Source organism: Simochromis diagramma, unplaced genomic scaffold (genome assembly GCF_900408965.1).
Source record: "Simochromis diagramma unplaced genomic scaffold, fSimDia1.1 OVJJ01000333.1, whole genome shotgun sequence".
Classification (NCBI taxonomy): domain Eukaryota; kingdom Metazoa; phylum Chordata; class Actinopteri; order Cichliformes; family Cichlidae; genus Simochromis; species Simochromis diagramma.
This window is the reverse complement of record NW_024386765.1, coordinates 194926-326739: the sequence shown is the minus strand read 5'-3', so window position 1 is coordinate 326739 and position 131814 is coordinate 194926. Positions and strand designations below refer to the sequence as shown.

The 131814-nt window shown below is 41.9% G+C and overlaps 5 protein-coding genes, 2 long non-coding RNA genes and 2 other non-coding genes across 15 annotated transcripts; 6 read left to right on the top strand and 3 right to left on the bottom strand.

Annotated features, from left to right (window-relative positions):
- Positions 1-824: 824 nt before the first annotated feature.
- On the top strand, positions 825-896 carry trnap-agg. Its single transcript has one exon. It is a non-coding gene; the product is annotated as a tRNA-Pro (tRNA).
- Positions 897-15498: 14602 nt separating this feature from the next.
- Positions 15499-15570, top strand: trnap-ugg. Its single transcript has one exon. It is a non-coding gene; the product is annotated as a tRNA-Pro (tRNA).
- Positions 15571-19884: 4314 nt separating this feature from the next.
- Positions 19885-30085, top strand: bbs2 (Bardet-Biedl syndrome 2). Of its 4 annotated transcripts, none has more exons than XM_040034668.1 (18): positions 19885-19987; positions 20742-20873; positions 21217-21444; positions 22290-22415; positions 22594-22656; positions 22880-22957; positions 23120-23224; positions 24118-24204; positions 24319-24454; positions 24605-24744; positions 26703-26832; positions 26911-27082; positions 27173-27302; positions 27505-27624; positions 27774-27911; positions 28121-28233; positions 29082-29230; positions 29350-30085. In XM_040034668.1, the coding sequence occupies exons 2-18, from the start codon at positions 20757-20759 to the stop codon at positions 29454-29456; spliced, it is 2139 nt and encodes a 712-aa protein (XP_039890602.1). In that variant the 5' UTR covers positions 19885-19987; positions 20742-20756; the 3' UTR covers positions 29457-30085. The 4 variants fall into 4 exon arrangements, with proteins under 4 accessions (XP_039890602.1, XP_039890583.1, XP_039890592.1 ...); XM_040034649.1 differs by lacking the exon at positions 19885-19987 and adding an exon at positions 20167-20286; XM_040034658.1 differs by lacking the exon at positions 19885-19987 and adding an exon at positions 20179-20286 and having other exon boundaries at positions 20679-20873.
- A 1694-nt stretch (positions 30086-31779) lies between these two features.
- b3gnt9 (UDP-GlcNAc:betaGal beta-1,3-N-acetylglucosaminyltransferase 9) lies at positions 31780-35819 on the top strand. Of its 2 annotated transcripts, none has more exons than XM_040034697.1 (7): positions 31780-32019; positions 32713-32836; positions 32942-33061; positions 33441-33779; positions 34135-34376; positions 34451-34706; positions 34783-35819. In XM_040034697.1, the coding sequence occupies exons 2-7, from the start codon at positions 32729-32731 to the stop codon at positions 35125-35127; spliced, it is 1410 nt and encodes a 469-aa protein (XP_039890631.1). In that variant the 5' UTR covers positions 31780-32019; positions 32713-32728; the 3' UTR covers positions 35128-35819. The 2 variants fall into 2 exon arrangements, with proteins under 2 accessions (XP_039890631.1, XP_039890624.1); XM_040034690.1 differs by having other exon boundaries at positions 31781-32019; positions 32581-32836.
- A 2634-nt stretch (positions 35820-38453) lies between these two features.
- Positions 38454-52567, bottom strand: phaf1 (phagosome assembly factor 1). 3 transcript variants are annotated; one of them, XM_040034626.1, is made up of 16 exons: positions 51300-52567; positions 51101-51183; positions 49843-49926; positions 49707-49750; positions 49284-49363; positions 49080-49174; positions 48241-48392; positions 47961-48073; positions 46361-46494; positions 46057-46140; positions 44828-44910; positions 44690-44733; positions 44541-44584; positions 44118-44176; positions 43940-44012; positions 38454-43579 (listed from the first exon to the last, which is right to left on the bottom strand). In XM_040034626.1, the coding sequence occupies exons 1-16, from the start codon at positions 51361-51363 to the stop codon at positions 43484-43486; spliced, it is 1332 nt and encodes a 443-aa protein (XP_039890560.1). In that variant the 5' UTR covers positions 51364-52567; the 3' UTR covers positions 38454-43483. The 3 variants fall into 3 exon arrangements, with proteins under 3 accessions (XP_039890560.1, XP_039890569.1, XP_039890572.1); XM_040034635.1 differs by having other exon boundaries at positions 48241-48338; positions 51300-52566; XM_040034638.1 differs by having other exon boundaries at positions 48241-48305; positions 51300-52565.
- Positions 52568-57770: 5203 nt separating this feature from the next.
- On the top strand, positions 57771-58685 carry LOC120735135. The gene is made up of 2 exons (XR_005696193.1): positions 57771-58100; positions 58457-58685. It is a non-coding gene; the product is annotated as an uncharacterized LOC120735135 (long non-coding RNA).
- Positions 58686-62765: 4080 nt separating this feature from the next.
- Positions 62766-80067, bottom strand: LOC120735183 (core-binding factor subunit beta-like). The gene is made up of 5 exons (XM_040034373.1): positions 80054-80067; positions 79877-80012; positions 72572-72688; positions 72388-72483; positions 62766-66403 (listed from the first exon to the last, which is right to left on the bottom strand). The coding sequence occupies exons 1-5, from the start codon at positions 80065-80067 to the stop codon at positions 66332-66334; spliced, it is 435 nt and encodes a 144-aa protein (XP_039890307.1). The 3' UTR covers positions 62766-66331.
- Positions 80068-80891: 824 nt separating this feature from the next.
- On the top strand, positions 80892-81856 carry LOC120735303. The gene is made up of 3 exons (XR_005696220.1): positions 80892-80998; positions 81064-81067; positions 81846-81856. It is a non-coding gene; the product is annotated as an uncharacterized LOC120735303 (long non-coding RNA).
- A 3006-nt stretch (positions 81857-84862) lies between these two features.
- cbfb (core-binding factor subunit beta) lies at positions 84863-108152 on the bottom strand. The gene is made up of 6 exons (XM_040034605.1): positions 107699-108152; positions 107171-107257; positions 102962-103078; positions 87496-87612; positions 87312-87407; positions 84863-86195 (listed from the first exon to the last, which is right to left on the bottom strand). Exons 1-6 carry the CDS (start codon positions 107774-107776, stop codon positions 86166-86168), a joined length of 525 nt encoding a protein of 174 aa, XP_039890539.1. The 5' UTR covers positions 107777-108152; the 3' UTR covers positions 84863-86165.
- Positions 108153-131814: the final 23662 nt, after the last annotated feature.

Sequence of the window (131814 nt, the reverse complement as noted above, 5' to 3'; positions counted from 1 at the left end):
AATTAGAATTACATTTAAAACAATAAAAATCATGGCATTAGATTAAAAAAAATAAAATCAGGGTCAGACTGTGTCATAAGCCAAGGAGTAAAAATGGGTTTTAAGACGTGTTTTAAAAGTGGACAGTGAGGGGGCCTCTCTAATGTGCTGGGGCAGAGAAGGCCCCGCCCCCTCCGAGCTTCCTCTTGGACCTGGGTACCTCCAGGAGCAGCTTGTCAGCTGACCTGAGAGACCTGGGGGTGAGTAAGGACGAAGAAGCTCAGAGAGGTAAATTGGGGCAAGACCGTTTAAACATTTAAAAACAAACATGAGAATTGGATATTAAAATCTCCCACAATAAGAACATGATCGTAGTTGGGTATAATCCCAGCTAGAAACTCTGAAAAGTCATTTACAGGGAGTCCGACACAGCGGCCTCAGATTGTGGAGGTTCGCCCAGCGCACGTTGAGCCGAGGAGGACAGGGGTCACGGAGGAGCGGCGCGCCATCCTGGCAGACCACGGGGATGAGGGAGGAATCCACAGGGGTGTATTCCTGTCCCTTAAAAACTTTTTAATGTTTTTTGTATAATTACGTTTGTGCAACTGAAGAAATAAATGTTGTTTTTACACATCTCTAGTGAAAAAGGTACATAGATACCATAAAAATGCTACAGCATATAGTGGGGGCGTCTGTTAACGAGATGAAGACTTATAACGTTTTCCACCAGCAGAGGGTGGTGTTGTACTGGATGAAGCAGTGAGGACCAAATGCCACATCACAACTTTGCAGGATTCACACACAAGTATATGTTAGAAGTCCAGATGTGAGCTGTTGTGTCCTGTGGCTCGTTGGTCTAGGGGTATGATTCTCGCTTAGGGTGCGAGAGGTCCCGGGTTCAAATCCCGGACGAGCCCTTAATTTTTTTTATCCCCTTGTGTCAAAGTTAATTTTGTGATAATTGAAAAATGTATTTCTTGTAACTTTTCATGCAGCACACACGGAGACACACAAAAGGCTGCTGCCCGTGAACTTTGCAGCTGTAAAAAAACTTGCAGTCTTATTTTTATTCATTTTTATTTATCACATTTTCAATATCATATTTGCTTAGAATAGCATAGCATCTTTATTTATAATGCACTTTACATCCAACAATGTTGGCCAACGTACTACAAATATAAACAAAGAGAAAGCAGTTTACATTACATATAGAATATCTTAAAATTGAAAAATAATATGATTAATAAGAAACATATTAAGAGACATCAACAAGTCCTGCTGTGCTGAAAGCCAAAGTAAATAAATATGTTTTAAGACGTGATTTAAAAACAGATAAGGAAGGTCCTGTCTAACATGTAAAGGCAACTCATTCCACAGTTTTGGTGCTGCCACAGTGTTGCACAGCAAACGCCCGATCCCCTCTGAGCTCACGATTAGTCCTGGGCACGCTTAGGAGGAGCTGGTCTGCCGACCTGAGGGACCGGGAAGGTATGTATGGATGAAGAAGCTGAGAGAGGTACAGAGGGGCAGCATTGGACAAACATTTAAAAACAAATAAAAGCGGCTTAATATGATCCTAAAATGCACGGGCAGCCAATGAAGTGAATATAAAACTGGGTGATATGCTCGCATCTACGAGTGCCAGTTAAAAGACGTGCAGCAGCATTCTGAGCTAGCTGCAGTCGAAAAGCAGGAGATTGACTCACCCCAAAATAAAGAGAATTACAGTAATCCAGCCGAACGGTTACAAAGGCATGGATTACTGTTTCAAATTGCTGTCATGCAAGAAAGTGCTTAATTTTGGTCAGCTGCCTCAGATGAAAGAAACTAGACCTTACAACCAATGGTCCCTCTAAGCTGCGCGTGTGCGCAATTGCGCACTTCTGGCACGGTCTCTGCGCACAGAAAAAAAATCTAACCTGAATTGAAATTAACATTAAAACTTTAACAATTCTGTTCTGCAGTGTTAGTCAGTGACTGGCTGCTCCCGTATGGGATTAGAACGATGCCACCTTATCCCACAGTCCAGCCAATGATGCGATTCACATTCATATATACGCAGCTAATCCACGTGGTTGACAGGCTATGTGCCGGTGTTTTAGCAAAGCGGCTGATGTGGAGTGAAGCCACGTTAATGACAGCGTGTACAACCATTGGAGATGTGAGCAGGACAGACAGAACAACTGACGGGAAAAGTGTGGACTTTATACCAGTTTTTAAATTGTGTTTATCGGCCACGTAAAACCAGAGTTATGATAAAAATATCTGCAATGTTTGTTTCTTCCTGAATACTGTCGTTGTTTATATTTACTGCGGGAAGAAACGGTAAAAACGGCGTTTTATAAGGAAAACGCTCGAAAGCCTGTGAGCAAAGAACACCAAAAAAACCTCCCAGCCTTTCCTATTGGTTGTTAAATGTACCATGTCAACCAATCAAAAAATGATATGGCAACATGACATTTAGTTGTTTAGGGAGGGGGAAGTTTTAGGAGTGACGGCGTGTTTTGAGAGATTTGCGACGTTTAGTGCAAATCTTGTGTAGTTAGTGTGTAGTTAGTGTGTAGTTAGTGTGTAGTGAGTGTGTAGTTAGTGTGTAGTGTAGTCAATAGTTTTGTTGTGTGTGTCAGAACAATGAGGCGACTGCTGAGTGTTACAGGTGTTACAGCAGTGATACATCTGCTGCTGTCAGGCCTGCAGGTATCAGGCTGTTGTTCTCCTTCATCTCATAGTGGACAGAAATTATTTTTTGTTGTGGCACAAATAATTTGTGTGGCATCAGATTTGATGCAGAACAGCTGATTGTTCTGTAAATAGTTTGAAATGTTTGTTTAAAAAAACGCCTTGGCTGCATTCTTAGGTAAACAGCTGCAAAAAACTTGGTTGTTTGCATAGCAAACAACAACGTTACTTTTTTGAAGAAGTAACTATATAATTAATTGCCCAACATTGGTCATTATTTACTGTATTTTGCAGACAGAGAGTTACAGACTCTCTCCCAGACTCATAATACAAGTCAGAGCTTTACAGGGAGTGCAGAATTATTAGGCAAGTTGTATTTTTGAGGAATAATGTTATTATTGAACAACAACCATGTTCTCAATGAACCCAAAAAACTCATTAATATCAAAGCTGAATGTTTTTGGAAGTAGTTTTTAGTTTGTTTTTAGTTTTAGCTATTTTAGGGGGATATCTGTGTGTGCAGGTGACTATTACTGTGCATAATTATTAGGCAACTTAACAAAAAACAAATATATACCCATTTCAATTATTTATTTTTACCAGTGAAACCAATATAACATCTCCACATTCACAAATATACATTTCTGACATTCAAAAACAAAACAAAAACAAATCAGCGACCAATATAGCCACCTTTCTTTGCAAGGACACTCAAAAGCCTGCCATCCATGGATTCTGTCAGTGTTTTGATCTGTTCACCATCAACATTGCGTGCAGCAGCAACCACAGCCTCCCAGACACTGTTCAGAGAGGTGTACTGTTTTCCCTCCTTGTAAATCTCACATTTGATGATGGGCCACAGGTTCTCAATGGGGTTCAGATCAGGTGAACAAGGAGGCCATGTCATTAGTTTTTCTTCTTTTATACCCTTTCTTGCCAGCCACGCTGTGGAGTACTTGGACGCGTGTGATGGAGCATTGTCCTGCATGAAAATCATGTTTTTCTTGAAGGATGCAGACTTCTTCCTGTACCACTGCTTGAAGAAGGTGTCTTCCAGAAACTGGCAGTAGGACTGGGAGTTGAGCTTGACTCCCTCCTCAACCCGAAAAGGCCCCACAAGCTCATCTTTGATGATACCAGCCCAAACCAGTACTCCACCTCCACCTTGCTGGCGTCTGAGTCGGACTGGAGCTCTCTGCCCTTTACCAATCCAGCCACGGGCCCATCCATCTGGCCCATCAAGACTCACTCTCATTTCATCAGTCCATAAAACCTTAGAAAAACCAGTCTTGAGATATTTCTTGGCCCAGTCTTGACGTTTCAGCTTGTGTGTCTTGTTCAGTGGTGGTCGTCTTTCAGCCTTTCTTACCTTGGCCATGTCTCTGAGTATTGCACACCTTGTGCTTTTGGGCACTCCAGTGATGTTGCAGCTCTGAAATATGGCCAAACTGGTGGCAAGTGGCATCTTGGCAGCTGCACGCTTGACTTTTCTCAGCTCATGGGCAGTTATTTTGCGCCTTGGTTTTTCCACACGCTTCTTGCGACCCTGTTGACTATTTTGAATGAAACGCTTGATTGTTCGATGATCACGCTTCAGAAGCTTTGCAATTTTGAGACTGCTGCATCCCTCTGCAGGATATCTCACTATTTTTGACTTTTCTGAGCCTGTCAAGTCCTTCTTTTGACCCATTTTGCCAAAGGAAAGGACGTTGCCTAATAATTATGCACACCTGATATAGGGTGTTGATGTCATTAGACCACACCCCTTCTCATTACAGAGATGCACATCACCTAATATGCTTAATTGGTAGTAGGCTTTCGAGCCTATACAGCTTGGAGTAAGACAACATGCATGAAGAGGATGATGTGGACAAAATACTCATTTGCCTAATAATTCTGCACTCCCTGTATAACAAATAAGAAAAGAAAGTTTTGTTTTCAAAATTGGTGTAAGAGCCAAAGTCAATGTTTATGTTTTGTTTATTTGTTATGGTGGCACAGGTGTATAGCTTTACCTGCATCTCAGGAGATAGCATGTGGGTGTGGTCACAGTCTATTTACCTGATCTCGGTGTTCGCAGCAGGTGTGTTGGGTGAGTAGTTTGTGGGCAAACTTTTCTGTTGACCGTCATTTTTTGGCACACCTTGTAATCCATACGCTATTTGTAAATTGATTGAAAGCGCAAACGCTTGTTTTTGTTTTGTTCCTAAAATAAATGTGCAAAGTACAAGTACGACTCATTATGGATTATTGGAGGCGCGTCACAGGGACACAACCAACTCAGCCGGCCACGGCTTTATTTATGTATGAAAGTTGCAACAATTGGAGTTCAAGTTATTTTTACTTCCAATAGTGTTAACATACTACAGGTCATGAACAAGATTTTATTTTTAATTTTCATTGTAAGTGGGCTGAAGCAGTTAATTAAAAGTAGTCTAACATAAATGTAAATGCTGTAATTTGATTATTTTAATAAACATGTAACTTGGATGGATTGGATGCTGGCGTGACCACAGTGCACACGTCTGCTGTTGCTCACAGGGGTCCAAGGGACGCTCAGGGAGTTTGTGTGTTCGCTCAGACACATGAAACATTAGAGGGAACATTGGTTACAACCGACCCGATCTGGCTTTTCTGGAACATAAATCTGGCAGTCATCTGCATACCAGTGAAAATATATTCTGTGTCTCCTAAAAACTGAGCCCAAGGGAAGTAAATAAAGCGAAAGCAGGATAGGGCCCAGAATGGAACCCTGTGGTACTCCATGAGACAGCGGAGCACGGGAGGACTCGCACTTTCCTAGGCGAACTGACAAGGATCGATCTGTTAAGTAAGACCTGAACCATTTCAGAGCCACACCTGTTATACCGACACTGCTCCAAACACGAGATTAAAATTTCATGGTCTACAGTGTCAAATGCAGCAGTTAAATCGAGTAAAATACGAATGACACTTTCACCAGAATCACATGATAAAAATATATCATTAAAAGTTCTTAAAAGTGCTGATTCAGTGCTATGCATTGCTTTAAAACCGGACTGGAAAATCTCCTGAACATTTTGTGCATTCAAGTACAGGATCAATTGGTTACTTGCTACTTTTTCCAAGACTTTAGATAAAAAGGGCAGCTTAGATATTGGTCTAAAGTTTTCAAAACCGGATTTGTATCTAGCCCAGGTTTCTTAAGAAGTGGTTGCACAATTGTATCTTTGAAATTCTTTGGAACCACACCTGAGGTAAGGCTGCTATTTAAAATGGTTAAAACAGTTGAACCTGTGGTAGAAAACCACTTCTTTCAGAAAACGGGGAGGGGTGGCATCGTAGGGCGAGCCTACAGGCTTTAGATGATCCACCACCTCCTGTAGCTGAGCAAGAGTAACCGACTCAAACTGTTGAAAGACAGCCGAGCAATTTGGAGGATCAGAGGCGTCAGATGTGGGCAAAATAATCTGCGCCCTAGCCGAAGCTACCTTGTTTATAAAGAAGTGCAGAAACTTTTCACACATTTCATGTGAAGGCTCAAAACTGAGAGCAGAAAAGGGGTTAAAATGGTCTCAATTGACTTAAACAATATATGTGGTTTCCGATAATTTATCAAAATAATGTTAGCGAAGTATTTCCGCTTTGCTTCTTTTACTGTGAACTTATATAAGGCCCAGCGCTCTCATTTTGCAAAGAGACCTGTAAGTTATCTTTTTTCCATCTCCGCTCAGCCCTACGACATTCACGCCTCGCAGCGCGGGCTTCATCGTTCAACCGGGGTTCAAGCTTTGTCTTAACATGCCTGATTTTTAGAAGGGCAACAATATGCAAGGCAGTTTGACAAGTGGTATGAAACCCAGAACTGAGTTCCTCTACGTTTGAGTGTCTCAGGAATGGAGAATTGATTATAGTAGGTGGAGAACCGTGGTGCTGTGACAGAATTTAACAACAGGGACAGAAAACAGGGTCAGAGACTTTCAGATTAAAAACAGGCAATGTGTGCGCTAAAACCAGATCGAGAGTGTGGCCACACCTTTGTGTGGGTGCAGACACACATCGAACTAAATTAAAAGAATCAGTAAGATTGAAAAAGTCTTTAACCATGGGCTTTTCTGGACAGCTCACATGAATATTAAAATCCCTGACAATAAGAAAGGAGTCACATTTTATCGTGACTTCAGTCAGAAATGCAGCAAATTCCTTTATAAAGTCCGTACTGTATTTTGGGGCCCTGTATAGTATTGTGCACAGTACAGGGGGAGAACAGGCTGTTTCAAATAGCAACTGTTCAAACTGTTCAAAGGTTTGTGCATTTGGTACCAGTGGAGTCCCAAAGCCTTTGAAATTGTTTCTTACGGTGCATTCACACCGAACACGATAGATGCGACCAAAACGCGCCAGACGCCCCTAGCTGGTCGCGTGCACATTCATACCTCGACGCGCATCCAACGCGAATTGATCACGCGTGAAGCGGAAATGTGGGAGGAAGTAGTGCCAGACGGTATGTTTGCAAGATGGCAGCTGTCAATCTAGCGTTTGAAGAGAGAGTCTCCCTTCTCTATTTACTGTGGAGAGCAGATCAGCGGCGTAAAGGACGTCCTTGCCATACCTGGGTCCATCAGGTATGGCAAGCCATTAGTGCCAAATATCACATGGCGCCTTGAATGCACCATCCAAGTGGCGGAAAAAACTGTGTTTTCGTCTATCTTTGAACGCCGCTTTTTACGTCACTCGGCAGAAAACACCGTTCAAAGATGCATAAAAACGGCGTTTTATTGAAATTATGCAGGGCACTCCCCATGGTTCCCTCATCCAATTACTTTCAACTCATTTCACCCAATCAAAGAAGAGGAAGTGCAGACCACACTAATGCATCACCGATTCACCTTGCTGCTAAGTGATTGCCTATTCAATACCAGTGCTTGTCGCAGTATTCACTTGTATTATAATCCCACTATGCATTTTGATGTGTTTAAAGCATGATCAAGCAAACAAACGACAGAATGCTTTTTCTGAAACCTTAACTGTGTTACCTGTTATGGCAGCTCTGCTCATTTCTGAGCTTCTTTCTTATTTTCCTCTTTACTTCTCTTAACCTTTAACTTATGTCTTAGCAATCAGATTCTGCCATCATGCATTACCGCTTTGTGCTAGTTATGTTGACTCTTCTCTTCTTTTGTCTCCTCTTTTTTCACCCGTATTTGGACACTCGGCGCATGGCTCCTTTGTTTACGTTAGGGATCAGCTGTTAGTGCTGCGCCCTGCAGCTGCGCTACCGGCAGACAGACCCGACAACCCCGGTGAGGGAAGAGACGGGGGTGATGTCTCCCGAGAAGGACACCTTACACACCATCTCTCCTTCCTGTAATCACTGTAAATGTGAGATCGCTCCCTGATATGATTGAGGAGCTAATGACGCTAACCCGGTCACAGTGGCAGTATCCCGGCACTGCCCGGTACTCCCTCTGTGAGTAGGCTGCCCGGCTTCCAGCTGCTGCGGGCAGACAAGACGAGAGACAGCGGTGAGAGGAAAGGAGGGGGACTGGCAGTGTTTGTTAAAGACAGTTGTGGTATCCCTGGGCACATCGCTGTGAAAAGAACAACTCTGCAGCAGAGACATTGAGCTATTAGCCGTTAGCATCCGTGGAGGCAGCCTGTGACTCTCTGTGGTCTGCAGACTGCAAACACAATCTCCGAGAGCTCTTCTTCTAATATCAGGGGACTTTAATCATGTCTCGCTGGACTCCACACTGCCCACCTTCACCCAGTATGTGACCTGCCCCACCGTAGGCAATAAAACATTGTACTTAATGTATGCCAATGAAAAAGTGGCATACAGTTCATCACCTCTCCCTGCCCAGGGAAGATCTGATCGTAACCGAGTGCGCCTTGTCCCTGTGTGGAGCCCTTAGTGTGCAAGGAGCCACTAATCACCATCGCAGTGCAGAGATGGTCCGCGGACCCGTCTTATCACAGGTTAATTTTTCAAAACAGGCCTGGGTCGTGTAGCAGCCAACAACTCCTCCAGAGAGGCTGTCCTGGTGAGGGAGAGGTTCAGGGCCCACTTCTCGGTGGAGGGGGCAGCGTCTTGGCAGCCAAAAGAAGCCCGTTTGAAGTCCCAGCGACTTCCCCACAACGGCTCTGAGCCACCCACAAACCTCTGAAGAGCGTTCCTGCCTGTTTTTAAATATTCTTAATAAATGGAGCTTGACTCCAAAATAAACTAACCTCTCTTTATTCTCTTAAATAATTGGTCTTCACTATGTTCCTATATAACAGTATATTTTTTCATTAGTATAACATGAGATAAATTCTACATGTGTCAAGCTGTGTGCCAATATTTGCTGTGTAGTTGAACTGAGACATTAGTCATTAAAAAGTTTTATTTGAAATAATATTAAAATTCTCAAACAGAAACACATTAAACATAAATATATCAAATATAAGTATTTACAGAGAGACAGGAATAAAAAGGACCCAGCTTAAAGTGTTAGAGCCTCAGGGAGAAGGAGGAGAAAACTACGAACATTGTTTCTGCCCTGCAGAGCTGCTGCCTCATCAGAAAACTACTGATTGCTCGGGTCCAATGTTTCCAAATTTAACACAGCTGTGCTGTTTTCAAAAACTAATTTATAAATTTGAAATTTCACTAATACTCGTATCTGAGGCGGCATGCTCTCCAGAGCAGGAACAAGGCTGAGGAGGAAATGCTCCGTTGGAGACTGGTGTGGCCTGTTCAGGGACACCAGGATGGCCAGGTGAAAAGTTATCAGTGCTGCGGTACATCTGATGCTACAATTACATAGCTGTGGGTGCAGCAGCAGGAGCGGAGGGACTGGGGAGCCAGGATAAGCAACAGGGGATGCTCTGCTGCAGAATCAGTTGGCTCTGTCAAGACAATATTAAATGTTAACAGGTTGGAAACAATAGTCATAGAGAAAGTATATACAGTGGTCCCTCATTTATTGCAGCAGGGGTTCTCAGAATAACTAGCCCCTCCCCACGCACTTTATACACTTTTTTCACACACAAACATGAACATTACTCACAGTTCTCACAAGTTGATTCTCTTTTCACTTTACATTATCTTGTTAGCGGAAAAGTATTTGTTCATCAGTGGGAAAATAGCGGGACAGTAGGCGGGCTTGCTAGCTTTTGCGCGGCTTCCCTGGGTCAGTCAAAAATTCAAAAGAGAAATGGATGAACTTGCCAGGTTGCCCGATCTCTTCACATATCTTCCTCCAAGCTCGGTCCTTTTTATTCCTGTCTCGGTACAGAAAGCAGCTGGTGTCGTACAGCTCCGGGTTGATTAGCCTTTCCTCCATATTGAATGAAGAATGAAGGGCTTTGGCTGGACCTGCCCCTTTGACATAGGTCAGAGCAACATCACCAGGCTCCTGATTGGTTGTCGCGGCGCGACTTCACGCTGGAGTTCAGATTTTTCCAACTCGAGCGGTTGACGCGATATGCGCGAATGCACAAAATGCACCACAAAAACTGAAGTGTGTATTTTTATTCGCGCGTTAAACGCGTCAGTCGCGCTACTAGGACACGCGACTGATGCGTTTTCGTGGGAACCCCAGTCGCGCTTCATTACGCTTCTCCATTGACTTTACATGTAAACCTGACACTCTGGTTGCGTCTATCGCGTTCGGTGTGAACGCACCGTTAGCTCTTTGGAGACTGACAGACGTCACTGACCTTGTTTCTTTGCTGTTTCACTCAAATCATATTTTTTTAAAAGCATTTTGTAGTTCATTCGGTTTTCTTTGGCTATTATTAGAATTTTATTGACATTTAAGTGTGACAAATCTACCAAAACCTAAGTTTTGTTTCCATTTATTTATTGATTGATTTATTAAGAATGTTTATAATTCTGTGGTATAGAAACATTGGAGAAGTTGAAGCTATAATGTTGTCCACCAACAGGGGGTGGTAGGGGACTGGATGAAGTGCTGAGGCCAGAGTATCATATATCACAAATTTAGAAGTCCAACAGTGGGTCTCTATGAAGCCAAAGTTCAGAGGTCAAAACTTTTCTGTTGTGATTCATTGGACTATTGATATGATTACTGATATAGTAGACCATTTGTGTCGGTGCAACAGTTTAACTAGAATACATTTGCAGTGAGCATCTTTTGCAAATATATTAAAATGCTATTAAGTTTAAATTTGTGGTGTTAGGTCAGCTGGTGTTTCTAAATTGTTACCTGTTACTCTGACCAGGGCTGGACTGGGACAAAAAATGGGCCCGGGCATTTTGACTAGAGACCGGCCCACCAGGTATTATAGGAAAAGCCATAAAGCCTTTGAATGAAAACGGATGCTGTTGTGACAGTGATGTACACTGTCTTGTTGGTATATGTATGATTTCTATACATTGTATGTCAGATAAAAACTTTGGTTGCAAGACTCAGATGATTATTTAATAAAAGTGAAACATTTTAAATGAGAATAAGAAAGAAAAGTATGTCTTTGTGCCCCCCTTTTCCTGTTAATGCCCTACCTGGCCCCCCTGGCAAAAACTTTGCTAGATCCGCCCCTGCACAGTTACCAGCTGTCAGCTACATAGAAAAGGATCCTGGTGTTATTTGTCTCTTAGAAACAGTTCATAACTTCAACTCATTCAGAAAGAGCCGGTTCTCTAAAAAGAGACGGAAATCCCATCACTAGTGCCTATGGCCAGTCCAGCTATCCGGTCGTTAAGTGATGACGTGACGAATCCTACTTCCGGGCCTAAAGTAGTTTAATATGGCTTTTGTGTTGTTAACATGTTTAATGTTTTGTATTTTCTTCTATTTGATCTCAAAAAGCTCCTAAAACAGTCAGTGATCACTGTTTACCTCCCTCGGCTTTTATTACCGCTAATCATTTATTTACGCTCAGTTTTTAAAACCTTAGGATGTAACTGCAGCCCAGCCCATGCAGCAGTATATGAATGACTAACCTCGTATTGTGGATGGATTATCTCAGTTGTTCTCCTGGCTGAAGTTTGGTCCTTTTACAGCATCCTGCCATGCGATTACATTTGTTCCTGACCACCGAGAACACTCACGTTAACTTTTATCGAGTGGAAAAAAAGTTAGCTTGTTTATATTATGCTAACATAGCTGTGTCGCTAGCGGTCACGTAGCACATCATTATATACCAGCTAGCCCAACTTCAGTAACCCTACAAACGTCACTGCTGTTTAGTTTTCTGTCTTCATTTATGTTGGAAGTGATAATAGAGCTGTACGTTTTTTTTTTTTTTTTTATTTAATTGACATTTTGGAATCACTATACAACACCATCAATTTCAGCAATTTTTCAGTACATATATTTTTTTTCTTTTTTTTTTCTATATTTAAACAACTAAAATATCCATACAATAAGAATGAAAGAAGAAGAAGAGGAAAAAAAAGAAAAGAAAAAGAAGCAAAACAGGAAACAATAAATAAATAAAAAATACATAAGGAAAAAGGAAAGAAAAATAAATAAATAAATGTAGGGAGTGTGTTTTTGTTTCCATTAATGTAACTAATATTTCCTCTAGTCTTCTAGTAGTTAACAAAGTCAAAATCTAAAGCAAAAGCAAAAGCTGGCCTGCGTTTTTTAATGTAGTCCATTCATTTCTTCCATCGTGATACAAACAGGTCCCTCTTGTAGTTCACATCTGCTGTCATTTTCTCCATTCTGTAAATGTCCATTGTGATGTTCATCCACATGTTCATAGTTGGGCTCTCTGAAGAAAGCCATTTTTTGTGATGGCTTTTTTGCCTGCTGCCAGTAAAATATTAAACAAGTATTTATTGTTCTTTGTCCATCCTTCTGGCATAAGTCCAAAAATAGAGTTTTACTTTCCAAAGGTAAATATCTTCCAAATGTCTCTTGTATTGCTACATGTATTCCCTTCCAATAAGTTTTAATAACATGACAGTCCCAGAAAATATGATAGTGATTTGCATTTGTATTTCCACAATTTCTCCAGCAAGCGGGCGGGTTACCTTCATAGTGAGATTTTTGGTGAGGTGTAATAAAATATCTTATCAGGCTTTTCCACCCAAATTCCCTCTAGCTCTGTGAGCTGCTACATTTCCATTGATATGCCCATATTGTTGTCCATTCTTCCTCCTTTATTCCTCCCTCCATTTCCCATTTTGCTTTGCTATATAAGGTTGAGTGTAATTTCATATTTGTTAATCCTTTATAGAGGTCACCTATAATACCTCTATTTTTATTTGAACTGCCCTTTTAAATACGTCTAGCAGCTGTTTACTTAATCCAGCCTTAGCTTTTAGCTTTTTATTGACAAAATGCCTCATCTGTAGATATCTATAAAAATCCCGTGTTTCTAATGAATATTTATCTTTCATTTTATCAAAACTAATTAGTCTAATTAGAGCTGTACGTTTGAATTTGTTTCCAAAACCCCGCAGTCAGGACATGCTATATTGTATTTAGATAGAAGCTAGCGAGCTAACTCCCTGCTAACTTGTAACTCCGTTAAATGTCATAAATTCCGTTTTCATGGATGCCTGGATGTTAAACTCAATTGTTACACCTGGTAGAGCAGAACGCTGATCATTTTATTAAAGATGAAAGACCTGCCCCTCCCTTCCTTCCCTCCCCATCTCCAGCTGCCTCCCTCTTCCCGCTCCACCACAACCACCCACACATGTAGGGCCTTGGAGTAGGGGTATGTCACCAGGGTGCAGAGGAGGCTACCCCCCCCGTCCCCTTCTGGCTGCCTCTGCCTCAATTTTATCCCACAACTTAGACATTCACATTACTCACACTCTCATTACGCATACATATAGGATCTTGGGGGTGGGCACGATACACGGAGTCAGAATTACCATCAGGGTGTACACCCCACCCCTGGCGTCGTTGCCCACCTCTCAATTTTGAATACACGTAGACATTGAGGGCTAGCAGGAGGGACTATGTGCTTACCTGCTGCTCTCTGGCAGGTAGCTCCATGCCCTCCTGGGTTTTAATTGCACCTTAGAACACACATGCATCAACACTACAATGAGCGGGTGGAGGGAGGTTTGGAGTCTTCTCTCACCCCCGTTCTCTGCGGCCTGCTGGAGCGGGGGGGCTAGGAGGAGGAGTTGGCCGTCCGACTGCGGTCTGGAGTGTGGGGCCTCCCTGCTGCTGCGGAGTCGGGGCGGTCTGCCTCTCCCCACCGCAGGGAAAAGGGTAACACCACCTGGGTCTGGGTGCAGTTCCCCCCTCCAGGGGCAAGGGTACCTAGACCCGGTTCGTAGAGTACGCTTGGGGAGTGTGACCGTGTGTACAGCGTCTCTTTATGTCTGTCTCCACGTTGGTTGAGTGTGGAGTAAGTGCATATGAGAGCATGAGGGTGGGAATGGATGTTTGTGTCTGTGTGTGCCTGTATGTCTGTGTCTATATGTCAGGTTGGGTATCAGACGCCACCTCTCTGGGGACATCTCAGGCCCTCCAAGGTTTGGAGGCCTATCTCCCCCCACCACCACTTCCCCTGCCAGTGGCGGACTCCCTCAGGTGTCGGTGCGTTGGTGGTTCTTTGTGTCTGGGGGTGGGCGTCTGGGTACACACCGGCTCACTCCTTGGCGGCCGCTTATCGGGGCCTGGAGCCTGGGGCTCGCTCGGGCCACTTCGGAGGTGGGGTGCCCCCGGCCTCTCGGCCTGGGGCTCGGTCACTCAGGCACAGCTGGCTGCCGGCGGAGCTCACGGGCGCGTCACTGCAACCCCCCCTGGCTTCTGCTCCGCGGCTGCTGAGTGAGCCCTCATCTGGGACTCTCCTCAGCTCTTTCTGGGACAGTGGCGCGGCTGCCCCTCTGTTGGTCTTCCTTGGTCTCTTGTGTTCTGGGGGCCTCTGGATGTCTGGAGTTTTGATCTCCTCCATACCTGCTTCATGCCCTGGAGGACGGGGCTGTGGCTCCCCACACTCCCTAGCAGATCGTTACATGGAGAAACCTTTGGAATGCAAGCATGCTGATCCACACAGGTATGCACACAGGTGTACACACGGGTATTCACAGACGCGGACTACAGCTTTCTTGGCTGCTGCCTCAAAGCACATTGTGCGCTGTCTATCTTGCGTGCTGCACAATATCGTTTATTATTTAGTATCTACTGATATCTACTGCTAGCTAGTTTATTGTGATGGTGCCGTTTTTTTATTTATTATGTTGCTCTTTGTTGTTTGCTTTCTCTTCTGTTTTTTTTCTCCATACAGGTGACCCAGGAGTTTTGTTCTTTTTTTTTTTTCTTTCTTCCCCCCCTTCTCACCGTCTCTTCTCCCATTTGGTTTTCTTTCTCTCCCTCTCTTTCTTTCATTCTTTCTCCCTGTCCTATCCTCCAGTCATGTCTGTCCCGTTTGTAGCAACTGAAAATAAAATAAATTCATAATTATAATAAAGGTCAATCAAATGGACCAATATGGCAAGGCCATGACGATCCACTTGGTAAAATAAATCCGCTTGGCATCTTTCTTGGCCTTAAGACAACAATTCTGATGGCTAAAGATCCAAACGGGACACAAAAAAAAAAAAAAAAAAAGATGAAAGACTTTAGACAGTTTTTCAACTCTCAGTAATGCCACAGTGATCGTTTGATATATGGACCTGCAGCGGAGTTTAGGCCCAGACACGGCTAGTGACGTCAGACTTAACGACCGGATGACTCTGACACTGTTTCACGTGCCCCCCCCCCCGGACTGGATGGTTGGACGGGATTGGAACAAGTTGAAGCTATACTGTTGTCCACCACCAGAGGGTAATGTTTGACCGGATTAAAATGACGAGGCCAAAGTGCCACATCACAAGTTTTGAAGAATTCAACAGCACGTCTTTATAGTTAAAAATTCCAGGTGCAGGTGTGGTTCTCAACTGGCTCGTTGGTCTAGGGGTATGATTCTCGCTTTGGGTGCGAGAGGTCCCGGGTTCAAATCCCGGACGAGCCCTTGCTTTTTTTCTTTCTTTTTCTTTTTTACAAAGACAGACTGTTGATAATCACTTTATGAAAACACACAACAACAGAAATCATTACTTTTCTCATGCAGTTGGACTTGACTTTTGTGACTGTGAAGAGAGTTATTTAACATATTTAATTACTCTCTAACCACACAGAACTTATCAGTACTTCTAAATTAGAAATTTAGAAAATAGAAATTTAGAAGTAAGTGGTTAAAAAATATGTATATTGCTTACAAATTTTGAGTGGAAAATTTGATGAGGAGTTAAGTTATTAAGTTTTTCTTCAATTTTTAAAGTTCAAAAACCAAGTGGCAAAGTTATTATTGATGTTTTTTTATGGTTGTGTTTTGTTTTACGTGTGTTAGTGTAATTCATTTAGGCAAGGCAAGGCAAGGCAAGTTTATTTGTATAGCACAATTCAACAACAAGGTGATTCAAAGTGCTTTACAGAGACATTAGAAACAAGAACAAATAAAAAGCATGATTTAAAATTGATTAAAACAAGCAAATAAACTAACTAACTAATTAACAAACAAACAAACAAACAAACAACAGTATATAAAATCAAAACAGATAAAATCAGAACAGTAGATAAAATCAGTAGTTAAATGTAAGTTTTGAAATTTAAGCTTAAAGTGTGGATTTGGTGCTTTATTCAAATGCAGCTGAGAACAGGTGAGTCTTCAACCTGGATTTAAATAAACTGAGTGTTTCAGCTGATCTGAGGCTTTCTGGGAGTTTGTTCCAGATATAAGGAGCATAAAAGCTGAATGCAGCTTCTCCGTGTCTGGTTCTGACTCTGGGGACTGATAAAAGACCGGATCCAGATGACCTGAGGGATCTGGAAGGTTCATACTGGGTCAGGAGGTCACTGATGTATTTTGGTCCTAAACCATTCAGAGCTTTATAGGCCAGCATCAGAACTTTAAAGTCTATCCTCTGACGGACAGGCAGCTAGTGTAAGGACCTCAGAGCTGGACTGATGTGGTCCACTTTTTGGTCTTAGTGAGGACTCGAGCAGCAGAGTTCTGAATGAGCTGTAGTTGTCTGACTGATTTTTTAGGTAGACCTGTAAAGATGCTGTTACAGTAATCAAGCCTACTAAAGATGAATGCATGGACTAGTTTTTCCAGGTCCTGTTGAGACATCAGATCTTTTATCCTTGATATATTCTTGAGGTGATAGTAAGCTGACTTTGTTATTGTCTTAATGTGTTTTTCTAAGTTTAGGTCTGCATCCATCACTACACCCAAATTTCTCGCCTGGTTTGTGGTTTTTAGATGTATAGATTGAAGTTCTCTGGTGACCTGTAATCGTTTTTCTTTGGCGCCAAAGACTATTACCTCAGTTTTGTTTTTGTTTAGCTGGAGAAAATTGTGGCACAACCAGTCATTGATTTCCTCAATGCATTTACCAAGAGCCTGTACAGGGCCTCGGTCTCCTGGTGACATTGTGATATATATTTGTGTGTCATCTGCATAGCTGTGATAGTTTATTTTGTTGTTGTTTATAATCTGTGCCAGTGGGAGCATGTAGATGTTAAACAGAAGGGGTCCCAAGATGGAACCTTGGGGAACTCCACATGTGATACTTGTCTGCTCAGATGTGAAGTTACCTATTGATACAAAGTATTTCCTGTTTTCTAAGTATGTTTTGAACCAGTTTAGTACAGTTCCTGAAAGACCTGTCCAGTTCTCCAGTCGTTTGAGTAATATGTTGTGGTCAACTGTATCAAATGCTGCACTGAGATCCAGTAAAACTAGGACTGACATTTTTCCACTGTCTGTATTCAGACATATGTCATTAAACACTTTGGTCAGAGCGGTTTCAGTGCTGTGGTTCTGTCTAAAACCTGACTGGAAGGCATCGTAGCAATTATTCTGTTTTAAGAAGTAATTGAGCTGTTGAGAAACTGCTTTTTCAATGATCTTACTTAAAAACGGGAGATTTGAGATCGGCCTGTAGTTGTTCATTTGTGTCTTGTCAAGATTGTCCTTTTTCAGTATAGGTTTGATTACAGCAGTTTTTAGTGGTTCTGGAAACACACCTGATATTAAAGAGAAGTTGACGATCTGTAACAGGTCTGACTCTAAAGTCTTTGAGACCTTTTTGAAAAAACTTGTTGGCAGGACATCTAAACAGCAGGAGGAGGAGTTCAGTTGACCTAAGATGTCCTCCAGGTCTTTGCTGTTAATCGGGTGAAACTGTTTCATGGTGTTTAAACAGTTTTTTGGTGGACACAGTACATATCCTGGATCTGCTGTTGATGTACCAATTGCTTGTCTAATTTTTTGGATTTTTTCAGTGAAGAATTTGGCAAAGTCATTGCAGGCCATGGTCGAATGAAGTTCAGCTGCCACTGACACAGGAGGGTTTGTTAGCCTGTCAACTGTAGAAAATAAGACCCGAGCATTATGGCTGTTTTTAGTGATGATGTCAGAGAAGTAGGACCTCCTTGCATTCCTCAGTTGTAAATTATAATTGTGAAGTTTCTCTTTATAAATGCCATAATGAACCTGGAGGTTTGTTTTTCTCCATCTGCGCTCAGCTTTCCTACACTCTCCTTTTTCATTTTTCACCAGTGTGGAGTTTCTCCATGGAGACTTTTTCCTTCCAGAGATAACCTTCACCTTAATGGGAGCAATAGTGTCCATTACATTTAACATGTTAGCATTGAAGCTATTGACGAGCTCATTGACTGACCCTCTGGGCAGGTCAGGTGTTAATGGGAAGACCTGGTTAAAAATTGCACTACTATGTTCAGTTATACACCGTTTTGTGATCACTGTTGTTGATATATTTGTGTGGGCTGAGATTTTACTTTCAAAGAAAACACAGTAATGATCAGACAGGCCCACATCAGACACAGTAACCTTTGAAATGCTCAGGCCTTTGGAGATCAGTAGGTCAAGAGTGTGTCCTCTATTATGTGTGGCCTCTGTTATATGCTGAGTCAGCCCAAAGTTGCCCAGAGTGTTACTCAGGTCTTTAGTCCCTTTGTCCTGAGGGTTGTCCACATGAATGTTAAAATCCCCAGCAATAATTACACAGTCAAAATCAACACAGATCACAGACAGCAGTTCACTGAGGTCATTAAAAAAGTCTGTGCAGTATTTGGGAGGCCTGTAAACATTAAGAAACACAACTTTGGATGGGGCCTTCAGCTGTAAAGCCACATATTCAAAAGACTGAAAACTTCCAGGAGATAGCTGCTTACATTGAAATGATTCATTAAATAAGACAGCAACCCCTCCTCCTCTCCTGCTCGCCCTGACCTCACTGATAAAACTGTAGTTAGGAGGGGTCGTCTCGATGAGAGCAGCTCCACTGTTACTTTGGTCCAACCAAGTTTCAGTTAAAAACATAAAATCAAGGCTGTGCTCAGTGATTAAATCATTAATTAAAAATGTTTTCCCAGCTAGAGATCTAATGTTTAATAAAGCCAACTTAAGTGTTTTAGAGGCATTACTTGTCCCCTCGTGTTTGGGAGCAGTCTGTGGCACACAAGGTATGTTTACTATGTTTAAAGATCTTTTAGAGTGCAGCTCTCTGTGTTTTGACCAGGCCACATGTCTCCTGTCACCTAAAAGTACAGAAATTTTAAAACCTTCTAGTAAACAGGGTCCCAGCTTCTCCTGGGAAAAGTCGTCACTGCCATAATCCTCACAGCCCGGACCCTCCACACATGTAACAAGCTTAAGTTTCCGCCTACACCTTTTCAATGAAAAATCTGAGATTGTCCCACTGAATTGAATCCTTAGTTGTCAGAATGTATTTATTTATTTACTAAAACGCCTGTTGTTGTTGTTGTTGTTGTTGTTGGTGGGATTTTATTTTATTTTTTTAAACTACTAATAAAATAAACGTAGAGACACCGTGGGCCGATCATGTGGTAGTCCTTAGGAGCACAGAATTCTGATCTGATCCCCATTTGGACAGGTGATGAGATAGTTTTGACTGACAGGCTGGTAGAAGAGGTTAGGCAGAAGTCTCTGTGAACAATCATGTTCACAGACAACATTGTTATCTGTAGTGATAGTCTGGAGGGGTAGAGGTGTGCCGTGGAATCAAAGTCAGTAGAAACGAAACAGAACACACACGTGTGTGAGGCAGGTAGAGTGTGTTAAGATGAGCGCCAGGGGTGATTGGTAACAGTAGTGAAATAGACCGTTTGCAAGATGGTAGTGAGACTTGTTGTGATATGTGGCAGTAGAAATATGAAAAAAGACAGGTGGATGAGTTGGAGGTGGCAGAATTGAGATAGTAAGATTATGAGTGGGAGTGACAAGACAAGATTAAAAATGAGTATATTAGAGCTCCAATACATCCACAGTCCCGCCTCTGCACAAGGATATTGAAGATGGAGCTCCCAAGCTGAAGGAATAGAGGAAGATAGCAAAGCAGGTTCGTGGATATATTGAAGAAGGACATGAAGTGGGTTGAGGTGACACAATATTAGGAAGAGGTTAAGATGAAGGAAGGTGATCTGTTGAAAGAAGAAGAAGAAATGCATTTTTCTTCCATGTATAGCAACATTAGCCCACTGCAACGCTGAGTTGTGTAATTTATTTTGAAAACAGCAGACCGGATGTTGGCAGCTAGTCGACTTCCTGTGGCCGTGTTATCATTTTATCCAGGTAGCTCATTTGCGACTGGATTCTTTGGAACAAAAATCGAAGTTTTGCTGCTAACGTGTGGGCCTGGTACGTTTGTCACAAATTAGTGATGTCTTTTGTTGTTGGGCCGTCAGTAGTTTGGACTTGTTTCCTGCGAGTTCCAAGACATCGACGTTAATGTCAGCTAGTTGTGCTAGCTTTCCATGCGTTTAAGTCCAATATTTCTTTCAGCAGAAAGCACCATGCCGTACTTGGTGTTTATGCAGGGCTTACGACGTGTGAAGGTGTCGGGTGTGGTGTCTTATGGTTGTTTAAATGCCATTCTTCTGGAGCAAACGACGGGGAGATTAGCCAGATGAAAAGCTTTAGCTTGCGACTCCTTGTTGCTAGGCAACGGAAGTCGCCTGCGGCTGGCTGAGCTAAAGCCTGTAATTACATTAGTGTGGCAAAGTTACTCATCACCTTTTGCTTATTTTTAGGCAACCTTCTCGTCTTGTGTGTGAGATATTTGATTCTCAGTAAGTTCTCATCTCTATATTAAGACCAGAGTAAGCATCATGCTGGTCCCCATATTCACTCTGAAGCTGAACCACAAGATTAACCCTCGCATGGTGACTATTGGGCAGTTTGATGGCGTTCATCCATGCCTTACTGCCGCCACGCAGGCTGGAAAGGTGAGGGAAATAAGTGTTTGCAAAATCCTCACAGTTATGTGATAAATATCATCCATGCTGTAGGAAAATTACCATCATGTTTTTGTGACCCGATGAGAGTGAAAACAACCAAGTATTTGCCCTCTTCCTGATTTCTTTTTCTAACGTACTTGTCACAGTTACCTGTTTCACATTAGTAGCTAATTTTAATGTTAGACAATTAGAACCTCAGTAAATACAAAATGCAGTTTTCAAATGATGATTTCATTTACCCAAACTTATCTGGCTCTGTGTGGAAAAGAACTGCTGACTCTCTGGAGCGTTTGGCAGTTCCCTACTCTCTTGTTGTCTTTCTCATTAAAAGGTTTTCATTCACAACCCCCACACCCGTGGCCAGAGACCTGTGGCTCACCGACTGAGCCAGAGTGCCCAAGACTCTGACATTTCTCTGCTCAACATCAATCAGGCAGTCACCTGTTTGGCTGCAGGAAGACTGGGACCAAATACTACTGGGGACACACTGTTGGTGGGATCCCAGACAAACCTGTTGGCTTATGATGTCCATGACAATGCTGACATATTTTACAGGGAGGTGAGTAAAGTCAGGAAAAATATTGGAACTGGGTCTCCAAAAGTTGATTCTGTTCATCTGGACGTAGCGCTTTGTGGGAGAAACGTTTCGTCACTCATCCAGGCGACTTCTTCAGTCTCAGCTGACTGCAGGTGTCAATCTCATAAACAGGACATTTGCATAATGACTGAAACCAGCCCACTGAAGGAACAATGGGCTGGGAGGTCAGTTCCTTAATCTTAATTATGCAAATTCTCATGACCATTGATCAACAACCACTGATCAATGGCCATGAGTCCCATTCACAGTGAGTTGGGGAATGGCTGCAATCACAGCATTGTAAGATGGTGACAGATGTACCCTTAGGCCCCTCCTCGAATCAGGAGGTTTCAGTCATTATGCAAATGTCCTGTTTATAAGATTGGGGAGACCTGCAGTCAGCTGAGACTGAAGAAGTCGCCTGGATGAGTGACGAAACGTTTCTCCCACAAAACGCTACGTCCAGATGAACAGAATCAACTTTTGGAGATTTACTTTCCTGGATGAATGAGCATGCATCAAGACATTGGAACTGGGTGTTGTGACTTGTGTTATTCTATATTTAAATCAGGATTCAAACAATTCTTAATTAGTTCTGTTGATTTCAGCTTTTTTATATGTAGTTTGGTTTAAAAAGTGACAGAATTACTGATTAATCCAGCTGACGCCACAACCTGACTGACTCAGCTAATTATACAGTTGAGACAAGTAAAAATCTCTGCTTCATAGTAACAGTCACAAAATGAAAAGTGGCTCGATTATAAATGCTTTGCCCAAAACGATGTGAAGCTGGCTTGTATTTAAACGTGCTTCTTCTCTGTGTGCAGGTGACAGATGGAGCTAATGCCATCGTGTTGGGGAAACTTGGGGACATCCCCTCTCCTCTTGCTATCATTGGAGGGAACTGTGCCTTGCAAGGCTTTGACTATCAGGGCAATGACCACTTTTGGACGGTAAGAATAAAGCAAGATTTCCCCCCCCCCCAGTATCTAGTGTTTTTAGTTTTTATGTGTTAACTAGTAACATCTCATCAAACTGGTTTTCTTGGTCTAAAATCATGAATGTTTACATATTTTTCACATATTTATAAAAAAATTGTGCTCCACTTGATCTTAAACTACATCTTCTTAGGTCACTGGAGATAATGTCAGGTCTCTGGTGCTCTGTGACTTCACTGGAGATGGAAAAAACGAGGTAAGTCTTGACTGCCCAGTAGTCGGGGAGCTTTCCACTTAACACACTACAATTTCAGTAACAGAGCATCTTACAGTTCTGTTATAAGTATAGGTATGAAATTAATTCATGCAAATATGACTGGAGGGTCTTTAACTTACAATACAAACTGCCCTGAGGTGACTGTTGTTGTCATTTGGTGCCATATAAATAAAGCTGGCTGTTGTTGCTGTTGTACTCACAGCTCCTGGTGGGGTCTGAGGATTTTGACATCAGAGTGTTCAAAGAGGATGAACTTGTGTCAGAGATGACTGAGAATGAGGTAAAATGAGGGTGCAATGCGTAGCTTGGTAACTGCTAGCTTGATCATGTTGTGTTACATGTTTTTAATGTGCTTTGTGCACAAGAAGCAATAATAAAACACTTTGCACTTGTAGCACTAATGTGTTGTACAATTTCTTATCTGTGTGTCTTGCTCCAACAGACAGTAACATCTTTGTGCCATATGCACGGCAGCAGGTTTGGTTATGCTCTGGCTAATGGCACTGTCGGTGTGTATGACCGCGCTGCCCGCTACTGGAGAATCAAGGTACCGTAATCATCTTCATACGTTCTTCATTTCTTTGGCGTCTCGCCTTCTTTTCATTTTGTTTTTGTACTTTTTATGTTTCCTAAAAGTTCAAAACTTTGAGATTATTCTGCAATAAACATTTAATTTATCCAAATGTATTTTTTTTCAATTCATTTATAACCAGATAATGTCAAACTGTATCTGTTCTGTGAATGTGGTTTAGATGAGATAGATCTTTATTGTCACTGTTACAAGAACAATGGACGGCAGTTTGGCATCTCTCTATTAGCAATATGCAGATTTGTTACATTAAAGTTACTTTAGAATAAAAGATGCACAGATATATACAGTTGTATCCAAGTTATATGCTGTAAGGTGGTGGTGCACATCGAGTAAGAGGTAGGAATGTCGGTTGCATTATACTATAATAAGTCTGCTTTATAAATACAGGTAGGAATGTTATTTATAACTACAGTGAAAATGTAAATAAATGTTAGCAGCACAGTTAACCTTCAGTCAGGGTGGAGGTGGGGCATGTTTGACAGCGTGCGGGTAAAAACTTTTATTGAGTCTGTTTGTCTTTGACCTGATCGACCTGTAGCCTTTACTGGGGGGTCCAGAGTGCCATGATGATACTGACTCTCCGCTCAAGTCTGCCAGTATAAATGTCTCTGACGGGGATTAGTGTAGTAGTAACAAATACTACTTGGAACATGACTAATAGTCATTTGTAGGACGTCCATGAACGATGGAACCCTCTCAGTGTTACCTTTCACAGCATGAAGATTTAGGGACAGTAGTGCATTGCTCACCTGCAGTTTGAACCTGATGAGTAAAGACAGTTTTGGCTGGGTTCAAATGTAAATAATTCAGTTTTCTACTGTGTAATGTGCTCTTTTCTCCTCACTTAGTCCAAGAATCATGCAATGAGCATCTTTGCATTTGACTTGAATGCCGATGGAGTTGTGGAGCTCATCACTGGTTGGTCCAATGGAAAGGTGAGTACACAACTGTTATCCACAAACTACTTCTTACTGTTTTAACATGGGATTTTTTCAAAATGATTTTGTGGGACAACAACTGGCAAGGATTCGGTGTGCTTTTTATGTCAGATTGACGCTCGCAGCGACCGCACTGGTGAGGTCATTTTCAAAGACAACTTCTCTTCTTCTGTGGCTGGAGTAGTGGAGGGAGACTACAGGCTGGATGGACAGAAACAACTCATCTGCACCTCTACAGAAGGAGAAGGTAAGTCTGTGTGTGAGAACTGGTTGAAAATGGACATTTGTACGTTTCCTTGTGTGTTTTCTGTGAACACGGACAAGCCAGGTATAATTTCAAAGACTGACACTGTGAGCTCATAAGAGGATGTTGCTATACTTGTCAATGTGTTTGTAGTTCGTGGTTATCTGCCAGCCAGTAAAGACCTAAAAGGGAATCTCATGGACACGAGTGCCGAGCAGGACCTTGTTCGAGAGCTCAGCCAGCGCAGACAGAATCTGCTGCTGGAGCTTCGCAACTACGAGGAGAATGCCAAGGTGATTTATTCAGTCACAATAAACTGACGGGGATTTAAGAGGCACGCATCTGGTGATGTTTGTGGGTTTTACATTTCAGCAGGCACACAGTGGCTTTACATTTACAGGGAGTGCAGAATTATTAGGCAAGTTGTATTTTTGAGGAATAATTTTATTATTGAACAACAACCATGTTCTCAATGAACCCAAAAAACTCATTAATATCAAAGCTGAATGTTTTTGGAAGTAGTTTTTAGTTTGTTTTTAGTTTTAGCTATTTTAGGGGGATATCTGTGTGTGCAGGTGACTATTACTGTGCATAATTATTAGGCAACTTAACAAAAAACAAATATATACCCATTTCAATTATTTATTTTTACCAGTGACACCAATATAACATCTCCACATTCACAAATATACATTTCTGACATTCAAAAACAAAACAAAAACAAATCAGCGACCAATATAGCCACCTTTCTTTGCAAGGATACTCAAAAGCCTGCCATCCATGGATTCTGTCAGTGTTTTGATCTGTTCACCATCAACATTGCGTGCAGCAGCAACCACAGCCTCCCAGACACTGTTCAGAGAGGTGTACTGTTTTCCCTCCTTGTAAATCTCACATTTGATGATGGACCACAGGTTCTCAATGGGGTTCAGATCAGGTGAACAAGGAGGCCATGTCATTAGTTTTTCTTCTTTTATACCCTTTCTTGCCAGCCACGCTGTGGAGTACTTGGACGCGTGTGATGGAGCATTGTCCTGCATGAAAATCATGTTTTTCTTGAAGGATGCAGACTTCTTCCTGTACCACTGCTTGAAGAAGGTGTCTTCCAGAAACTGGCAGTAGGACTGGGAGTTGAGTTTGACTCCATCCTCAACCCGAAAAGGCCCCACAAGCTCATCTTTGATGATACCAGCCCAAACCAGTACTCCACCTCCACCTTGCTGGCGTCTGAGTCGGACTGGAGCTCTCTGCCCTTTACCAATCCAGACACGGGCCCATCCATCTGGCCCATCAAGACTCACTCTCATTTCATCAGTCCATAAAACCTTAGAAAAACCAGTCTTGAGATATTTCTTGGCCCAGTCTTGACGTTTCAGCTTGTGTGTCTTGTTCAGTGGTGGTCGTCTTTCAGCCTTTCTTACCTTGGCCATGTCTCTGAGTATTGCACACCTTGTGCTTTTGGGCACTCCAGTGATGTTGCAGCTCTGAAATATGGCCAAACTGGTGGCAAGTGGCATCTTGGCAGCTGCACGCTTGACTTTTCTCAGTTCATGGGCAGTTATTTTGCGCCTTGGTTTTTCCACACGCTTCTTGCGACCCTGTTGACTATTTTGAATGAAACGCTTGATTGTTCGATGATCACGCTTCAGAAGCTTTGCAATTTTGAGACTGCTGCATCCCTCTGCAAGATATCTCACTATTTTTGACTTTTCTGAGCCTGTCAAGTCCTTCTTTTGACCCATTTTGCCAAAGGAAAGGACGTTGCCTAATAATTATGCACACCTGATATAGGGTGTTGATGTCATTAGACCACACCCCTTCTCATTACAGAGATGCACATCACCTAATATGCTTAATTGGTAGTAGGCTTTCGAGCCTATACAGCTTGGAGTAAGACAACATGCATGAAGAGGATGATGTGGACAAAATACTCATTTGCCTAATAATTCTGCACTCCCTGTATGGTACCAATAATTTAAAAAGCTCTTCTTAAACGTTAACGAAAGATCTTTATAAAAACCCTAGAACTGGAGCACACTGCTTTGCAGACAGGCGCCACTACAGTTTAACATGCACCTTTGAGGCAGCTGTTTGTAATTGTGTTAAAGAGTTTTTGTTATTGATTTATCCATGTTAATAAAAAGTCTGATCTTTGGAAGCAACGTTTCCGATCGAAGTCACAACTGTGTGTTCTGAAAGAATTTCTGGGCTCAGCCTGTGTGAGGAGTCATAAACTCTGCTCTTATTTCAGGGTGTGTCAGAGACACACAGTGGGATGGGAGTCATACCAGCCAACACTCAGCTCCAGACAGCACTGTCAGTGAAAGCTGCTACAGAGACCCAGAAGGCTCATGTGGAGCTCAGCATTTCAACACCAAATGGTAGAGTTGGTTAGCGCGTCTCACCGTTTATTGAGTGTTTGCGTATAAGTCGCTGAGTCTCTCCTCGATCTTTTACAGAGACTGTTATCCGTGCAGTGCTCATCTTTGCAGAAGGCATATTTGAGGGTGAGAGTCACGTTGTCCACCCCAGTGCTCAAAACCTGTCTGGTTGTGTCAGAGTCCCCATTGTGCCCCCAAAGGATATACCAGTGGATCTGCACATCAAAGCCTTTGTTGGAGGGAGAACTAGGTAAGATCTGCGAGTAATGAGTCTTTTTCTAATGCAGTTAACAACGCCGCTCTCATTCTCACGTCATCCTGTTCTTTTCGTCCTCGTTAGCACTCAGTTCCACGTGTTTGAAATCACTCGTCAGCTGCCTCGTTTCTCCATGTACGACCTCGCTGTCGACTCGTCGGCTGCACAGCCCACTGGGAGGGTCGCCTTCAGCATCAACGATCGACAGCAGAGGGTAGGCTGTCGCACGATCATCTGCATTTATAAAATCTAATTCTGCTCCATAAGTTAATACATGTTTAATGTTGCACTTTTTTTATCCTGTTTTGAGCCAGCTGCAGTGAAATGTCATTCCTTGTACACTTGCTGTATATTGAATGATTATAAATGTGTCTCCTGTTTAATCCTCGGCTCTGTGTCATTGTGTTCTTGTGTAGGTGGTGATGTGGCTGAATCAGAATTTCTTGCTTCCAGAGGGAGTGGAGAGTCCCGATGTTACCTTCAGTTCACTAAGAGGTGGGGGGCTGTTGTCCTTCAGCATGACCAGCAGTGGACAGGTACACATCAACGCTGCTGTGTGAAAAATATACAATACAATAAAATATCCACAGCACTCGTTTGTTTCTTATATGAACTTAGAGACTTGCTCTGTCATTAGTTTATACGTATTTTAAGAACAATAATAATTTGTAATGTGTCCAATCAGATCACCATAAGAACTGATGATATTGACCTAGCAGGAGATCTGATCCAATCATTAGCCTCCTTCCTGGCAATTGAGGACCTGTCAGCAGAAGCGGACTTCCCCACATATTTTGAGGAGCTACACACTACGCTCACTGAGGTTTGGCTCAGGTTTCATCTGCTCTCTGTCAAACGTTCAGGACAGCCTGGGTCAGTAGCAATAAAAGTCCAAATTCTTGAGATTAGAAGGTGTGGACCAAAACTTTAGTCCCTGTAGTCTATCTCCTAAACTGGGCAAGTCATACACTACAGGCCAAAAATAGGCCAGCTGAATTTAAGGTGACCTGTACGTTTAAATGTGTTTCCTAGGTGGACGAGTTCCATTCTGTCCACCAGAAACTAACTGCAGCTATGGCTGACCACTCCAACTACATTAGAAACATGCTGGTGCAAGCAGAGGACGCGCGCCTAATGGGTGACATGTGAGTTATCTCAGTATTTTACTTCATAATACTTGCAGCCATATTGCTACATCATTGTTGAATTATCTGGACTTGTATGTGCAGCACAGTGGCGCAGTGGTTAGCACTGTTGCTGCACAGCAAGAAGGTCCTGAGTTCAATTCCACCGTCTCCACCACCTGTGTGGAGTTTGCATGTTCTCCTCGTGTTTGCGTGGGTTCTCTCCGGGTACTCCGGCTTACTTAATTGTATGTGAGTGTGAATGGTTGTCTGTCTCTGTATGTTAGCCTGATGACAGCTGGGATAGGCTCCAGCGACCCTTAAAAGGATAAGCGAATGGATGTATGTGCCCTGAAAGGCGTGTGTTTTATTCACTGCAGCCATGGTAGAAATAAAATCCTGGGTTCTCTCTCTTTGTTGTGAGCAGTTTGATTTATTTATTCGTGTTTTTATTCCCCTACAGGTAAACATATCTAATAGTTTTGGTGATCTAGCTTCAGGAATTTACTAATGATACGAGTCCTTTATTAAGGTGATAGTTATTATTCTCTCACTGATGCGTTCAAAAAGCGCGGCAAACAGAAATCCATAAATGGATCAGAGGACTGACGGCACTGACCGAGACGATGGCGGTAGTCAAGCGCTGCACCGAGGCAGCGTTACATTTCCAGGGACGTGCACGTCAGATAACGGCATAGGTTATGGCGTAGGGTTGCACAGGGGTTTGCAGTCTTGACATACCTACAGCATAGATTTAACGCAGAAGAATAAAACCTGTTACAGTATCATTTCATTCATGTCAGTTCTTCTATCATGAAACTGCAAAAACTTCCTTCTTTTCCTCACATCTTTGTTCGTTTCCACCGTAGGACAACTATGAAGAAGCGCTACAGAGAGCTGTATGATCTAAACCGGGATCTAATCAATGAGTACAAGATCCGCTCAAACAACCACAATGCTCTTCTGGCTTGTCTCAAGTCTGTCAACCAAGCCATACAGCGAGCCGGCAGGCTTCGAGGTAAGTCTGACAAGCACTACTTCTTAACATAGCAGCACTGTTTGTTAACTACCTCCAATTAAACCAGGGGAGAAGATGATATATTAAGCGTATCTGCCTCTGTGTATGCTTCTCTGCAGTGGGTAAGCCCAAGAACCAAGTGATCTCTGCCTGTCGAGACGCCATCAAAAGCAATAACGTCAACGCGCTTTTCAGGATCATGAGGGCTGGCACCGCATCCTCCTGAGAGTGGAAGGATGAGGGACGCGGGGGCGGACTAGAGAAGTTTACAGTCAGCACGTGTAATAACTGTAATGAGGCCAGCGAGTACGTTTGGAGCAAGAATAGCAGGAGATAGTCAGAGACACTGAAGCGGCCTTAATCCACGACTCAGTTTTAAGCAACATTTGGCACCAGCTTCTTGAAATTGGAATTCAGCCAACACAAATATAATGGTGACCTCAGACTTTGTGCAAAATTGTCATCCATGTTAGTCGGGCTGATTGGAAGGGCTTCAGCTAGTGCACTGGAGTTTACCTAAATCACTAACCTGCGTGAGCAGCCATTTACTCACTTTAGTCAGAAGTTAAGACAAACAGAAGGACTCGAGTATGACGCCAATTTCATGCATTTGCGGTGACCTGTCCCAGACAGTCTGAGAAAACGAGTGTGCCGGTTTCATTCAGCTGACCGTAAAGTCACCGGTGGCGTGGACCTTCACGCTCGGCCTCGGCTCTCAGCTGCTGCGTGTTCGTGTGGCATTTGTAGCCAAAGAAAACCGTCTAACTTGTTTACTTTTTGTAGACTGTATTCAGAAAGTGCACATGTAACTTTGTGTTTGTGGAAAAATTGTTATTAAATTACATTTTAAACATTTATAACTTTTGGCTGATTTTTGTCACAGTACCAATAAAGGGAGGGTTTATTTCTAGATGGATTTGAGACGTTTATATCAAATCAAAAGAGAGCAGGTAAACATTTTAAATACTGATGTGTTCAGACAAATGCTCCAACATTATTTAGTCTGCTTTACAGGCAAGTTTCCAAAAACATGAATAAATAAACATGGTGTCGTAAGCCCCGCCCTCTGTTCAAAGATGGTCGCTCACAGTGGACAGAGGCTGTATCCCAACTCAGGGTCTGCAGCCTTAAAGGCCGCATTTTAAGGCCGATTACGTCACAGCGACGCGACGAAGGCTGTCCCAATTCGAAGGCTGCTCGAAATGCGTCCTTCATTTCCCTGAATTTTAAGGCTGTGGCGGTGTAGACTTCGTGGCCCAACATATCCCAGAATGCATAGCGCGGCGGTGGGTGTGGATAATTTTGCCGAAAAAAAACGGCGGATGAGGGGCGCCCGAAGAGTAAACTTTAAGTACTGAATATTATGTCACTTATTTATGTGCAAATGTTTAATAACGAAGAACATTAAACATTACTGTTGGCCACATGTCGGCAAAGTTATGTGACATTAGTGACGTTTGTACTAACTTGGTTTTAAAGCCTTTACTTTAAAATATACGCCGTTCAACAGCTGAGCTTAATCCTACAGAGAATGATCAAAGCTCATGTAGAAGCAAACAAATGAACAAAAGATTTTCTCCTTCATTTCTGTCAAACACAGCTGTATGACACGTTTCCAGCTGTTAGTATCATGGTTGCTAGGCAACCTGGGCAGCGCGACGGAGGCTAGACCGCCCATTTCACAAGCCTCGCACTTCCGGCCTTAGCGGTCTTTGAGTACGCGGCCCTTGAGGATCGTTGAGGCTGCAGACCCTGAATTGGGATACAGCCGTAGTTACCCCACTCCCATCCTGGGCCAACAAAGCCACGGACTGTGTACAGAAAACATCATCACGGTTCTGCCAACAGTGGGTCACGTAGCTTTAAATGCAGTTGGGAGTCTGAATGCTGTACACGCACTGCAGGATGACTTTTACCTTTCCTTCTATACCGTTTTATATCATCACCTTCTCTTGTATTTCCTCTGCTTCACGGTGTGGTGGCAAACCTGCATCAAAAGCTGGACACCATCAAACTTGATGCCACTGAACGTCTCCTTGAGTCTGCTCTGTAGTTGGAGCTCATCTCTAAAATCCCTGGTAGAAACAAACGAGACCAAAACCATGAACAACACTCCGAGTTTTACTGCATTTTTAAATGTTTTATGCAGTCCCTGGTTTGAATCAGTGGTTAACTCCTCCCTACTGCCGACCGGAGCCCTATGACACTGCCCACGCTGTCCTGTATAATAGCGACATTTTTACAGAGTTTATTAGGTTAAAAAAAACCACAAAAAACTTGCATCACTAGCCTGATGTCTTTGCATATGCCCTTTGCTTTTGCCCGGTTTATTGACATATTTCTATACATCTCCTCCCAAAGGCTGTTCGCGTTGATCGTCTACTTTAACTGCGTTTGAAAAGTATCTGTAGAGCGATACTCTACTTTTGAGCTCGTTCAGCCACGCCCACATCGAGTCAGTAACTCACACTTTAACCATTAGCGCTCCAAAAGTAAGACAGGCTAGCGTTCGCCACGGTACACAATGAACACGTATTATTTCCTACAGCACCTTAACGCAGCATGAGGAGAGCCGTCCTGCGCCAGGTCAGAGAAACACCTTCAGGGTTTTCATCTCGTCTTTGAGCATCTTTCGTACTCATGAAAACAGCACACGGACAGATGTGCGCTATTTTACTTCCCCTCGCGGTTTTCCACAAACTCTGGAAGTCGGTTTACTTTGTTAGAGCAGAAGGAGCCCACGCTGGAGCCCAGATGCTTTTAGTTTGACCCTCTGTCTGCCTCCTCGGGTAAGTCTGAATGAATTGCTTTAACAAGAAAACACTCGATATATTTAAATATGAAAGAAATAAGCAGATGCGTGTTTCTATATTTGTAATATAGCTGATAATCTTCTGTGTTCTTGTTCTAATTTATGCCGTTATGTCTGCTTCAGGGACACAGCGTTCTTAGAAAATAGTTCTCGGTACCTTCGTGTTCCCTTACACAAGACCCAGACACTCCCACTCCTGAACCCAGTGAAGAATTTGGTGTGAGAGGGAAAAACAGTCGCATCGGCTCATAAAAAGCACGAGTGATATTGTTGCGTGGATGTTTATCGGTGATACAGTAAAAAAGTGGGTGAAACTGAGAGGACTGGCCGTGGCATCTAGACTGCAGCTTATTTGTTTGCCCCGGGAAATCTGCTGAACTGATTTCTTCCACAGTGGAAGAAGCGATTGCATCAGATGACCGCGGGTCAGAGCTGAAATAAATATCTGGGACAGTTTAACCCAAAGGGAAGAATAATGGGGCGGTCGATAAATGATTCTTTGTTTTTTCTTTGATGCTGTCTGTTGCTTTTGCTCCAGGATGTTCTCACGTCACAAGTTTAACAGACTAGTCAGCAAAACCAAATCGAGTCTTCCAGCTCCAAGTACCAGTCAGTCTGCCAGGCTGCTGCAGGACTGACCAATGCATCCCTGCTTAATACTTCACTACAGTCAGCGTCTTCAAACGATGCTGAGAAGGATGTTGATGACGAGGAGGCTCCTCCATGTGAAGGGAGACGTGATGTGCACAGTTCTGCTGCTGGTGCTGTTCTGTTTCCTGCTGTATGCCCGACATGTAAGGATGGAAGTTGCTCTTTTTGCTGTTCACGTTGTTTCACTGTTGCTTTTTGGATTAAACGAAAAATCCAACTCAGTTTTCAAACAACACTCGTGTTTCCAGGTTGTGCTCTCCTCTGGATGGGATAGACCTGTGTGGAAGCTGCACATCCACGGCTCCACCAGCCCCAGTCGGACCCTGCTGGGAGCCACTGGAGCTAAAGTGGGCCAGGACTTTCAAGGGGTATGACCCGATATAGGTTACACTTGCTGATATGAAGGTGTTGGTATTGTAGCAGCGAGCCTAATGGCTTTATTAAAACAGATATTGTTTAAGGGTCTATATTGCCAGCGATATATACAAAAAATCTGTTTTTAGAGATATTCAATAGAAACTGAGATTTAAATAAAAGTGGAGGAGTGGATCAGATTGTGACACAAAGTCCTGAAGTTGTTGCACCATGATATTCATTTCTTAGCTCAGTCCTCATTTACAACATTAGTATGAAATACAGAGTCACAAACAAACATTATGCAGGACACTGTGTGAGTATTATATGGCTGTTAAGATTACGTGCCGCTAATGAATGATATTGTCTTCTTTACACATTTTCCCCTAATAGGCGTTCCCGTCCAGGGCTTCAGGGGTCCAGCCACCTCCATGTAAATCCCAGTCCAGGTCGAAACCTCCCCAACACAAATCCAAGTCTAAGGGCAAATCCAAGCCACGAAGGAAGAACGCTGTGCCGACCAAGACTGCGGCCAATCCCCTACCCACGATGCCACAGTTTGACTTTGAGGCTTATCTGAGAGAAAAGGACAACAGAAACTTCAAGCTGCTCATAGACCAGCCAGAAAAATGTCACATCAGAGGAGCAGAGGAACAAGGAGGAGGGTCTAACAATGCCCCTTATATGCTCATTGCAGTGAAATCCATAGCAGCAGATTTTGATAAACGTCAGGTAAAATATTCTGCAAGAACATATGTCTCAGTATTTTCTGCGTCTTACTAAACTTGAGGCTGTAATAACCAATTTAGTTCCTTTTCCACTCCACGGCATCACTACTTACATAATCTGGTTTTCCAGCACCGGTCGATACGGATCAAGCGCATCTTTAAGGCAGGAGTGGATTAAGGAACAAAACTGAGCAAAGAAAGTGACTGAATGTGGGACGTAACTCAATTTATCGACATAAACATGATTCCTAATGAAGAGTATTACCGCTCCTAGTCTATAAAGTGTCTGGGCAGCGTGTTAGGAAAACCTTTACTCTCTTAGTCGAGTTAAACAACCTTTGTGCTTCATTTTTTCTTAGGTAGTACGCCGGACGTGGGGTAAGGAGGGACATTTTGAAAATGACGTGTCCATCCGCACAGTTTTCCTCTTGGGTGTTCCCAAGAATCGAACCGCTCTGCCTCTGTGGGATCAGCTCCTGTCCTACGAGAGTCAAACCTATAAGGACGTCCTGCTGTGGGATTTCGAAGACACCTTTTTCAACCTGACGCTAAAAGAAACACACTTTCTGAACTGGATCAACAGCAGCTGTCCTCGTGTCAAGTCAGTGTCGATTAATCGAGCCGACTTAAGTTTTTTTTCCGGTGCTCAGCTTACATTTATCTCGTCTTATCCAGGTTCATCTTCAAAGGTGATGCCGATGTGTATGTTAATGTGGAAAACATACTGGAAATGCTACGAGGCCAACAGCCAAACGAGGATCTGTTTATCGGTGATATTATTATCCGTGCTAAACCCATTCGCCGGCGCACTTCCAAATACTATGTGCCAGAGTTTTTGTACGGAGGGGGTCTGTACCCCGATTATGCTGGCGGAGGAGGGTTCGTTATGTCGGGACACACAGCTCAGAGACTGAGCTCCGCCTGTCGACAGGTACTTCAAATTAGAAAGTGAGCATTTTCACACATCTATCAAAAATGCTATGATTTCGAATGACTTTTTTTTCCAGGTGGAATTGTTCCCCATCGACGATGTCTTTCTGGGAATGTGCCTCCAGCTGATCGGCATCAAACCATCGCGACATCAGGGCTTTCGGACCTTTGGAATTCCCCGACCGTCAGCAGCTCCTCACCTTCAGACGTTCGACCCTTGTTTTTACAGAGAACTCATGGTTGTTCACAGCCTCAGCGTCCCCCAAATCTGGCTCATGTGGAACCTCCTGCACGACCCCAAACTGAGCTGCCACAACAGGACCAGCCGGACGCCCCGGCCTTTTAAATGGAGGGGGGGGCTGGGCTCGATGGTGGGGGAGGAGACGGACTACGATGAGAAACGGGTGTTCGTCTCACATTAGTGACCCTACAAAATGGTCATAGCACGAGACTGGAAAGGCTCGTGAGGCGTTCAAAAGCGCAGCTGAGTCATATGAGACTTTATACAAGCTGGCTGGCAGTCGTGGGGGAAATGAACTGACGAAGGCCAAATGTGTTCCAGATTATTGAGAAGAAAGCCCCGAGGGGATTTTAGTTTGACATCAGAGCCCCATTTGTCTTTTCACACTGTGGCTGTGAACAGTTGGGACTTTTAAACCTTAATGTATTGTTTACAGTGTTTACGTCCATACAGTTCCACGAGAACAACCAAAGAAAGTGCGGTTAGCTGGTTTAACCCCATTTGCTCGAAGCTGTCACGTTGTTAACATTCAGACTGTGGACAAGACTGGAAATGACTTTGTGTAGTGGGAAGGCAGCAGGGATTTTTAGAGATGCCCCTCTCTTCTTTGTAACGCTGCCCAGAGGCGCCAATGGAAGGTCGCATTATCTGTTCCCCGGAGGAGCAGCAAATCAAGTCTAAATAGAAACCACCTGCATGATGCAAACCAAATGGGACCAAGGCTCACTGAAACATGCACACTAACTAAACCTCTGCCGAAGTTTGGACGTATCCCGTTTCCTGAATCTCAGAGTAATCTGCCAAAGTTCACACATGTATACAGATCACATTTATGTCCGTTAAAACGAAATAAACAATCTCGTGTTCTCTGGACTTTAGTAGAATTTGCCTGTTTTTGCCATGTTGTGTAAGATTAGTCTAGAATATTATGGCTGATATGGTCTTCATAAAGACAGACGAAGCAAACATGGACGGGACAGCACTGAGGTTCAGTATTTAGTGTGGCAGACTTCAGCAAAGTGGGTTTTGTTTTCGAGGCATATTGTAACCCTGTCATTACTTGTTTGACATTTCAATGGGTCGAGATAAGACAAACAAAACCAAATGTTCAACCAGCTTCATCAGATACTTACAGCGATTGATAAACACACAACACAGATAATTACAGAACAATATGTAAATATAACATCGGCTGATCTGTCCCTCTCTCTGATAGGTCAACCTGAATGCATGGATAGGCAAGGCAGGTTTATTTATATAGCACAATTCAACAACAAGGTGATCCAAAGTGCTTTACAGAGACATTAAAAAACAAAAACAAATAAAAAGCATGATTTAAAATTGATTAAAAAAAAAAGCAAAGCAAAAAACAGTCGATAAAATCAGTAGTTAAAATGTAGGTTTTGAAATTTAAGCTTAAAAGTGTGGATTTGGTGCTTTATTCAAATGCAGCTGAGAACAGGTGAGTCTTCAACCTGGATTTAAATAAACTGAGTGTTTCAGCTGATCTGAGGCTTTCTGGGAGTTTGTTCCAGATATAAGGAGCATAAAAGCTGAATGCAGCTTCTCCGTGTCTGGTTCTGACTCTGGGAACTGATAAAAGACCGGATCCAGATGACCTGAGGGATCTGGAAGGTTCATACTGGGTCAGGAGGTCACTGATGTATTTTGGTCCTAAACCATTCAGAGCTTTATAGACCAGCATCAGGACTTTAAAGTCTATCCTCTGACGGACAGGCAGCCAGTGTAAAGACCTCAGAGCTGGACTGATGTGGTCCACTTTTTTGGTCTTAGTGAGGACTCGAGCAGCAGAGTTCTGAATGAGCTGTAGTTGTCTGACTGATTTTTTAGGTAGACCTGTAAAGATGCTGTTACAGTAATCAAGCCTACTAAAGATGAATGCATGGACTAGTTTTTCCAGGTCCTGTTGAGACATCAGATCTTTTATCCTTGATATATTCTTGAGGTGATAGTAAGCTGACTTTGTTATTGTCCTAATGTGTTTTTCTAAGTTTAGGTCTGCATCCATTACTACACCCAAATTTCTTGCCTGGTTTGTGGTTTTTAGGTGTATAGATTGAAGTTCTCTGGTGACCTGTAATCGTTTTTCTTTGGCGCCAAAGACTATTACCTCAGTTTTGTTTTTGTTTAGCTGGAGAAAATTGTGGCACAACCAGTCATTAATTTCCTCAATGCATTTACCAAGAGCCTGTACAGGGCCTTGGTCTCCTGGTGACATTGTGATATATATTTGTGTGTCATCTGCATAACTGTGGTAGTTTATTTTGTTGTTCTTTATAATCTGTGCCAGTGGGAGCATGTAAATGTTAAACAGAAGGGGTCCCAAGATGGAACCTTGGGGAACTCCACATGTGATACTTGTCTGCTCAGATGTGAAGTTACCTGTTGATACAAAGTATTTCCTGTTTTCTAAGTATGTTTTGAACCAGTTTAGTACAGTTCCTGAGAGACCTGCCCAGTTCTCCAGTCGTTTGAGTAATATGTTGTGGTCGACTGTACCAAATGCTGCACTGAGATCCAGTAAAACTAGGACTGACATTTTTCCACTGTTTGTATTCAGACATATGTCATTAAACACTTTGGTCAGAGCGGTTTCAGTGCTGTGGTTCTGTCTAAAACCTGACTGGAAGGCATCATAGCAGTTATTCTGTTTAAGAAGTAATTGAGCTGTTGAGAAACTGCTTTTTCAATGATCTTACTTAAAAATGGGAGATTTGAGATCGGCCTGTAGTTGTTCATTTGTGTCTTGTCAAGATTGTCCTTTTTCAGTATAGGTTTGATTACAGCAGTTTTTAGTGGTTCTGGAAACACACCTGACATTAAAGAAATGAATAAAGGATGGATAGACAGCTCACCTGAAAGGGGTTTGCAGGCGAGATCCGATACGGGTGAAAATGCATGAATACAGGCTGAGTTCAAGTTCCAAACCTGGTGTGCGAATCATCGTGCCATCACAGCGATAAATCCCGCTCTCTTGGAAATGCCGAGACTTCTAGAATTATTTTCATTATTTTCAACCTTCTTCAAAGGTTTTATTTCAGTCATCAGCAGCACTTCATAATGGTACATTATTAAGCATTAGTATGGTGTTAGTGAGTGTTTAATTCATCATCTCATGACTCCTCCGTAGTACGTCTTTTATAAACACAGATATGTTTATCCATCTGTTACAGCATGTACAGATATCACTGCTACCACATCACTACTAGTAACAATCAAACATAGTTATAAAAATATATCTGTATTTATAAATGGCATACCGAGGATGAGTGATGAATTTAGCATTTTCTAATATCTCTATCCATCTATACAGACGGATAAAAGAAGACAGGAATTTAAATTAGGACTTCCACTGGCCAACTGGTTTTCTGTGGGACACACAAACTTTTGAATGATGTGTCATGTGCAATGAAGAGGACAAAATTCTTATTCGTAATCCATCTTTGAGTTTAAACTTGGGGAGAAAAAAAGTAAAAAACCTCTTGCTATTTTCCACATCCATATTTTTTTATTATTTTTTTCATATCCTGGTTGCACAAACAGAAAATGAACTTTGATGTCAGTCAGCAGTGAACATTCACTTTCATTCAAGTCCAAATGGTGCGTTGGAGTCTTAGGAGACGGCGCATCTCATCATCGCGAAACAGCATCAAAGTGCCAGAGCGAAGCTTTCAGTCCTTCTCGGTAACTCGCTACGTTATTGCCTTTTTTCCTGTGGACATGCTTTGTTAATCTACCGGTTTCTTCATACACAAAGTTATAGTATTCAAAATATAAAATGCCACATTGCCATGAATTTTACAAGTTTAATTAAGTATACCAGCTCCATTTCCAGAAATGGGCTTAATGTACACACGCACACACACACACACACACACACACACACACACACACACACACACACACACACACACACACACGCGCACACACACACACACACACGCGCACACACACACACACTGCAGGGAGTAAAGAGGGGGGGGGGGCAACAGAACAAATGATACCAAGGACAGACGATACAAAGCATTAACATGAGATTATCATTACACTGAAGATGACAATTATAAATTACAACAATCTCAGTTTGATAATCACACATCTGCCCATTCAGTAAAATAAACATTTGTAAAAAGCAAGAAAAAAAAAAGGTGCAACTTAAAAGCCACACAGATCAAAGTTTCTCTTGTTTTTCTGCCCTAAAAACTTTGGAAAAACCAGGATGTGATATGTCCACCTGAGTTAGGGTGAGATCACCTACCCAGCACCCTACAGCTCCCCTCGCCATCTCTGAGTGACAATGCTTCATCACAGCAATGACCGTGCACGACACTGGGCTGGGTTTACCAAAACTGGGGCCACAGGCAAATTCCCCTTTCTCTGGGGGAACAACGGGACACCCTCAGAGGTGCTTCATGCCGTGAGGGGTCACATTCGGCTCAACGAGACAAAATTAGGCAGTGCTGTGGCTGACTGATGTAATGCGGGTCTCAGATTCTCACATTACTGTGTTTAAAACAAGAAAAAAAGGATAAAGACAAACAGTTACAGCAGAGCTTGGAGGGAGGAGACGTTTTGCTTCAGATGTTGATTTGTATCTGAAATCTACAGGTTTTTTCAGTTTCTGTCACTCGTGGAGAACTAAGGCCTGATTTTCTGGACCTGCATTTGCTACACTCATGTATTCCACACCATGTTAACACTGATCTGGGTGTTTCGGGTGGTTATGAACACACGAGACCCCACCCTCCACACCCCCAACAGAAATGGAAGCCAGTACAAGAAACTCAAACAAAAATAACTAACTAGCACATTCCTCATTTTGGGGAAACCCAACCTGCCAAACTGTGCAGGTAAATGTAAAACGAGTCAGCCATAATACCATGTTACCTTGTTGCTGGAGCTCAGTGACACACATACATACTGTACAACGCTGCAGCTCAGATGCATTCGATTTTATATACAAGGAGATTCCTTTTTACAGGGTCGATAGAGAAAGAAGTCAAAGACAGGCTCGGTGGGAGATGAGGCACGATATCCAACAGTGTTGTATCTTCTTTTTTACATTTATATTTGCTTACACAAAAGCAAGTGGTAGTCAATGTTATATAGCATTCACTAGAGTTACACCTTTCCCCTATTTGACTGAAGCTGTGGACAAACGGGAGGAGAGTAGGGAACAGTCTTTCCAATTTCATCAGAGACAAAGCGGACAGCCGTCGCTCTTAAATATCTGACCCTGGGAGTCCAATAAGAAAATAGGTGTTTTTTGGATTTAAATTTTAAAATATTACTGTAGCTTGTGGTGTCCCAGTTTTGGAAAACGAGTAATGGAACGCCATGCTCATCTGGCTACAGGAAAGCTTGGAAAACTGATATTTTTCTTTGTAAACAAGTAGATGTAGATGCATCTGTAACCATCTCACAATGCTGTGATTGCAGCCAGTCCCCAACTCTCTGTGAATGGTACTCATGGGCTTTGATCAATGATCATAACAGTTTGCATATTAATGATCATAAACTGGCCTCCCAGCCCATTGTTCATTCGGTGGTGCTAGTTTCTGTCATTGTGCAGATGTTTATAAGGTTGGAAACCTGCAGTCAGCTGAGACTGAAGAGGTCACCTGATGATGACGAAACGTTTCTCCCACTGAAAACGTCCAGATGAACAGAATCAACTTTCAGGATGCAGATGTTAAATCTCGCAGCACACCAAAGCCAGACTAAAAATCCATTTTTGTCCACTGGATTAAAGAGAGAGCTCTCTTCCAGGCCAACTGTGAACAAGCAGTTTAAGCAGGGCTTTACTAACTGCTGACATGTCAGCATACTTGCAGTGTTAGCATTGCACATGCAAAAATATGAATACTGAGTGGTCTAGAATAAAAACAATAATGAGCTGTGAGCAGGTGACTCCACCTGAGCTTAACTCTAATAAAAATCAATGCAGAAATGCTGAGGTGCCAAGCCACTAACACTGTAAATAAGAAGACACCAGAATAAGAGCACACATTTATATACAGCATTCATACAACAACATTACGCATAAAGGCCTGAATACATAAAAATAGCAAATGCTTAGGAATTATAAGGAATTAGGAACATAGACAAGTAAAATTAATTAGTTTCCTTCTAATGAAAACATCGCAGTATTGGTCTTTTTGTTTGTTTTTTGCTTATTAAAGTAGAGTTAGCACAGGTTTGTACTTGTTGGCTAATGCTGGTCACAGGCTAACAGACAGGGATGCTAACCGATTGAGTCACTGATCACAAATTCAGCAACAGAGAGAAAATTAAAGCAATTGTTTGTACTGAAGAACAAGACAAGAAAATGTGTATTAAAATTAATACACAGTTTATTAATCTGCTTGGAATTAAAAATAATGTAAATTTATAAAATGGGAGTTTGATGCAAAGCTGCACGTCACACGATGGAGGAATGACTGGTTTTCTCTCCCCGTTTCCAAAATGGGTTCAAATGAACTAAACCCAGAGAAATGGTGGCGGATCTTTGAATGACAGCTCAGTGACAACAGTGACCACTCTGACACTTCTCAGCATACACACACTACTGTGAATCTGTGGAACCGAATCCAGACGACAGATGGACTGAGCGCTTTCAGAGTCAGCTCTTCGTGTCGTATAATTACCGTCAGCCGTCAGAGAAACCAGGAGCTGAGGTTTTACTACAGCAACGACGAACATGTGCAAGTCAGACACAAAAAGATCCAAAAGAACAGAGACGGCCAACGCCCGACTCTCTCTGTATGAAATGTTCAGACAGTAATACAGTGATAATGTCAGCACATCAAATAACAACATCCTGAAACCTCTTTGGCTATCGCAGTTTGGCAATTCAACAAGGAAACAAATGCAGACTGTGCCATGTGTCAGTGACGCGAAGGAGGAGCAGAAGATGGAGCGACAAAGAGGACGGCACTGCGAACACTGAGCACCACGTAAGGGCCTCTTCTTTCTTTCCATATGTATCCAGGACACACACACACACACACACACACACACACACACACACACCCTCTCATCCAATGTATGACAAAAAATATCCATATCTGAAGATCAATCAAACAGTCAAGTAAAAAGGTGAGTATTAGTGCAAATGTACGGACGGATTTAAAACAGTACACGATGGAAATGGTCTCGAGGCGAACGAGTGAAAAGGGCGGCCGCGGTAAAATGAAGAAACTCTGCGGCGACTCTACACCCCTCACAACATGCAAGAAGATGCAACCAATCAGAGAAAACGGGCTGTCAGTTTGTGCTTGTAGTAAGTCTCCTCTCGCTGCACAAGAGTCCATGCAAAGATTCTCGTCATTCCTGCATGTCAGTCTGCTTCACGATAAAACGGATAAAACCAGCTTTCATGTATCAGGAATACATGAGTTTAGTAATGAAAGGATGCTGTGTGTTTGTGCAAGCTTAAAATAACACCAATTCAAACGTCATTTTTAAAAATTAGCCTCACACCACATGCAGATGCTCATTTCTGTCACCGTGTCCGTGCAGGGAGACGTAACAGCAGCCGTGCTGTTGAGTGTGCTTTGTTTGCCTGTGTGTGTGTCTGTGTGTGTTGGCGGGCGCCGCTGAGCAAAGTTGAAGGAAGAATAAGGAGACAACAGGGAGGATTTTCTTTCTGGTCACATCTGGTTCAACTGGGCGGGACATCAAGCGGGTTATGTTCAGGAGGACGTCTCCGTCCGAACCCTGAGAGCGAGCGCTTCTTCTCTTGTGTGACAAAATTGGGATTCTGGTGTTTTTGGTTCAAGTCCTCTGCAGCTTTCACTGCATTTTGGCTCTGATGGCTCTCGGTTGGACTGAACTGGTTTGGTTTTTTTGTAGTTTGGATGCCGTTCTGAAGCTGAGGCAGGAAGACTGGCGGTACTGGTTTGCTGGTTGTGGTTGTTTGACGTGATACACTTTGTTTCCAGACTCTGGCCACAGCAGCTTCCAGCTGCGATATTATTACGCTGATGTTAAACAACTTGAGATTTGCAGCAGATGAATTCAAACGCCAACTGTCCCACCACCACAGCGGTACGGAGGCTGCTGATAAATAAACTGGCGCCAGCTTAGAGTCTGCACAGGCTTTTTTCCCCCCTGTGGTCCGGGGTGAAAGCATTTTAAGGATGGAAAGGAAACAGTCGAGCTCTACCACAACGCAGCACCACTGGGAACGTTGGACTAACAAAGATAAAACGCTCCATGCTCCAGCACAGAGACTGTGTGACTGGATCTCGGATGTCCCGGGATAGACCGAGTTGGTTTAGCTGTGCTAGGTGGGTGTGCCGGATTGGAAGAATGAGTCTTAGTATCCAACAGGAAGAGTTGGTAAATGCCGTGTCTGATTTTAGTTGTTTCTCTGTTAGCATCTGAGCTGGGTGAGAGTAACTTTGTTCGGTTAGGTCTGCTTGGTTAAGAATCTGGCTCTGGATTAGAAAGTCAGTCAGTAGAAGTACTGGATTCACGACAGGCCAAAACGGGATGTGGTTGCGGTTACTTGTTTAGTGGGAACTACTGCTGGACTCGGGTCGGGCGTGACTGGTCGTGCGTGGAGCACCGTAGAGGGTTACCGATGCTATGTGGTTATTCTGCATCACCTGGGGAGGAGGAACACAAGACAGTGAGGACTACTGAAACACACGGGCTCGAAACTACAACACATATTTCAAAGATTAGGGGTTGAGCTGTTTCTTGATCACCTTTGCATTTCTAATACTTTTGCGAGCAAATCTCTACAAATGTCCTTTCAGAGAGAATAATTCACATTCCTGTCAGCTTTAAACTGGTTCAGCAGCTTTGCTATAATAACACTGCTGAACGTGTCAGTCTTGTGCAGCATTTTACGTAACACATGTGCTCTAAATGGAACAATCCATGTAGTCAGGTGGTTCAGATAAAATGCATGCTGCCATATAGTTTTATGTTGTAATCCCAGCTGAATCATAAAATGTGCTGACCTCAAAGATCATCCTCTGCAGTCCGAAGCAGAACGTAGAGCCGAAAGGATTTGTGTTATTGGCCGATGAAGACCTGTAAACGCAAACAAGGTCACAAGACTTGATGTCACATATGTGGGTGGTGTCTGAAACAGCTGTGTTGTCTATATTAAATGCATATATGTAGACTATATGTTACCTGTGCAGCACTACAGGTTTTTCCATTGGATGGCCGAGCAGTTCTTGGATTTGATCCCACTGAGGAAGAGTCAAAAGGTTAACAGACAATTATAAAAAACACATTTCCAGGAGTCGGTCTGTTTCTCGACTGACATAAACAGCTGTGACATAAACAGCTGTTTATGTCACACCTGACTCAACGCCATTTCCAGCGGCAGAAAGGACTAAGATATTCAGTTATGAATGTTTCATATCACAGGACTGTTGATTTGTTATTGGATCTGTGGTGCAACAGCCTATGTCAGTGATGCAAAGTCACAACCTTGTAATCCGCTAAAGGTGCAGAGTCAGAACATCGAACCGAAAACTACAAGTCCTGTTAGATTTCTACTGCCTACCACAGCGCCACCCTGTGGCTAAATTGAACAGTTCCAGAACTGACCTTGCTGTATGTAGTTAAGATGCAGTCCTCAGAGTCTGCTCCCTCTAAAGCGCCGACATAAATGAACAGACATTAGAACAGAGGAGAGTCAAGTACTAGACATTAAAGCATGAATATGGAGGTATTGCTGTCGACTGAATAACTTTTACCTTTTTTGATGACAAGTGGAATCTTAAAGTCACATCGATGATATCTGTGATGACAGAGAGATTACAATAAGTGCAACAACAAAAACAAGTGTAAAAATGTAATAAACATTTGGTTTATATTATAAGAAGGATAATTACATATTAAAGTTGTAATGTCCAGGGTAGTTGGTATGGAGAACAAACTTCTTAACCAGGTGAGTTGTCGAGTCAAACAGAATATCCTGAAAAATACGAAAATACAGTCATTGAGGTTACTTTAGTGTTTGCAGTAGACACCTATCTACTGTAAACAGTAGATGTGAGCAAATCAAGAAAAGTAGAACTACACCTCTGCATGCAGTGATTTATGCAGGTGCATGTGCCTTGCATCACAACAAGATGGTTGCAGGTTGCAAACTGCAGTTTTTGTTTTTTATTATTGCACAAACTTCAACCTTCATGTCTTTGGACCAGGAGTTTTCTCACAGTCCAAAGACATGAATCTTGACATGACTGAGTTAAAGCTGTGTTAGACTGAGCGCCTATCACGGTTTTAGCCTGAATCTCATCCATTGTAGAAACAAGCTGCAGTGCAGGTAAATGTCCCATTAATTCACAGCGAGCAGGTAGGAGTGGTCAAGGTCAACAATATTCAAACTCATCGGCGTTGCCTCGTTCGCAGGTTCTGGGCGTCCACGCCGCCCGGCTGCAGGGACTTATCCTAACGGGGGGGGTCACGATGCGTTGACTTTTAGCATACCACGGTCACTGAATATACTAGCCAGGCTCGTGCTGTCTTTTCAGGTTCTTCATTACGTATTTAGTGGTGAGTCAACAAAATCATCGCAGATACAAATTTTGGTGACCTTTAAGTTACACACTGATGTGTGTCGAACGTGACACGTGAAACAAACATAAAAGGTGAATGTAACATCACATTTGCAGGTGATGGAAAAAATGGGATTCATTACAAATCTTTCTGAGAAACAGAGACTAATAATCACTGTAGGTGTGACAATGTTCATCCAAGGTTTCAGTAAGATTGGCCCACCCAATGAGGAGGAGATGGGGTACATACACTACGACCATTATAACTGTACACTGCTAGACTTGACCAACGGTTGCAGCTGGACTTTTCTTTTTGGCGTGGCTCTGACTTACACAAATATGATATGAAAGGAGGGGGAGGTGCTGCTGATATGGGCGCTCCAGTATGACGTCCAATGGTTCTGAATGACGCATACAGTACTTTCAGACAACATTGAGTCCCCATTAAAAGGAAACGAAAACTCAAACACAGCTCAGAGGCAGACAAAGCTCTTAAAAATAACTCGGCACAGACACTGACACCAAGATTTACACACACAAGCACGGCTTCGCTTACGTACCACTCCCAGGGTAAAATAGTTGAAGAAGTAGTCGTTACATTTAGATGGGACCTGCTTATGTGGTGACGGAGAGTGGATCTTCATCTGAAACACAAAAAGAATTTGGGAAAATAGTCTTCTGACTTTTTGTCTTTAATTAAATTAATACAAATAATATTTAATACAACTTCTTAAGATGGTGAAAATATGACAAGAGAGCAGGTTTGATAAATGGATAACATCCAACAGGTTAAACACCACTTTACAGACTTAACATAATAGCAATAACACAAGAAGTAAAGATGGAGTTAAACTGAATTGCTACCTTGTCCTCAGATTTGTAGAAAACTTTATGTGGGGAGCCCAGAGCACCGAGCACATCCTGACAGGAATCTCCAAAGTAGATGCTCCTCTCTAGGGACTTGACTTTACTATCAGTCATCACACCGAGACCACAACCTGCAGTTTAGACAACAAGTCAGTAAAGCTCCACGTCACTGCACTGCTGACCTGTGTGTGTGTGTGTGTGTGTGTGTGTGTGTGTGTGTGTGTGTGTGTGTGTGTGTGTGTGTGTGTGTGTGTGTGTATGTATATATATATTTTATTTGTACATTTATTTTTTTCTTATAATTAGGGATGGGTACCGGTATCCGGTGCCATGGTGGCACCGGTTCTGACATAAACGGTAGTAACCAGACCGAAAAGCAGCGCACATTTCGGTGCTTTATTTCGGTGCTTTTTTTTCCTGAGCTGTGATAACACTTTAGATTCTAGCCAATCATTTTACGTTTCCGAGGATAGTAGGCGGGGCCAGGTATGTACGTTCTTTTAGAGCAGAGCTACAGATTAAAAATACCCAAGGCGAAGCGGTCAAAAGTCTGGCTGTACTTCACAGCAAAATATGCAAACTCAGCAGCAACAAGTGCTTTAATACATGTAAGGTGAACTAGCAAACATCATCATAGCTACATGCGGCTGTCTTCTTGTTTGATGGCAGATACTCCCTTCACCCTGGCCAAAAAGGCTAAAATGACCAAAGAAAAAGTGGAAAACAGTTAAACATGAGAGGTTTTTGGACAAAGTTTGTGTTTTTTCCATTGATTAAGCACTGCTTCCAGCCAAGAGTGATGCCATAAATCCCCTATAGCTGCAGAAAAGGCTAACATTGTTATCTTTTTACAAAAAAAAACAGCTGAACATGAGAGGTTTTTGGACCAATTTTGTGTTCTCCATTCTTTAAGTACCGGTTTGGCACCGGTATCGGATAAAACCTAAATGATACCCATCCCTACTTATAATTCACAGATTCCCATTCTTATATTTTGCTTTGTTCTTATGTTATTGTATTTTGCACACCTGTGTTGCTTGTGAAGCTTGCACACAACAATTTCATTCTCATGTGCTGTACCAGTGTACCTGGTGCACTGTGACATTAAAAGTGATTTTTGACATTAAAAAGAAAAGCTCAAGTTCACACCACTGTTAATAACAACAGTAAAAATTGGTATTACTGTGTATATGTGCTCATTTATGTAGTCCCATATTAACCCTGTCATGCATGAATTATCACAACCTCAATCAGGATTTTTTTCTTAAGTATTTTTATTCATCTTTATGCAAGAAAAGATGAATAAGAAAAAATCCAGATCGAGGTTGTTATAATTCATGCATGAAACAAGTCATACATCTATAGTAACATTAAACGACCAGTGGGTGGCAGGTATGGTTTATGTGCAAGTACACCATCAACACTGATACAAATACAAGAAAACAGCCTTTGAATAGCTGTCCACTGTAGTGACCACTATGCGTGAAAGGGTTAACATTATGGGGAAAACAAAGGTGTCAAACTTACAAATAATCACTTGCAGCCTTCAAGATACGCACACACACACACACACTTCGGGTACTGAGCTGTGTGTTACCTGCAGTGAGAAGGCGGAGCCTGAGTCCCAGAGGGCCCGCCCGATCCCTCAGGACATCCACACACTCTGCATAAATGTTACCGAGGAAACAAGCCAACGGCATTGCAGGAGCTCTGAGAACAGAGAAATAAGTTTAGCTATTTTTTCTGTAACTTTTTGTTCTTGCCGTCTCTGTGATTGTTTTCCAACATTTAAAACAGTTGAAACAAACTCATATCGATATGTGAAGTAAGGACTAAAAGTAACCGTTTCCTCTGGCAGCATTGCCATTATTACGTACCTTGTTTCCTGCAGGTTGTTGCCAGTGTAGATGTGCATCCTCTTGACCATTGCCCCATGTGGAATCTGCAGGGAGGCCAAACCCATGGCAAAGTTAGGCTGCCAAGGCAAAACAGCTGGAAGTAGTACAGGACTGGTAGATACTAAAGGTCTCTGCGTCCACATGAATAAACACATTCAGAAGACTAAAAAACAGAGCTGTGACAGTACAGAGGAGTGACAACATGTGATAAAGGGAGTGAAATGTCTCATGAAGCACTGACTAAACACTGCTTTCAAAAAAAAGAAAGCACCAGTGTTTTCACTGATTGATGACACTGTTCTTTGTACTTTCATTCGTCTTGGATCTTCGGCGTAATCTGGTCCAACATCAAATCGAGACTCACCGTGACTCAGCACTTCTGACTTATTCTTATGCAGCTATCACTGCAGGAGTCCTTCCCGTGGGATGACATTTGATTTTAATTAAAAACAGCCACATCTCGTACCCACTACCCATTTAAAAAGTCATTAATCTGCAGTAAGAAGAATAAAGTCTTCTTATACACTAAGACTACCACGGGTTAATTTAGAAAATACATGAATTTTGTCATTGTGTGCCACAAACTTCATGACAAAATCCACTGAAAGACAAAAACACTGTCAGAATCCAAGACACACACTGATTTGGTTTCATGTAAGTCTGTGACAAGGCAAAAAATACAGCTTGACCTTTGAGTGTCTACATGCCTGGAAACCACTCAAATCCCAAGGCTGGCCTGGCTCTCCTGGGACTGGAAATAGCGAGCACCCAGCTCTTCTTTAATTGGCTCACAGGCAAATGGACTAAAACGCTCTCACCTCATATTTTGGAGCTTCATTCCATGAGTCCAGTTGAAAAGAGAAGGACAGTCCCCGGAAGTTGAGATGGAACAACTGCTCTGCAGCATTGTAAACTAGGGAGAGACACGTGAAGAGGAGAGCATTTTATACAGGGTAACAACCAAAACCCCAAATTAGTTGTAAGTGAAAACATTCCAAGTGTGCTGGTCCTTTAGAAAGTACCTCCAGGGTGTGTAGCGCCAAATGACTGGTCTATTTGCTCTATCGTGGGGGCAATGGTCTGAGAGTTGAAATGGACTCCACTGAAACACAATCCATACATACACGGTGTCAGTATTAAACCTATCAACAAAGCGCCTGTGCTGCATTATTTCAAGAGTTAATGGCAAAGATGGGAAATGGATTATGCTTGTCAACAGATAACGTTGAATAAGAAACACATTAATGCAGGCAGACTCAAGTAAGCTGTAAGCCTACCTGTGACTTAAAGTTGAAAGTGGTGTTCGTGTTAATATAAAGAGAACCAGGCGTGCCGTATATGCAGAACAATCCAGGATTTATGCCATTAAATGTCACTGAGAAGCTAACATGACTCTCAAAGCAGCTACATCAGCTGCTATTTAATAGATTTAAGTTTTTACTTACCAGTATTTCAACTTGACTTTGCTCAGGTCATACACTTCAATCACCTATCACGCAGAAAGTCAGAAACATCAGTGCACGAATGCCAAGAGTGTTTGAGGAGACTGTTGGAGCTCTGCTAATTATCTTAAATTCTTACCTTGAGTCTCTGATTTGTGGCATCAAACAGCAGTTTAATCCCATCCTGAGTCAAGTTCAGTATGAGGTCATGGCTGAGTGGCGTCTACAGAGGCAGGGAGTTAAAACCGATAAATTAACATTAAGAGGCAGGAACAGATGCTGTCACGCACAGGCAAACGGACCTTGAATTCATTTAAACCTGAGAAACAACCACCTCGATTTATTTTTGACATGATTTTAAAAAGTTAATACTGGGTGATTATTAGAAGATTTGTGCAGATGAGTGAAAACAAAACATTAACAATATATAAGATAACAGAGGTGGGAATTATCAGACATCCCACGATACAATATTATTGTCATTGTGGTTTATCACATTTTTTCACCTGCACAGCATGTCCTCAGAGTTAAAACAGATATTGACAAGGTTTAATAGGTAAAAATAAACTTATCTCACCTCAGTTATTTTTCTTTTAATTTTAATTCGTTATTGCACTTCCACTCAGCAACCTTCCCGTTCTACAGGAATATCACCAGAATACAACAAGCTGGCAGCCTGTCAAGTCAGTTTGTGCTCACTGACAAAGATTCAGACTGATGGCAACGTGAGCAATCTGTCTGCATTTATAAATTAGACAGCAATTATCTGTTCCAACAGTCTCTGAGAGTGACTGCAGTCAGTCCAACTGTAAATGTTTGCAGAAAGGATGCCCCCCATCAGGCAACCTGTGCTTTGCAAACGAAAGTTGATATGAGTGTGCAACATCCCCAAGCTCTGAGCAACTACTTAGTCACCACAAATTGTAATCTGTTGCAAAATGAATATATATATATTTACATTTTGCAACAGATTACAATTTGTGGTGATTAAGAGCTTGGGGGTGTTTTTTTTGAAAATAAATGGGAGAAACAAGCTTCTCGTACTATCGTGACAAAGACAATAGCAGATAGAAATTTGAACTTTTCAGCACTCTATGGTGAACAAACGACCTACTGACAACAAAGTTTCGACATTTTATTCAACAAACAGATTGTTAAGCATTTGTTTATCATCAACTGATAAACTTATAAATATGGCTTTATCTGTGTTACAGCGGTCTACAGTAATTTCAGTGAAAAATAATTAGAAACCAATTGGATTTACTTCCACTGCACGGGAACGCCTGAACAACTCGAATTGCTACCCAGAACTCTTCCGCAACCTGATTATGACTGTTTGTGGATTGTGAGCAAGAACAAGTTTATATTTTTAAACAACAGATATTTGTGCGTCTTACCTGTTCACTGTATAGCACCTGGACATTTTTGATGATGCGGCAGTGTTTCTGAAGGATAGAGATGGCCTGGGAAAATGGCATCCCTGAACACCCACACAGTGAACGCAAGACACACAATTTGTTATTGAGTCTAAACAAGTGCATATGTAAGGTAGTTGAAAAGTATCTTTTCAATTCACTGAAGATATTTAATGCTCACCTAAGGCGAATTCCCATTGCTCATTTCCTAGTGATCTCTCAGGCACCACTTCCAGATCCAGCATTGGCAAGTAGTGGGGGGCAGCTCACCTCACCTCAAGACACGATGGGATCCTGTGAGGGACCCTCTCTCTCTCTCGCTGCTGAACACAGTACTTTCCCACAGGATTTCCGACGGCTACTTTAAATCATAACTCGTATTATTTCTCCAAAGCTATCAAATTCATGAGAATCAGAACAGCCACTCAGTTTGCGCGTTACTGTAAACGTGTCCTTTTTTATCTCATGTCATACGTCCTTGACATTAAAATGGTACCAAAGAAGAGAAAGTAAACGGGCCTTAAAATCACATACAAAGCACACAAACTTTCCTAAAACGCACAAGTTTTAACTTGGAATTTAACAAGTTGCCCAACATTGGCTGCCAGCTTGAACATAAATTACGCAACGTTTAGCAAACCTAAAACGCACAAGGCCAGCTGTCAACCAGCTGACTGCTTGTTTGTGTGTTTTTAAATAAATCGATGAGGATTAAAAAACTAATCCACTGAGTTTAATCAGAAACTTGTCCGACAGCCACAAATGTCTCCAACAGGCTTCGATTCAGTAACTAAACATGAACTTCTGTGGTGCCGTGTTTCCTAACAGAGCACCGGATCCAGTGGCAGACAGGTTAAAACACAACAAACTAATACGGAGGCACGAAAATAGCGCTTTCAAACTCAGCTGTTTCCGCCCGTTATGTTTATCATCTGTCACAGTTGGGCGGTTACGAAAGCATCAAATCTTGTCAACAAGACTGTTTTTCTTCGCGCTACGAGCTAACATTAGCGGACGAGCTAGCTGCCCTGTTGGCTTATTTTCAATCAAGTATAAATATAAATAACGTAAAAACTCTCAAAGTCAAGACAGAAATGATGAATATCACGGTTCAAACTGACACGACATAAACAAAAGACAGCACGCCGAGCCGTCGGCTGTCTCTGCTGTTTTTCTTTTTTCGTTTCAGCGAAGCTTTAAGCTCGAGCGCTAGCTCTCCTTCGCTCGTGCGCAAATTCCCAAGTACTCGCGCGGAAACGCTTTCCGTGTCACTCATAAGCTCGTCGGCCGGTAAATGCCCACCGTGTCCCTTTCTGCGCTTTAACGTGTCTTCAATGTCAGGACCTGATAAGAGCGACACGGCGTCCAAACAACAGCAACTTCAGGCATCAACAACAGCCAGTAGGATCAGCTGATAATTCAACTTCCTGTCTTCGGCGCACATTCGAGGTCGACGTCATGACGTCATGGTCAGGTGACAGCTAGAGACGTTTTAAGTTCTCTCCTGCTTCCAAGAAGATATCGTCTCTCTCCCATATATAATATCTTATTGGAACCGATATGTTCCAGATATCAAGTGGAAGACAGTCTGGATGGTTCCCCATAAATATTTGATTGTAAATAAGGTGAAAGAAGTCTCATTTAAAATTCTACATAAATGTTATCCAGCCAGTCACTACATGGTCAAATTTAAAAGGGACATAAATACTAATTGTACTTTCTGTGGGGATCATCCAGAAACTGTGACACATCTTTTTTTGTACTGTTCTTTTACACAGAGATTCTGGAAGGAATTTAGCAGGTTTGTTATTGTCCATATTTTAAGGGAGTTTTCTTTATGATGGGAAAATGTTTTATTCTGTTTCTTTAAGTTTCCCAAGAAGTATGATAAATGTTTTTTATGATAAATTTCTTAATACTTTTAGCTAAATTTTTTATCCATAAATGTAAGTTTACTAACAAAACACCATATTTCTGTCATTATTTTAAGGATGTGGAAATGTACATACAATCAATATCAGACTCCACCAACAAAAAGGCTCTCAAAACAATATATGTATGTGAATTTTTGCGTGTATTCTTATAATTGTTACCTTTTTCTTTTACCCTTGGCTTTGTGTGTTCATGTTCTGTTGTTTTGTATACTTCATCTGTTCGTATGTTGTATACTCATTGTTTGTTAAATAAAGTTAAAAAAAAAAAAAGTTCTCTCCTGCAAGTTTTTCAAAAGTTAGTGATGGTAAATTTGATTCTTTTTACTGAATCGAGTTTGAATGAGTCACTCACCAAAGTGAATCGGCTTTCTTGAGTCATTTGAGTCACTGAGTCAGTTGACCAGAGAGTGCAAAAAATGTACATTTTCACTCAAACTTAATTTGTTTCTCTTTTCATGTAAATCCTACTGCTAAGATGAGTGATTGAAAAAGAAAAACAACTATTTTTATAGAGCAAAAAAGAGCAAAAAAAAAGTTTTCTAAAGAGAACATTTATTTTATTTATTTTTATGTTATTTTATTAGTTTTTTCCTCAAATGTGTCAAATATATATTTTCTCATCTAAATGTCCGCTGAGCTGTGTGCCCCGGGTCGGTAATGCTCCTTGACCAACACGTTCTCACTCCCAAAGCGTAACATTTTACGCTAGGTGACAAATCGTCACCATATTACGCTTTCGGCTACCCACCACGTTCCTAAATGACGACCTCGGAAAAAAGAGGAAATATGAGAACCGTCTGCACTGAATCTACACATGTTTGCTCTTTTTCTTCAAATCGCTTAGAAACACGCTATTTAACATCATTAAAGTCCTGGTTAAGATCAGGAATAAGGTTATGGTTAGGGCTAGGGATAAGGTTAGGTTTAGGGCTGGAATACAGGGCTGGAACGTCTATTCCCGCGGGAGCGTCATTGCACTGGATTCCAGCCATAACCCGCCGCGTACCATAAGAACGCCGAAGGTCTCCTTTCGCGTTCCTCAGGAACGCCGCGGGACGTGACAAAACGTCGACATGTTACGCCTCGGGAGTGAGAACGGGCTGCCTTGACATTGGTTGCCAACCAAGAAGAAGAAGAAGAAGCTGTGAGCCAGGAGGGAGGGGGTGAGATTCGTTCATGCTACGACTCAGCACAGGATGGGAGTAACTCAGATGTGCTGTTAGCATGTTAGCAGAGCGATGCTAGTGTGAACTGAGGAGCTATTGTCTTGATGTGAGCTTTCTACTCAGGGTTTTTTCTTCCAGTTCAGAGCAGAAATGTTTTTGTTAAGAAACTGGCTATTGTTTTTTCCACACAATTTTAATTATAACCTAGATATATTTTTGCTAATGAAATTAGTTTGCTAACAGCAACAGGGATGAGTCAGTGAGTCAGTTGGGCTTGTGAATCATGATTCAGAGTCAGTAAAGTGATTCTCGAGTATTGAACGATTCGTTCATGATTCATGCACCACTATCAAAAGTGGATAAAAGCACAAACATTCGTTTGTTTGTCCCTTCAGAGCTGTGAATGTTTTTTTTTTTAATCCTATCAGCCACTTGAATTTAAACAATTTTCACATTTTTAAAATATACCAGAACTAAACTAAGCAACATTTAACACTCTTCTGATGCTCATGTTCCCCGTAGATGCTACATTTGAAAGCTAGTGGTCTACTCAGAACAAAGAGGAAATAAAGTTGGTGCAAGTTTTCATCCAGCTTCTTCTTTATTTTCAAGGAGTAAAACCCTGAAAATGAATGCATACTGTGCCTTTATGAGACAGTCATGTGCTAAATTATTACAGTTTTTTTAAGAAACTGACCAACTCTAACTTCAAACTTTCCTAAATGCTTTAACTGGTCAGCAAAGTGTAGCCATGTCATTTTTCAGAATCAGAATCAGCATACTTTATTAATCATAAATTACATTTATTTAATCATATTATAATAATAAGATAATAAGATGACTGAGAACCTTCACAGACAATAAGATGATTTGATTTAACCTCCTAGGACCTGGCGTTCACATATGTAGACATCACATTTTGGGTTATTTAGACCAAAATACTCAATTTTGCTCTACAAGGGCCTGATATCCGCATACGAAGACATTATACTGCTACTGTTCTATCAAAATTTTAAACGAATATCCTCATATGAATAAAAGAAAATTCTGATAATTCTTTGTTTTTACATTCATCAGGTCCCAATATGCCCAAATATCAAAGAGAAATTAAAAATGCATTCTGTGGAAGAGTTCAGGTCTTAGGAGGTTAAAGCTCTTTATTTTTAAAATAATTTTATACTTCCCCTCCGTGGATTGCAAACGTATTGTGATGGAGGAGTTTGTGTGTCCCAGGGATCCTAGGGGCTATGTTGCCAGGAGCAAAATCCACAGATAGGCTTTCCCAAGGCTGTGGTTGAGTGGCAAGATGAAGAGGGATTCAAAAACCCCTATGGGGCGAGGCACTTCAACAGTCATGTGGGCAGCAAGAGAGAGCTGGGGAAACGGGAACGGGAGAAATGGTATCAAACTGAAGAGAGGAGCCAAACTTTCAACTGATCACAGCCTGATGATGAGTGGTCCAAAAAGCTTCCACTGTGGTGGTCTCAGAATCTAATCGCTGCTTTTTGTGGATGATGTGGCTTTGTCATGTGAAGACCTCCAGTTCACACCAGAGGATTCACAGCCAAGTGTGAAGCATCAGGACTGAGAATTAGCACCCCTAAGTCTGAGGCCATGGTTCTCAGCTGGAAAAGAGCAGAATGCCCCAAGTGGAGGGATCTCGTTCACAAATGAGGTGAGGGGCAGCGGGAAATTGGCAGATGGATTGGGACCCTGCGGTGCCAATTTACCAATTGATGCATGTTTCTAGTCTCATCTATGGTTATAGAATTTGGGTAGTGACTAAAAGAATGAAAAATTAGCTTTTTTTGAAGTGTTGCTGATCTCTCCCTTAGAGACAGGGTGAGTAGTTTATAGCCTTTTTCCATTAGTACCTACTCAGGTTGGCTCGGCACGGCTCGACATGGTTTTTAGGATTTTCCATTACGGTGACAGTACCTGGTACCAGTTACTTCTTTAGTACCTACTTGACTGGTTTTCCAAGTGAACTGAAAATGTGATATCAACATGCCACTGATTGGCTAGTTAGTGGCATCACTTGCACTGTAAAAAAAATCCAAAAGTACAGTACAATCTACAGTATAAATGTGAAGGAATTTTCCGTATTAGTCATTTACAGGTATTTTTCTGAATTTCTCAACTACTGCAATGCATTGTGGGGAAAAAGAACCCCAAAAGGAGGGAAAAGTCAGAGTAAGAGCAGCCATTACACTTCTTTTAGACTTCATCTGGATTTTGGACTATGGAGTTGGAGAAACTGCCTTCACATTTCTGTGGTTAAATATTTAAACTCATATGTTCTTTTACTAAAATAATGTTTTTCAAAAGACTCCGTGTTTTTATTTAGAAAGAATTGTTAATTTATTTGTTAACTGGTTTCTGCTGTCTCCAGACAAGTCAGGAACATTTTGCTGACTCATTTTTAAAATAATCGTTGTTTAAGTTTAACATGACTTAAGCTTTCTTAAGTCAAACACAGAAAAGTGAGAACTTCATGGTTCTACTAATGTACAGAGAGGAAGAAATTATTTTAGGATTCTAATAAGTACTATATCACCTGTGTTTTACAATTGGCTCTACTGTACACTTTAAAGGGTTTCAGGCAAAGTTACACTAACCCTAGTTTAAGTCTCAGACCTTCCTGGCTGACGCTAACAAATGCTAATGTTAGCCTCTGTTTTGGGCTGCTAAAGTAAAGAGTTTTAGCTAGCTGACCAGCATAGATTAATTTGGTGGTTAACAGACTGTAGTGGTAATATTATTGAAAGTATAGTTTCACCTCAGCACATTTATGTCTATTTTGTAGCACATAAAAATGTTTAGTTAATATTTGCAGACAGACACATTTCCCCTGTAACTGTGTTTTTACTCCAACATTTGTTGAAAATGTAATTTATGAAATGCTGAGCAGCATTTCTAGTATGTGTAATATTTTTGTCACTTCGCTGTGCTAATGTGATTAAATACTAATAATTATTTCTAAAAAAATTCAATAATAAATCAATAATAACTATATCTTGATTGAAGTATATTGTAAGCGCAATGCTGGTGTGCAGGAGCTTTATATGTCTTTGGGGGATGCTGACATATTATAAACTGTTGTGTCTATATCAAGCTTTTAGCCAAATATAAGCAGAGATATTTATATCTTTCTTAAAAATTCAGTTCCTTAGAGATTTTTTGAGCAATGCATCAACAGCTACTTGCTTCACTACTTGAAGCACTCTAAATCCTGCAGTGTAAAAATATCACTTATTTCACCTGTGATCACACACTTTGGTTTTCCAGTGCGGAGCAATGAAAAGGAAAGACTTCCCCGAGTGAAAAAAAGATGAAGATACAAGGTGGTGATGATCCAGAGCAGCTGAAGAAAAACCCTGATCACCTTCTCTACAGAAACAAGGTGAGTTTAATGTTGTGGTTGATTTCGTTTTTCAAGGTATTTATGTCACTTTGATTAGAAACTGCTTATGTTGCAACAGAACGCTGCTATGTGTATGCAATTCCACGTGAATTATTATTCTTTGTAGGGCTGTGTGATATGTCATCCCAATATAAGACATATCTCTCCTGATAACGATATATATCACAAAATAGTGCCATTTCTGTAAATTCTATGAATCTCGGGCAACTCAGCTTGTGTGAAGTGTTTCCAGCTGGGCGTCGTGTACCTGGAGTCGAGTGTTTTGACCGATGCGTGAAACTATACACTTTTAGACATGAGTTTAAACGGCCGCCATTCTTTGTGAGTATTTATTACACGGCGTGCTGCGAGGAAAAGCCTGTTCTAACGTTTGAGTCTAAGGTTTATTTTGAGCACCTGATGACTCTTTTTTTGCTTTTCATTCGTAAACTCTCTCGAAGCTCTTTCATGTGATTCTTGTGTAGGTGGTTAAAGAGGTTTGTCGTGTTTGAGTGGTGGTGGGGACCAGTTTGTGGCATAATTTGCATAGTACAGCTTTCTGGGGCGTGTCAAACTTTTCATAACCAAACCATGTCCATGCTACAGAGGTAGCCCCTCGTTTAGCAATAAGGCCCTCAATTTGTTTTGACTGGTCCTTCTGTTTGGAGCTAGCTGGTTCTGCCTCATCCTCGCTGGTCATGCTGGTATTCTCTGTGCCTTCATCCGCGTGGTGACTGTAAGCGCCATTTATAGTTACTTGATGTTTTTATTTGAGGTCATTTGTTTGATGCATATTCTGAAATTTTATGTTTGAGAATAATGTATATCATGTCAGTTTATTTTGAAAAGTCTCAACAGGATCTTGAGCTTTATTGTGAAAGGTTTATGTAGAAAATAAACAAGCGGACGGCGGAGCCACACGATGGTTTTACTGTCATTGTTGGTAACGATAGAATGCATAGAAACAGTCGCTTGTCCGTCCATAGTCTGGTTATTTTAAGTATAAGAGAAGGAGAGAACTTTAAGAAAGTAATATAGCCACTACAGTGACCATCACAACCATGGAAAAATATTGCTGTAAACAGTTTATTTTGCAACAAACGATAGGGTATAATATGAAACGATAGACATTTTAAGGTAAAAAAAAAGAATGAATATACAAACTTTTTAAAAATATCTTTTTGTTCCTCTTTTTTTCCTCAGAATAAATTGCGACTAGTCTCAATGACTGAGATGGAGGAGCAACACAGTGACACGTTGACCCCGACTGCTGCAGTTCCTGTATGAACTGAGCAACTCTGAAAATCCAAGGAAAAGCTGAGTGTACTTTATTTAAAGCTCAGCTGGAACTTGATGAACTAACGTGCAGGCTGCATTCAGGACTTTGTCACACTGGTATATGAAGCGTGGTACCAAGAGAAATTGTGCACACACAACGTGTCACTTTATGCTTGCTCTTCTCCAGCTTCTGGTGTCACTTTGCAGTCATTTGTTTTATTATTGTCTTATTTGATGCAATTTAGGTTCTGTGCGCATGTAACAGGGTGGGCCTTAGCGGCTGGAAACACAGTGAGATGGACCAAGGCAAGCGTAGTGGAACAAAAAAAGTATTTATTTGCTATACAGCTCTCCTTACAACAATTAATTTGTCGAGCTTCTTCACAGCACAAAAATCCATCCTCTAATGACAACTGGCAGCCTTACATATGTTCAGCTGTCACGGACTTAACCATTATTCCACTCTCAGGTAAATTCTTAAATCCCAACCTTCCACCACAGTATCAATATATTAATTAGAATAAATATAATACATTTCACATTTACATATTAAAATATTTCACACTTTAATGTTACACCAAACCCAATATTATAAAAACCCAGAAACCCAAGCACAACAAGATTCACCACACTCTCTTTACCAATGGTCTCTCCCGGAACCTTTAAATGGTGTCTGGACCCCCGGGGAAACATTTGCCCAAACACCTTGAAGAGGACACAGGCAAGAAAGGTGAGTAATCATTAACTTACAAACACTTATTTGCACCACTTTTATCCCTAGATTTCACACACATTTGCATTAGTTTTCCTTATTGGTAAACCTTAATCACAATCTCAATCACCATTCTTCTCTCCTGACAGACAACCACCACATTCCTTGACGAGGAGCAGCTGTGCAGGATCTGAAATAAGGCTACCAACTGATTTTAAAATTCCCAATAAATAGTCAATAAATATTTAAACTTCTTGTGTGCAAATCCATGCTTAAAGTGCAATGCTCATAAAGTGCTTGATAAGGTGTTTTTAATAAAGTGAAAGGTGTGCTCCGAAGTGCTATACATATAATATAAATAAATGCAGTAAGGGAGTCCTCTTCCTTACAGCGCACAAGCAGAGGTTTTTGCTTGGGAAGTAACCGTGACCTCGTTTTCAGAGCCTTGTCTAACATTTAATTGTCATGAAATATGTCTGAAATATGACTTTTTCCTCTACTTAAACAGCTAAGAGCATTTGAACTCAGTGGAGAAAAAGGTGTGCATTAAGGATTTTGAACTATGATGTTTAAGTGTTGTCACTGCTGAAGATTCGTGGACACAGATCCTTATTCACTACGCTGCTGTTTACAGTTTAACTCTTCATCAGAAAAAGCACTTCTACTTGTACTTTGCTCCTCACTGCCTTTGAAAAGCAAGAGCTGTCAAAACAATTCCAGTAAATGCACTTTTATCTTTAAGTTTGGAACAGTAATCTGTCTTAATCTATTTTGTGTTTTAGTTTTCATATGGGGAAAAGTCCTGTGGTTATCCATCCGTCCTGTTCTAATAAACCCAAATTTCAGGAACACCTTTAGATCTGTTCAGTTTTATTCATGTGGCACCACTTAAACAGTCAACAAATTTTGATTCAAAGTATGTCATATTGTAAGGTAAAGACCCCAAAGAGTTAATCTCAGACAAATGTTCACACAAATGTGTAATCAAATGTGTTTGGCTATAACTGACTACATGTGTATACTCAGTGTTGGGGAGTAACGGAGTACATGTACATACATACATGACGCTCTCTCTGCGACTGTGTGTTTCCTGGTGAGAGAGCGCCTTTTTGTTGTTGTTGTTGTGCTAAGCTAACAGGCAGAATGCTACAGGCATCGCCCTAAAGCATGTAGCCTGATGGGCAGTGTAGTCCGTGCTGCAGGGAGAATGGACTGCCATACCCGTGATGTGTCTGTGAGCGCGAGGAGGGAGAAAAAGGAAAAGTACGAGCTGTCACCGAGCAGAAACGGGAGCTGGAAGCATGTAAATATAATAATAACCACTGCAGCCAAGAAGAGAGCCTGACGAGCCCAGCTGTAAGTAAGCTGTTAAGACTCGACTGTACACCGTGTTCGTCTTTCCTCCGAAACAATAAGTTCCATTGGAGCAGTCTTTCAACGCCTCTCTCTGTCTCTCACTAGCAAAGTCGACCCAGACAACAAAGTAAAGCTAGTTTTCAGCTACGAGCCCGACACGAACCCGACGTATTAGTCAGAGGTCCCTTTACTACGGTTCGGAGCCGCGGACCTTCAGTAACAGTAATAAATCACACAGCAATAGGACATTCATGTAGTTGTAAACAGCATGATAATATATTAAGTAATCCAAAGCTGAATGAATGTATGTAAACACATTTACATGAGGGCAAACAGATTTCAAGGAAATAAAAATGCTCAAATTTGAAAGCTTGTGAGTTACTTTGTTCATGTATCAGCTGTTTAGTGTTTTATGACGAGATGGATTCTGTTGTTCTATCTTAGTATAGTTTTTGAGTTGAGGAGAATAAAAGAGTATCTAACATTAATTGTACCAATGTTGTTGTGTACTAAGCACAGATTAATTTAAAAAGTTTTGATTTATGAATTTTTGAGCACATGGTGCACTTGGTTGTAATTGCATAAAAATGTACGTGTAAGGATATAAAAAACCATATTTAATGAGTTACAGTGAAAAGAAGTGCTATGAAATAGTAATATAAACAGAAATTTCAATTTTTCTATGAACGGAAAATATCAGTTAATGATACAGAAAATATACTGTGAACGGAATTTTCTGTTTTATAGCTGAAGGAAACGTCCGTAAATAGTACAGAGAGTATACTGTAAATCTACAGAATTTTCCGTTTTATCATTTACAGAAAACTCCGTCAAACTTCCGTAAAAACCCCCAAAATGTACTGGCAGAAAATTACGAGGATATTTTTTGTTTTTCTATGGATTTTTTTCTCCTTCAAGAAATTCAAAACGGCCCCACAGACATTAGTGTAATGGAAAACAGGTCATGCCGAGTCTGACCGCCTCGAGTCGCATTAAGCCGATCTGAGCAGGTACTAATGGAAAAAAGGCTTCAGTAACTCAGGAGGGGCACAGTGTAGAGCTGTAACTTCTCCCCATTGAAGGGAGCTAGCTGAAGTGGTTTAGGCATCTTACTAAGATGCCTCCTGGGTGAGGTGTTCCAGCGATGTCCAACCAGGAAGATGTTCTAGGGCAGATCCACACAGTAGAGAGATTACAGCCCCTTTTTAATCAAAGTTTCCAACATTTTGTTTCAAAAGGAATAAACGCAAAAAAGCTGCACAACTTGTCACAAAACTAATTTAAGGTTAAACTCCGTAATTCCTTTTATACTGTCTTGGCTAATTGGGATATTATTAATATTATTAGTAATAACTGTGTTTTTGCACTGTGCTAAGTGTGGAGTGAAAAGGTCCTACTTTACTTTATTTTACAAGGTAATCTGACTGCTCATGGTAAAGGAGAGCAGAGCTATGCTGAAAATAATCTGATGGACCCAACCAATCACAGCAGATGGCCCCGCCCCTCCCTGAGCCTGGTTCTGTTGGAGGTTTCTTCCTGTTAAAAGGGAGTTTTTCCTTCCCACTGTCGCCAAAGTGCTTGCTCATAGGGGGTCATGTGATTGTTGGGTTTTTCTCTGTCTGTATTATTGTAGGGTCTACCTTAGTGCCTTGACTGCTGTTATGATTTGGCGCTGTGTAAATAAAATTGATTTGAATTGGATATACATATATAGTCTAGGGAAAAACTGACATGCCAGTTTCAGTGATTCAAAGACATTCAACTGCTATATTTAGTTTGAAAAAAAGACATAAACAAATCAAAGAATTAATACAGGTTTATTCTGAAAAACATCCAACATTTTAAATTGAGTATCTCATATTTTCTTTGGGAGGACAAGCTCAACCCTAAAACAGAGGGAAACATAGACCACAAGCAGGCAGGAGAAACTGAAAGTATGCCCAAGCTGTTAAATATCACAGAGCTGTTGTAAGTATAAATAAGTTAAACACTTAAGAACATAAACAGTTTAGGTAAAAAAAAAAAAAAGAAGAAGAAGAAAAAATGTTTTATGGTTTGCCTTAATGCCTGCATTAAGAAAACTGAGGGATGGACTCCACCTGAGGCGTATAATTTGATGAGGGCTGCGGGTTCACTAAATACAACCTAAATCTTTGACTTGGTTATGAAGTTCCAGTCTTTATCTGGCTAATTTTTCTTTACCTGAGGACACTGTTAAAATCCATAGATATATAATTTCAGATTTGACCATGTGGAAGAAATCCCACATTTATCACAGAATGCTTTATCCAAATTTGGTACACATGCTATCAATTTACAAAAACACAACCTAGTTGAAAATGCCTCATACCATTCTGCTTTTAACACCTACTTCTTACCCCTTCATTGTGCTGTACCGGTTCATTAATGGTTCATTAATGCTCAATTTCCACCAAAAAATGGTGAAAATGCCATTTTTACCATCGCTGACACTGAATGAAATCAAATTCCTTAATCCTGAAAATTTCAAGACTGGCTACAGCCCCATTAAAACCTCAGCTAGCATTCATGTAAAAGTATGAAAACTTCAAACCAGCATCACTTTAACCCCATCTTATGGTACAACCTGCTTTATATGCACATTCAATTACCTCACTCTGTCCCTTCGTCCACTCACCCTATTCAAAGTCTTCAGTGGCATCTGACTGCTATGTCTCAACTTTTCAACATAACACCGAGCTATACCCAGACAACATAATCCACCACTTATCCCACTAAGGTAACCTCAGACAGATCATATATTTTCCACATTCTTGAACTTATCAAGCACTGAGTCACAAGGCCAGCTGACTTTGGAGGGTATGAGGAGACTAAGGTAAGCATTTCTCTGTGCTCTCAATATTCTCCAATGGGGGGGAGAAGACAAAAAAACCTTAGGTTAACGTTATTAAATCCTTTCATATATATCTGAAAACCAGAATGTAATTTTTTGTTTTACCTGAAGCAAGGGCAAACAGAGGATGGACTCTCTGTGAAGTTTTGATTAAAAATGAGTCCTTCATCATTTTAAGTTAAGGCATCATTTGGATCCCGAGGCCTTAACTTAAAAATAACGTACGACTTCCTCAAGTCTCTTTTCGTTGTTTGAGTTTAAATTTTTGTTCTTTTTATTTTAATTTAAACTATCATTTCTTAGCAACAACATTACTTCAAAACATCATGTAAAATGTTACAAACTCGTGGCTTTCAATGTACAAAAATAAGAGTTTTCTAATTTTATGTCAATCTCGACACAACTGCTAACAATGAGAAGAAAGAAAGGCAGGAACAAAGAGTTTTCTTGGTTATAATAATTATAATGAAACCGTTGACTGTACTAAATTTAAAATACATTGGAAACTGAAATAAACTTTCAGCTGCAAAAAATAAAAAAAATATGTTGCCTGGTAACAGGACATAAGTTAATCCACAGTCAATGTATTTAACCCAGGAAGTGGATTTAAAAAAAAAAAACTAAAATAAAATAACAACAAATGCAATAAAAATAATAACATTAATAAAAGAACATGTGGAAAATAAATCCATCAAAGTCCTCAAACATCCCAAATTTCTGGACACATTTTGTACTTTTAAACTCTAGAAAAGCACAGCAGCCGCTGCTGCTTCATAAGAAAGCTGAAAGCTGAACAAAAGCGAGTACATATACAGAAGTGAGAAGTAATATAAAAAGTAAACATCATGACTTTCACACAAACAAAAATGATAACAAAACAAACAAAAAACATACCATTTCATCACGCAGTAACAGGACACGGGATGCTAGACTGCATTTAGGTTTTATTGTCCTTTTCTGATAAGGAATATCTGGGTGACAGATCTGGATGGATGGGTTATATAACTGTTATGGATCAGACAGATGCTCACTGTCTGACGAAAACCACATATCTCCAATATATATAATATATCTTTTATGAACCAATAGAAGAAGAAAAAATCCCAGATTTCGGCGATACATCTGATTCATTAGACGGCGACCCCTTTTTTAAAAAATCGTTCATACAGGCGACATTTGGTTTGAAAATCTGAAAAGTCCTATGAGGACACAGATCCTTTGTGTCTTTCCGGGTGTGCTCCTGCTGGGGTCCGCAGCAGGAGCACTATGATGACATGGTTCTGAATCACCCTGTTATTCCAAATCGCCGCACTGTAACGATTGCTCTGATGATAGACGGGTCACGTGGGGAACAACAACGAGCGTAGGCAGGCCTGTGTTTGGTTTCATGCATCTAAAGAAAGGCCAAGACTGATTGTATCACAATCAATGAAACTCTTGGAAGACAAAAGACACACGGACTGACCAACCCTCTCCAGAAAAACACAATTTTCCCAGTTGCTTCCAGAGCCACTGATACTGTAGCATATTTGTTGTTGTCTTACCTTCAGATTGTTGCTACATTACCTGTTATTTCACCGTCACAGGTATCTTATGATAGTGATGTTTTCATAGATAATTACCATTACAGTACAGCAAATGCTGTTAAACCCTAGAGCCTGGCAAAATTATCTTCAAAAAAAAAAAAAAGTAAATGCAAGTAAAGTTTCCCTCTTCTTTTATTCCCACCCTGCCGCCCCCCCCCCCCTTTCCAGCAAAGTGAACTTTGGTCTCAGAAAACAGCAGGCTTTAGGACGTGAGCTAGGTATAGTAGGGGTAAACAAGGGCATGCTAACAAATATTAAGTGTTACACAACACTGAACAATGCAGAAACCTTTTTTTAAAATTATTTAAATTTTTTCCAACACCTTTGATGCTGGTAAGCTGTGACCTCAGGCCACAACAAACTCTCTTTAACTGCTTCTTTCAGCTTCTGCCCTCCCTCCCCCGTAATGACATTAAAGCCCTCTGACAACCACTCTTGCTCTATTTTAACAGTAATAGTAATAGAAAATACATTTTGGTATGCAAAACTAGCCCTATCCATCGATTTTCTTTCAGACCTGGACAAAAAATATTAAAGCTTTTAAATCTGAATGACATCCGTGAAAGCCGTGTCACATCTACAATATCCTGTAACATTAACTGCTCGTGTTCAACATTTAAATATTCATATAACTACTTTTTGCCCAGGTCCTTTGTGTCCTCCGCCCTTTTTTCGAGGGTTTTTATTCACTTTCAATTCAATCAATTTTCATCTACATTCAAATATTGAAAACAACAAAACAAGTCGCATGTAGAAATGATCGCGCGAAACCTTCATCGTTAGAAACAACTGATCTACAACTGCAGTTTCATTCAACTCTTTTTCAGTTGATTGCATTGAAAGTGAATGGACAGCCGGCACGGGTTCTCTACTCTTCCTCCTTGCATAACTTCCTCCTCCTCCTCCTCAGCGCATCTTGTGTTCCATGTCAGCGTTGGCCATGTTTGAGCCAGGGCTGGGGTCCTGCTGTCGTCTGGACTGGTGAGAGAGAGGGATAAAAGGATGGAAGAGGGGGAAAGAGAAGAGCATGTTAAGACGACAGGAGGAAAGAGATGGCAAGGAAGGGATGAGAGAGAAAAAAGACAATAAATTAAGTACAGATTTCCACATGTTAACAAATGTAAAGATTTCTCCAGTCTGGGGCGAACTTCAAAATAATGCCAATGCCCACAGACTCCCAAATTAAAACAGAAGTAAACATATTTACAGCCTTTCACTACGACCACTGTGAGAGCAAAGTTTTCTTTATAAATCTTCTTTAACACTTAATTAAGGCTTAACGTTAGGAGTTCACCTTCATCGCTGCTAATTCCAGTCACAGAGACGTCTCAGTAAACATTTGTGTTGTTGGTGATTTATGCAATCATCTAATGCAGTGACATGCCAGAGGCTCCAATTAACTTATAATAGTGTTTTATGTAGCACTAATTACAAGGCGTGTGTCTGCATACTGGACCCATACAGTCTATGATTGCAGCTCGCTAACATTATCTGATAACTCAGCCTCTCTCATCCAAATATGGCCACCTCTGACCCGCCCCCAGCACCATGGCTACAGCAAACATGCCAAGCTTCACTTGAGGTAAGAATCTTTACACAGAGTCTGATTTCTATGTTGAAAAGATTCTACACACACACAGAGTTACAAAAGAAAGTTGCAATACCCCAAACTGCCATTAGAGGTACTCAGAGAGCTTCATTACAGCACGACTGTGCTGCTGTTTATACACTTTACCGATGTTGATATTTTAGTTGAGGTAACTGGCAGACAGGCAGGCAGAGGCAGAGAGATAAACTGGCTGACGCAGACAAACACACTAACAAAGCAGATTATTGGGTCGAGAGACGAGGCCTTTAAAAATATGTGGGTTTAGTGTCCGCGTGTTTGTTGCGCCGTAGCATGGTCTCTTGGTGTAAAAACAAAAAAACCTGTGGTTGTAGGTTTACATTTAAGTGATAGCTGGGGGAGTTTAGCAGGGGTCAACTGAGAGCAAGAAGGGGGAGAGGTGAAGCAGAGAGCAGAGCAGACAGAAATGCAGACAGAGATAGTAAAGGGTTGCTTAGTTCAAGAGGAATGTAGTTTGTGTCATCTCAGTGACTCACGATAATAGCAGCATACACGCAGTCACATGCACACACACACACACACACACACACACACACACACACACACACACACACACACACACACACACACTATGTCATGCTACCATTTTAACTCCTCTTAGCCAGACTGACTCCAGGCCCTGTCAGTCTCCTCTGGAAAGCTTTCTGTTGTTCTATCAACGCTGCAACCATCAAATATTAATGCGTGGCTCATTTAGACTGACTTGAATCAAAGCTGAGTTAATTGATCACACAGCACCATCTGTGCCATGTGCGTATGTACTCCCCAGAAAATGTCATATTGGATTATTCTGTCGCTTTTTTCAGAGCCAATCGGAGAAACCCAAAGAAAACTGGGATACTGAGGCAAAAGGTTTGGGTTGAACTCGATAGCTATTACAGATAAACCATCGTGACTATGACAGTCTCGTGTTTTAGATGCAAGATGATGTAAAACATTAAGAATAATAAGCACCTTTAACAACGGAGCACATAATGTAACTATTTGTGTTTTGCGTTTACTTGGCCAGCTGTTTACTTACAGAGTTGTGATGCAACTTGTTTCCAGTACCTGCTTGTTGGTAGTTAAAAACCAGTTACAATCATAGTTACTGCTATGAAGCAAAGGTCATTTTCAGAAATGCTCTCACTGAACCTGCTCTGAGAAGAGCACCGGGTACGACGTGATGCTTGTTTACGTGTGTGTGTGTGATAAGGAAGAAGACTGCTAATTGTACTTTTGAAATGTGTTGTTTTGGTGCTCACATTATTTGGCTGAGGACATGTTGCTGCTCTGTGTTCTCAGTGGTCAAATTGAAAAATGAAAAACAAACAAACTGTTCCCTCTAACATTAACAGCACGTAGCAGTTAATTATGTGACTAAACACACCTTCGTTTATCCAAAATCTCAGGAAACAAGCAAGATTTTAATCAGACAGCGAGAGCTTGAGCGAGTGTTTGTCTCTGCAGAAGGGAGTGGTCCTCAGTAATCATAAGGCCAGAAGAGCTCTCTGTATTGATCCACGTAAAGATGCGAGCCTTCTGTACCACTATAGGCTGCTTAACCACAACTCAATAGTGTGTCAAGTGTGCACACGTGCGTGTTTGTGTGTGTGTGTCTTGATAAACTTGGAGCAAATGTGCTGTATCTGCGAGTTTGTGCACGTGTGCCTGTACAGTATTTGTGTGTGTGTGTAAGTCAAAGCAGGGGGTCTGATGGCAATCAATACTAATGATATATTAATGCTTTTAGTGGCAGCTCATCATTCACCACCAAATCTCTCTGCTCTTGGAGTGCACGTGTGACTGTGTGTGAATGCACTTGTCTAGCTATCCTAGTGGGGACCCGATTGAGTTTTAAACCGCTGACGTGAGGACATCGTAGCAAAGGGGACCCTCGGCCAGTCGTCACATTTTCACAAATCGAGTGTAGGTTTGCCTTAAAGTGAGAATAGAGGTTAGGCTTTCACTGAGGCCGGTGCAACAGATGTGCTCATGAGCAAATCGCATGTTTAGGTTTTCGCTATCACTCACCCGGTACGTAAGGCTAAACAGGCCGAGTGCATAAAGAGGCTTTTGGTTGGCTCGATTCACTCTGCTTTTGAAACTAAATTCTACTTGTTTGAACTGATCTGAAACAACAGCAGAATAACTGTCCCTCTTATCAGTAAACACAATCACAAACACACAACCACCTGGACTGACAGCATCAGCTAAGCGTGGGGTTTTTGGCAGCGTGTTTATATTTTGGAAAATCACATTTGTGCACGGAAGAAAACCGGATGTTTGTCAGTTCTGTGGCGCTCCTGCTCTTGTCCCATTAGTCTGCTGTACATTAGCTCATTTTATCACATAATGTAACCGGACTGGGAGATGGATCAGCGTGCGTCAGGATTTCACAGGATCCCGATTCCCACTGTTCAATTAGAGTGTCCAGTACATCCAAAGTGTCAGAGCTCCGATCGATTCACTCAAACAGAAGTCAGCACTGAGTGTTTGGATGGCGCATGTGTAAAATAATATTATTTGTGCAGGAGCAGCAAAGGGCGAGCACTCACAGGGATAGCTAAACAAACCACGTGTGTGTATGCATGTAGTATTAAAAATGCATCTATTGCTTATACATCCATCATTGTGACAGGCACCCTTTGACCTTGAGTAACTGGAATATCGCTGCGTTTGGATGAAAAATGTTGTGTCTGCCAAAATGACTGGTCTTTTATATTCAATCAGCATTCACAGGAGAAAAAAGACATCAACGTTTTGCTGCTGATCTATTTGAAAACTTCTCAACCCAAAGTTGGAGCAACATAATTTTCTTAACCTACTAATCGGCCTAATCTTCTTATCGTCATGTGTGTTTTCCAGTACAGGTGAAACAATCAAATTTCCCTCCCCTTTCTATTTTGAAAAAAAGGAAAGAAACGAGAATTTTGCCTCAGCTCATTTTTTTCTTTCTCTTCTGTCTGAGAGAAGAAGGAATTAACTTTGCCTTTGAAGCTCAGACAGGACACAGAGATAACTCGATCACCAGCTAACGAGACACAGAGAGTTACAGAGAAAGAGAGACAGATGGAGAGGTGGAGTTCAGACCACAGAAATGCAGAGGCTGAATCTGTGCAGCTATTCAGCAACACTCGTCAGGCACACCCAGAGAAAACAACAAAAAGCTCATAGCGCGATCCGCTGTGGCTGCTGTTTCTAGCAACTCTACAAACTCTGATTCTTTTGGTATGAAACAAGAATTGAAATGTAAAATCATCTGTGGGGCCGTTGCTTTTAGACAGCCATGACTCTTCCTCAGGGTCAGTGCACATTTTTTCTTTAATATAAAATCACATGAGCTATTATCATTTTATTATTGATTTATATTATTTTGATCTCCATATGTATGAAGCTAAGCTTTATACGTTATGATTCATATATACTGATAAGGATAGCAACAATGTACTCATGTGCTCCATCTCAAACGTGCGTTTTCGTAACATGACCTTCACGTGCGGTTACTTTACTGTACAGTGGAACAGTTTCCATCCTCTGATTGCCGATGTGTCCAAAATCATTTTAAATATGGAAACAACGCGTTTATACATTGTGTTAAAGAAGCTAGTGATGGTGTTTCTACTGATTTAGTGAGAGACACAAGGTTTCCTTTTTCTGCCGCAGCCTCGGGGAAGCCACATGAGCTCAGTCGCATAAAAGGCAACCTGGATCAAATCTTTCTTTCTGTTTCACACGATGACATTCAGCCTCTCTTTTCTTTCATTTCTGCAGGACCATGTGCCACAAAGCTGTGCCTGAGCCGGCTGTGTGTCTCCTTTTGCAAACTAGCTATGAAACATCACATTGTGCTCACCGAGTCTCTCACACCATTCAAGCATTAAACAAACACAGTAAAATTATAGGAATAAAATTCATTGCAGAGCATGCACAGTCATGAACACACACACACACACACACACACACACACACACACACACACACACACACGTACGGTGTGGAAATAAAAACATAGAAAATGCTGCAGGTGCTGAGAGACACACACAGACATTAATGGACAAAAACAAGAATGCAGATACACAAATGAAACTGTGGACACACACACACATGCACACACACACACGAGGTGGTTTAGTGCATGACAGTGTGATAGATGGTGAGAAATGAAGGACACAGACCCTGTTCTTTTCTGCTGGCTGTCTGTGTGTCATCAGTCCCAGATTTTAGAAACCACAGGGTCCTAAAAAATAAACAATTTGGGGTTCATTCGGAGGGCGTCAGCTTAGGAAGGATGCCACTGATCTCCCCAAAGCCTTGCTGGGAAAGTGAGTTTGTCTCAAGCAATGAAATGCATTTGGGACACCTTCAAATTTCAAACCTACAGAATCTCAGTTTAGAAATCAGTTTATAGCGTCTACATGCAGTTCAAAGGTCACATTTGAACTACTAAAATGAACACATCACCTTGTTTTGCCAAGTTTGCATCAATTAAACTTCTCAAAGGAATGCACAAAATGAGCAAACTACTTTCCCTTCTGAGGCTTTTGGGAAACCTGACAAAACTGTAGTCATTCAATAGTTCATGAATATCAAGTCAGATCAATTATCAGATTAGAATTACCGCCAAACTGATCATGCACTAAACCTACGGTTCAAACTACAGAAATAATCTTTAAAGAAAAAGAATAATAATTAAAAACAAACTACAGAACACAAGCACACATCACACAACCCAAGCACTAAGCAAGGAAAGCGATACTACAAATTTGATGCTGCAGATATATATTACACTCTTGATACATTTCTACTTTTAATTCACTTTGATACTTTTCTACTTTCAGCGTCTGAAAGCATCTGTGAGAAAATTCAGCAGAGGATCAAAATCATTTTCAGTGAGCCAATTTATTTTCAGAGTTGCAAACAAGAAACTGCACTACAAGCAAGCTGTGTTGGTGATGCTGTTTGCTCTGTCCAGTCCTGCAAAGCCAGTCTGTGACATAAATATGTTAGAGGGCAAAAAGAGCAGGAGCCTTTTTGCCATTTAATTCTCTTTTTCACACTAAAATGCACCGTAAAAAATAATTACACGTCAAGCTTTGTTGCGACCTCCAGAGCTGCAGTTTGTGTTCACTGTACTGCTTTATAGCTACTATAGCCATCACTGAGAGGCCCAGCATGAAACACTACTGCACGAGTCACGTTTCCAACCTTTGCATATATGAGAGGTTTTTTTGTTTTGTTCACCACAACAGAATCATTTGGGACCGGCTTTGCAAGACTGAGAAAGATTTCAAGATAAAGTAGATATTTGAGATAAATAGTCAACATAAATAGTCGGCGATCCCTCGTCTCTCACCTCTAGATCCTCTCTGTGCGATCGCTCTCTGTCCTCAAAGTCTCTCGTCCTGCGTCGAGCCTCTTCGAACGCGGCCTGAGCCAGAGCGTCCTCGTGCTGCGAGCACAAACGACAACAAAGAAAGATCGTAGTTGGTTTCCTGACGAGGAAAAGACATTTGAGTAAAAAGCAGAACTGGTGATACCTGTGCCCTTTCATCATCGTATTCCAGATATCCCATCCCATCCAGCCTTTGTAGGTCGATCCAGCCTTTCCAGATCACACACACACCGTTCAAGATCATAGGGGCCTTTAAATAGACCTGCAAGGACAGCGCGAGAGCGAACCACATTAATGTCCACATTTGCCATTTTAAATAGCAACCAATATGTGTTGTGACATTGGTTAAGTATTTGCAGCGCTTATGGTGTTGTTCAAAATCCTCTCATGTAATCACAGTTACATCTAAGCTGTTAAGGCAGATGGCAGTGAGTCATATTAAAAGTACATCAGTTCTTTCTGTAAGAATCACACAAAGATGTGTTATCTGCTCCTCACGACAAAAACACTGGGCGTGCACGGATTGTGCTTTGGCCCTGGGGTGGAGCAGCAGCTTCATGTGAACACGAGTTCATTCGAAATGACGGCTTTAAATCAGAATCTATCGGCTGTTAAAGCTCCGTGTTTGGGACGTGGACGCCTTCCTGCCGCTGACCCCTCCTGCTCCATCGTCTGTGAAACAGAAAAACCACAAAGTACGTCAAGGCCTCTCCAGAGACTCTGAGTGTCGGACTATTAAATGACACACACACACACACAAACTTGCAATTACAAATGTGTGCACGTGCGACTGGTCGAGGTCGTTGAATGTACACGAATGTTTGTGTGAGTGATGCTTTCACTCCTTTGATACAGTGTAGCTAAAATGATCAAACGTGAGTGTCGCATATCAAAAACATCTTCTTTGTGTTCGTTTTTAGAGGCATTTGAATTTCAAAGCCTCTGGAAAAGGTCTGCGGCTTCTTTAATGGTCTCATTCAGACATTAGACTGCACAGCTTTCATCCCTTTCATTATTCATTGAAAATAAATGTAATCTTGCCTCAAATGTCACGTGTTTTCAGTTAAGTCAGAAAGAGAAACGGAACAACATTAGCCGATCGATAGTAGACTGTCCACGTCACTCTTCTTTGACCTTGTTTTGTCTCTGTTTTGTCTTTCCGTCAGTGAGAGAGGTGAAATAGCTGTGATAATAAAGGGACTAGAAGCGCTCACTTATATTTCATGAGCCCTCGTCTCTTCCTTGTTTGCTGAGCAGCACAGTGCGTTGGGAGAGGATCAGGCTGTGGTCAGGGTGCGTATGCCACAGTCTGCATGTATGCACGAACTGAGTTTAGATCACGTTCGCATCTTCAGGATCACAAAACTATTTCTCTGTTTGGATTTGCTGTTCAAGTAGCTGCAAACTGAACTACTTCTCAGTATTTGGCAATACATAAAAAAATAATTAGAGTTTTTTTTGGGTTCCATCAAAATACTTGAGGAATAGAAAACACACGACACCAATAGCTCAAACGCTACACTTTATTTCCTGTCTACTCTAACTTTGTTTGACTTGCTGGGCAGGCAGCATACTCAGGGTGTAACTGCCTGCTGTGGCCAAAGATACCTCTGCGAGCGTGAACCTGCGAAAATCAATATGCCTTAAAAACGCTTATATTTGATCACATTTCTCCCTTCCTCAAAAACATACTGGGCTCATTCTACCAGTCTTTGTGCTCCTGAGAAAGGCCCTCAGAGATCAATAAAAACCCATATCTAATAAATCAGTATCAGCTTGTTTGCAGCGCCCTGAACTGAGGCAAAACCCCGAAGAAGCAGCCAAAAACAGTCAGTTAGTTAAAACACAGTCAGACTAAACAATGAATTTCACAAGATTTAAGAAATTATTTCAGCCAAAAGAGTTCATAATGTAGGATGCAGGACACTCAGCCTTCGTCCTTTTCTTTACTCTGATGTCTGTAACCCAATGAAGCAGCACCTCTGACAGATGCAGAGAGTGTATTTGTCAGGGTGGGAAGCTGTGAGGGGCTATTTTTATCAACATCAATAAGTATTTTGGTATGAATGAACAAAACTTAAACACATCCACAGACACACAGATGACTGGATTTCTCTGAGTGACACTGGGTGAGCTTTATGGTCCTGCATTTTTACTCAGGCTATTTTTGGACGCTCTCTCACAGGACCTCTTTTACGACAGCTACCCACACTGCACCGGGGTTGCAGGGGAGACCGCACCCCAAGAGACTGTGGGTTTTTGTGTTTATTCGAGTGAATGTTTTTCTGTGTGTGTGTGTGTGTGTGTGTGTGTGTGTGTGTGTGTGTGTGTGTGTGTGTGTGTGTGTGTGTGTGTGAAAGCAAGAGAGAGCAAGAGGAATGGCTTCCACATCTGTGGGGCTGCATATTGCTTTTAAAAGAAAGCTTCATTTAGCTTGACAGGGAAAACGCACGTGTGTGTGTCTGTGTGTGTGTGTGTGTGTGTGTGTGTCTGTGTGTGTCTGTGTGTGTGTGTGTGTATGTGTGTGTGTGTGTGTGTGTGTGTGTGTGTCTGTGTGTGTGTGTGTGTGTGAGGGGAAAATATGTAGAAACGGCCTGACCACAGACTTCCTTTTGAGAGAGAACCATGTCAACCCCCACATCCATTTACTAAGACACACACGTGAAGACAGGAGAACTCACACACTGCAGCGAATATGAAAAACAAGCAGAGTGAAATCCAGTGGAAATGCGAACCACACTCAGTGAAGCGTTGCCTTACTCTTGGTCTCAGAGACTATGTATGTACTGATTTAACTGGTAAGAGTTACACATACTTTATAAAGTGCGACCATCCACTGTGAGTCTTCCTCACAACAACATTTGAAGCAAACTTCACGTTTTCACTTGTAAGAACAAACAGACTCTAAAACCACATGTGCCTACGTGCTTTGTCATCACACGTGAAGTTTACTGAGGTTAAATATATTTCACATGGTTTCCCATAACCGTGCATTTACCAGGGCGCCGCTGCTGTTTCTGTGTTAAAGGGCTGAGCGTGCATACAGACTTCTATTAAGCGATGTTAAGCATGAAAAACAGTTTCCTTGGCTCGATTTTGTTCTTTTACTGGGAGTTTGGGCATTTTGTGAGAGAAATCATTCACTATTTTGAGTCCATGGCCTTTCAAATCGTACTTTCTCTTTGATAGGATCATCTCTGTCTGTGAGCTGCAATGCAAAGGCAAATCGGTGCTGTGACGCCTGTAAAAGCTGTAGTTGTAAAATGATTCATCATTTTCATTATTCGAATGTTAGATTTTATACCAGCGAGTCTCCAGTGGAGCCTGTGACAATCTGAGATGTGTTGGATTTATTTCCATTGAGGTCAAAATGCTTCTTTTGTCTTTTTCTCCGATCACATCGATTTCTCTTTGGACTCTAACATTAAATCCTCAACACAGGAATCTTGCAGCATTGCACTGAATATATATATATTTATTTCTTAAGTGACTATTTTGTCTTCTTTCCGTTTGTTTCATTTTTGTAAATTGCTTTTAACGTTTGGTACGTGCAGTGTCGTGTGGTTCTTGCTAAGTAATTACGACTTATTTTAAACCAGTGTGTGAGTGCACATGTGTGCGTTGGTCTTTGGTGGGGTTCTCCTGATGATATTATAGAGTCACAATCAGCATCTTTTTTGTACTGTTTCTTATCCATCCATAGAAATGCAGACGTATGAGTGAGGCTAACATTGTCACACTCATACGTTGACATCATGCTCGCTCTCGTCTGTCTCTTGGTACTTCACACAGCTTAGATTGATGACGGACACGAAGAGGTCACTCAGTCATTGGATGGCTGGTGAAATATCCTGACTGACCTGTTGTGACCTTCACAGGTGTGTTTGTGGATCATCTCTGCTCACTGTGACATGTTACTCTGACTGGTTTAAACTAATTCTCCTCATGTGTTATTGACTGCTGATGAGGATTGTACGTGACAGGAACAACCAGTTCGTTTGTGAATGAGTGTGAATTATATTTCTTCTGTGAATATTTGCGTTTGTGTAAAGAATAGAAATCTAATTATCGTATTTTCTTCCACTTTGTCAGAAAAAACAGAGCCAAGCAAAGACGTATCACATGCTAACACATCCACCGAGCCGCCGGTTATTGTAAGTGCTTTTGAGATTGTGTGTGTGTGTGTAACAGAGAGAAAGGCAGAGTAGATGTTGGCAGACATTGTGTGACGCAGATGGAGGGAGATGTGTTGGCATACTGCCCTTCATTCAGCCTGATGCCAACCATCTAGTCAGCACAACAACCCACTACAGCGCGCACACACACACAGACCAGTGCCCACAAAGTGTGTGTGATCACAATGGGTTATCTGTGTTTCAGCCCTTTGAGTTGTGGCAGTGCGTCTCTCCTACACATGTCAATGCACACGCAAACACATTCGAGTAACACAAAAACGTGCCTTCTTTAATTCCTCCGCCACAATTCAGCGCATAACTTTTTTGCTTTCAGGCGTGTGTGTGTGTGTGTGTGTGTATGTGTGTGTGTGTGTGTGTGTGTGTGTGTGTGTGTATGTGTGTGTGTGTGTGTGTGTCTGTGTCTACTGTCTAAGCTGGAGGCACCGACTGATTTAGTGCAGTAATTATGTTATTATCCAGAAGAATGTAACATCAGTGTCTGGGGGGTTGAATGTGTCGATTACAAAGAGTCACTCAAACACCAGCGTGTGTGTGTGTGTGTGTGTGTGTGTGTGTGTGTGTGTGTGTGTGTGTGTGTGTGTGTGTGTGTGTGTGTGATTTAGATTAAAGATGATCTGTAGTGACTATGTGGAAATCTGTGTGTGTGTTATTCACACAATAAACACGTGCCCTTGTGTGCGTCTGAGTCAGCAGCCAGATGCTTTCTTTTCTGCCTGCTTTCCCCGTTCACTCCTTTTATCTCATCATCCATGTGATTGCCTCGTATGATACAGGACCGTGGACTGCTCTGAAGAATGGAGTCTCAGGACAGCTGCGAGGATAATAAAGTGCACATCACATGAATCATTCCTGATTCATCCACAGCACACACGATGGCCTTTTCACAGCCAGCAGACATCGTTTTCTCATCTCTGGAAGTTAAAGCAGAGAAGCTGAGGGAGACGTTTGGAAAGAGTTTAGGATTTTAGTCTAAAGATCGTAGCCAGCATGCAGGAGAAAATATTCCCATATTCTCATATTTCAAATGGAACTCAGTTCTTTATCTCAACAATAGCTCCGGTATGAATTCATTTAAGGCTTTATTCATTGCACACAGACTACATGGATCGAAGCTCAATAGTTATCAGCAGTGTTGGTCAAGTTACTTGAAAAAAGTAATCAGTAACTCATTACTGATTACTTCCCCAAAAAGTAATCCCGTTACTTTACTGATTACTTATTTTCAAAAGTAATTAATTACTTAGTTACTTAGTTACTTTTTAAAAACACGATTTACAACCTGAGTAGGTGATAAAGCGATAGATCTTTCAGTCCCAATTCTACTTTTTCTGCATAATCCATCATACAAAATGTAATCAAATGGAAAAGTCTCTTTTTAAAACTTGTTTTATTAGTTTTAATCTTTTAACTTTATGCATCAAGCAAAAATAAAATTATCTGCAACATTCTCTGACTGGAAGAAATTAGTTTAACATTTAAACCTATTTTCTGCACATTCCAGCACATAAAATAAAATATTTTTTGTGTTTACACTCAGTCTTTCAAATAGATGCAAGTAAAACACAGCAGAAAATAAATAAAGTCAAAGACTAGCGGTCCTGTTGCTCTATTTTCACCTGTAAAGCAGGAGTGGGGTAGGCGGAGGTTTACCCTGGTGCAGGTGTGCCGCGGTCAGTGGAAGAATCTGCGAGTTTCTCTGTGAGTTTCCCATTACGTCGTAGCTACTCGAGTGCTTGTTTGGAAGTTTAGGGTTTTTCTCGCTGTAAAAAGAAGTTTTCTTCCCACGCACAGCGGACACTAATGTTTTTGTCACTTTTTATGGAATCAAACTCAAAGTAAGGTCAGTACTTCCACGCTTTAAACGCTGCACGCTCATACTCTCTCTGCACTCGATATATGATCCATTGTTGATCTGCACACAGCTGTTGTCACCAACGTCGCACTCGCTTACGTCACTGTCATGAGACATTCTCGCAAAAAAATCACGGTTTTAGTAACGCAGTAACGCAGCGTTCCTACAGGAAAGTAACGGTAATCTCATTACCGTTTTTGCAATAGTAATCCCTTACTTTGCTCGTTACTTGAAAAAAGTAATCAGATTACAGTAACGCATTACAAGTAACGCGTTACTGCCCATCTCTGGTTATCAACATGAACACGCTGTGATATCGCTGATGTAGGTCGTTTTGAAACCATAGTGATCAGTCAATGAAACCAGACAGAAATGGTTAATCCACTGAAATATACTCAGAATCATTATGCTAATAATGATGCAAAGGAAAATACCATAAAGCGCTAAAACAGCTGTGCTCACCTTCATGGTTACAGGCACACAGACTGATCCTGCAGCCATGTTATGCATGCAATAACATTAAAATCGATTGTAACTACAAACGATTTAAAACCAATTTCCCGTCTCCAGAGGTGTAAAACTACACCATTTTACACAGACGTGACAAAAACTGCAGGTCCTTGGATTCATGCTTGAGTCAGTCCCCAAAGACCTCCAACTTTAACAAAGAAATCGACAAACTTACAGCCTGGTACAAAAGCCAGCTCGCAGCTCCATGACAACTCTGTGGGGTTTACTTTAAAGCAGGGGTGGGGAACTCCAGGCCTCGAGGGCCGGCGTCCTGCAGGTTTCAGATCTCACCCTGGGTCAACACACCTGAATCACATGATTAGTTCATTACCAGGCCTCTGGAGAACTGCAGGACATGTTGAGGAGGTCATTTACCCATTTAATCAGGACACATCTAAAACCTGCAGGACACCGGCCCTCGAGGCCTGGAGTTCCCCACCCCTGCTTTAAAGGCTTCGAAGACTTAAAAGTATGTGTGATTAGGAGCTTGACCACTTCGAACGTGGTTGGTGCTTACGCAGTTGGCTGTGACCTCTAGCTGTTTTCTTGGTTTCAGCTGAGCGTCTTGTGTTTTTTAAGACCTCTTTTAATGTAATAATATAACACATAATACAGCTGCTGTGTGGTTAACTGTTAACAACCTGTGTAAAACTGAGTGCTGTGTTCACTGTACTGCTTTATAGCTACTATAGCCATCACTGAGAGGCCCAGCATGAAACACTACTGCCGAGTCACACTTTCCAACCTTTGCATATATGAGAGGTTTTTTTGTTTGTTCACCACAACAGAATCATTTTGGGACCGGCTTTGCAAACTGAGAAAGATTTCAAGATAAAGTGATATTTTGAGATAAATAGTCAACATAAATAGTCGGCGATCCCTCGTCTCTCACCTCTAGATCCTCTCTGTGCGATCGCTCTCTGTCCTCAAAGTCTCTCGTCCTGCGTCGAGCCTCTTCGAACGCGGCTGAGCCAGAGCGTCCTCGTGTCCGAGCACAAACGACACAAAAGAAAGTCGTAGTTGGTTTCCTGCGAGGAAAAGACATTTGGTAAAGCAGAACTGGTGATACCTGTGCCCTTTCATCATCGTATTCCAGATATCCCATCCCATCCAGCCTTTGTAGGTCGATCCAGCCTTTCCAGATCACACACACACCGTTCCAGATCTAGGGGCCTTTAAATAGACCTGCAAGGACAGCGCGGGCGGCGAACCACCTTATGTCCACATTTGCCATTTTAAAATAGCAACCAATATGTGTTGTGACATTGGTTAAGTATTTGCAGCGCTTATGGTGTTGTTCACAAATCCTCTCATGTAATCACAGTTACATCTAAGCTGTTAAGGCAGTGGCAGTGAGTCATATTAAAAGTACATCAGTTCTTTCTGTAAGAATCACACAAGATGTGTTATCTGCTCCTCACGACAAAAACACTGGGCGTGCACGGATTGTGCTTGGCCCTGGGTGGAGCAGCAGCTTCATGTGAACACGAGTTCATTCGAAATGACGGCTTTAAATCAGAATCTATCGGCTGTTTTTAAGCTCCGTGTTTGGGACGTGGAGCCTTCCTGCCGCTGACCCCTCCTGCTCCATCGTCTGTGAACAGAAAAACCACAAAGTACGTCAAGGCCTCTCCAGAGACTCTGAGTGTCGGACTATTAATGACACACACACACACACACACTTGCATTACAAATGTGTGCACGTGCGACTGTCGAGGTCGTTGAATGTACACGATGTTTGTGTGAGTGTGCTTTCACTCCTTTGATACAGTGTAGCTAAAATGATCAAACGTGGTGTCGCATATCAAAAAACTCTTCTTTGTGTTCGTTTTTAGAGGCATTTAATTTCAAAGCCTCTGGAAAAGGTCTGCGGCTTCTTATGGTCTCATTCAGCATTGACTGCACAGCTTTCATCCCTTTCATTATTCATTGAAATAAATGTAATCTTGCCTCAAATGCTCACGTGTTTTCAGTTAAGTCAGAAAGAGAAACGGAACAACATTAGCCGATCGTAGTAGACTGTCCACGTCACTCTTCTTTGACCTTGTTTTGTCTCTGTTTTGTCTTTCCGTCAGTGAGAGAGGTGAAATGCTGTGATAATAAAGGGACTAGAAGCGCTCACTTATATTCATGAGCCCTCGTCTCTTCCTGTTTGCTGAGCAGCACAGTGCGTTGGGAGAGGTCAGGCTGTTGTCAGGTGCGTATGCCACAGTCTGCATGTATGCACGAACTGAGTTTAGTCACGTTCGCATCTCCGGATCAAACTATTTCTCTGTTTGGATTTGCTGTTCAAGTAGCTGCAAACTGAACTACTTCTCAGTATTTGGGAATACATAAAAAAATTTAGAGTTTTTTTTGGGTTCCATCAAATACTTGAGGAATAGAAAACACCGACACCAATAGCTCAAACGCTACCACTTATTTCCTGTCTACTCTAACTTTGTTTGACTTGCTGGGCAGGCAGCATACTCAGGGTGTAACTGCCTGCTGTGGCCAAAGATACCTCTGTCGAGGTGAACACTGCGAAAATCAATATGCCTTAAAAACGCTTATATTTGATCACATTTCTCCCTTCCTCAAAAACATACTGGGCTCATTCTACCAGTCTTTGTGCTCCTGAGAAGGCCCTCAGAGATCAATAAAAAACCCATATCTAATAATCAGTATCAGCTTGTTTGCAGCGCCCTGAACTGAGGCAAAACCCCGAAGAAGCAGCCAAAACAGAGTTAGTTAAAAACACGTCAGGCTAAAAAATGAATTTCACAAGATTTAAGAAATTATTTCAGCCAAAAGAGTTCTATGAGGATGCAGACACTCAGCCTTCGTCCTTTTCTTTACTCTGATGTCTGTAACCAATGAAGCACACCTCTGACAGATGCAGAGAGTGTATTTGTCCGGGTGGGAGATGTGAGGGGCTATTTTTATCAACATCAATAAGTATTTTGGTATGAATGAACAAAAATTAAAAACATCCACAGAAACACAGATGACTGGATTTCTCGAGTGACACTGGGTGAGTTTATGTGTCCTGCATTTTTACTCAGGTATTTTTGGACGCTCTCTCACAGGACCTCTTTTACGACAGCTACACACAATGACAGGGGTGCAGGGGAGACGAACCCCAAGAGACATGTGGGTTTTTGTGTTTATTCGAGTGAATGTTTTTTGTGTGTGTGGTGTGTGTGTGTGTGGTGTGTGTGTGTGTGTGTTGTGTGTGTGTGTGAAAGCAAGAGAGAGCAGAGGAATGGCTTCCATCTGTGGGGCTGCATATTGCTTTTAAAAGAAAGCTTCATTTAGCTTGACAGGGAAAACGATTTGTGTCGTGTGTGTGTGCTGTGTCTGTGTGTCTGTGTGTGTGTGTGTGTGTGTGTGTGTGTCGTGTGTGTGTGTGTGTGTGTGTGTGTGTGTGTGTTGTGTGTGTGTGTGTGTGTGTGTGTGTGTGTGTGTTGGTTGTGTGTGTGTGTGTGTGTGTGTATGTGTGTGTGTGTGTGTGTGTGTGTGTGTGGGGGAATATGTAAACGCCCGACCACAGACTTCCTTTTGAGAGGAACCATGTCAACCCCCACATCCATTTACTAAGACACACACGTGAAAGCAGGAGAACTCACACATGCAGCGATATGAAAAACAAGCAGAGTGGAATCCAGTGGAAATGCGAACCACACTCAGTGAAGCTTGCCTTACTCTTGGTCTCAGAGACTATGTATGTACTGATTTAACTGGTAAGAGTTACACATACTTTATAAAGTGCGCCATCCACTGTGAGTCTTCCTCACAACAACATTTGAAGCAAACTTCACGTTTTCACTTGTAGAACAAACGACTCTAAACCACATGTGCCTACGTGCTTCGTCATCACACGTGAAGTTTACTGAGGTTAAATATATTTCACATGGTTTCCCATAACCGTGCATTTACCAGGGCGCCGCTGCTGTTTCTTTTTTTAAGGGCTGACGTGCATACAGACTTCTATTAAGCGATGTTAAGCCGAAAAAACAGTTTCCTTGGCTCGATTTTGTTCTTTTACTTGGAGTTTGGGCATTTTGTGAGAGAAATCATTCACTATTTTGAGTCCCTGGCCTTTCAATCGTCTTCTCTTTGATAGGATCATCTCTGTCTGTGAGCTGCAATGCAAAGGCAAATCGGTGCTGTGACGCCTGTTAAAAGCTGTGTTGTAAAATGATTCATCATTTTCATTATTCGAATGTTGATTTATACCAGCGAGTCTCCAGTGGAGCCTGTGACAATCTGAGATGTGTTGGATTTATTTCCATTGAGGTCAAATGCTTCTTTTGTCTTTTTCTCCGATACAATCGATTCTCTTTGGACTCTAACATTAATCCTCAACACAGGAATCTTGCAGCATTGCACTGAATATATATATATTTTTCTTAAGTGACTATTTTGTCTTCTTTCCGTTTGTTTCATTTTTGTAATTGCTTTTAACGTTTGTACGTGCAGTGTCGTGTGGTTCTTGCTAAGTAATTACACTTATTTTTAAAACCAGTGTGTGGTGCACATGGTTGCGTTGGTCTTGGTGGGGTTCTCCTGATGATATTATAGAGTCACATCCGCATCTGTACTGTTTCTTTCCATCATAGAAATGCAGACGTATGAGTGAGGCTAACATTGTCACACTCATACGTTGACATCATGCTCGTCTCGTCTGTCTCTTGGTACTTCACACAGCTTAGTTGTGACGGCACGAAGAGGTCACTCAGTCATTGGATGGCTGGTGAAATATCCTGACTGACCTGTTGTGACCTTCACAGGTGTGTTTGTGGATCCTCTCTGCTCACTGTGAACTGTTACTCTGACTGGTTTAACTAATTCTCCTCATGTGTATTGACCGCTGATGAGGATTGTACGTGACAGGAACAACCAGTTCGTTTGTGAATGAGTTGGGAATTATATTTCTTCTGTGAATATTTGCGTTTGTGTAAAGAATAGAAATCTAATTATGTATTTTCTTCCACTTTGTCAGAAAAAACAGAGCCAAGCAAAGACGTATCACATGCTAACACATCCACCGAGCCGCCGGTTATTGTAAGTGCTTTTGAGATTGTGTGTTGTGTGTGTAACAAAGAGAAAGGCAGAGTAGATGTTGGCAGACATTGTGTGACGCAGATGGAGGGAGATGTGTTGGCCTACTGCCCTTCATTCAGCCTGATGCCAACCATCTAGTCAGCACAACAACCCACTACAGCGCGCACACACACCAGACCCGTGCCCCAAAGTGTGTGTGATCACAATGGGTATCTGTGTTTCAGCCCTTTGAGTTGTGGCAGTGCGTCTCTTCCACATGTCAATGCACACACGCAAACACATTCGGTAACACAAAAACGTGCCTTCTTTAATTCCTCCGCCCCAATTCAGCGCATAACTTTTTGCTTTCCGGCGTGTGGTGTGTGTGTGTGTGTTGTGTGTGTGTGTGTGTGTGTGTGTGTGTTGTGTGTGTGTGTGTGTGTGTTGTGTGTGTGTGTCTGTGTCTACTGTCTAAGCTGGGCAACCGACTGATTTAGTGCAGTAATTATGTTATTATCCAGAAGATGTAACATCAGTGTCTGGGGGGTTGATGTGTCGATTACAAAGAGTCTCATTGTGACAGGCACCCTTTGACCTTGAGTAACTGGAATATCGCTGCGTTTGGATGAAAAATGTTGTGTCTGCCAAAATGACTGGTCTTTTATATTCAATCAGCATTCACAGGAGAAAAAAAGACATCAACGTTTTGCTGCTGATCTATTTGAAAACTTCTCAACCCAAAGTTGGAGCAACAATAATTTTCTTTAACCTACTAATCGGCCTAATCTTCTTATCGTCATGTGTGTTTTCCAGTACAGGTGAAACAATCAAATTTCCCTCCCCTTTCTATTTTGAAAAAAGGAAAGAAACGAGAATTTTGCCTCAGCTCATTTTTTTCTTTCTCTTCTGTCTGAGAGAAGAAGGAATTAACTTTGCCTTTGAAGCTCAGACAGGACACAGAGATAACTCGATCACCAGCTAACGAGACACAGAGAGTTACAGAGAAAGAGAGACAGATGGAGAGGTGGAGTTCAGACCACAGAAATGCAGAGGCTGAATCTGTGCAGCTATTCAGCAACACTCGTCAGGCACACCCAGAGAAAACAACAAAAAGCTCATAGCGCGATCCGCTGTGGCTGCTGTTTCTAGCAACTCTACAAACTCTGATTCTTTTGGTATGAAACAAGAATTGAAATGTAAAATCATCTGTGGGGCCGTTGCTTTTAGACAGCCATGACTCTTCCTCAGGGTCAGTGCACATTTTTTCTTTAATATAAAATCACATGAGCTATTATCATTTTATTATTGATTTATATTATTTTGATCTCCATATGTATGAAGCTAAGCTTTATACGTTATGATTCATATATACTGATAAGGATAGCAACAATGTACTCATGTGCTCCATCTCAAACGTGCGTTTTAGTAACATGACCTTCACGTGCGGTTACTTTACTGCACAGTGGAACAGTTTCCATCCTCTGATTGCCGATGTGTCCAAAATCATTTTAAATATGGAAACAACGCGTTTATACATTGTGTTAAAGAAGCTAGTGATGGTGTTTCTACTGATTTAGTGAGAGACACAAGGTTTCCTTTTTCTGCCGCAGCCTCGGGGAAGCCACATGAGCTCAGTCGCATAAAAGGCAACCTGGATCAAATCTTTCTTTCTGTTTCACACGATGACATTCAGCCTCTCTTTTCTTTCATTTCTGCAGGACCATGTGCCACAAAGCTGTGCCTGAGCCGGCTGTGTGTCTCCTTTTGCAAACTAGCTATGAAACATCACATTGTGCTCACCGAGTCTCTCACACCATTCAAGCATTAAACAAACACAGTAAAATTATAGGAATAAAATTCATTGCAGAGCATGCACAGTCATGAACACACACACACACACACACACACACACACACACACACACACACACACACACGTACGGTGTGGAAATAAAAACATAGAAAATGCTGCAGGTGCTGAGAGACACACACAGACATTAATGGACAAAAACAAGAATGCAGATACACAAATGAAACTGTGGACACACACACACATGCACACACACACACGAGGTGGTTTAGTGCATGACAGTGTGATAGATGGTGAGAAATGAAGGACACAGACCCTGTTCTTTTCTGCTGGCTGTCTGTGTGTCATCAGTCCCAGATTTTAGAAACCACAGGGTCCTAAAAAATAAACAATTTGGGGTTCATTCGGAGGGCGTCAGCTTAGGAAGGATGCCACTGATCTCCCCAAAGCCTTGCTGGGAAAGTGAGTTTGTCTCAAGCAATGAAATGCATTTGGGACACTTTCAAATTTCAAACCTACAGAATCTCAGTTTAGAAATCGGTTTATAGCGTCTACATGCAGTTCAAAGGTCACATTTGAACTACTAAAATGAACACATCACCTTGTTTTGCCAAGTTTGCATCAATTAAACTTCTCAAAGGAATGCACAAAATGAGCAAACTACTTTCCCTTCTGAGGCTTTTGGGAAACCTGACAAAACTGTAGTCATTCAATAGTTCATGAATATCAAGTCAGATCAATTATCAGATTAGAATTACCGCCAAACTGATCATGCACTAAACCTACGGTTCAAACTACAGAAATAATCTTTAAAGAAAAAGAATAATAATTAAAAACAAACTACAGAACACAAGCACACATCACACAACCCAAGCACTAAGCAAGGAAAGCGATATTACAAATTTGATGCTGCAGATATATATTACACTCTTGATACATTTCTACTTTTAATTCACTTTGATACTTTTCTACTTTCAGCGTCTGAAAGCATCTGTGAGAAAATTCAGCAGAGGATCAAAATCATTTTCAGTGAGCCAATTTATTTTCAGAGTTGCAAACAAGAAACTGCACTACAAGCAAGCTGTGTTGGTGATGCTGTTTGCTCTGTCCAGTCCTGCAAAGCCAGTCTGTGACATGAATATGTTAGAGGGCAAAAAGAGCAGGAGCCTTTTTGCCATTTAATTCTCTTTTTCACACTAAAATGCACCGTAAAAAATAATTACACGTCAAGCTTTGTTGCGACCTCCAGAGCTGCAGTTTGTGTTCACTGTACTGCTTTATAGCTACTATAGCCATCACTGAGAGGCCCAGCATGAAACACTACTGCACGAGTCACATTTCCAACCTTTGCATATATGAGAGGTTTTTTTGTTTTGTTCACCACAACAGAATCATTTGGGACCGGCTTTGCAAGACTGAGAAAGATTTCAAGATAAAGTAGATATTTGAGATAAATAGTCAACATAAATAGTCGGCGATCCCTCGTCTCTCACCTCTAGATCCTCTCTGTGCGATCGCTCTCTGTCCTCAAAGTCTCTCGTCCTGCGTCGAGCCTCTTCGAACGCGGCCTGAGCCAGAGCGTCCTCGTGCTGCGAGCACAAACGACAACAAAGAAAGATCGTAGTTGGTTTCCTGACGAGGAAAAGACATTTGAGTAAAAAGCAGAACTGGTGATACCTGTGCCCTTTCATCATCGTATTCCAGATATCCCATCCCATCCAGCCTTTGTAGGTCGATCCAGCCTTTCCAGATCACACACACACCGTTCAAGATCATAGGGGCCTTTAAATAGACCTGCAAGGACAGCGCGAGAGCGAACCACATTAATGTCCACATTTGCCATTTTAAATAGCAACCAATATGTGTTGTGACATTGGTTAAGTATTTGCAGCGCTTATGGTGTTGTTCAAAATCCTCTCATGTAATCACAGTTACATCTAAGCTGTTAAGGCAGATGGCAGTGAGTCATATTAAAAGTACATCAGTTCTTTCTGTAAGAATCACACAAAGATGTGTTATCTGCTCCTCACGACAAAAACACTGGGCGTGCACGGATTGTGCTTTGGCCCTGGGTGGAGCAGCAGCTTCATGTGAACACGAGTTCATTCGAAATGACGGCTTTAAATCAGAATCTATCGGCTGTTAAAGCTCCGTGTTTGGGACGTGGACGCCTTCCTGCCGCTGACCCCTCCTGCTCCATCGTCTGTGAAACAGAAAAACCACAAAGTACGTCAAGGCCTCTCCAGAGACTCTGAGTGTCGGACTATTAAATGACACACACACACACACACACTTGCAATTACAAATGTGTGCACGTGCGACTAGTCGAGGTCGTTGAATGTACACGAATGTTTGTGTGAGTGATGCTTTCACTCCTTTGATACAGTGTAGCTAAAATGATCAAACGTGAGTGTCGCATATCAAAAACATCTTCTTTGTGTTCGTTTTTAGAGGCATTTGAATTTCAAAGCCTCTGGAAAAGGTCTGCGGCTTCTTTAATGGTCTCATTCAGACATTAGACTGCACAGCTTTCATCCCTTTCATTATTCATTGAAAATAAATGTAATCTTGCCTCAAATGTCACGTGTTTTCAGTTAAGTCAGAAAGAGAAACGGAACAACATTAGCCGATCGATAGTAGACTGTCCACGTCACTCTTCTTTGACCTTGTTTTGTCTCTGTTTTGTCTTTCCGTCAGTGAGAGAGGTGAAATAGCTGTGATAATAAAGGGACTAGAAGCGCTCACTTATATTTCATGAGCCCTCGTCTCTTCCTTGTTTGCTGAGCAGCACAGTGCGTTGGGAGAGGATCAGGCTGTGGTCAGGGTGCGTATGCCACAGTCTGCATGTATGCACGAACTGAGTTTAGATCACGTTCGCATCTTCAGGATCACAAAACTATTTCTCTGTTTGGATTTGCTGTTCAAGTAGCTGCAAACTGAACTACTTCTCAGTATTTGGCAATACATAAAAAAATAATTAGAGTTTTTTTTGGGTTCCATCAAAATACTTGAGGAATAGAAAACACACGACACCAATAGCTCAAACGCTACACTTTATTTCCTGTCTACTCTAACTTTGTTTGACTTGCTGGGCAGGCAGCATACTCAGGGTGTAACTGCCTGCTGTGGCCAAAGATACCTCTGCGAGCGTGAACCTGCGAAAATCAATATGCCTTAAAAACGCTTATATTTGATCACATTTCTCCCTTCCTCAAAAACATACTGGGCTCATTCTACCAGTCTTTGTGCTCCTGAGAAAGGCCCTCAGAGATCAATAAAAACCCATATCTAATAAATCAGTATCAGCTTGTTTGCAGCGCCCTGAACTGAGGCAAAACCCCGAAGAAGCAGCCAAAAACAGTCAGTTAGTTAAAACACAGTCAGACTAAACAATGAATTTCACAAGATTTAAGAAATTATTTCAGCCAAAAGAGTTCATAATGTAGGATGCAGGACACTCAGCCTTCGTCCTTTTCTTTACTCTGATGTCTGTAACCCAATGAAGCAGCACCTCTGACAGATGCAGAGAGTGTATTTGTCAGGGTGGGAAGCTGTGAGGGGCTATTTTTATCAACATCAATAAGTATTTTGGTATGAATGAACAAAACTTAAACACATCCACAGACACACAGATGACTGGATTTCTCTGAGTGACACTGGGTGAGCTTTATGGTCCTGCATTTTTACTCAGGCTATTTTTGGACGCTCTCTCACAGGACCTCTTTTACGACAGCTACCCACACTGCACCGGGGTTGCAGGGGAGACCGCACCCCAAGAGACTGTGGGTTTTTGTGTTTATTCGAGTGAATGTTTTTCTGTGTGTGTGTGTGTGTGTGTGTGTGTGTGTGTGTGTGTGTGTGTGTGTGTGTGTGTGAAAGCAAGAGAGAGCAAGAGGAATGGCTTCCACATCTGTGGGGCTGCATATTGCTTTTAAAAGAAAGCTTCATTTAGCTTGACAGGGAAAACGCACGTGTGTGTGTCTGTGTGTGTGTGTGTGTGTCTGTGTGTGTCTGTGTGTGTCTGTGTGTGTGTGTGTGTGTGTGTGTGTGTGTGTGTGTGTGTGTGTGTGTGTGTGTCTGTGTGTGTGTCTGTGTGTGTCTGTGTGTGTGTGTGTGTGTGTGTGTGTGTGTGTGTGTGTGTGTGTGTGTGTGTGTGTGTGTGTGTGTGTGTGTGTGTGTGTGTGTGAGGGGAAAATATGTAGAAACGGCCCGACCACAGACTTCCTTTTGAGAGAGAACCATGTCAACCCCCACATCCATTTACTAAGACACACACGTGAAGACAGGAGAACTCACACACTGCAGCGAATATGAAAAACAAGCAGAGTGAAATCCAGTGGAAATGCGAACCACACTCAGTGAAGCGTTGCCTTACTCTTGGTCTCAGAGACTATGTATGTACTGATTTAACTGGTAAGAGTTACACATACTTTATAAAGTGCGACCATCCACTGTGAGTCTTCCTCACAACAACATTTGAAGCAAACTTCACGTTTTCACTTGTAAGAACAAACAGACTCTAAAACCACATGTGCCTACGTGCTTCGTCATCACACGTGAAGTTTACTGAGGTTAAATATATTTCACATGGTTTCCCATAACCGTGCATTTACCAGGGCGCCGCTGCTGTTTCTGTGTTAAAGGGCTGAGCGTGCATACAGACTTCTATTAAGCGATGTTAAGCATGAAAAACAGTTTCCTTGGCTCGATTTTGTTCTTTTACTTGGAGTTTGGGCATTTTGTGAGAGAAATCATTCACTATTTTGAGTCCATGGCCTTTCAAATCGTACTTTCTCTTTGATAGGATCATCTCTGTCTGTGAGCTGCAATGCAAAGGCAAATCGGTGCTGTGACGCCTGTAAAAGCTGTAGTTGTAAAATGATTCATCATTTTCATTATTCGAATGTTAGATTTTATACCAGCGAGTCTCCAGTGGAGCCTGTGACAATCTGAGATGTGTTGGATTTATTTCCATTGAGGTCAAAATGCTTCTTTTGTCTTTTTCTCCGATCACATCGATTTCTCTTTGGACTCTAACATTAAATCCTCAACACAGGAATCTTGCAGCATTGCACTGAATATATATATATTTATTTCTTAAGTGACTATTTTGTCTTCTTTCCGTTTGTTTCATTTTTGTAAATTGCTTTTAACGTTTGGTACGTGCAGTGTCGTGTGGTTCTTGCTAAGTAATTACGACTTATTTTAAACCAGTGTGTGAGTGCACATGTGTGCGTTGGTCTTTGGTGGGGTTCTCCTGATGATATTATAGAGTCACAATCAGCATCTGTACTGTTTCTTATCCATCCATAGAAATGCAGACGTATGAGTGAGGCTAACATTGTCACACTCATACGTTGACATCATGCTCGCTCTCGTCTGTCTCTTGGTACTTCACACAGCTTAGATTGATGACGGACACGAAGAGGTCACTCAGTCATTGGATGGCTGGTGAAATATCCTGACTGACCTGTTGTGACCTTCACAGGTGTGTTTGTGGATCATCTCTGCTCACTGTGACATGTTACTCTGACTGGTTTAAACTAATTCTCCTCATGTGTTATTGACTGCTGATGAGGATTGTACGTGACAGGAACAACCAGTTCGTTTGTGAATGAGTGTGAATTATATTTCTTCTGTGAATATTTGCGTTTGTGTAAAGAATAGAAATCTAATTATCGTATTTTCTTCCACTTTGTCAGAAAAAACAGAGCCAAGCAAAGACGTATCACATGCTAACACATCCACCGAGCCGCCGGTTATTGTAAGTGCTTTTGAGATTGTGTGTGTGTGTGTAACAAAGAGAAAGGCAGAGTAGATGTTGGCAGACATTGTGTGACGCAGATGGAGGGAGATGTGTTGGCATACTGCCCTTCATTCAGCCTGATGCCAACCATCTAGTCAGCACAACAACCCACTACAGCGCGCACACACACACAGACCAGTGCCCACAAAGTGTGTGTGATCACAATGGGTATCTGTGTTTCAGCCCTTTGAGTTGTGGCAGTGCGTCTCTCCTACACATGTCAATGCACACGCAAACACATTCGAGTAACACAAAAACGTGCCTTCTTTAATTCCTCCGCCACAATTCAGCGCATAACTTTTTTGCTTTCAGGCGTGTGTGTGTGTGTGTGTGTGTGTGTGTGTGTGTGTGTGTGTGTGTGTGTGTGTGTGTGTGTGTGTGTGTGTGTGTGTGTGTGTGTCTGTGTCTACTGTCTAAGCTGGAGGCACCGACTGATTTAGTGCAGTAATTATGTTATTATCCAGAAGAATGTAACATCAGTGTCTGGGGGGTTGAATGTGTCGATTACAAAGAGTCACTCAAACACCAGCGTGTGTGTGTGTGTGTGTGTGTGTGTGTGTGTGTGTGTGTGTGTGTGTGTGTGTGTGTGTGTGTGTGATTTAGATTAAAGATGATCTGTAGTGACTATGTGGAAATCTGTGTGTGTGTTATTCACACAATAAACACGTGCCCTTGTGTGCGTCTGAGTCAGCAGCCAGATGCTTTCTTTTCTGCCTGCTTTCCCCGTTCACTCCTTTTATCTCATCATCCATGTGATTGCCTCGTATGATACAGGACCGTGGACTGCTCTGAAGAATGGAGTCTCAGGACAGCTGCGAGGATAATAAAGTGCACATCACATGAATCATTCCTGATTCATCCACAGCACACACGATGGCCTTTTCACAGCCAGCAGACATCGTTTTCTCATCTCTGGAAGTTAAAGCAGAGAAGCTGAGGGAGACGTTTGGAAAGAGTTTAGGATTTTAGTCTAAAGATCGTAGCCAGCATGCAGGAGAAAATATTCCCATATTCTCATATTTCAAATGGAACTCAGTTCTTTATCTCAACAATAGCTCCGGTATGAATTCATTTAAGGCTTTATTCATTGCACACAGGCTACATGGATCGAAGCTCAATAGTTATCAGCAGTGTTGGTCAAGTTACTTGAAAAAAGTAATCAGTAACTCATTACTGATTACTTCCCCAAAAAGTAATCCCATTACTTTACTGATTACTTATTTTCAAAAGTAATTAATTACTTAGTTACTTAGTTACTTTTTAAAAACACGATTTACAACCTGAGTAGGTGATAAAGCGATAGATCTTTCAGTCCAATTCTACTTTTTCTGCATAATCCATCATACAAAATGTAATCAAATGGAAAGGTCTCTTTTTAAAACTTGTTTTATTAGTTTTAATCTTTTAACTTTATGCATCAAGCAAAGATTTAATTATCTGCAACATTCTCTGACTGGAAGAAATTAGTTTAACATTTAAACCTATTTTCTGCACATTCCAGCACATAAAATAAAATATTTTTTGTGTTTACACTCAGTCTTTCAAATAGATGCAAGTAAAACACAGCAGAAAATAAATAAAGTCAAAGACTCAGCGGTCCTGTTGCTCTATTTTCACCTGTAAAGCAGGAGTGGGGTAGGCGGAGGTTTACCCTGGTGCAGGTGTGCCGCGGTCAGTGGAAGAATCCGCGAGTTTCTCTGTGAGTTTCCCATTACGTCGTAGCTACTCGGTGCTTGTTTGGAAGTTTAGGGTTTTTCTCGCTGTAAAAAGAAGTTTTCTTCCCACGCACAGCGGACACTAATGTTTTTGTCACTTTTTATGGAATCAAACTCAAAGTAAGGTCAGTACTTCCACGCTTTAAACGCTGCACGCTCATACTCTCTCTGCACTCGATATATGATCCATTGTTGATCTGCACACAGCTGTTGTCACCAACGGCGCACTCGCTTACGTCACTGTCATGAGACATTCTCGCAAAAAAAAATCACGGTTTTAGTAACGCAGTAACGCAGCGTTCCTACGGGAAAGTAACGGTAATCTCATTACCATTTTTGCAATAGTAATCCCTTACTTTGCTCGTTACTTGAAAAAAGTAATCAGATTACAGTAACGCATTACAAGTAACGCGTTACTGCCCATCTCTGGTTATCAACATGAACACGCTGTGATATCGCTGATGTAGGTCGTTTTGAAACCATAGTGATCAGTCAATGAAACCAGACAGAAATGGTTAATCCACTGAAATATACTCAGAATCATTATGCTAATAATGATGCAAAGGAAAATACCATAAAGCGCTAAAACAGCTGTGCTCACCTTCATGGTTACAGGCACACAGACTGATCCTGCAGCCATGTTATGCATGCAATAACATTAAAATCGATTGTAACTACAAAACGATTTAAAACCAATTTCCCGTCTCCAGAGGTGTAAAACTACACCATTTTACACAGACGTGACAAAAACTGCAGGTCCTTGGATTCATGCTTGAGTCAGTCCCCAAAGACCTCCAACTTTAACAAAGAAATCGACAAACTTACAGCCTGGTACAAAAAGCCAGCTCGCAGCTCCATGACAACTCTGTGGGGTTTACTTTAAAGCAGGGGTGGGGAACTCCAGGCCTCGAGGGCCGGCGTCCTGCAGGTTTCAGATCTCACCCTGGGTCAACACACCTGAATCACATGATTAGTTCATTACCAGGCCTCTGGAGAACTGCAGGACATGTTGAGGAGGTCATTTACCCATTTAATCAGGACACATCTAAAACCTGCAGGACACCGGCCCTCGAGGCCTGGAGTTCCCCACCCCTGCTTTAAAGGCTTCGAAGACTTAAAAGTATGTGTGATTAGGAGCTTGACCACTTCGAACGTGGTTGGTGCTTACGCAGTTGGCTGTGACCTCTAGCTGTTTTCTTGGTTTCAGCTGAGCGTCTTGTGTTTTTTAAGACCTCTTTTAATGTAATAATATAACACATAATACAGCTGCTGTGTGGTTAACTGTTAACAACCTGTGTAAAAACTGAGTGCTGCAGTTTTTCTCTGCGAATGAACCTTTAATAGCAATAGCTGGAAACTGTGTGATGTGCTCACGTGTACTTTCTGAGCTAGCTAGAGCTAGCTTAGCACAGTCCACCCTCATGTCCAAATATGGTCACTTTTGGCTCAAACATGGAGGAAAATGTAAAGCAAATTAATGACTAACTCAGTGCTTATGAAAAGGCTCAAACTCAGAGCTGACAGTAATGATGTTACATATAAAGCACAGGTTGACTGTCATGCCTTTAACTGTTAAACTGCGATAAGTGTTTTCACCTCAAAGATTAAAGTCATAGACCTGTGTGTGTGTGTGTGTGTGTGTGTGTGTGTGTGTGTGTGTGTGTGTGTGTGTGTGTGTGCCAGGTGTGACAGCAGCAGGTGTAGATAAAGCACGTTACTGGCCTTCTGTTTCTAATCCCCTGCTGAATACAGCCTGCTCTGTCTGTCCTACACACACACACACACACACACACACACACACACACACACACACACACACACACACACACACACACACACACACACCTGCTAAAGCAACAGAAGTATAATAGCAGGGTACTCTTCTACTGTATGACCACTCTCTCTTCTTCTGCCTTTCCACCCTGTAATTATAAAGACTGCAAAACAACACGCGACACACACACACACACACACACACACACTCACACGCGCGCCACATGACAAACAGTAACTGCCAGGTCATCTTGGATGATGTCAAATAGGACTTTGAGCTTCCATCTAAATGATCTGAGACAGATGTGAGAGGAAGGTGAAGACAAATAAACACGAACCCACGAAGAAGAAACTTTTCTCTTTGTGCAAACTGATTCACAGGCCTCACTTTTCAGTTTTCACAGAGCGAAAATGTTGAAACTTTTTTCAGGTCATATCTTTGTATTGCAAAACAATTGTTCCTGGCAGTTGGTGCCTCTATTGTGAGTGACTTGGCCCTGCCCCAGTCTGAATCTCTAACTGCCCGGAGACAAATAATGTGCATCATTGCTATGCAAAGTCCTTTCTGTGTGCACCAGAGGGCCAGAAACTGTGGCATGTTCCTATGGCTTTCATGGAAATATCATGCAAATCCTTCCACACGCTGGAAATACACTTACAAACAAGAGAGAGCACGAGCTCGTACTAAATATTTTTCCAAAGACTCACACGTGCTGACACGCACCAGCACATTTTGCATTGCCAAATATTCTGCAGACACAGTTTACCTGATATGATTGCAGATTTCCAAAGCATTGTGTTTGTGTTTTTTTTTTCAGTCCAGCAACTGAAGAGAAGCTGCAGGACATCAGAGGAGGTCCAAAGCCAGAAACCCTGGAGATGAAGGTTACGTCCCGTGTCATGTGACCTGGAGAAAGTCTGCTTTACTCAGCTACTGTAGCAGGAATCAAATCATTTGTGTTTTTTGTATCTCGCTATTCTCATTACATTATTATTTTCATCATGCTTGATTTTGTCAACATGGTTGACAGCCGTGTGGAGGATGGGGAGGTGGGGGCGGAGCTTAATGTCCAAACAAGAAAATGATTTATATCTGATCAGGCAAAGAAAAAAACTTCGCAGCAAAGCAGCAACATTTTCCAAATAGCAACAGGTTGCCATGTTTACTGTGATGCAGGAAAACAGATGCATCTTGTAGGTTTGAAATAATGATGTTGCAGACATCGCTTTGTGTTTGGGACGTCGTTCTCTTGTGGAGAAACGCACTGTTGCCGCTACACCGATCCACAAACTGCAGCTGATCCTGTTCATCAGGTTTGAAGCAGCTCAGCCAACATCAGCGTGTTTCAAAGCTCAGCTTCCAATCTGTGCTCATCCAGCATCTTCTCAGTATTTAGCAGTTTCCCTTTTCCCATGTAGACTTACATGCAAACCAAAGGTGATGGAGACCAAAGTGTAGTAAGTTAATGGGGAAACAGTGTAGTTCACATCACAACGTGCTGTGAGTTTTCTACACACGTCCGTTTAAACCATTTTCAAGGTTTTCTGATAGTTTTAATGCCAACATGTGAGCTTGGGTGTGAAGCTAAAGCAAACACACGAAAAGCCTTTAGTTAGTTAATGCGTCTTTTACGAGGATGGTGGGTCCACACTGCTCACTAAATTTCTGTGCTGGCTCACACTTTAACTGTTGTTGATGCTGAGATTTCTGAAAAACCAGCTGTATTTGTCAATGTTAGGAAGGCTTAGGGCGCTGCGATAACGGCAACAAAAGAGCACATTCACCTTTGTCCTCGTTCTGAACGTGAATTATGAATGAATGAAATGAGCAGAAGTGAATTCTTTCCTTGATGTGCTTTCAGGGCACGTGAAATGCTGCCAGTGCACCCGCTGACCACATTTTGAGAACCCTAAGCGTAAAAAAAGAAGAATAACTCAGAGGTACAAAGTACACATAAAACATTTCCACTCAGAACACTGGCTGTCCTTCTTTAGAGGCAGGAAAACAATAAAAAACAGCAACGGGAACGAGAAAAGTGTGCGATCGCGTCAGGACATCTGAGGCTCACAGGGACAGAAACACACAGGTGAACTGTTGCACATACTTTGTTCCAGCTCAGCACACGTTTACTGGAAGAGAAGGACTAAGAGCAGAGGAATGGGACTGGCACACTCGTGCTGGATTCCTCACCAGAGTGAGCTCGCGCTCTGTTCAAGCCCGAGTCCAGAAAGAGAGCTCCATTCAAACACAAAGACACGATGTGAACATGCAGCACGGGGACGCGCACAAAGAGCATGCAAACAGAGGACACTAGACAGAACAGTGCATTGTGGGAGTGGGTGTGGTCATTGATCTGAGCCCTTGAGCAGGAAACATGATACTCTGTGGGAGGAGAAGCACATGGATGTGTGTGGATGTGTGTGTGGATGTGTGTGTGGGATGTGTGTGGATGTGTGTGTGGATGTGTGTGTGGGATGTGTGTGTGGATGTGTGTCTCTGTGGGGCTCAGATCAAAGTTTACTTTAACTTATTTCAATCAAACAACCTTCATTAAAATGAACGGAAAAGCCACTCGGGCTGTCTGAGAAGTAACACACACACACACACACACACACACACAGGCTTGGATGAAGAGAAGCAGTAGCAGAGGGAACCAATTAGTGGTCTGGCTTTGATGATGTCACTGACAAGTCACGCACCGATGGCACAGCTTCCGTTCAGAGGGAAACATAACACCGCACACCGCGCACGCACACATGCACGCACACATGCACGCACACTTGATGCTGCTGTGACAGAGTCCTGGAGGCTTAAAGCCGATGAATAAATTAGAGGGCAGCAGAGGCGTCAGATAAGAAATGATTTGCGAGGGCTTGTGTGTGTCAGAGAGATCGCTGCCATCTGGAAGAACTTTTTCACCATCTTTGAAAACAACTCTGAGGTTGGAGCACAAAGCAGACAAACACACTGAAATGCACATTTAGGTTCACAGCTGGCGTCTTCTCACATTGATCAAAGAAGCCAAAGCACTTTGCATCCATCACAGTGTACAGTGTAATTCTGACATTGACTTCATTTGAAATGTCCACTTTCTGCAGCAGCTGATTTGCACCACTGTTGTGTATCTAACCTAAAAAGAGCGACATTTTCAGAGTGACTATGATTGCGAACATTCTTCTTCTGAAAGCTGTCGATGACTCAAAAGTTGTCCGTTTACTCTTGGCGTGGAGCTGCGACGGTGCAATAACATACATCAACAGCTGTGTCCATATTTGCCATATTTTCTATTCACTCCTATCGATCTGGAACAACTTTTATCTGCAGGCCCAATAATAGTATCTAATTATTTGGCACGGAGAGGCACGAACAAAGAGAAAGTAAGGCCCGCTGGGTGTGCGACATATTTGTGGTGTGAATTAATATAAAAAGTGGAGTTAATTGCCATCAGTTGTGCTGTCATGACAAACGGTAAGTTATCACCTGACGATCCTTTAAAGTTTTTTGGGTTGCAAGCTCGACGACTTTGCAGATCTGATTACTTCTCACAGCAGAAGAAAAAGTGTCAGTGCAGGCTCGTCGTACCGGATCAAAGTCAGAACACTTAACAGAGACGGAGCCTCAGCGCTGAAAACCATCACACGGCATTCACACAACTAGACCTTTACAGTTCATACACGTATGACTGAAAATGGCCTGGTTCATGAACATGTTTTCAGTTAGTTTTTCTGCGTCTTCACACGCAAAAAATTCACTCTATTAGGCACACCCGTTCAACTTCTGCTTAATGCTAATATTTAATCAGCCGCTCACATGGCAGCAGATCAATGCATTTAGGCGCGTAGACATGCTCAGGACATCCTACAAAAGAGCATCCGAATGTATCACAATAAAAAGTAAAGAAAGGAGAAAGTATTCAGTGAGCAGCAGCTTTGGCAAAAGTACCTTACTGATGCTGAGGTCAGGAGGAGAAGGCAACTGCAACTAGAAAAATTTGCATTTCCTGCGAAAATGCTGTGTGGATGCCTTAATGCTGAAGTTGCCTGCTGAAAAAGCTGAAAAAGTTGAAAACTTGCAAAAAGTTGTATGGCGGTGAAGAAACTGAAAATAAAAATGTTGCCATGAGCAGGATTCGAACTTGGCCCTCCTGGTCTCAAGGAAGCTACTGATCTCACTGAGCCAAACTTATTCTCACAAAGAAGAGGTGGAGAGACTGACAATTCTGCTGAAATGAGCAGAAGCGGCTGAGAATTGTGCTGATAAGAGGTGAAAAGGCTGAAAACTTTGCAGAAAAGAGGTGAATCAGCAGAATTTCTGCTCAAAATAGTTTTTTTCTGAAAACAGCTGAAAATAAATTGGTGAAAAAGCTGAAATTTGTGTTGAAAAGAGTTAAAAAAGTTTAACTGTTAACTGAAAGAAATATTGCCATAAGCGGGATTTGAACCCGGGCCTCCCAGTCTGAGAACAGCTGCTCATCTCACTGAGCTAAAACACCAGTCAACCCAGTGAGGAAAATCAGTGAACCCACTTATAATGCGGAAGAAATGGGCAAAAAATATTGCAAAAAAAAAAAATTCAATATCTGAAAAAGTATAGAAGTTATGAGCACCAAAAGTCATTGTACCCATTAGCAGAAACAGCAGAATTTTTAAAAGTTTGAACGGTGAAAATTGGCTGAAAACTGAGGGAGTAGTTAAGTGCCAAAAAACGTACGAAAGCAACTAGATTATAGTGGAATAAAGAATAAAGAGAAACAGGAACTCAATAGTGTGGATGCCCTCAGGCATCCACACTATTAAACCTCTTGTAACAACCAAGAAGAGCATCTCTGAATAACAATACACCAAACCCTCACACAGATGTACTACAGCAGCAGAAAGCCACAACACTGGTGACACTGCTAACAACAAGTGGACTGCACAATCATCACATCTCAATCCAAAAGAGCACCTTTACTTTAGCACCTTGGGTCCGAACAAGTACAGCAACCCAACGGTGTTATGGCCTCTTCCCCTCGATTCTTTTGGGTCAATGAAAAAGGCGGTGTCTCGAGCTGTCCTGTTAAAAGCTGCAGAGTAGAGGAGTAGAGGAGGAGGATGGGAATGTGGCGAGAAAGGCAGATATCCATTTTAGAAACGTGGTTACTCCCACGAAAGAATCAACGAAGGGGAAAAGCAATTTTTAAGGACTTTCATGAACAAAAAAAATGACTTAACAAGCATCTAACAAATCACATATTTATGTGAATAACGATAAAGGTAATGTGCTTAAACACGATGTACTACTCTGATTACAGAAGAAAGCACCACTCAGTATTTGAAACTTAAATAATAGTGTAGTTGTTTTGTCGTTAATCAGCCAACATTTATTTAGAAATGGGTTTAATTTTCAGGTCACACCTGCCTCTGAACAAGGCACGGCTGACCCAGATAGACCAATCCAACGCTGAGCGCGACGCAAAGTCAAACCGAAACATAGTGACCGGGGAAGTTTTGACATTTTAAATGCTCCAAAACTCTAAAATAAGAACCGTGCTGTAGTCTGTTTCAGACGAAGCTGCTGCCGGCGCTACAGTTCCTGTTCAGAGGCTTGCTAGCAACTTAGCAGCTAACACTAAAATTAACCTCCTCCACAGCTGGCTCCCATTAGCCTGCAGCAAAACAGAGAGCCTGTAACTTCTACACTCCCTGCCTCTCTCCCTCTTTCTTACACACACACACCATATGCTCAGTCGCCAAGTTTAACCTGGCTGTGCCACTCTTTTGGTTTGGCACCATCAGTGTTTGGAAACGAAGGCGGGAAAAGGGGAGAAATGGAGGGGTAGAGCAATGAAGTGAGGATGAGAGTGAGTAAAGGAGTGGGGGATGAAGCCCACAGCGTGGGAGTGAGGATATGTGCAAAACATACCGGGAGTGGACGGAGGGTTGGATGGACCCATTTTCTTTACCATTTATCTAACTTAGGGACCCAAAGGATCTGGATCTAAGTCCAGCTGGCAGAGTGAAAAAAGGAGATGCAGTATGGATGTTGGCGTAAAATCAAAAGAATAACGAACAGAGAAAGGATCAGGAGAACTACAGGAAAGATAACCCCATTTATATCTAAAGTTACCCTGTGCTGTAATTTCATTTTGAAAAGTTTTCGCCTGCACGAATTGTTTTGCAAGCAGTTAAAACCCCCAACGATCCCCAAGCATCGGGTTTCTCTGTGTGGGTTAGCCGTGACAGTAATTAAGAGAAGAAGTTGCAACGTACACGAGATCTCTGGCCTGGCCTGACAGTCATCTTCTGCAGGAAGGTCCAGTGGGATAGCGAGGCAGGCTGTGAGTGTGTGTTTGTGTGCGTGAAACTAAAGACGGGATATTGGTGGAGTAACGCTGCGGAAACTGTACACCGAGTGCACGAACAAAGGTTCTGCACTGATACGGCAGAGTGGAATTGTTTGCGCTCGGGAAACCACGCTCTCCTGTATTTTTTAATGGAAATGAATCTTACATCAAAGAAAAGACCGAAATCGTTCTGTCTTTTGTTGGAGAAGCATGAAAGGAGCGCGTCCTCGAGCCGGACAGCGAGCAGAAGGACTCGTTTGTGTTTCAGTTTAAAACATGAATATGGAGTCAAACGCCACGCTGTCAGCACGAGCGTCAACATTGTTCGTCTCACGAGGGAGACACAGAAAGCGAGGCCTCGACTTTGGTGCTACGAAACAACTGTTGAGCTGCTTTACATTGACAAGTGCTGGCCTCATTAAAACTTCATAGATCTGTGAGCACCATTAAGGTGACAGAGAAGAGGAGAGTCTTACACGCAAACTGTGCCTCGGCCGTATACGCATGCATCCTCTTGCCTGACACTAAACACAAAGTCTGCAAAATGCTAATCACCCATTAACACGAGTGCATGCACACACACACACACACACGATTTCCCAACGTCAGGGCACTTGAGCTAAATAATTAACAGTGTGAGATTAGCCCGTCAGCCTCAGGGCACGGAGGTCCATCGATTCCCCAGAATGCATTTTTAATGAGCCGCCAGCCGGCATTCATTTCAGCTGGCCAGTGTCCGTGGAGGGTCTCCTGACACACGCACACACACAACCATAGGAAGAGTCCAGGCTTGGCGCCAGGGGACACAATTAACATACACATAAAGACGGCAGCGCCGGTTTACCGAGCAGTGGATATTACTTTGGAAACAGCAGCAAACTAACATCTTCTGAGCTCTCGAAGTTGTTTAACTTCTTTGATGTTAGAAGAGGCTCAGGCCTCAAACAAGGTTTTCATCAATTTGCTGTCGTGAGAGACGAAGCTCGGCAGCGATTTCACCTCTGAGAACAAGCTCCTGTTCACAGCGTCACAATCAGCCCACGCTGGTTTAAAAGCTTATCTTTGCAAAAAAGACAAAATGCGTCCACACGCTCATTGATCCCTTCAAGTCCATCGTGGGCACCTGTACGACCCCTGACACCCAAATCAGTGTGTTTTCTGTCAGCTGTTATTGGCTAAAAGTTGAAGTCAAATGTGTCCTGATACACGTCTACTCAGAAATTCACATGAGGCTTTTTTTTGTCTTTGGTGTCATTTTCATTTCTTGAATAAAAGCGGAACAGAAAGCAAAGGGGCAGACGCCATTTCTCTATTTTTTTTGTTAAAAGTTTCACAATGTCAACGTCATATGAATCAAGCACACATGACTAAACATCTGTTTTCAAACCTGTGGAGGTTTTGCTGTTTGCGTGATTAAAGGTGCAAACAGTGTGTCTCGCTGCTTGACACTGACTGCTGCACTTCACACTACAAAATGAAAGAAATGTGTTTGCTGGAGCTGGTGCATCTTTCACTCATCCTACCCTTCCCGACTCCCTTTCGAAGTCGACGTATTCCCTCGTAGGAACCTGCCTCTGATCTCCGTGCAGGTTGGCTGGGAAGAACTGGAGAGAGAGGTTGGTACCTGTCGCTACGAAGGCCTGTGGAGAAATGGAAAATGCACAATTGAGTCGGTCAGAGGTGAAACGAGATCATTTGAAATGTGCATGAAGTTTTGATTTTTTGAAAACAGATCTCAACACAACTTTTTAGACAACTGGTGTTTTAACTTCAAAATGCTCATTTTCATTTAGCTTCTGAGAAAAATAACAATATATTTTATGCAGGACTTTGGTACCACAGGTCTTCACTATCCAGCGGGTGAAGTTATGGTGACGCTCTGCCTACAGTCTCTTGCTTACTGCTGTCACACATGAACACAGCTTTAGCATCAGTGTACATGCCAGTACAGCACAACTGTCAAAATTCTGTATTAGGAAGCCAGTGACGTCCAAGCAAAGAGAGGAGCTGAAGGCCCGTTTGGGACGGCTGTATTTACACTTCCACTTTTCCTTTTCTGTCACTGTTTGGTTAGATAGGCAAAAAGAAAAAAACCTACTTGGGTTGGTTTAATAATTCAAACATGGACTTTCATATGTTACATGCTACAAGACAAACTAACTGAGTTACATTTAACAGTGTCGCTTGCTCTTTATTTGTTTTGTGACTTTTATTGAACTTTATCAGGCTGCACATTAAAAAATAATCCTAAAAGGGTGTAAAGAGGGCTAATATTGACCTCAGAGTGATAAGTGATAATAAAGGGGATATTGCACAGCTGTGGCTCTGGATGAGCATTTTTATCTACTCGACCTTACTGTTATATCTCAGCTTGGGCCTTGAAACTGGATAACAAACCAGAAGCTGGCATTTAGAAGTTCAGTGACATTATTGTAATTAATCAATGTTAATCGCTTTTTTCTTAAAACGTCCAGAAATGCAAATGAGAAGAATCCCAGCACATTCAGCAGGAAACCTGAAATGCTGAAAATAAGTGACAAATGTTAAAGTTCGATGCATCAAAGCCCCCTCCTCCTCTTTCCCTTTTGCCTTTCTGAGTTTCTTCGTGGTCTAACCGCTCTCCTCTCAGAACAAAAGCTCCAACTGAAACAGCGGCCTGCTCTCCTCACAAACATATAATCACATCAGGCTCCAGTGTTTCTTCTGTTCGGATTTCTGTAAAACAGCTTCTCGCTCTAATGGGATGTGCTCCGCTCGGAATATGCACACGTACCTCCACACAAACGCACAGAAGCACAAATGAAATGAAAATCAATAAAATGCATTTCTCCGTTGCAGTCAGAAAGCAACGAATAACAGAGAGGCAGAAAATTAGGTTAGAAAATGTCGTTTTTATAATGCGAATCTGTGCGTGTGCGCCCACTGTCTTTGTGTGTCCGTGTGATGTGTTGCGTTTGCTGAGACAGATCAATACTAAGGGCATTAGTGATGCGACTGAAACTGGAAGCATATGAATTATGCACCCTTTCAAATCTGTCCCTCATCAGAGAGGGAGCAAAAACTGAATGAAAGAGAAGAAGGACAGAACGACGCGGAGGGGAGCAGAGAACACCCGAGTCATCATTTCTGCTGTATTTGAAGTATTGGATTACAACCATCTGATACTAATTTGCTGCCTACTACTGCTGGAGAGAAAAAAGAGGGAAGGGGAGGCAAAAAGAGAGATGGAGGGAAACGGAGACAAAGGAGCAGAAAAGAAGACAGAAGTGGAGGAGAGGAGACAAGAAACTGAGGCAAAGGTGGAGGAGGACATGAAGTGAGATGAAGAGAAGTATGAGGAGCAAAGAAAATGAAGTCAAAGGAGATGAACATCCAGAGAGAGACAGAGAGAGCAGCGCAGCATGAAAATCGATAGTAGTTTAGAAAAGGACTCATCTCTAATGAGCTGAGCTGAAGATCATTTACTTTGAATTATTGTCCCATTCATCAGATCAATCCTGAACATTTTAGAATGGCCCTGCGATTAGAGCCACGCATCAGTGTGTGTGTGCCTCATTTCATTTCTCGTACGTGTCTAACAAAATACCGAGGCACAGAAATGAGTAGGATTTTTTAAACGAGATAAATGCCTGTTTCTTTAAAAGCCATTGAACTCTAAAGACTTACTGCACATCTGATTTTACTTTCAAAAATAATGAAAACAAAACCACTAAAACTTTGTCTTTGATTTTTTCATGTCAAGTAAAATGAATTCTACAGTTAGCCCGTGAGTTACGTGTTTGTTCTGGAAATCTATTTATTTAAAGTCCCAGAGATTTAAAAGTCTTTGCTTGGAAAAAGGTCTGATGTCATTTTTTTCCCAATCGTTTTTAAAAGTTAATAATCGACTGACTGCGCCAGGGCTGACACACGTCAGCTTTTATTAAAAGCTACACGTTAACGTGTTGTGACGTCGCTACACACACATCCCAATCCGTTGGAGGTCAAACTTTAAAATCCAGAAGTATTAAAAAGACTTTGTGTCGTCCATAAAAGGCCAACCTCGACAGCACATTGTGTCTAATAGTTGTTCACGCTCACCGTTAAAATAGCAGGAGGTCTTTAGCGGCGTCAGGCCGATAGATAAATCAGAGGCATGATGTCACAGCTGCCGTCAAACCATTAAAACCGTGGCCATCAATTCTCACGGCAGAAGAGGCTTATAAATACAGTGCGGACAGACAGACAGACGCAACGCGGCCCACTAAAAGATGGTAAAACTAGATGGCCTGCACCCTCCAGGCTCACCGCCGCTGCCCGATGATGACAGCGTGTTTGTGAAAAATACCACGAGGATGACTAAGACGGCAGAAGTTGCTCTGTGTTTGCGCCAGCAGCCCGAAGGCTTTCTCGTCTGACCTCACCTTTTATTGAAGGCGTGATATAGAAAGTTTGAAACAGACGTGGCTAATCGCATCATTAGAATATTAATGTGTCCAGACTTGCTTTGACGCTGTAAAGTGCTGATCGCAAACACTGCGCCCTGTGTGTTTGAAAGGAAACAAAAGCGGGTCACGTGGGTTTGTTTGCGCTTACTGTAAGGAGAAAGCTTTGTCGTATTTCCACAGAAGTGAAGACAGTAAAATATGCAGATACGTTTCTGTTACAATGTTGCTTTGTGTGACTGTTAAAGTTCGACACTGAGCAACTTCTACGCTGCACTTTGGAGTTCACAGATTCATCTCACACTCAGAGCTGTTTTAAAGCCTTCACACAACACAGCAACATTAAATGCTGCTCACACTGTTTGGGTACAACAAAGAGAGCGCACTGCTGTCCCCCGGAGAATACTGCAGTTTTACCTGCATTGCACTATAATTGACATTGTGATCCTGTGACAGTGAGCTCGTGTGAGGATTCATCCATTTCAAACTGGACGTTTGACTGGATGCACTGGAAGAGCGCAGCGAGGCGGGGAAACGGATAAATGGCAGAGCCAGCTCACTGTTACCTCCTGCTGCCGCAGCTCCCCACAGGCTGCTCCTCCGTAAGTGAAAATAAAGAAAAAACTTTTACATAAATCAGTGTGACGCAGGCGACAGCAGAGCACGGGACCGCCCAGCACAACTGAGTATCTAAACTAAAATAGTAATCTAATTACCAGGTATTAATCAGTTACATGATTATTGAAAAAATGAGCGAATACTCTTTTGTATCGTTACTGTCGTCTGGATCCTGTGTACAACAACATTAGACAAGCAAGGTGAGGTTTAGCTTAAGTGGCAGCTTTCAGGCCCCAAATCGCGCCTCCTGCACAGCGTTCGTTGGAACCGTGAAGCCTGCGTGATAACATGCGACGACTGCAGCTGCAGAACACAGAGGAAAGAAGCCCGCGAGTGAAGTAAAGTCTGGTGGGTCTGCATGTCTGATAACAGGTCTACTTCCTGGTGCAGGGACGCATCAAAATATCCGCACACGCACAAAGCCAGTTTAACAATACGGTTTCATAGTGTCACGTATTAGTGCCGCAATCGTGTCTTTGTAATTTCATATATACTAGTGCCATTCACAACAGCGCGAATAAGACACACCATCCAGCCACTGTACATCATATCCACATCAGTGTGCTTGTTATAGAAATGAAAAGTTTCTGGTTGCACTTTTCCCACTGTTTGTGTCACATTATGGGTACACAGGACTGCCCTCCCATCCAGTTATTTTCTATAAGGAGTAAAAATGTTTGTTTTGCTCACCACTTCTGAGCGTCCATCTCTGCAGGCGTTCTGGAAACGAGCTTGTCTCTCCTCGTGGGGCCGGTCTCTGAAGCCAGTGTATTTAATCTACAGAGAAAAGAATAACACACACATACATGTTACATAAAGCTGAATTTGATTTGGCATCTGCACTGAATGGGACTGATTGATATTCAGTAAGCTGCAATTTGAAGATAAGCGACAGGAATTTAGATTTTTGATGTCAGAAACAGATCCTTCTTTCTACTCTGGGGTTTGTACCTTTAACAAAAAAACAAAAAATACATACAATTTTTTTTGTTCATCCAGGATTAATACCACAAATAAATCCATAACGACATAAAGGAAAAGAGCAAAATAACAAAGAGTAACAATGTCGAAGCAACTTATAACAAAGCCTCTCTGTGCGCTACCAGTCTTTATTAGTTTTACCCAACAGTGTGAAGTTTGTTACAGCACGCTTCTCTCCTCTAACGAGCCTCCTTTCTCTCGTTATTTCCGCCGAGTGTAGAAGCGCAGCAGACTCACCTCACACTCCCTGCTCAACTTGCGGAAAAACTCCTCATTCTCAAACTTGCTCCTCTGGTCCGGGACTACCCGCGGCATCTTCACCAACACTTTGCGGCCACTTCAGATTCGCCTCTTTTTCTTTTTTTGGTAATTATCCCGCAGCGCAGAGTACAAGTTAAAGAGTGTGCTGCAGTCCGTCCCTCACTCAGTCTCTCTTTCACTCACTTCTCTTCCGCGTCTCTCTCTCTCTCTCTCTCTCTCTCTCTCTCTCTCTCTCTCTCTGTGTGTTTTTTTCCTTCCCTGTGTGGAGCAATGTGCTCTGTGCTGCTGATCTCTGTGATTGTGACTGCTGCTGACACACTGATGATCTGCCTTTGCCTGCGGCTCCTGCGCGCTCCGGGTCGCCTCTAGCTCCAAATGGCTCTTATTAAGTGACCCACAGCGATAGATAAAGCTCAGTTTGACCGTGTAGCTCTCCCTCCCTCCCTCCCTCTCCCGACGAGCGTCTGATCTCAAGCAAGTGGCAACAAATGAGCGCGTCTCAAGTCTACCTGTAACTTTCAAGTGCTTCTTCTCAGTGGGCCTACCGACTACTCGTGGGTCAAGAGGGATTTTTGGGATACAGATAACCTTAAAGCACCAAACAAAGGCGCTTAAGTCTGTAAAGTTGCTATTAGAATAAATGCAGGGATGCCAGGGAACAAAGCTGTTTTATGCTCTGGCAGCACAGGAAATATTTGTCTGGTGTGTAGCATAATTTGCATTTTCATTCATGTATCAGCATGATTTAGCAAAAGGTCAAAATGCTTCCAAAATGCAGTATGCCCGGAGTTAAAATGAATTTTAAAAAAGGAAATAGCTACAATTCATCACTAACAGCCTGCAGCCTCATTGTGGAAGTCGGGAGTACAAGCAGCCGTTTGTTACAATCCTTCCTTCAGTTTCTCATAAAATAACAGAGCTCTTGTTTTCTCTTTCTCTCCTTTTTTCCTTCGTGGTAACGCTTTGGCAGGTCGTTAGCGCCGCTGTCAAAGGTCACATTTACGACAGTTTAGAAAGTACTTGAAGGCATCAACAGTCTACTTCCTGGCTCCGTCGAGTCGCTCTTGTGACTGTACACCGAAAATACCGCCCCCCTCAGCCACCCACCCCCATCCCATTTCCACTCTATCCCATGCCCACACCTCCATCCCCCCATTCACAATAATAATAATACTACTACACATGCTACCTAACGCGCATGCGTCTACTTTGGGCCGCAGTAACTTTATAGGATCCTTATGTGAGAAGTGGAAGCGGGAGGGAGAGCATAAAGAGGGGGCGGTGTGTGTTTGCTTTAAAAAGAAATCAAATGTTGTGTTGCTGTAGAAATGATGGGCGGTGTTCTGGTTGTGCAGACATACAGTCAGTCTGGTTCTCTCACATTTACAGATTTACTGATGCAATCGACAAATGTTTGGAACATCTTCTCCTCAGACAGACTGTGCTTGACTTTTAAAGTACACATACAGAAAGAAATACCAGGTTACTGAGAAGAGTGAGGACTTAGATAAATAAATAAACAAGTTTAAAATCCCCCACAGCCTCTCCATCTCAGAAGACTCATTCACCCACGATGCATCAGCGAATGCTGCAGGAAATCATTGTACCTGTGGCCGTTAAACTCCAGGCTATGGCTCCTCTTTATGACATCGGGAATTCTTTTATTATTTGTAATTAAGATTCCACTTTTTGGTCTTTGTTCCTTGTTTCATATTTACATTTTACGTCAGTGTCTGTAACAAAACGATTCACGCTTTGGATTCATAACGCCCTCTGATTGTGATTCATTCGATGGACGAGAAAATGTACCAACCAGAACTCTTTTAACAAAGTTTAAGTCGCGCTGCTTTAATATTTGGAGTTTCTCTGCTTTTTTCCCTGAACGTGCCTGAAATTTCAGAAACGTGCTTTACTCGAGTATGCTTCTTCTGCTGTGATCACGGCATCATAATACACTACGTTTTTTATTATTAACATGCACGTTTGTGAGCTTTACGTTTCTCATAAATTACATTAAAAATGTTTTCCTAAGCACAGTGACGGACGGGTGACCTGTCCTGGGGCTACCTTAGCTTTGGTGCTATGACAGCTGAATTACATAAATGGAAGAAAATGGACGGATTGAAGTTTTCCTCAGATTTTGACACGAGACAGCAGGAAACACAAAGATGTTTCACTTGGGTATTTCCATTGCTTCTCTATCGATTATGCTTTGTTGCAATTAAAGCTTCCAGGGATAGTCAAAAAACACTTACAGACACCAACCGCTGTTCGAGTTTGATATTATTTTACATTTGACAGCTAAGTCTTATCGGCACTTGCACCAAAATAAGGAATGGATGTTTGTTTATGCAATGAAGGGAGATATAAACACAACGTTGAAATCTCTTTTTTTCTCTTGTCAACACAAACATACTGTACGCAGACGGAGGAAATATGACTATCAGACTCTCAGGTATGTCTCACAATAACAGACAGAGATCTTAATTAAACTATGAACAAGATCCAGCAGGTCGAACCTCCGTGTGTGCGTTTGTCGTGGCATGCGATGTAGTTCGTTTTATTGGTGTTTCTAAAGAGATTAGATAAATATATGTTTGGATCAAAGATCCTCTGAGATGGAACAGAGAGAAAATGAAGCACATCTAATTAAGCTTTAATAACACACACACACACACACACACACACACACACACACACACACACACACACACACACACACACACACACACACACACACACACACACACACACACACACACACACACATCTGAGTGCAGCTGTTCAAAGATGTGTATCTGGAGTTTAGCATAAGCCTAAAAGATTTTTGCTTTTTTGTGGTGCATCTGTGCAGGCCAAATGTTTTAATCATTACTTTTCTGCCTAACAAGAGTTCCGGGGTTAGGAACGAGACCTCAGGCTGCAGCATATGCTCCCAACCCTTTTTCCGAAAAGAAACGCTCCTTTTATGACACTCGTGTCATTGATTTCTTCAAAACCCCTTCACCCATTCAGATAGCCTGAAGACACACACACACTCACAAAGCCCAGTATTTTAGTGTCTTGTGTGTGTGTGTGTTTGCTGCAGGCCAAAAAATGCTGGTGACGCAGTAAAAGCTTCATTAATTAAACAGAAAATCTGTGGTTGCTGTGCCAAAGAGTTCTGACGTGCAGTCTGGTCTCATCTTCACACGCACACTGGACAGGTCCCACTTTAGTTCATGTCATGTAGCTTTAAAGTCCTCTTACATGTTTAATGCTCACTCACATGTGTTGTTGGGGAGTTTGAACTTTACTTTGTCAGTGAAGTTAATCGAGTAAGGGCTTATTTATTTACTCTTTCCATAAATTACCTAAGCTCTGGGTCGAATGACGTCACAAAGGACAGTAGTATCACTTTCAAAACGATTATTATGATCTAGTGTAATGCAGGATTTTTCAGTAGGTTGCTTTATTTACACGTGTGAACTGTTAATGTGCTTCCTGTGTCTAAAAGCCACAGGAAGTGGGGGGTGGGGGTCAGAGCAGTCCCAACAGTAAACAGTTACTCATGGTAGTAAATCATTTTCACGATGCACAGAGTGGAGCTTTCTTAGATGAAGAAACCACACACACACACACACACACACACACACACACACACACACACACACACACACACACACACACACACACACACACACACACACACACACACACACGTGTGTGTGTTTGCAAGAGAGAGAGAGAAATGCTCTGTAAAATGAAATAAACATATAAGTAACATTTTATTCACAATTGATCAAAGAAAAAACATGAAATATTTAACATGAGATATTTGATGTTTCATGAAAAACAGATTATTTTAAATTTAATATCAGCAACAAGTCTCAGATGTTTAGACAGCAACAGGAAAATTATGGAAAAGTAAACACTACTAAAAAGAAAAAGCTGGAAGAATAGTGTGTCTTCATATATATATGAAGACACACACACACACACACACACACACACACACACACACACACACACACACACACACACACACACACACACACATAGATGTTAGTGATATTGCTGTAGGGTTGTAAGTGTTGAGGCAAGTTTGGGCTTAAATATCATATACTGGTATTTAAGCCCAAACTTGCCTTCAGTCAAGTGCCACTGAATACTGTACATGCATTATTAACTTTAAAGAATCCATCATCCATCCATCCATCCATCCATCCATCCATCCATCATCCATCATCCATCCTTCATCCATCATCCATCCATCCATCCATCCATCCATCATCATCCATCCTTCATCCATCATCCATCATCCATCCTTCATCCATCATCCATCTCCTATCATTCCATCCAATCTTCCCATCCCATCCTTCATCCAGCATCCATCCTCATCCATCTCCATCCAATCCTTCATCATCATCATCCATCCATCCAATCCTCATCCACATCCATCCCCTTCACCTCATCCATCATCCATCCATCCTTCATCCATCATCCATCATCCATCCTTCATCCATCATCCATCATCCATCCATCCTTCATCCATCATCCATCCTTCATCCATCATCCATCCATCATCCATCCTTCATCCTTCATCCTTCATCCATCATCCATCATCCATCCATCCATCTCCATCCATCAATCATCATCCATCCATCCTTACATCCATCATCCTCCATCCTCCACATCCAGCCATCCATCCTCCCATCCCATCCATCATCCTCATCCAGCATCCCATCCCATCATCCTCCTTCATCCTCATCCATCATCCATCCAGACCACATCATCCATTTCCATCCTTCATCCATCATCCATCATCCATCCATCCATCCATCATCCATCATCCATCATCCATCCTTCATCCATCATCCATCATCCATCATCCATCCATCCTTCATTCCATCATCCATCATCCATCCATCCTTCATCCATCATCCACTCCATCCATCCCATCCATCCATCCTTCATCCACTTCATCCATCATCCATCATCCATCCATCCATCCATCCATCCATCCATCCTTCATCCATCATCCATCATCCATCCATCCATCCTCATCCATCATCCATCATCCATCCTTCATCCATCATCCATCATCCATCCATCCTTCCATCCATCATCCATCATCCATCCTTCATCCATCCATCCATCCATCCATCCTTCCATCCATCCATCCTTCATCCATCATCCATCCATCCTTCATCCACATCATCCATCCTTCATCCATCATCCATCCATCCATCATTCATCCATCCATCCATCCTTCATCCATCATCCACATCCATCCATCCTTCATCCATCATCCATCCATCCTTCATCCATCATCCATCATCCATCATCCATCCTTCATCCATCCATCCTTCATCCATCCATTCATTTTCTTCCATTTATCCAGTTCAGGCTTGTGGTGGGTTTGGTGTTTATCCCAGCAACCATTCAGGCTCACATTTTCACCTTCATTCGATTTCAACTTGCCATGAAACATAACCTGCGTATCTTTGGCCCAGCATCTGTGAAGAACAGATTGACTCGTTTTTGCATGAAGTCCCTGAAGATGCCAGACTTTTGAGACAAACAGTATTTAATGCTTAACAATGAAAAATATACAAATAAAAATAATAACCATTCAGTTTGTATTTATTAAAAAAGAAAGTTAAACAGAATGATCGGGCTTCTTTCTATTTATGTAATTGTGGAAAAACATGAACCCTTTCCACTGTTGCTTCACTTCTGACCTGACGTGGACCGATCGGCTGGTCATAAAAATAAGTAGTTGTTGCAGCCCTAGTTTTGTCTTCGGTAGAGAGTCAGCCAAAGTACTGGCTCCAGGGCCACATTTTGTCTGTATGACACACACAGACAGACTCACAAGTTGAAAACTATACCAGCCAAGCTGCTGCAGCTGGTAATGAAATCCTAACCATATGGCTCCCTCGGAGAATGAAAACATAAAGAATTAGTTTTATTTCCAAGTTCATTACTTCAAAATGTAACATCTACATGAACGTGTGCAGGAGACAAAAACACAGAGCCGTATCTCATTACAGTCGACTGATCAGATCCTGGATATTAAATAAAAACATGGCAAATGCTGTCTGAGTTACAAAATCATACTTTTGGCTGACTAACACGAGAGAGAAATCATTTCCTATACGACCCAGATTTGCCCCTGTTATTGCTCCTCGTTGTTATTCAAGGATGTAGAATAAAGCGTCTGGGTTTTGTTTGTGAAGATGCTGCTGCTGCTGTGAAAGTGGCCTATTAAATATTTAAAATGCATCAATGACGCAGGAACACAGAGCAGCTAATGATGCTACAGTGATACACAGCTGACTTGAGATAACCTGCGTCCCGCGCTCCTGTATAAAAAGAAGAGAGAGGAAGAGCAGGAACAGAGAGCTTCTTTATCTGTGCAGCTACCTGGATATGACTGCCTCAAAAACACTCGAACACAAAATGAAGTGTTTGCAAGTTTCTCTACTGTCTGTAACTCCATCAAAGAAACCCAGAATGGAGGAGCGAATGCATGATGTATGAGAGGAGGATTTTCTGCACTTAACCGTGTCTTTTTCTTGCTGACGTGCAGTCTCCTTTTCTTTTTTGCTATTGAAATGGAGAGAAATTAAGTAGTTTTCCTGGCAGTTCAGCGGGGCCTGTGGTGCTCACCGAGCCCACAGACAGAAGCTGCAGAGACTTAATAGGTCTCCTTTAGATTAAATGGCCATTAGAAACAGACGGATTATCAGGTGGCTCCACAAAGAGGGCTGCACGTGGGCCCATTGTGACCCAGTCAGGTTACATCAGCGACTGAGAATCAGCCTCCTTCCTTATCCAGCCCCTGCGTTGCTAACTGTGGTACCCAACACACACACACACACACACACACACACACACACACACACACACACACACACACACACACACAGAGGGGAGTACAGTATATAGAAGAGGAGACGCTTGGGTTTGTGTGTGTGTTTATTTCTGGTCAGACGGTGGGATCCCGTGGCTGAAAGACAAATTTGGAATGGCGCATGGTCTAGTATTTGAATATATCAGTTACAATGTTACGGTCAGCCAGTCTGTCTGCCTGTCTGTTTGTCTGTCTGTTGGAGAGCTGAAGGGGGGGTGGGGGCAAGCAGGGGTCTCCTACAGGAAAAAATAAACACACGCACTCATGGAGCCAAGTAGCTATGATGTGACGATTAGCAAAGCAGTCATATTTTTAAATTTTGTGCGCCTGTGACATCTTTTAGCCCTATTTTTGGGGCCACATTTTTATCCCTCTGACAACACAGAGCCATGATTGGACTGTGTCGTGTTTCGAGTGTCAAATGAAGCGAAAAAATGTAAAAAAACAAAACAAAAACAAAAACCCACAAAGACAAACAAACGAGTTGTTGTTTTAATTTTCAGTTTTCAGTGTTGTAAATCTTTTTATGCAAAGTACATCAGACTCAAAGTGTTTGAAAACAGAGGTGTTTTTAATGAAACTCAATATTCAATTTACCTTAAACTCGCGTTAGTTTTAACACTATGCTAATAATAATAATAATTAAAAAAACACTGGCACTGACATCCGTTAAGAGCAGCTCAAAACTCCATTTGCTGTTGCAATATTAAAATGTGTGCAGAGAATTTGAAAAAAAAAAAATGGATGGAGGGATCGAAAATGCCCTTTGGTGCCCCCCAGTGGACATGACAAATGTCATCGCATCCCCCCGATGATTTCTCCACACGCTCCACCCTTGTTGGTTGGATTTTCTATTTGTCCTCCGAACTTTACATCCATCATGAAAACACTTCTTTATACTTTCTAACAAGCATTTCCTGCCTCCAACCTGAGGTCCACTGATTTCTGTTAAAAATATTTAAAATAAAACTTCTAATATGAGCCATGAGCAATATAGTTTTAGTAACTATTTAAGGTGCTCGTGTGTTTATGGTGGTGTTTGTGTATGGTTTCCCATACATGTTTGTGGTAATGGATTCACTTATGATTGAGTGCAATAATGTGGCTCACTAACTTGCTATAAAATGAAACCATAGATGAAGATTTAACAGGTTGGTCATTGTTAACAGTTCCACCTTTAACACACACGACACTGTACAGGTTGTTTTAATAAAACTACCTCAGCTGTGTTTATTAAGTCTATATCATACTAATGCTAAACCGAGACACTAATGATATTCACCTTATGGCCAGCTGACATGTTTGTTCCTACTGTACTGTGTCTGCAGGCACCTGTTGTGCATGCCTTACATGCTTTAGGCCTTATTGTGCATTAATCTCTGACTGTCATTGTACCACATGTACCATAAGTGTCCTACTATAAAAAGTAACAACTAACAACTAGTTTGTTTGTGTTTGTTTTAGAGATTTAAAGCATGAATTTCTTTCCAATAATTACTCTTGACTTTGAGTCTATTCCATCAAAAGAATTTTCTTTTTGGAATTATGACTATCCTTGTTGGGCCAGCAGGGGGCACCATGGCAGCGTTAGTCCCACATGAGAAGCCTCAGGTTCCCCCGCTGCCACCTTCCTCTACTGAAGTGATGCTACTGAGAAGCTGGGACAGATGCCATAGCAACCAAAGTCTGTCAGACTGTGAAATAAACACTGTCAGCATTTCTTGTAGAGGATCACCATGGTTACTGTCAGCTCAGAGGCCAAAGTGATCCAGTGAGACTAGCCTGCTCAAAGGTGTGTGTGTGTGTGTGAGAGAGAGTCAGGCAAACTGTACAGCACATATTCATTTTTGTAAACAAACCTAAGTGTATGTTTGACCATTGTGAGCTGGCTGGTATCCTAGCAACAGGCTAGGGTACTATAAATATCCTGTCCATGCACGTCTGCGTGTGTCAGTCTGTATGTGTGTGTCTTTCATGTATCCTAAAGGGGACAGTGCACTATATACCCATGGGCAGAGAGCGCTATCTATCTATCTATCTATCTATCTATCTATCTATCTATCTATCTATCTATCTATCTATCTATCTATCTATCTGTCTGTCTATCTATCTATCTGTCTGTCTGTCTATCTATGTGAGGGATGGAATGTGGAGGGGGTGCAGGAGCAGTCTAACTGGACTGATCTAATTTTGCGTGCATTAGTGCATCCTCATCTTATCGACACAAGGACTGCGCTTTTGGGCTTCCTGTCCTGCATTCTGAATCCTGGGCGTGGTGGTGCAGTGCCACTGCCTTGCCACCAGGTGGGTCACCTGCTCCACTTCAAATAGAGTCAGAGATGAAAAGTAGGGAGGGAGCGAGAGAGAGTGAGAAGGGAGGGGACAGCAAAAAGGTTGGGCTGATTTACTGCCGGGAGAGTCCTTTTTATGTTCTGGTGCTGGAGACGTGGATGAATAAATAAGAGATGGGGAGAAGATAAAAGAGGACTCTTTTAATCTTTGGAGCTTGCTTAACACAAGCTCTGCTTCAGCTGCATTCTTCTCTTGTTTTTGTCTTTGCAGACATTTGTCACTAACAAGTTGTGCAATGTTCTGCATCTTCTTCTCAGACATCAACAAAACCACCTTCAAAGCGGACACACAACATTAAACATATAAAAGCTAATTTACATCACGGAGCCCTGCTCTCAAAAACTGACGTAACACTGTCTGTGAAGTTGGATTTAAGAAATAAGTGCTTGAAGTTCAAAGTTAAAGATCTATTTAGTGCCATCTTCTGTCAGTGTGCAACATGACGTGGTTAGTTGGTTGGTGTCACGGTACTGGGTTGTGTGACCCAGTGTTTGAGTTTTTATGTATCTTTTGTATGCATTCGTGTTCCAGTTTAGCTCATCTAGTTAATTTCTAGGTTGCTGTTTAGTCCTTTCTTTCTTAGTTTCTTTTGTCATCTCCCCACCAAGTCTCCCGTTCGTGGTTCGTACGCCTACCCGTCATGTGTCATGTCTGTGTGGTTATGTTGTCAAGTTCGTGTCATGTCTAATCTAAATGTTTCCTGTTTTTATACTGAAAGTCCGGTGTTCCTTGCTTATTGCGTTTAGTTTCACTTCCCCTGTCCTGTCATTGGGTTTATGTGTGTCAGCTGTTCTCCCTCATGTGTTTCCACTTCTCCTGATCATCCCTGTGGGTATTTAGTGTCTGTGTTTCATTCAGTTTGTGTAACCTTCCCAGTCATGGCTTGTCATAGTCGGCACAGTCCTCATAGTCTTAGTTTTCAAGTTTCATAGCTTTATCACAGTTTCATAGGATTTCATAGTCTGTTTTCCAGGTTAGTTGTCTTGCCTGCGCTCGTCTTAGCTTTTGTTTTGCCTTGTGTCATCAGCCATAATAAAGGCTCGCTTTTTGTTAAAGTCACGTCACGTCTTCTCGCCTGTGTCTGCTCTTGGGTCCTGCTCTAACTAACACGCCCCGTCGTGACAGTTGGTTGGTTGGTTGGTTAATAGACTTATATTAGTTTATGTTAGCTAGCTAGTGACAGAATCGAAAACTCAAAGGAAAATAAGGACACTAAAACTAGAATTCAGTTTAAGCAGATCACATAAAATAGCACTGATAGCATCACGCAAACATCTGCTTTGCCAGCTGATTGCACACCTAGCCTGGTGAGGAAAAGCTGGATTGTGGACTCCGGCTTGTCTGGTGACTCGAACAGGCTCTCCTCTACACTGTTCTTATTTGTAAAGTGCTTTACAAAGCTGAACATTACAGCTAACGGGCAGACTTTCCTGTTTGAGTGCAGCTAGCCAAACAATGAACTTCACTTCCTGTTAAAGAGACAGAGAGTGAAAGTGGACAGCATAGTAATGGATTGCATTTATATAGCGGTTTTCGGGACCCCTCAAAGCGCTTTACAATACCACTATTCATTTACTCTCACACACTGGTGGAGGCAGCTCTGAGGCAGACTGACAGAAGCGAGGCTGCCATATCGCGCCATCGCCCCTCTTGCCAACACCAGTAGGCGTTAGGTGAAGTGTCTTGCCCAAGGACACAACGACCGAGAGTGTCCGAGCCGGGGCTCGAACCGGCAACCTTCTGATTACAAGACGAACTGCCAACTCTTGAGCCACGATCGCTCCACGTATAGTTTCTGTACATCAAACTCATTGTTGCAACTCAAAAGTGAATCGAATTGAATTTTAGTTTTAGTGTCCTTATTCTCCTCTGAGTTATCGATTCTGTTACTAGCTAGCTAACATAAACTAATGTACGTCTATTAGCCAACCAACCAACCACATTCAATTCAACTCAATTCAATTTTATTTATATAGCGCCAAATCACAACAACAGTTGTGTGTGTGATGTGCTGTGATGAGCTCTGAAACCTGACTGAAACTCTTCCAATAAGCCATTCCTCTGCAGATGATCTGTTGTGAAGAAGTTCATGAAGTCATTACTAGTTAACGTTAAAGGGATGGTTGGCTCAACAGAGCTCTGTTTGTCAGCCTGGCTACAGAGCTGAAGAGAAACCTGGGGTTGTTCTTATTTTCTTCAATCGGAGATGAATAGTAAGATGTTCTGGCTTTGCGGAGGGCTTTCTTATAAAGCAGCAAACTATTTCTCCAGGCTAAATGATGATCCTCTAAATTTGTGACACGCCATTTCCTCTCCAGCTTACGAGTCATCAGCTTTAGGCTACGTGACCTCACGTTCCACACTGACAGAAGATGGCGCTAAACATGTTTTTAAACTTGACCTGTAAGCACTTATTTCTTAATCCAAATTCACAGACAGTGTTACATCAGAGCTCAATGAACTTCCTCTTTTAGTACCAGTCTATGTTTTGAAGCTACCTTTAAGCAGGAAGTTTGGGTCCCATCTACCAACGGTAAACTGCTTCATACAAGGAAACATAAAATGATTCTTGTGTTATCTGGTTTTTGCCTCACATGGTCTGAATACTAGTTTCAGAGTGACATAGATGAAACATGTTTCCACTGTTTCAGAGTTTGAACACAACAAAGAACAAATGTGTCCTTCTTTCTTCTTTCTTTACAGTACAGAGAGTTTAGCACAAATTGTGCTTTAAGTTGGATTCTGCCAGCTTGCTACGCTAAAAGCTAATTTTCTTTGTGTAGCACTCAGAGTTGAGAGGTCAGCAGATCCATGTTACAGTATTAAAGAAAGATCTGGTATTTGGATGTGTACGACCTTTCTGATACCTCAGTGAGTGGATCAGACAAACATGATATTACATGTTAATTAGTGATCTTTACAGATGCCGGCAGGTGGATCATGGCATCAGTTTTTCTGCTTTGTATGTGAATAACTTCTTTTTCCAGTCATGAAAGATCCACATCCATGCATAGTCAGTGTACACAATAGTAAGCCACAAGTTGAGATTATACTTACTACTTATAAAAGTATGACTTCCCTTGAAGCGTGGTAATTATATGTAAATGTGGCATGTTGCAGGATGTCAGCCAAAAGCAGTGTGCATGGTATACTGTGTTACATTTTGTAGTTTTTAGGTGACTATAGTCAATTTATTGCACTGTACAGCTTTAGTTTATATAATATACTAACCTTAAATTCTGAAAGTTGTGTTTACTTTAAAAGTTTCTGAATTAATGTGTGAATTTAATGATAAATTAGGTGACATGATTAAAGCATGGATTAGGCAGGGAGGTGGATACTGTGGTTCAAATGCTAGTTCAAAGCAGTAACAGTACTGAAGTGTTATCGAGCTATCAGGGGATACGAGTGCATGAAGATTGCAGCTCAAGTGACGTGCACATGCTTGGGGACACCTGGTTGGCCTGGGATACAAAATTAGCACCTGCACAGAGAGTAAGAGGTTGGAGAGCGGGTTAATGGAGATGGTGCAAGAGGAGTTTGTGTATTTATATTTTGTTTTGGATCAGACTGTGTATTGGTACATAGTGTTGATTTTATTTGCATGATTTTATTGTGATATTTATATTGCATGTTTGTTTATTGATATTTATATTGCATGGTTTTATCCTCATATTTATATTATGTGTGTTTTAGTGTTGTTGCACAATATTCTTTTAATCCACTGGACTAAGCGGACAATTGTAGGCACCGGTGAGGTGGGGGTAGTGATGGTAAATTCGATTCTTTTTACTGAATCAAGCTTTAATGAGTCACTCACCAAAGTGAATCGGGTTTCTTGAGTCATTTGAGTCACTGAGTCAGTTGACCAGAGAGTGCAAAATGTATATTTTCACTCAAACTTAATTTATTTCTCTTTTAATGTAAATCCTACTGCTTAAATGAATGATTGTAAAAGAAAAACAACTATTTTATAGAGAGAAATTCCTCTCCTGTTTCAGATAAGGAACATTTGCTGGACTGTGGGATTATGGCTCTGTGGGGGGGAAACATTTGTGTAGCTTTTGTTTTGATAGTATGTAGTTATTTCTGCCGGCAGGGTTTTTAGCGTATTGAGAACACTCCTTTTTATTGTATAGGGGGATTTTAAACTGTATTTGTAATTCGGGCTGTGTTTGTTTCCATGGAAATAAATGGTGTGTTTAAGGCCAACTTAGTCTCTGTGCCCTGAGCGCTGACCCACTCACTCCCCTTCCTGTTGTATGTGAACGGACTTTGTGGTGAAGATTTAGATCCACCAGTCTTAGCAGTTACATGTGCAACCCGACAACTGCCAGATGGTAGCTGATGGTATCCAGGTACACAGATGTGTTCTCAGAAATCACTTCAGATTTGCATAGTATAATGAGGAGAATAGACAAACACGAGGCCACTCATGTCACTGGAAACTCAGCACGAGATTAAAAACACACATTACTGAGATGAGTCTGTGTTACTGTAGCAGCCTAACATTGTTAAAAACATTTCTAAAAAGTGGAGAAAAATAATTTCTGTACAGTCCGTGATCTGAAAACTCGAATGTCAAACCAAATTCTTTGTTCCAGACCTAAATATCTACACATCGTCCTGGTTCTACAGGAAGCAATGCAAGAACTCTGGTTTTCTTGTCATATTAAAGCCAAAACTACAGTTATCATTAGCTTCAGTTGTTCTTAGTGTTTTATGCTAATTAGAGAAGGTTACCGTGGTAACAAGCATGGTAAATGTTTTGCCTGTTAAGCATCAGTATGTGACTGTGACAGTCTAAGTATCAGGTCTGGCTGTGTGGCTGGCCGGGTTAGACCCAAATGCAGGACTTGGCTTAATTACTGAGACTCATGAAACAAGGCAGGAGAAAACAGACACACGGCTTGAAGGACAATGTGACAAAGAACAAAGAGAGACTTAGACAGTATAAACACATCAGCTAATTAGAGAGAAGAGAAACACCAGGGAACACAGCTGAATGCAATCTGACTAACAAAACAAGCAGAAGCAAAACAAGAGACTATCAAAATAAAACAGGAAGTAACAAACACCGAGACCAGGACTAAGACATGAACACTGACAGGAGATAAACAAACATGGAGACGTGACTGACAGAAAGATCCTAACTAAAGATTACATGACGTAAAGAGGGACACAGAGTGGAAACAAAGACAGCCACCTGATGGCTCGTTTTGAAGCCTCAACTGTGGAATTTAGCTTATTTAAACTGATTTCGACCTCATGTGCTGCCATTTCCCCACAAAGTCCCTTCTGATATTAGTCTCTATGAAGACCTCTGGAACTCCAGATTAGGGTCATTTTCACTTTAAGAAACTTGAAGTGATGAAAGTTTACGTATCTGTAAAAATCGTGCTTCGTTTAAGTGAGTGTGTGCCGTCGTTGGGTCCAGTGTCTATTCTGTTTGTAGTATAATACAGTATGTGTTACTAATTTAAACACACGTGTATTCATGTATTATGTTACAAACATAGACAAATACCTCGTGTACACAGGACTGAAGCCTATTCGTGAAACAGAGTTTGGCCTGGGGACGTATATGTTGTGTTACTAGACGGTAAATACAAACTGTGATGCAGGCATTCTATTGGATTAGCACTGGCAGTGAAGCAGGTACATTAAACTGATAGGAATCTATCTAAACATCTCAAGGTGAACGCTGCATGCTAATTCTGCCTGAGCTCAGTGCAGGCCTCTTGAAATTTATAGCAGGACTCTGACGAGTGGAAAGCTTCCCTCAGCTTTCCCAGCTGTCCTCTTCGCTTCTTCAGGTCCTTTCAAACTCCGAGGCAGCAGTGTGTCAGTCCTGGGTGTAAGGCGCTGTGACGGATTGCTTATGCAAGTAACATTTTGTTTTGAAGTGAAGTGAAAATCTGCACATAATCAACCTTTGATAAGGCGGTTGGGATGTATCCTGTCACTGTTAGTTTGACATCAGTTATCTAACAGTTACCGGCATGACAAAATGCATTTGCTATGAGTCAGGTGATCAAGCAGCAGCTTCTCCTAATCCATACTTAATCTTGATGAAACCTATGAAACTAGACGAAGTGAATCACACCCCATTAATCAGGACTGTTAGCAGCTGTTAATAAACATCCGATGCTCGTCTTACCTAATATGAAACCAATATTACCGGGATGTGATGTCACAGGGAGGCTGTGAAAAACAATATGAGGGCGTTTCTGTGTGTGGCATGAAGACCACTCTGTTCCACTTCCTCTAATCTGACTTCACACAAAGCAGCGGCTGCTAAATGGTCATTACTCTGGCGCAAGTTAAGAATTAAGGTCACTGTTAATGTGCTGAATTTCAGTTTTAACAGCGTTTATTTTCAACTCAGTTTGAAAATGTGGAGGTTTTTGGCAGTTTCTCTGCAATCTCTCATTTTAAGCACGCTGGATTTTTCAGGAGAATTTCCAGAGTGTCAGGTTAGAACCATGGGACACATCACATCTATTTAAAACCTTTGCACACCAGAGCCGTCTGTCACACAGACTCAGTCCAGACTTGGACAGTTTAAAGACTAATGTATAAACAGGGATGTCAAACTTATTTCACACATACGGCCCTCTGTGTTTGTGAGCAGGCCGTACCGGTGAAACTCCCCTTTTGCCACAGTCCCGGCTCTGCTCCTGGGCCTCTGTGTGTGACACCTGTGGTCTAAAGTGACTGCTTTGACACTTTGTCAGGTAATGGAGCTGCGTGCATATACAAAAACTACTCCACTAAAATATGCCTGAAACTAATAAATGCCTCACTTTATATCAAACAAATATCTGTTTAGTAGTACAAGTAGTAGTAATCAAAATACAAATTTAGCAGTGCACTTTGATTACGCTAACACTCATGGATGGATGGATGCTCACTTGTTTAACCTCCTAGGACCTGCGTATACATTGGTGGACATCACAATTTGGGTTATTTAGACCAAAATACTCAATTTTGCTCTACAAGGGCCTGATGTCCACTTACGAGGACATTATGCTGCTGCTGTTCTATCAAAATCTTAAACGAATATCCTCATATGTGGCTCTCATTTTTCTTAAAAACAAAAATAAGGTAAAAAAAAAATCTGGTAATTCTTTGTTTTTACATTCATTGGGCCCCAATCAGCCCAAATATCAAAGAGACATTAAAAATGCTGCTGTGGAAGAGTTCAGGTCTCAGGAGGTTAAAGTGTGCTCATTCTTCTTCTGATCAAACACGACACACAGTGAAAAGCTTCAGCTGGTGATTTGGGTGTTTCGTGCTCACATGTTCGCTGAAGTGCCAAAAACTGCGGCTCCTTGAATGGTCATATGACGCTGACGTCAGAGGTGAGTCAGTCGCTCATCCAGCAGAAGTAAACATGTAATAGTAATAGAGTAATGAAGTACTCGAATTCCACTCAAAACTGAAAAACAAACCAGTCTCCTGGGACACTGTAGACTACCACGGCACATTATAAATGATCACTAACAAGAACAGCACTCAGTAAAACACAACAGGTAAATCAAACATCGAGACATGAGCATGTGCGTTTTAGTCAAACTGTCCAAGTATAATAATAATAATAATAATAATAAAGTGAAGGGGATTCAGGTTCTTCTAACTATAGTTGTGTAGTGCATTGCCTCTATCCAGACTAAAGAGAGTAAAAATACTCCAAAACACACACACACACACACACACACACACACACACACACACACACACACACACACACACACACACACACACACACACACACACACACACAGTGTCCGGTTTAATGATTTCAGGTAGTGGATGACACCGAGCAGATTTCAGCCGCTTGCTTTGCGACACCTGTCAGTCACTCCTAACTCAATTCTCCAGGTGGCTGAGTAATTAAAAAAAGTCACCCCACTCCGAGTTATGTGGGCGGAGCGATAAAGGCCCAAATACTTTTGCTCCTGGCTGTCAAAATGTTTTTAAATACTGTAAAATTTGACATTTTAACACAGGAGGAGTGACTTCTCCTGTTCTGCCTACGTTTTAGTGCAACGACAGGTGCTTTAGGAGGCTCCTAGCTAACGAGTATCAGCCGCCTCGTCTACTTCAGTGAATCTAATCCGCTGAGGTGTCGTTCAGAAATACACTTGCCTGATAAATCATGTTTATTTGTACTACAGTACAACACTGTGTACAAATTCCCTGCTCAGACTTGTCGTATAAAAAAATGTACAAAGTACAATCTACCACAGAGCGTGGGACACTTGTGAACAGACTTATTTCATTTAGGTAAAGTTGCCCTTTACTTACAGCTGCCAACATCAGCTAAGGAAGAAAGCAAGAAATGAAGGAAAACAACTTTCCTGTTTATTCATTTTCTTTCTCCATCATTGTTTCATCCCTGTAGTTTTACAGTTTACAGTAAATGTAGTTGTTGGTCCTGAAAGGCTGATATTGCTGTCAGCGAGACCTAAAGGTTTCTATGGAAATGAGTGGACGACTGCAGACCTAATGGGATATTAAACTACCACAAAGGCAAATGAACAAAACCAGACAGGGATTCCATTTCCATATAAAACCAATCTACCCTTATTGATCAGGATGACTCGGAGGCTTGCAGTAGACTAAGTGTCATATATCAGCTGATACTTTGTGCTCTTGGCTATTAAAATGACTGCTCTAGTAAAGATCACGCACTGAATAATGCAGAACAAATTATTTGCAGACGAGGAATTTGTCAGGAACGAAGACAATTATGTGGCCGAAGTCGGCGTTCATTTCCCCTCCATTTAGTGCAAATGTGAAAAATATGTTTCATTGAAATTCATAATTGAATGAAAGCTGAATATGTGCAAAATGATGCTTTTTATGTGGTCCAGGACAGCAGATGCTGATCATCAAACAATGTGTGTTTAACGCAATGATTCATCAGTACTTTCATTAAATATTTTAAGAATGTTAAAGCATAAGATTCAACATTCTTAACACTACAGCTGTCAGTCACTTTACACACCATCATCATCATCATCAGCCGTCCATGTTCACCCTGCTCAATCCAAAATCAGTAGCTGTTCCTTTCTTCTGCTCTGGCCTCTGTTGTGCTTCAGATTTTTTTTCTTTTTCTTTTTTAAATCTGCTGAATCTTGTTTTGCTTTTACTCCAACCCCCGGTTGAAATAGGGTTGCTATTTCTTGATGCATGCTCAGTCATCCAGGTAAGTAAATCTCCAAAGGTTGATTCTGTTCATCTGGACGTGGCGTTTTGTGGGAGAAACGTTTCATCCAAGTGACGTCTTCAGTCTCAGCTGACTGCAGGTTTCAAACTTATAAACAGGACATTTGCATAATGACTGAAACCAGCCCACTGAGGGAACAATGGGCTGGGAGGTCAGTTCCTTAATCTTAATTATGCAAATTCTCATGACCACTGACCAAAACCCACTGATCAAAGGCCATGAGTACCTACCCTGGAACACGACCAAGTCATTGCTTCAGATATGTGGATGACACCTCGATGAAAATCAAATCTCAGGACGTTCCACATTTCACAGATCTCATTAACTCATCAAATTCACCAGGGAGGATATGAAAAGTGGCAGGTTAGCCTTCTTAGACTGTCAGATTTCCATCAGTAATGGGGGACATCTAAAAGCTGACGTGTACCGTAAACCTACACATACGGATCAGTATCTAAGGTTTGACTCTCATCATCCACTGGAGCACAAACTGGGTGTCATCAGGACGCTACAACACAGAGCGAACACCATCCCCACTGACACAGCAGCCAGGGAGGCAGAAGAACATCAAGAAGGCCCTGAGTAAATGTGGTTATCCCCACAAAGCTGGGAAGGCTCCTAAAGAAAGCTCCAGCTGATCCAGGAGAGAAGAACAACCGCTGCCCAAGTGAAAACCTGTAGTGATCCCGTACGTGTCAGGAGTATCGGAGCAGCTGAGACATTTTTTCTAAACATCAGGTTTCTGTGGCTTTTAAACCCCAAAACACGCTGCGCCACAAACTGGTCCACCCCAAGGATCGGGTCCCCGACACAAACAGAGTAACATGGTGTACGCTGTTAAGTGCAGGAGGATTGGCAGGATTTATACATCGGGGAAACCAAACAACCTCTGGCTAAGAGGATGGCACAACACAGAAGAGCCACCTCGTCAGGCCAGGACTCTGCAGTCTGTTTACACCTACAGGCCAGTGGACACTCTTTCAATGATGAGGATGTACATCCTGGACAGGGAGGAACGCTGGTTTGAGGGCGGAGTCAAGGAGGCATTTACGTGAAAATGGAAAGACCATCTCTGAATCGAGGAGGGGGCATAAGGGTACATCTGTCACCATCTTACAATGCTGTGATTGCAGCCATTCCCCAACTCTCTGTGAATGGGACTCATGGTTATTGATCAGTGGTTGTTGATCAGTGGTCATGACAATTTACATATTAATGATTAAGGAACTGACCTCCCAGCCCATTGTTCCTTCAGTGGGCTGGTTTCAGTCATTATGCAAATGTCCTGTTTATAAGATTGGAACCTGCAGTCAGCTGAGACTGAAGACGTCACCTGATGATGACGAAACGTTTCTCCCACTGAAAACGTCCAGATGAACAGAATCAACTTTTGGGGAGGGTTGTTTGTTTGTTCATAAGACATTCATTTGGTTTAATTTGACTCAGTAAAATGTACAATAAATTGTTTTTGCTCTTTCTGATACAAACAATTTTTGGCTGCCCCCTTATTCACCAATCATTGGCATGTCTGCATGTTTTATGTGGAAGATGTTTTTACGTGAGACGTCCTTTCTGATACAATCCCAGAGGGACTCGTTCCTCCTCCAGTAACCGAACTGGGAATCTGTCACTCGTCCAACGTGTTAATCGCTAAAAATAACATAAATAAAGGTTTGAAAGATGAAAAAATAAGATCAATAAGTCACCAGAACACAACTTTTCTTTTCTCTCTTTCTTATTTTGTTACAATTTTGGAAAGCATCATTTTATTTCCTGCTACACAGAGGTGTGGCCAGTGTTGACAGATCCATGTACTTGACAGCCAGAGTCCTCTTTTTTTAGCATTGCCTGCAGACACTATATTTTGAAAAGGTTCACTTTTATATTGATATATTGCATTATACAACATTGTTATTATTATATGATGGTTACAGCCATGAGAGAATCTACTGCCAAAGTAAGGACACTGACACCTGATGTATATATTGTATCAATCATAGCTGATATTTTTGTTACATTCTTACTCATAATGTTACAAAATGTAACATTATGAGTAAGAATGTAACATCATTCTACTTTTCAAAGAGGTTCACAGATGCTGTAAATATTCTGTAAAATGGATCCAAAAGCAGAATAAGGAACCAACACACACCGACAGGAAGTGGGAATGAAATGAAACCATTTAAAGTGTAAATGTTTATAAGATGGAGATCATTCCCTCCCCCGCCTCTGCTCAGCCGCCCTGTCTTTGTTGCTACCTGACGGCGCTCTCCACACGCCTGGTCACTCTCCTCCTCTCTCTGTGAACCCGGTGAACCCGCCTCTTCCTCACAGATGCTGTCACAGCAGTGAGGACCAAAGGCTTCTCTCTCTCTTTCTCTTCTTCTTCGCGGTATGTGTGAACAAACATCTCTTTGCCCGCTGCTCACAGTTTTCCTGCGGTGTCTGTCTGCAGTGACGGATTCTCTGTCATCGGTGAGAGGATGATGCTTTATGTCAGGAGAACCTGCAGCAGAGCATAAACACACACACTGGCCACAAAGTGAGAGTGCTGCATATGCAGGATTACTCCTCTGTGTTATCACTATACAGCTCCAAGTGTGTGTTTTCACCGCAGAGGCGTACATGCATGATTACATTGTCAACACAGAAGTGAAATCAGGCTCTTGTGAAGATGCAAACACTTTGGAGAGCACTCATCGATGCTAACAGAAGATGAATGAAGGAATCTCATTTTGTGTTGAGAGCACGTGTGCGCAGATCAAGAGTTGGTTTGGAAAATAACTGAATATGGTGCAACGCAAGCAGAGGTTAAAATAATCTGTCCGTTGTATTTTTCTCCTGAAATATGTCAGCTCACTTCATGACCTCCGTCCCAAGGGGGTGGAACTGAGGGAGGACAGGAAGCAACATGTTTGTGTGTCTCTTATCACGCGTGAAGCATGAGTGTGTATCTGTGTATGCACTCATCGCTCCAGCTTTTCCATTTTCCACACCTTAATGATCCCATCCACGTGTTTTTGAAGATTTATAAAAATTTGCTGTATTTTACATATATAAAAGCAGCATTCACAGGTTAAAGGAGCTTAAACAACATCTCCTTTTTCTCTGATATAACATCTATATCATCTGTTAACATTTGTTGATTATATTGTAGCTAACAAGAATGTTGTCAGATGATGCAGGAACCAAAATGAAACAACTGGCTGTGCATGTTTCTGGAGTAGTGAAAAATCGCCCGAGATCATCATTTGACTCCCTGCGTGACTTCAGCAGGATCAGACTGCCTGCTGCTTGGAAACCCAGCTACAAACAGCGAGAGCTTATTAAAATGCTATTAAGAGTTCATCAGCCCATCACATACTGCATGTGTCACAGTGAGCATCGCCGATACAGCGGTAAAATATGTAACCCCTAGATTTGGTCTAAGCACTTTAAATAGTATTTGTAACATGGCTCTGACTTCAGGGCAGTGTTTCCTCACTGCTATGTGAGCTACAGCCGAGGTGTTTGGAAAGTCCTGTAGCATTAAAAACATCATCAAATAAAACATATTCTGTCCATCAGTCCCCGGTCATCTGTGATATAAAGGTGACACTAACAATTTAGTTCTCACTTCTGTTGAATGTAATATAATGCTTCCTTGCCTATTACTTTTTAAACTACTCCTTAAAGTTCAATCAGTTTTTAATGTATAATTTAATGTCACATCTATTTGGTTTAATTAATAAGTGAACCAAACGGCTGTGTGACATTACCTGCAAACACTTTGCTTGAAGCTGACGGTTAAAGTAGGCCTATTATACAGGGTGGGCCATTTATATGGATACACCGTAATAACATGGGAATGGTTGGTGATATTAAAGTCCTGTTTGTGGCACATTAGTATATGTGAGGGGGCAAACTCCTCCAGATGGGTGGTGACCATGGTGGCCATGTAGAAGTCGGCCATCTTGGATACAACTTGTGTTTTTTCAATAGGAAGAGGGCCATGTGACACATCATACTTATTGGTAATGTCACAAGAAAAACAATGGTGTGCTTGGTTTCAACCTAACTTTATTCTTTCATGAGTTATTTACAAGTTTCTCTTTGTTCACATATACTAATGTGCCACAAACAGGACTTTAATATCACCAACCATTCCCATGTTATTATGGTGTATCCATATAAATGGCCACCCTGTACTATGAGTTCCTGTTATTGAGTACTGTGCAAATGTTTCAGGCCTCATTTCTTCATATGTCGCTTCAAAGGACCCAGGCTTAAAGTTGTGTCGAGCAACTGTTCTCCAGGCTTTCTGAAGGTCTGTCAAAGTTTGTCTTTGGACATTAGCTGCTATTTCTCTCATTGCCACTCCAGTCCATTTCCAGAGGAACGTTTGTTTTTCCTTTGTGAAGCCATTTAACGCTGACCTATGGATCATTCAAGCCATGCAGCTAACTCAAAGGACCAGCGTTGTGTCTGCACAGATGACTTAGCGAAGAACCAGTTTTAAACTGTCTTTGTTACTTGCAGCCTAGCACAAAAACACAGATTTTTCTCCACATTGTTTTAGTCAAATGCCAAAAATAACACAGTTTGACAGCCACAAAATAGCATTTGTGCACCGCACAGGAGATCTCCAAAGAGCTGAAAACTTGGCATATGTTGGCATGAGATCAGCACGTCCTTAAAAAATGAGGAAACTAGAAAAATGGACAAAAGATTATCTGAAAGTCATGTCATCAAGAAACGACCTGAGAGAAGCATCTTCAGTTAATCCAGCTACTGTTCACTGAAGCCTCATCAGAAATGGTCTCAGTGGAGGGGTGGCTGTCAAGAAGGCATTCTTAGGGAAGGGAAGCACAGTCAGACTCTGATCAACTATGTAATATCATATGGAAAGTATCTGACTGGCAGCAGTTTGTTTATTCCACTCATGGCCAATGTCACGAGAGCACAGACGGACAGAACAATCCAACAATATAAATCACGGATCGGCCGGAACCAGGACATTACTGAAGCAGCTAGCAACCAAAGAGGAGACTGGAGAACTCTTACTGAACAGGCTTTGCACACATTTCAATAGATTTCTGCATCTATTTGAAATTTTCCTCAAAATTGGAAAATGTAGACTAGAGATGTTTTATATTGTTACAGTGGAATATGTCTGTGAAGGTTCTCAGTCATCCAGGTCATCGTAGTCAAAGGAGCTTGCAAAGAAAAGCGTCTGGACTTCTTTAAGTTGCTTGAAGACGTTTCACCTCTCATCCGAGAAGCTTCTTCAGTTCTAAGGTCAAATGGTGGAGAGTCCCAGATTTAAACCTAGTGGGAGTTTCCCCCCACAGAGGGACAAAGGACCCCCTGATGATCCTCTAATCGCCTGAGCCAAGGTGTGAAACTGGGTGTGGGTCCCAATCAGCCAGGGTTTCGGGTGAGCTCATTGTGAAACCTGGCCCCACCCTGTCATGCGAATTCCTGAGGTCAGATGGCCCAGGATGTGAGTGGGCGTTAAGGCGTCTGGGGAGGGAACTCAAAACTGGATTATAGATGGCAGAGAGTTGGTGTCGTAAACCCCGCCTCTGTTCAAAGATGGTCGCTCACAGTGGACATAGATGGTTTATT

Coding starts and splice junctions, on each gene's coding strand:
- phaf1 (XM_040034626.1), bottom strand. CDS start 51,363: ATGCTGGATCTGGAAGTGGTGCCTGAGAGATCACTAGGAAATGAGCAA. Junction 46,495..47,960: donor GCTCCGCCTTCTCACTGCAG/GTAACACACAGC, acceptor TCTAAACTGCAG/GTTGTGGTCTCGGTGTGATG. Junction 46,141..46,360: donor TCTACAAATCTGAGGACAAG/GTAGCAATTCAG, acceptor TTTGTGTTTCAG/ATGAAGATCCACTCTCCGTC.
- b3gnt9 (XM_040034690.1), top strand. CDS start 32,684: ATGCATCCCTGCTTAATACTTCACTACAGTCAGCGTCTTCAAACGATG. Junction 32,837..32,941: donor TCCTGCTGTATGCCCGACAT/GTAAGGATGGAA, acceptor TCGTGTTTCCAG/GTTGTGCTCTCCTCTGGATG. Junction 34,707..34,782: donor TGAGCTCCGCCTGTCGACAG/GTACTTCAAATT, acceptor TTTTTTTTCCAG/GTGGAATTGTTCCCCATCGA.
- bbs2 (XM_040034668.1), top strand. CDS start 20,757: ATGCTGGTCCCCATATTCACTCTGAAGCTGAACCACAAGATTAACCCT. Junction 23,225..24,117: donor CCCGCTACTGGAGAATCAAG/GTACCGTAATCA, acceptor CTCCTCACTTAG/TCCAAGAATCATGCAATGAG. Junction 24,745..26,702: donor ACTACGAGGAGAATGCCAAG/GTGATTTATTCA, acceptor CTCTTATTTCAG/GGTGTGTCAGAGACACACAG.
- LOC120735183 (XM_040034373.1), bottom strand. Junction 72,689..79,876: donor CGCACAGAGAGGATCTAGAG/GTGAGAGACGAG, acceptor CTGTCCTTGCAG/GTCTATTTAAAGGCCCCTAT. Junction 66,404..72,387: donor CGCACAGAGAGGATCTAGAG/GTGAGAGACGAG, acceptor CTCTCTCACCAG/TCCAGACGACAGCAGGACCC.
- cbfb (XM_040034605.1), bottom strand. CDS start 107,776: ATGCCGCGGGTAGTCCCGGACCAGAGGAGCAAGTTTGAGAATGAGGAG. Junction 87,613..102,961: donor TCGAAAGGGAGTCGGGAAGG/GTAGGATGAGTG, acceptor CTGTCCTTGCAG/GTCTATTTAAAGGCCCCTAT. Junction 86,196..87,311: donor CGCACAGAGAGGATCTAGAG/GTGAGAGACGAG, acceptor TTTATTTTTTAG/GACCCTGTGGTTTCTAAAAT.